The sequence below is a fragment of the Aedes albopictus genome, chromosome 3, assembly GCF_035046485.1.
Source record: "Aedes albopictus strain Foshan chromosome 3, AalbF5, whole genome shotgun sequence".
Classification (NCBI taxonomy): Eukaryota; Metazoa; Arthropoda; class Insecta; order Diptera; family Culicidae; genus Aedes; species Aedes albopictus.
The window spans coordinates 255059499-255181394 of record NC_085138.1 but is presented as its reverse complement, the minus strand read 5'-3'; the positions used below and the strand labels follow the sequence as shown (position 1 = coordinate 255181394).

At 42.7% G+C, this 121896-nt stretch overlaps 1 protein-coding gene and 1 non-coding gene across 2 annotated transcripts; one reads left to right on the top strand and one right to left on the bottom strand.

Annotated features, from left to right (window-relative positions):
- Positions 1 to 2615: 2615 nt before the first annotated feature.
- LOC134291892 (tyrosine-protein kinase receptor-like) lies at positions 2616 to 120264 on the bottom strand. Its single transcript, XM_062860277.1, has 17 exons — positions 119944 to 120264; positions 53023 to 55112; positions 31436 to 32044; positions 22589 to 22670; positions 21748 to 21912; positions 21524 to 21681; positions 21295 to 21461; positions 21048 to 21235; positions 20822 to 20987; positions 20466 to 20757; positions 19808 to 20408; positions 19646 to 19744; positions 19372 to 19579; positions 19093 to 19308; positions 18960 to 19029; positions 17970 to 18896; positions 2616 to 17913 (listed from the first exon to the last, which is right to left on the bottom strand). The coding sequence occupies exons 2-17, from the start codon at positions 53755 to 53757 to the stop codon at positions 17377 to 17379; spliced, it is 5220 nt and encodes a 1739-aa protein (XP_062716261.1). The 5' UTR covers positions 53758 to 55112; positions 119944 to 120264; the 3' UTR covers positions 2616 to 17376.
- Positions 104475 to 104547, top strand: Trnak-cuu (transfer RNA lysine (anticodon CUU)). Its single transcript has one exon. It is a non-coding gene; the product is annotated as a tRNA-Lys (tRNA).
- Positions 120265 to 121896: the final 1632 nt, after the last annotated feature.

Sequence of the window (121896 nt, the reverse complement as noted above, 5' to 3'; positions counted from 1 at the left end):
CGGTTCATTCGACGCGGAATCTGGTCCCATTGTTTCCTATTGAAAATGGTTCGGATCGGTCCAGCCGTTCCGGAGTTATGGCCATTTAGGTGTTCCGGACCAGTACCCTTGGAAGGGGCCATACATAAAAATGTAACAAACACATACATGCGACACATCAAACTGCGGCATTTTTGATTACCTGATCAACAGTTAGCAAGAAAACAGTCTCAGACCATATCTGAACCGGTAGTGTTCCGGAACCGGTTCCGGATGTACCGCTGGAAGTGGCCAAATATAAAAGTGATCCAAAACTATGCATGCGACATATTAAACTGCGGCATTTTCGATTACCTGATAAACAATGAGCAAGAAAACAATCTCAGACCATATCTGAACCGGTTGTGTTCCGGAACCGGTTTCGGATGTCCCGCTGGAAGTGACCAAATATAAAAGTGATCCAAAACTATGCATGCGACACATCAAACTGCGCCATTTTCGATAACTTGATGAACAGTTAGCAAGAAAACAGTCTCAGACCATATCTGACCCGGTTGTGTTTCGGAACCGGTTCCTGGTGTCCCGCCGAAAGTAACCAAATATAAAAAATTTAATCCATGCATGCAACATATCAAAGCGGGGCTTTTTTGATAACCTAATGAAAGCTGTCAAGAAAATAGTCTCAGACCATATCTGAAACGGTAGTGTTCCGAAACCGGTTTCCGATGTCCCGCTGGAAATGGCCAAATATAAAAGTAAACCAAATCCATGCATGCGACATATCAAAACGCGGCTTTTATGATAAAGAAAGGTTGGCATTAAAAAAGACTCAGACCATATCTGGACCAGTAGTGTTTCGGAACCGGTTGCGGATGTCCCGCCGGAAGTGGCCGTATATAAAAGTGAACAAAACTTATGCAAACGGCACATCAAATCACGACATTTCCGACAACTTGATGACCGCTAATCAAGGAAGTAGGCTAAGACCACATAAGGGACTGCCAGCAGTGATGAAACTAGTTCCGAGTTTTCCTCCAAAAGCGGCTAAATATAAAATTTAACAAAACCCTGCATGCGAAACAGCAAAGCGCGGCTTTTTTGATAGCCTAATAAACTAAGCAAACAAATAGGCTCAATCCAAACCCATGCATTAAGGTATCGTGGCTTTTTAGGTAACATGATGAACAGTTGCAAAAAAAAATAGACGCAAGCCACATCAGTGTGTTACGGAACCGATTCCGAGTGCCCCGCCAGAAATGGTCAAATGTAAGAGAACCAATTCATGCGACATATCAATAACTTATTAAGTAACATGATAAACGGTTAGCCAGCAAATAATCACAGACCATATTTGGGAGAACTGGTAGTGTTCCAGAACTGGTGATGAGACGAGTAACTCGCCGGAAGTGGTAAAATATAGAGGGAAACCAAACCAGAGCGGCGTTTTTGATAATCTGATGAACGGTCAACAGGAAAATAGTCTCAGGCCACATCTAGAACTAGTAATAGTATTTTGGAATTGGTTGCAGGTGTTCGATTGGAAGTGATCAAATAGAAGTGAACCAAAATCATGCATGCGACACATAAAATCGTGTTTTTTTAAAAATTTACCAAACGGTTAGCAAGAAAATAGTCTCAGATAACATTAATATTCGGCTTTTTAGGTAACCCGATGAACAGTTGACAAGAACATACTCTGAGACCATATTTGAGATAACCGGAATCGGACCCGCTAATGATCGGACCCGCCAATGATAATACATAAAATATAGCCTAAAGTGTGCTAAGAAAACTTTGTCGAAGATCACAAAGTGATCTGTGATTGTAAATGAAGTCAACCTTCTTCATGCATTAGCTGACGCTCACCCCGCTGCCGTAGTGAATAGAATGGGGTCACAATGATCCCGATCAAGATCCCAATGCATTTTGCAATATTTTTTAGCTCTGTTTTGCTGTTGAACATAACATCGGAATATGTACCAAAAATAAGTTTTCCAAATCAATGTTGGCTTTGTTAAAATTGTTGCTTTTCTTTATAAAGAACTCAGGAACATTTTGGCTAACGTTGACGGAAAGATCATGAGTATTTATTCGACGAGAAAGGCACTATCACCACTAGGTGGATTAATCCGGGTCTGGCCGGGAAGTTAAGCTCCTGTGTCTCGCTTAGTAAACTGATTATCCTGTACAATTCTATCAAAATTAATTAGCATTTTTGTGTACAAAGTTTGCTTTTGTGTTTTTATTTATTTTTTGTTCTCTCTATACTTACCACGGTAGAGGTTAGAGCTAGATTAAATGTGTAAGCATCTTTCTGGTTTCACGTTGGCTTGTTTTACGTTTCAGTGGATGTATGTTGCTGTGGTTACGTGTCATGGCATGCTTTGTTTTGAGAATGACTGACAATGACAAATGGGTGGCGTTGTTGACATTTTGTTTCGCTCTTTTTCGTTTATCTTACAATGCGCATGCTTTTGCGTGTGTATGAAGGGAGCGTGAATGTTTATGTAATTGTGGTACATGAATTTGTCCGGCAATGTTTTTTAATGCATTATTTCTGTTATCCGTACATCACAAAGACACATTGACTATTTTGTTTTAGGATTATTCGGTTTCTTTTTGCATCCTGCTTTATGTTTTGTCCATTCGCCATTTATTTGCCTTTTGACATTCGGTTTGATGACATTTGTTAGTTCAGTGTTTGGTTTAAGCCTAACATTCAAGTAGATTATTAGAAAGTGTTTATTTTAATACTGAATGCTTTCGTCGCACTCTTTTGCCAACCAGCGACTTAACATTCATTTAATGAGCGTGTTTTTAGTGGTTTATGTTTCTTGACAGTTAGTTCGTTGCTTACGATTTATTTGTTTTGGTTTAATAAATTATTTCCACCTTGTTTACATGTATTTTTCTTGTATTTATTAGCAGCTAGGTTTAAATTCTGTTCACTAACCTGAATATATGTGTTTTCCGCATTTCTCTTCTCCAGCTTTGCATTTGTCCTAAATGTAATACTCTTATCTCATCGTGGATTGGTTTCTTCTCGGACAACCGAGTTTTAATCGCAGTTTACGCAATTCTGCTTCAGCGCCAGGCTGAGTTTTGCTTAACATATACACAAACACTACATAACCCAGTGATTCTGGTTCAGCTACTTGAGCAACTTAGTTGCAATGTATATAACTGGAAGCAAATTTGGAAAATTCCAACAACTAAAACTGCTGTACAGCGGGAAAAATGTTCGATGCTGGTGGCTTAATATGAAGATCATCAAATTGCCATCTATTAGGAATTCGAATGATTCAAGATTTATTGGCTAACTACTTCAAAAAAAAGTCTTTTGGACTATTTGAAATTACTTTAAAAAAAAGCTTTTGGAAACCTAATACAATAACACAAAAATCTAAAACTTTGTTTTTTTTTAGAAATTTCTATAATTGCCCCCTAGTCATCATTAAGTAATGAAATCCGGAAACAAGATCAATTGAGCGCTTTTTTGAAGAATCTGCTTGTTGGATGAAACGTACAGACTGTTAGTAGACTCTGATTCAGAAAACTTTTTAAACCATATTGTCTATTTTTGCTTCAACCCTAAAAACAGATTACCGAATTGAAATCCGCTTTAAATGTTTTACTGTGATCGAGAAATCTGTCATGAAATCTATTGCGAACAATTTAAAGTCTTTTCTAAATCATTATTTGGATCTCTCTAGAAATTCATCCAGCAAACTCAACATCATCCAGCAAAGCAACTCTCCAGAAAATGTTTGAAGCAGGATTTTTTTCGAAATTTTTTTTACAATTATTTTAGAAATATACGAAAAAACAGAAAGTTTGTGGAGTTTCTCCGTTTTATGCTTTCAAAACTTCGGAGATAAGTTTATGAATTGATACTACTCAAGAGTTCCTGTTTGAATTCTACTTGTACTTCCATTAAGCCATTGTCAGAAATACATCCATTCACAATATTAATACTTAATTTATTTGAGTTTCTGCAGTTTTCCTTTTGCGAAATTTTCAGAAATTTTAGCAGGATTTTTTTTTTCAAAAATTGTTTGAGAATTCCTTGCAGTTTTTTATTTGGGAGTTTATTCAGGCAATCCGTGAGGGACTCTTGAAGAAGTTCTCGTCATAATTCTTCCTTGAAATTCTTCCGGAAATTTCTCCAGATTCAAACCCCTCGTCGAATGATGTGTGCATCAAACCTCAACAAATCTTCCTTGGTTTGCTTTGGTACTTTCTACAGAATCTGGGGATCCTATTCGGAGTTTCTGAGAGATCACCTCAACTACAGCGAATGTTTCATGTATTCGGATCAAGATTCGGATTTTTCGAGAATTCTTTAGAGATTTTCAGCAAGAAATTACTAAGGGGATTTCTTTAAGAGTCAGCGGATCCAATGGAGTTTTTAGAAATTTATATAGACATTCTTCCCGACTTTTATCGCAGATTTATTTTAGATTTTTCCCGTGAGTTCTGGAGTTTCTCTCAGATTTGTTGAATAATTTCTCTGGAGATTCCTTCGGGAATTTCTGTGGTCAATTTCTCGTAAATTTTAACATTCAATGTTTCTTATACTTGGAGTTTCTCTAGAATCCTTTCGAGATTTTGTTCTTTCAAGAATCACCAAGGAGATTTCTTCGAGCGTTCTATGGAAGACTCCTTTGGAAATTTTTAAAATTGATATAGTTATACTTCCCAACTTCTATCGCAGATGTGTTCCAAATCTTTCCCGTTTATTTTTTTTTCCAGAATTTTCCTGAAAATTTGTTTTGAAATTCTGTTCCATATTACATCAGGAGATTCTTTCGGAAATTCGTTCGAATTAGAGACATTTCGACACAGCAAAACTTCGGTACATCGTGTCAAACGACTGCCAAACCAAACCTCAGAAATTTATCCCAATTTTTTTCTTCCGAGATTTCTTTCGAAACGCTTTTCTAAGGATTCCGTCGGGCCAAGTTCCAGTGGGAACGTAGAACCATAATGAAGAAGAAGGTCGCCGGCAAATTGGGATTTTTTTTCAAAAATTCCTTTGGGGATTGATTTGTAGATTTCCTCAAGTTATTCTGCCTGGATATTTTCAAGAATTTCACCGGAAAATAATTTCCAAAATTCTTGTCGATTTCACATTAATGTCTCTGTGTATGTTTTTTAAGTTTTTTTTTTCGGTAATCGCTTCGTGACAGGCACATTCCGACATAGAAACACATCGATATTTTGTGTCGAATAGTTCCAAACGTCACGAATTCCTATAGGGAAATTTTCTCAGCAGTTATTTTTTCCGAAAAATCTTTCGGCATTTACTCTGGAGTTTCATCTAAATTTTTCTCAATGAATAGTTCGGGAATGTCCGCAGCGATTCGTCAGGTTATTCTACAAAAATCCCTTCCAGATATTCTGAAGGATAAGCTTGCTTGAACTTTCCTTAGAATTTATTCCGGCTTACTTACTGTAATTAGAAGGCACGAAATGTTGCTAATTGAGAAATTGAGTGATGAATTTGTGAAAAAAAATCCGCGTTCTGGTGGGATTTTAACCCACGACTCCGTATTCGTTAGACCGGCGCTTTAACCAACTGAGCCACAGAACAGGTAATGATTCCGCGGAATAGAAAGCCAAACTGACTCCGAAGCCACACCGTGAACACTCCTATTTCACAAATCCGTCTCTCTTTCGGCTTAGATGCCAATTCACAACACACTCGCGTTTGTGCCCACTTACCACAAGCGAGAGCGAATAATTTATGAAGCTGGAGGTATGCGGAGTGGGAGAGTAAGTCTCGCAGTCTCGCGACAGTAAGTAATTGATCATCCAGTTTGTATATGTTTATTGGTAATCTTGGAATGTCCTTGACCTCTATTCCTCTAAAAATGAACCTTCAGTTGAATTGTTTCGAGTACATCTTTGTCAAAATCTAACTAAAGATTGTTTTATATACTCATATACTGTATATACTCATCTTAGAATCTTATCCTATAGAAATATCAGTTGATGCTTTCCCGGAAGAATCCTTGGAAGAATCTTCGAAAGTATCTCATAAAAGACTTAAAACTATCACTGAAGGAAACCCTCGAAATATTCCTGTGAGAACTAGAATCTGAACGAAATGCCTGGAGAAATTCTTGAAGAATTTTGCTGCAGGTATTTTCGGGGAACTCTCAATTGATGGAATTTTTAGAAAGATCCTGGAATTGATTCAAAAAAGAAAGGTCTGAAGGAATTTAGGAGGAATTCCTAGAAAAATTCCGGGGGAAATCCTTGGAAGAATTCCGAAAGAGTTTTTCCTGGGTGAATTCCTGAGGATTCCCTGGAGAACTGTCTGAAAGTTCTGTTTGCATGTAAGTTCTTATATGTTTAAAGTGAGTCACAGTGACTTCTACGCAACCAGAGCCTGCGGTGCCCTGGGTGACTTTTTTGAAGCATGTGTGTTTCTTGGAAGAATCACTGGAGGACTTATTGTCTCGCTTATTGTAGGAATTGCTAATGGAATCCCCGAGTAAACTTCTGAAGAAACTGCTGAGGAATTACTGAAAGATTCCCTGGATAACTTCCTGGTTCCTGTATGCATCCTTTTTAAATTATCTTCCAATACTAGTCGCTGGAGAAATTCCTCCAGAAATTCTTGAAGTAATTAAAAAAATCATCAGGTAATCCTGGAAACATTCTTGGGTACATCCCTGAAATAATTGATTGAAGGATTTTTTGAAATTTCTGAAGAAACTCCTTAATGAATTTTTGAAGAGAAACTTAGAAGAATTTCTGAAGAAATCATTTCAGGTATTCCTGGAGCAATCCCTGGAAGAATTCCCGGCGGAAATTCTGAAAGTATACCAGGAGTCATTCCTGTATAAATTCTTGGATGAGACCCAGCAGGAATTACTGGAGAATTTTCTGGAGAAATCCTCGGATAAATTCTTGGAGCAATCCCTTGAAAAATTTCTGGAGAAATTTCTGAAAAAAAACTGGGAAGGAATCCCTAGACAAATTTCAGAAGAAATCTCTGGAAGAATACCTAGAAGAAATCTCAGAGAAATTTCTGAAGATATCCTTGGAGGAATTCTTAGAGACATTCCTGAAGGAATTCCTTGAAAAATCTCTAGAGAGAATTCTGAAGAAATGCCTGAAGCAACTTCTGAACAAATTTCTGGTGTAACCCCTGGAGAAATTCCTGGAACAACTCTTGAATGCAGTGAGAGGAATTTAATCGCGAACCACTGAATGGTCCACACTCAGCAAGTGATACATTCGCGAATGTAACATTTCGTGAGCCGACATGCTCGGGAACGCTCCTCGAAATGCTGTTCAGTCTCTTGTCCAGTTCGATACGAGAGCGCAATCAAGATGAATTGCTGGCAGAATTTATGAAGGAATTCCCAGATTAATTCCTGGTGAAATTCTTGTAGATATCCCTGAAGAAATTTCAGGGGTTATTTCTGGACAAATTGGATGAATCCTAGTGGAGTCCCTGAAGCAATTCCTGGAGGAATATATGAAGGAATAGCAGGAGGAATCTCTGAATGAATTCTCTGGAATTCAAAAAACTCAAAAGAATTCCTGGAGAAAGCGCTGCAAAAATCCAAGAAGGAATCCTTGGAAGAAATCCTGGATCAATTCCTGGAAGATTGCTTAGAAATACCTGGTGGAATTCTTGGGGGAATCCCTGAAGTAATTCCTGGAAAAATCCTTGAACAAATTCTGAATGAGTTCCTGGGGAATTCTTGGAGCAATTCCTGGAGGAGTCTCTGAAGCAATTCCTGGAGGAATATCTGGAGGAATACCTGCAGAAATCGCTGACAGAACTCATGCAAAAATCTCTGCAAGAATCCAGAGAAGAATCCCTGGAGGATTTCTTGGAGGGATGCCTAGAGGAATTACCACTAGAGTGAGGGAAATACCAGAGAAACTCCTATAGAAATCTGTAAAGAAATTCCTAGAGGAATTTCTAGCGGAATATCTGGAGGAATTCCTGGGGAAATTTTTAGAGAAATTCCTGCTGGAATTCCGGGAAGAATTTCTGGATAAATTCCTGGGGAAATTTCTGGAGGAATCTCCTAAGAAATTCGTAGGGGAATACCAGAAGTAATTCTCGAAAAAATCCTGAAGAATCTTATAAAAGGAAGTCCTGGAGGAATCCCAGGAAGAATTCCTGAAGAAATCACACATGAAATTCCTGGAGAAATCCTGAAGGAATCCTAAGAAGTGTTCGTTGAGGAACTCCTTGAGGAATCTCTGTTTCAGTTGCTGAAAGAATCCCTGCAGGAATTCCTGAAAAAACTCCAGAAGGAATCCTGGAAGCAATTCCAAGCGGAACTCCTGAAGGAATGCTAAAAAGAGTACCTGAAGAGTAAACTGATTTACATATTTGTCTTACATATACATCTTGGGGTAAAGATATACACACACATACTTCTTTGCACAATGTATTTTGTACTGTTTCGTGAGAAATATCTTCGTCCTCCAGTGTGTGTCTGCCATTGTTCCGCACCGTGGGTTGTGAGTCTTCCTGAGCAAATATCTGCCGATCCTAAGGGGTTTACTTTTGAGCTAGCCGCTTCAAACATGCACCATGGATATCTTCATAAATAACTCCAGGATTAGTTTACTGAATCTTTCAAAAAATCTTTTAAAAAATTTCTTAGGATTGTTTTAGAAACTCAACCAAGAATTTCTTAAAAGCTTTTCTCATGTTTTTCTTCCAAAACTTCTACGATACTTTCAGAAATACTTCTAGAGTGTTCTTGAGCAAATCTTTCTGAAGGAATCAAAAGTTTCTCCAAGGATTCCTTCATATTTTTTCCAGGAATCCTGAAGTTTTACATTTTTTTCCTATTGAGACTGCTAGCCCTAGGCTGGATTATCTCCGCATTTAAAAGTTCTTTCAACGATATTTTCAGATATTCCTTCAGTCAGCGGTCTTTATTCAGAAAGTATTCCGGAAATTCTTTCAAAAATTCATACAGATCTTCACGAACTCCTCCAGAGATTACTTTGGGAATTTCTTCAAGGATTCTATCTGCAATAATCGCAGGGCTGTCTCCAGGATTTAATGGCCAGAAAATTAAGTAGGATTTCCTCCTGAGATTCCTGTAGAAATTCATACAGAAATACAAACGGAGATTCTTTCAGGAGTTCCAACAGCCCAAGTAACACACTTGTCACCGAAGAGTCACGGCGGCGCAGGTTTTTGTTACGCAGAAGTTAGTATGACTTACTTCTAACAAATAAATACTAACTTGCTAAAAGTAAGTCGCAGTGACTTCTGCGCAACAAAAACCTGCGCCGCGGTGACTCTTCGGTGACAAGTGTGTTACTTGGGAGATTTCCTTAAAAATTTCTCCAGCATTTTCACCAAGGCACCTCTAGGAATTTTTTCCACGAATTCAGAAACTTCTCCTGAAACATTGCCTTTAAGTTTCTACATCAATTTCATTGGAAACTTCTTAAGAGATTTTTCGGAATTCTCCTGAGATCCCTTCAGGAATTTCCCTGGGATTTCTTCAAAAATGCCGCCACGGATTTTTGCACGAATAGGACTGGAGATTTATAAATTCCTTGGATGATTTTTGGATAATCCTTCATGGTCCGGACTCCTTCTGAAATTTCTCAGCGATTTCTTTTTCAAAGTTCCACGGATTTCTTCATAAAATTTCTCAATGTTTAATAAATTCCGGCGAAAATTCCTCCAAGAGACCCTCCAGAAAATCCTCGAGAAATTTCTCCAGGAATTTCTGCAGAAATTCCTACAAAGGTTGTTTTTGAAATTTCTCCTGTGATTCCGTCAGAAATGGCTCGGGAAATTCCTTCAAAAAATCCTCAAGAGATTCTTCTAGCGATTCTTCCAGAAATTGCACAAAAGGAATGGATGATTTTTTTTTTGAATTTCAAAAGAAAGCCAATAAGATTTCTAGAAGAAATTCTTGAGAATCTCTGGAGAAGTTCCTTGTGGGAATACCTGAATGAACTCCTCGAAATGTATCTGAAGGAATCCCCAAAAGAACTCCATGAGAACTTTCTGGAGAAATGCTGGAAATATTTCAATTTCTTTTGGAGAACTTCTGGAAAAATTTCTGTAGAAATTTTTGAAGGAATTTCTGGAGTAGTTTCCGAGGAAAATCCCTGAAGAGATTTTTAACGGACCCCTTCGAGGTGTTTCTGGAGTAACCTAAGCAATCCCTAAAAAAAACTCGTGGAGACAATCCTGTACACTTTCAGTACGTTTCACTTCCACTACGGCATCATGCCGCACATAATAAAAAGTCACTGCGAGAATTCGGTGCCAAACCAAGAACCCGGCGATTGTCAGGCTCCGATACATAGGGTAATTGATCCGATCATGGAGGAGTTAAGCGCTGGGTTCATGTTTAAACCACAATTGTATCGCCCCAAGCAAACTTTTTACATGGATTGAATTGAAAATAATAAAATTCATCCTTAATCTACGGGAAAATAACGAAATATTGCCACTTTGATGTTGTTAAGAGCATTTTACTCGTTTTTATCTGAAAGAACATTGTGTTCCTAATGTTGCGGTATGTGTTCCTAATGTTGCGGTATTTTGTTCCTATTGTTGCGGTATCCCATTGAAATCATATGGGACACCGCAACATTAGGAACACAGCAGCAAACACATTTAGGAAAATATTTTTTTAAAATAGGTTTTTGGGCAAATCTTAAGCAAACAAATGGTGCAATCTCATAATTTAAGCACCATACATCTATTAAGAACACCTTTTGGTAACATTTCAGTCGAAAAAGTGCTCAATTGCCATTACCGCAACAATAGGTACTATCACAACGATGGGAACAATTACCCTACACACATTCAACAGGAGCTTACCCATTTTTATTGTCATTGTCACCGCAACGCGGTTTTCAGTGTAATTTAGCACTGGTAACAGACTAAAAAAAATGTTACAAAAACACTATACTGCCAATGATGACACCAACTTTAACTTTATCGAAGTTTAGTATTTGCTACCTTGTGCCTCATGATGCAAATATTCATGTTTAAGTGGGTAAATACTGTGATTTTATGTTCAATTATGTTTACGCCTTCCTATAATGGGCGATAAATGAAGTTGTAGAATACCTTAAAATAAAATAATCTGATGAACATTTTTCCCGATGTCAGCAGCCTTCAACAAAACCAAATCCAATTCAAAAGCACTATTCTCTTGTCTATTCTCTTCTGCTTATACGTCGCATCTGAATAAATATTGAGCAAACATTATTATTTTAAATCTTTTTCCAACCGATTCCGTTAGCAATCGCTTTTTAAATTATCATCGGATTACTTTTAGAATTAACTATCCATCATTGTTGACGATTGCTCACACTTAACGTAAGGTAAAGCTATTCATTTCCTCTTATTTCTGTAACAACGTATGCATACAATGAGTAGCGACAATAATTCCAGCAGCAATAAACGTCAAAATCTTACTTTTATCCAAAAACACAAATCAGGCATTATGAGCGTTTTAGTTTTCTCTCCTACTCATCCGATTAATACTCTTGTTTGCGCCTTTCGAAACAAAAAATTGAGCACAGTTCCGAAACAATAGTGATCATAGTGATTCAAGCATGGATCCAAATTCTCTCGCGCTCTCACACGCACGCACACATTCACATCCATCCTTCCATTCTCGTTCTTGCGAGCGTTCTTGTTTTTTCGTCTTGATTCGAATCCGCATGAGAACCCATAGAAACCAACCCGTGTTTTGCGTTCATCAGTAGGTATTGTAGCACCTCAGTCATTGGATGTCATTCTGCTTCTTGGTTGTGGGCTGCTGTATTCTTTACGGTTTTGTTATGCTTCGTATCCATCTCATTTCTACCACCGTTACCACTGCAGCACATTGTAGTGCGTTAGCGTTCTTATTCTGTTCTTGTTTTGTTTTTCGACAATTTCACCTATATGTACACTAGTTTTCGTTACGAAATACCTTGTTAAATTAGTGATGCCACCAATAGTTTATAATCATGATTATTATTAACCTGTCTAGTTATGCTCTCGTTTTTTTTTCTCTCTCAACAGTCATGTTTACCCTATAGATAATTCCACATGTTCTTGACACATTTCATGCTGCTGTTTGTTTCCTATTTGGGGAAACGGTTTTGACATTTCAAAATAATGTGTTCGTGTTGCCAGAGGCAGATGTTTACATAGTTTGAATTCTTTGAAACCCATTGTTGTTTATTCGTGTCTTCTTCCTTGAGCTGGTGAGGTGTTTTCAGGAGTGGAGTTCTCAATCGCTTTTTTTTGTATTTCAGTAAAAATTAACGTCCTACGTAGTCCTAGGCAGAGTTCTTCTTCAAAATTTCAGCTATATTGAGGTGATAGTCGACTGTGACGAATGCTCGAAATGGTTCCACATCCGTTGCGTAGACATTGAGGAAGGAAAACTGCTGAAAAATTGACTGCCAAAACAAAGCATGTCTGGAGAAGGTCCAGGAGTATCAACAGAAGCAGAAGAACGCCAAGAAGCAGGCTCGCACCCGAAAAAAAACGACGACGAGTTTGACAAATCTTTCGTCAACGAAGGTGCGATCACTAGAAGAGAAGCAGAAGCAACAGTACGAAGACCTGGAGGCAGCACTGCAGCTGCGTAGGAAGAAAAACGAGGTTGCGATGTGAGTTCGAGCAGCGAAAGATGGAATTGAAGTACTGAGGAAAAACAGGAATAAATCACCGAAGGAATCCAAGAAAGAATCCCAGCAAAAATTCTAGAAGGAATCCCCAGAGGAATTTCTCGAAGGAATTCCGTGGGAATTTCCGAAGAATTTTCTGGAGCAATCCCTGAAGGAATTTCAAGAGAATATCTTGAAGGAATTCCAGAAGGAAACCTTGAATGATTTCTAGAGGGAATCTTTCCAGATAAGGGGAAGGATTTCCAAGAAGAGTTTCAACTGGAATCTCTGGAAGAATTCCTAGAGGAATTCAAGAAGTAAATCTTGCAGGAATTAGTGTAGAATCTTTATGACAGATCCTTCAAGGAATCCTGGAGATATGCTTGATTATAGTCCTAAGGAAATTTTTGAAGGAACTCCTGCAATGATCTATGAAGGAATCCCTGTAGAAATCTTGTTTGAAATCTCTTCTGGAGTCATCCGTAAATCATCCTGGAAACCGCTACGAAAGAACCCCAGGAGCCATCCCTGGAAAAACTCTCGGAAGAATCCCTAAAGGAACTTCACGAAGAATCCCTTAAAAACTCCTGAAGGAATCTAAGAGGGAATTCTTGGACTAATCGTTGAATGAACTTCTGCAGGAATTCCTGAAGAAAATGCTGGGGAATCCCTGAGTTCTCCTGGAGGAATCCTTGGATCATCCTGTAAGAATCTCTAAAGGAAATCTTGGAGAGGTTTCTGAAGCAAGTACTGGAGCAATCCAGGAATTCAGAGAAACAACTGCATGAATCCCTGAAACTCCTGGAAGAATTTCTGAAGGAACTCCTAAATAATTTCGAGAGACCTGAAGGAACTTCTGAAGGAATTTCTGATGGATCTCCAGGAGGCATTTCTGAATCCTCCTAAAAGAATCTCTGAAGGAGCTAAAGAGACCTGAGCAAACTCCTGTTGGAATAGAAGTTGTTGAGAAAACTTCCGAAGGAATTCCTGATGAAACACCTGGAGGCATCCCAGAATCCTCCTGGAACTACTAGGGAGATCCCTGAAGGGATTCCTAAAGCTCCCTGAGGTAACTTTTGGAGCAATCCCTGAAAGAGCGACTGTACTGCAGTAAACTACGAAGGTAAACTCCAGACGGTATCTCAGAAGGAATTCCTATAGGAACCGTGATGGAACTCCTGTAGTGATCTTTAAAGGATCTCCTTTATAAGGGATCCCATAAAATGCCTTGAGAAATTTCTGATTGAAATTCTAGAGAAACTCCCGAAGGGTCTCCTGGAGGAATCTCTGAAGGAACTCCTGTAGGAATTGCTGAAGGATCTTCAGAAGGAATCCCTGAAGTAGCTCCTAGACTAATCACTGAAGGACCTCCTTTGGGAATTCCTTCTTCTGGACGAATCACTGATGGATCTAGGAGGCATCCCTGAATCCTCCTGAAAGAAATTCTGATGGAACCCTGGATTTATCACTTACTACTACTGTCGGAATTCCTGAGAAATCTTCTGAAAAAACAAATCCGTAATGACATGGCAAGCGTGGATACTCCAAGAAGAAGGAGCAGATTCAGCGGCTGAAGGCGAACCAGGAGTCATGCGAGATGTAAATGGCGGCCATGGATAAATAGTTGGCGAAACTTTCGTGTCAAAGGTCAAACCAAAAATTGTCAAGGAGGTGTCGCGAACGGGTTCTTCCAGCAAAATCAATTCAAACGTGAGGAAGCTAACGCGACACTACGAGAGCACCGAAGAGTAACACGAGAACGATTAAAACTCCGACGATTCCAACCTGTCAAGCCAGATTTCAGAAATAAGAGTGAGGAAAAGTGTTCCGAGTAAGTAAGACGTCTGAAAACGTGGCAAGTATCCGCCGATACGGACCGGGGGTAACAAAAGACCCGATCAATAAAGGCGTAGCTGGCCGCAAGGAAGGGATTAACATACAAACTCCAAACATTCTCCGGCAAACCGACACAGTGACCCTTTTTCTACACGACCAACAATGCGTCCAGCCATAAAAACTTGATGGCACTTTAAGAAGCCCCAGTTACTCTTTCACAAATCCATCCCACATGCCATTGCATTACGGCAGCCCAGAGCAACTGCTTCAAAGCCTGATGGACAAGGTGAATCAGCTGGAACCTCCGAAGCAGAGTAATTTGAAGAGTTTTGTTCCATTTTGAAACACGATGAAGCAACTGTGCGGCCTTCTGGAGGCAGCGGATCTACGGCAATACCTCGTCAATCCGCTACTGATAAAGTCTCTGGTTGCCAAGCTGCCGGATCAGGAACAACGCTACGGACGTTGACAGAATTCCTGATGGACGTCGTGGCAGACGCCTGTGAAGTCAGTCCACAGTCGTCGTCGAAAGCAGTCCCCCAATCCAGAAAGATGAAGCCGAAGGAGAAAGCTGGACTGTACTGTCACAGCGAAGCTAGCGGTTCTGCTGCAAACGCAAGCGAAAAGAGGAAACCGTGCAAGACGTATCGTTTAACCCTCGAGCAATCGCGTCTTGAAGCATCTTCGACGACACCATGCTCATGCGGTGTACCACAAAGGTGCATTTTTCATGTTGCGTGTACTGAGTATACGACGTGACCGCTCTTGGGTTAGTGGACCATCGGCTGCGGCACTGTGTGGATTTTAAGAAGTTGCGATACGCTGAGCACTTGAAGCTGGTGACCCGCGAGCAGTCATGCTATGTCTGCCTTATCAGGCATGGTGGGCAGTGCAAGACATCTACTGCATCATCGGTGACTTTCGAGAGTTCCAAGTTTCGAGAGTTACTGTGACATCCGAAGAGTTCCGAGGGAAGAAACGATGTCCGTGTTGGCGTTCCTGGACAAATGTGCTTCCGTCGTGTTGGCGCAGAAAAGGTTCTCCGGCTGTCTGCTTGCGACCGCAATACTAGAGCGATTGGTCATCCGGTGGACGGGAAACCTGTCAAGAGTGGAAGCTTCCCAAACAGTAAGCCTGTGTGCGCCGCAACAGGCAGCAAGATGATGTTACACATGGTTCATAAGGCCGGCAAGTTGATGCTACCGCATCAAAAGTTGTATCGCAGCAGCTCACGGAACAATACAAACATATGCGGAGGTTACCCATCAAGTCGTACGATGGACAGCTCCAGTTGCTGGTTAAGGCGAACAACAGCAACTCGTTCGCGTCGGTAGAAGCAAAGGTGGCTAAGTCCATGGAACCGATTGTAGTTCGTACCAAAATGGGATGAACGAAGTTTGGGCCGCGTCAGACAACCTCCAGCACTTAACCAACGAGGACGTCCTGCTCAAAAGTCTCTACGCGCTGGAAGAGTTAGTGTTGGCTAATCCGCAGGAAACAGCAAAGGAGAAATACTGGACAGCTACCCAATAGCGCTTCGTTTAATGCTAGTAAGATGTTAGAGTCAATATGACCCAGACAGGCACGATGAATAAGTACTACGCCCTCGTGGTGCAAAAACCTTATATCTTAGGAGCCCTAAGGAAGCACCCAAAGCTGAAGGGGAACGTCCGCAAGCAGACCGATGAGTACCAAAAGAAGGAGTACTTACATCTTGCTGGAAGTCTCACAAGAAGCTGGCTGGGATTCCCTCTGACCAAATGTGGTGCCGTCCAAAACTCGAAGAAGCTCGATAAGGTTCGTCTTGTCTCGGCATCCGCAGTGGTAGTACAGGGAGTTTCCCTAGCCTCACAGCTGATAACATGCTGGTTCAGCTAGTCAAAGTGTTCTCTGGCTTTCGCGAATTGCGGATCGCCTTCGGTGGAGATTTGAAAGGGATGTTCCATCAGCTGCAGATTCGCGTGGACAAGCAGAAGCAACGTTTCATCTTCCGAATGGACCCGATGTACCGCCCCGAATCAACCTAATGGATTTTTCGATATTTTGGTCGACAAACGTTGATTACTACTTCGACAGCGTCGACACCGAATTGGAGGCAGTGAACTAGTGAAGCTAGCGAAGAAAGTCCGGTTTGCCAACAAAATGGACGGGTTTAAAATGTTGAACTGGGTGTCCAACTCGTCGGAAGAACAACGAAGCCGACACCGGTGCATTTCAGCTGTTACAAGCAGATGGCGAAGAAGAGTCCTGGGTGTGTTCTGGAAGCCAAACCCGAACCAGTTCACGTTCTCGACAATGAACCGCTAGGAGTTGATGCCGTACCTGTACGAGGCTAAGCGGCCGACGAGAAGGATTGTAGCTGTTGCGTCATGGGCTTCTTCGATCCTTGCTGTTGCCGTTCGTTATCCACGCCAAAATCGTCGTCCAGCATCTGTGGCATTATAGCTGCAACTCGGACTACGAAATCGACAGAAATTCCTTGGATTTGAGGAAGCGGTGAACGAGTTTGCTGCCGGAGGTCGTAATCATCCGGCTATATCGGCGACGCCAAGTCAAAAATCTTCATCGTTGCCATCGAACACGGATACGGGTGTGTAGCATACCTGCAAGTGGTCATCGACGGAAGCATCCACTGCAGCTTGTTGATGCCTCGGACTTACGTGGTACTGATTAAACGTCAATCCACCCCTCGACTAGAGTTTATGGAAGCTGTACTGAAAGCTTGTTAGGTTGAAGAAGTAGTTCGTAGATCCGCAGACTGGTAAGAGCGATGAGTCGAACTGCGGAAGCGAGCATCTACACCAAACAATCTCCCAGATTCTTGTAAAGATTACTGTAACCGATTTCCACAACTCCTAAAAATTCTTCGTCCAATGAACTCCTAGATTCCAGTAAACACCTCACTGTCCTCTATCGCATACCCCTCACACCTTAACAGCTTATCTCCGAATGGTTCTCATTGTTGATGTACCGATCGCTGAACGTCTGGATGGTGAACGCCGTCGGCCGGTTGTCGCTCTTGTCACTCCCGCTGCTATTACTGTGATGGTGGCTACCGCCTCCACCGACCCCAATGCTTCCTCCTCCACCACCGTTACCCCGCCCGCCAGCCAGCTTCTCGCCTATGTCGCCATTGTTCAGCGCATTGGAGCTCATCATCCGGATGTTGGCGTACGACGTTCCTCCTACCAACCCGCTTTGCTGCTTGTTCAACGTCGACGGGTCCAGCGTGATTGGCGGAGGTATGCTACCGAGCAGCTTGGCCGTTTCAATCTGCTCCAGCGACGGGGTCGACGGCAGCACACCGTTACCGTTCGGGTTCCCGCTCAGCCCATTGCAGTGCGGCACCATACCGTTCAGCGGACCGCCGGTTCCGATCGAGTTCGTCATCGGTGTGCTGAACGAAATGGGCGGTTGTATACTGGTTGGCGTTTGCTGCGGCGTATCCAGCGAGATCAGCTTGTCGACCTGGAATAGAAGAATCGGTTATTTGAGGGTCGAAATGCGGTGAGAAAGGTGTTTACCACTGGACAGGGAACTTCCAAGGTGCCGTTCTCGGTGACCAACATGGTCGTATCCTGGGTTGGCATGGTAGCTGCCATAGTCGCCACCGCTGGATGTTCTAGGATGAAAGAAGTCTCCCAGGAGTTTCCGTCTTGATGTTGCGACTGAGGGCCGTTCATCATCCTAGGGGACGCGGTTTTCGGAGCAGTGCAGGTGACCATAGTGTCCGGAATGGTGACACCGGTGGCTTCGCTGAGCAACCGTTCAGCTACGCTTCTCGGTCCCGGAAGCGGTATGAGATAGTCCGACGAATTGGGAACTTGCAGACAGAAGTCGTCGTTTCCAGGCGGACGCATTATGGTTGTGTCACGCTCGTTGGATGGCGGCCGGAAGAAGCTCGGCAGTGGAGCGTTCATCACCTCTGGATCCTGGGTACAGGTGGTCAGTCGTTCCAGCAGGTTCGAGAAAGTTGGCCGCTCCTCGGGTGTTGGGTTCCAGCAGTCGGCCATGATGCGGTAGATGGCGTTAGGGCAACCAGGAGGAGCATCGAGGCGACCTCCGCCGGTGACCAGTTGCATCACATCGCGGTTCGGCAGTCCGGTGTAGGGCATCAGACCCAAGCTGAATACCTCCCATAGAAGCACACCGAACGACCACACATCAGTCTTTGAGGTGAATATGCCGTCCAGGAAGGCTTCCGGAGGCATCCACTTTATTGGCAGCATCGCTTTACCACCTTTCCGGTAGTAGTCGGAACGGTAGATGTCGCGAGCCATACCGAAGTCGGCAATCTTGACGACCCGACCGGGGCCCTTACTGCTAAGCAGACAATTCCGTGCGGCAATATCGCGATGGATGAAGCGTTTGCTCTCCATGTAACGGCAACCCTTGGCCACATCCAGGGCGCAAAAGATAAGATCCTTCATCGTGAGAGGAGATGGACGTTCCTGTGGAAAAAGAAAGAATGATAGAAGGGTTGTGCGAAAGAGGAGAGTAGGTGTAAAACTTACAGGTTTATTGCGACCTTCCCGAAGGAAGTTCTTCAAATCACCACCAGCGAGTAGCTCAAGGACAATGAACCTGCAATACAAGATTGGGTTAGTTTTGAAATCACGCTTTTTCGCAGAAAAAGCTATCACAAACCTCGGGTGACGATCAAAGCAGACACCTATCAGGTGCACGATGTTTGGATGGTTAAACTTAGCCATGATGGCAGCCTCCATGAGGAAATCAGACTCTGCTTGACCAGTGGACATCTCCGGTAGAGTCTTCACCGCCACAGGCATCTCCACTGCATCTCCGTCACGATGTCGGTACAAGCCTTGGTAGACCTCACCGAAAGCTCCTTGTCCAAGGGCCCTAGAAATACATAACATGAAGGTTAGAAGAACGATTCCTTGGATCAACCTCTTGGAAACTCACTTCACAAGCCGCAAGCTCTCGCGTGCCACCTGGGGCAAACTCTTAACGTCGACGTTCCCATTCAGAATGCCATCACAACCGTAGTTAGGATTGAAGTTGGTCAGTCCAGTGTCGTCCGCGGTGGTCCGCAATCGACTCAACTGTAGATCCTGCTCGAGCAACATTTTGTGCCGGAGAGCAGCTTGACGTTTACGTTGATAGCGGTTATCTATGGGTAGGAATATAAGTAAGGATTATGCAACATGATGCACCTTGACCCTCACAGGGTACTTACATAAGATGAGTATTAGACCAGCCAGAGCTGCACATAAAAATAGCACAACGGCTACAAAGAACATGATAAGGTACTTCATATCATACTTTTCAGCTTGTACTAGAAAAGAGATAGAAAAAACTCAGTTATGATGTATATAACCAAGTCTTCAAAGTTTCTTACTTTCACAAGCAGTATAGTTATCAGGTTTGAGCGTCCAGCCATCTGGACAGATACATCCCACTGTAAAACGGTACTCATCGAGCGCCACGCAACGATAATCGCATCCACATCCCTCTATAGCCGGTATAATAAGAACCGCCCCATGGCCACTGTTTGTTCCAGAATGTTCCATTGATAACTCCGGTACGTTCCTCTTGGAGGCCAAAAAAGAGCTACCACCCTGTCCATTCGTTGAGTTGATCATCGTATCGCCACCGGAGTAACCTCCGCCACCACCACCAGTATCGCAACCCCCACCACCTCCACCGAAGCCTCCCTGACCATGGGTTCCCCGTGGTTGGTAGCAAGGAACTCCTCCACGACCTCCTTCCAAAAGAGAAGCCCCATAGTTGGGATCCAACGCCATGTCGGCCTGCGCTCGCCAGCCTCCTCCAGGTCCAGCATGTCGTGCCGCTTCTGAATGAGCTGTCCCGGAAACGTCTTTCTTCCCAGGGATAAACTTTTTTCCATGCTGAATATCTTCGTCTAGATATCGACCTACTCCAAGACCACCTCCTCCACCTGCTACTAGTAGTGGAACGGCTGTGTTGGCCGAATTGAGCTGTGAAATACAAATCAATAAGACTCAGTCCTTAATAAACAAGTCATGGCCACTTACCAAAAATACATAGGTTCCTCCACCGCCACCACCTGCCCCGTCCTCAATCACTGTATTCTTCACCTGGTGGGTCTTCGAGAAGAACAGATCGTTCGGGTATTGCTTATTCTTGGGCTCGCAAGTCTCGTCCCGCAGTCCCATCGATTTGATGCAAGCATGCTCGCCGCTCTGGCCCACCAAAATGTAGATCTCCTCATCTTTGTGGAGCTCCAGCACGCTCAACACCATCGCACCTCTGGACGACCCCACCCCACCTGATCCGAGACCTCCACCGGCACCCTTCGCAATGATCCTGCAGAACAGTAGGAGTTATAAGACTTTTGCGTAACAAACACGCATCTCTGAAAAAAACTCACGTGTAGTAGCCCTCGTTGGGGACCTTCCACGCCTGGATGCCCTTGAACGGTAGGCTGTCGATCACATGGATGGCGTTCAACGCTTCGGTGTTGTTGTACGACGCCAAACAATCGGACGGAGTCGGTCCTTGCTGCCCTTTTGCACCGCATGTATTGAGCTCGATATCTGCAAACAGTTTCCAGTAAAAATCAAAAACGATCATGGAAAGCTGAGACCAGAACTTACATGACTTCCCGACAAAATCTTTGTGGGGCTGTTTGATCCCACCGATTCGCGGGTCCCAATAATTGTACCCGTCCAGATGCTCGGCCGGTATGTTGAGCCCGAAGCATTCCGGACTCAACGAGAAATCATCGATGGCAACGTCCGAGTAGATCCGCATGCCCATGCGTGCTTCGAATTGTAGGTAGTACCTGTGGTGGAATACGGTAACAGTCAAGCTTCTGGATTGTCAAGCTAACATGAGTTATACTTAGTAGTGATGTTCGGTAGAATGATGTCAACCCGCTGCCAATCATCACCAAGGTTCTTGGAACTCCACCAAAGGGTCGTTGTGACGTTTTCCTTCTCCTTGATTTCCACACTGGACAGATTTATGCTTCCCGGGTTCATTCCGAACTGATGGACGTAGAAGCGGACCTGAGAAATTACCCACACGTTAGGACTTCATAACCTAAGTTGGACATCCCACAATATCTTACCACACAGGAGTTTCGAAAGGGCGAGGAAGCATTCGTATGCACCAGAGGAGGAGGATTGAAGATGACACTGTTCATAATCGCGTTGCTCGCCAATCCAACCAATGTCTTCTTCTCGCTGTCGTTCGCATGCTGGTTCATGTTGACGAACATGTAGTATCCTGAAAGGTTCAACAATAGTAAGGTCAATAACCTAAAAAATCATATCTTCACTGCACAGTATTTACCTGTTGTGTTGCTCTGCTGCCAGAACGTGTGATCAAAATCCGGTCCGGTCTTTTCGGTTGGCGTAGGTCCCGAATGGCGTGCCCAGGATAGAATGGCGTTACCGTAGTTTTGCCAGCCGCACCAGTTGCTCTCGAAGTCGCAACGGCCTCCGAAAGGGATTTTGTCTGCGAAGGTCAAAATTGGTTAGTTCATGACGGAAACAACACTGTTCATTGATACCCGGGTAGACGAGAATATCTAAATCATATCTCAAATAGAACACTTTTTGCTGTCATAGCTCGATGTGATTTTGATGAGTTATTCAAAAATCTAGTGAATATCTCACGAATAGCTCAAAGTGATATGATATCAGTTGTTGTTTTTGTCGAAATAGCTGAAAATTTCTACATAAGAACAAGTTTAGCTCTTCTGCACGAAATGGAACACATACACCCATAGAGATGGCTCAATGTTAATGAAATGCCATGTGCCCCTTTCTGAGCTGTGGATACGAAGAACCCCATGCTCTTATTCCCATGTCGTTTACAACAGCGAGCCACAGATGAGTGGTATGCATCGCCGCTTGTAAATCCTAAGTTCGTAGGTTCAATGCTGGATGCTGCCATTTTTTTTATTTTTTTTTCTAGAAAAAAGTGAAAAATTGTGTTTGCTATTGTTTTGATCTTGTAATATCTTAACGAGCTATTATTGAGTAGTTCGCCATATTAGATTTTGCTATTATTTCTGTTCTTTTACCTCTTATATCAATCAAACCAATATCAGTTTTTGCTCTTCAGTAATTCAATCAATCATAACTGAATACGCTATTCATCAGATTTTTTCACCTACTCGGGTACTTACCACAATTGAGCGTTTCATCTTCTTCCTCGTCGCAATCGACAGTAATATCACAAATCTTCGGAGTCTTGATGCAAACCGGCAACTGGAAAGTAAAAAAAACAACTCCATGAGTTCTGCGCAAGTTTTTTGGTTATGAAATGTTGTAAAAGAATAAAAGGTCAAGCCAAACAAATTTTGATTTTCTGGATGTTTGCCGACCAATTTCAAGGTCTTACGGACCATCAAAATTGATGAATACCAAACACCCTCTCGTTTCAATATACATATTATGTCAGCCGAAGGGCAGTCAGCACAGTGCCTCAAAAGGTAAGAGAGAAGAATATAGGAGAGGACAACGGACCTGTTGATGTCAACAGTGTACGAGAGTTTATCAACAACCGCTCAGCGGCAATAACGCAGTAGTAGTTGTTTTGGCGAGGAATGCAAATAAGTGTCAATCAAGGTGACGAATGAGAAGAATTCCGCCAGGAGTTGAATGCTATAAGCACCCGGTTCAACAAAAGACTGTACAGAATGGCAAGAGCAAAAGATAAACGAAACCCAGCAACAAAAAATGGTAGCGTGAATAGTGTGGGGAAAGCACAGGAATGTATGGATCGAAACAATATGCAGAGGTTTTCACAGCGAAGGAAGATTGCTAACAAACAAAACAATTGTTATAATGAGATGGAGCAACCAGTTCGAAGATTTATTGAATCGACAAAGGTGTAGCAAAGGACAGGGCTAAGATGGTTGAACCTGATTCGGCTTCCGGCGGCGAATGTTAAAGCGTTTATGAGTGTTGGAAAGCTTGATGTGCGTTGCCCGGGTTTCTCGTTGCTCAGTTATCAGTTGCCGAAGGCTTGTTTCAGGTGTTTCTAATCGGGAAACAGGTGTCTTCAACCGGGACACAAGTTGTAGGACTGAAAAGGCCCTGACAGGAGCAAGCTTTGTAGCGTTGCTGTCAGTTCCACTTCCTTTATCGACTCGCCGTATACCACGAAAGTAATATCATCGGCAAAGCCGACCAGCTTTATGCCCGGTTTAATTTTGAGCCTCAATACGCCATCATGCGCCGCGTTCCATAGTACTGGGCCCATGATGGACCCTCTAGGTACCTCCGCGGTGATGTAGCTCTTATCGCCTTCTTCGGTGTCGTAGATTAGCACCCTATTCTAGAATTAGCTCTCCAGAATGCGGCATAGGCTAACCGGGGCTCCTAGATGGTGTATGGCGCATCCGCCATCGCCCAGCTAACGCTGTTGAACGCATTCTTTGCGTATAGTGTGACGACCCTAATGGCGTCCACCGTCGTTCGGCCCTTCCGGAAGCCGAGCTGGTTACACCGTTCAACACTCAATATTGTTATAGGATGAGAAAAAAAGAACAGGGGTTGAGCGACCCTAGAAGTGTTATAGTGAAAGAATTTTTGAAAAATATTGGACCGGGCCTTCACAGTTTATGACCGAACTTTGTATGGAGAACTTGGGCTGTTCAATTAATATGTGCATTAAAACGCACTGTGCATATTAGTGTGGGTCATCGGAACCGTTTTCTCAGATCAAAGCTTTTTTGGTTCCGTTTCTGTGCAAAATTTGAACACGATCGGTTGCGTCTACACTTTGCGCATTGCAATTGAAATTTGTATGGGATTTTGTATGGGAAAACATACTTTTTCGCATTTTTGTCATAAGTTGAAAAAGTTTGTCTGAAACTTTTTAACCAATACTGTAAAATGATAGCCTAGGATGTTCTGAAAAACTTTGTCGAAGACCGCAAAGCGATCCGATTCTTGTGAAAATAGTTATAACCAACGAACCGCATGCATGTGTTTATGTTTTAACATGTAAAGGAATAACAATAGCAACAAAATCATGCTGTTTCGTCAAGCAATGCCAACGCTATAACTTTTTTCATGAGCATCAGATCACTTTGCGGTCTTCGACAAAGTTTTTCAGGACACCCTAGGCTATGTTTTCACTTTATTGGTTACATGGTTTTAGACAAATTCGAGCTTGTTATGAGAGAAATGCAAAAAAGTGTGTTTCCCATGTAAAACCCCATACAAACTTTAAACGCGATGCGCAAAACGTAGACACAACCGATCGTGCCCAAATTTTGCACACTTATTTGGGTTTCGAAATGGGATCAAAAAAGCTTTGATCTGATGGGATACCATTGATTTTTTCATTTTTCCATATAAACGATGACCAACTATAGTGCATATATTTAGGCGTTTGACAATGACGAAACAAACCTAAACCGAAATCGCCTAAACATATGCTCGGCACGTTCTAATGCGTATATCAATTGAACACCCCAAGTTCTCCATACAAACTTCGGTCTTAAACTGTGGAGGCCCGATCCAATACTTTTCAAAAAAAAAACTTTCACAATGACACTTCTAGGGTCCCAAACCCCTGTTCGAGACTGCAAAGGCCCCGACAGGCGCAAACTGTGCAGGCGATGCGGCGCTGAAGGTCATAAGGCCCAAAGCTGCACGAGTCCACCCATCTGCATGATCTGTACCTGAAAATCCTCGAATAACAGATATCCGATGGGTGGTCCAGGGTGCCCGGCCCTCAAGAAAGCCGCAGTGAACAACAAATCACAGTGCAGGTAACGCAGCTGAACTTGAACCACTGTGATGCGGCTCAGCAACTGCTTTGTCAGGCGGTTTCTGAGTGGGAGACGGATATCGCCATCATATCGGACCCATACCGAGTACCCGCCGGCAACGGCAACTGGGTCGCGGATGGGACCAGAAAAATGGCGGCGATATGGACGACGGGTAAATACCCCATCCAGGAGTTGGTGTCTGCTACCTATGAGGGCTTCGTGGTCGCCAAAGTAAACAGGGTCTTCTTCTGTAGCTGTTATGCGCCTCCGCGGTGGCCGATCGAGCGATTCATGCAAATGCTGGACCGCTTAACGACCGTGCTAACAGGGCGAAGGCCGGTGGTAATAGCGGGTGACTTAAATGCCTGGGCTGTGGAATGGGGAAGCCGTTTCACGAACCAGCAGGGTCAGATCCTGCTAGAAAACTGGCCATCTTAGATGTCGACTTGGCTAACGTCGGTACCAAGAGTACCTATAGTCGAAACGGAGCGGAGTTAATTATTGACGTGACCTTTTGTAGTCCTGGCCTAATAAGTAGTCCGAACTGGAGAGTAGATGATGGCTAAACTCACAGCGACCACCTGGCGGTTCGCTACAGTATCGACTACAACAACAGCAGACAGCGGATAGAAGAAGAGGCGGCTAGGCCAAGGTCAAGCCTTCGTAGGTGGAAGACATCATACTTCGACGAAGAGGTATTTAGGGAAGCGCTCCGCCGTGAGCGAAACTTAATCGGTTTAGACGGCGACGAGCTGGTAGCGGTGCTCTCACGTGCATGTGATGCGACCATTCCTAGGCGAGTCCACCCTAGAAATGGGAGGCCACCGGCTTACTGGTGGACCGACGCGATTGCGGACCTGCGCCGCGCCTGCCTACGGGCTAGGCGGCAGATGCAGCGAGCACGATCAGAGGTAGAGCGAAACGAACGACAGGTAGTGTTCGCCGCTGCAAAAGCCGCGCTCAAGACCGAGATAAGAGCAAGCAAAAAGGCCTGCTTTGAGGGTCTCTGTCAGAGTGCCAATACGAACCCGTGGGGTGACGCCTACAGGATCGTTATGGCCAAGACGAGAGGTGTGATGGCTCCTACAGAGCAATCTCCAGAGATGTTGGAGGGGATCTTTCCGCGTCATGATCCTAATCCTTGGCCTCCTTTCGTAGGACAGCCGGGGACTGGGGCTGGCGATGAGGAGAGGGTCACCGATGTGGAACTTGCGGGGATAGCTAAGTCCCTTAGCGTAGGTAAGGCCCCAAGTCCGGACGGAGTTCCGAACCTGGCCTTAAAAGTAGCCATTGCAGAGGCTCCCGAGATGTTCAGGTCTGCTATGCAGAAATGCCTGGACGAGAGAGTTTTCTCAGAAGCTTGGAAGAGGCAGAGTCTGGTACTATTGCCAAAGGCGCGGAAACCACCCGGAGACCCGTCGGCATATAGACCAATATGCTTGATTGACACGACGGGGAAGGTGCTCGAAAAGATCATCCTCATTAGAATGTTGCGGTTCACCGAGGTCGAAAATGGCCTTTCGAGTAACCAGTACGGTTTCCGGAAGGGGAGGTCCACCGTAGACGCTATCTTGTCGGTTACAAAAACCGCCGAGAAAGCACTCGAGCCTAAGAGGAGGGGAATTCGCTTTTGCGCGGTAGTGACTCTGGATGTAAGGAATGCGTTTAATAAAATCAGTTTCTCCTCAACGTTGGTCTGCTTCGGACGCAGCAGCAGTTTGCTCCCAATAGCTTGCAGTCGATTAGTAGCCTTTTGTTCGGGACGGCTTTTGTCCGTGTGGTTTACACGTTCGGTTTGGTGCAAACAACTGCTTACTATGGAAGCAATATCGAACACAGTGCAATTTAAGTTCCCCATCGGTGCTCCACAGCCATCATGGATGTACGCTTGAGCGTGGATGTACGCTTATCCATTGCGGGCAGGAACAGTACCTACGTGCGCGTATTCGACATCGCCCCGGAGGCAGGCCCGTGCACAGAAGTGGCGCCAAGGGAGGGGTTTTTCCCAATTTCGGCAAAAGGCGGAGGGGCGCCTAGTGTATGAAGCGTCGGTAATGGGGAGGGTTTAACACCCAAAACCCCCCCCTTGTGCACGGGCTTGCCCGGAGGTGCTAGATAATGATTTAATGGTGATATTCGGTGCTTATGGCAAAGTGGAAAGCGTTATTCGGGAGAAATTTCCTGTCGGACTGGGCCTTGATCACTTACACACAGGTATCCGTGGAGTGTATCTAGAAATAGAAAAAGAGATTCCCCCAACTCTGCAAATCAGTGGCTGGAAAGCACGGATTTTTTACGAGGGTCTTAAGGACAAATGTTTCTCGTGTGGCTTGGAAGGACACTATAAAGATGCTTGCCCACAACGGACGATCAAGAAAACCAAGAATAAGAAGAAAGGAGGAGCGGTTTCTTATGCTGGAGTCGTTGAATCTGGGGCGTCGGCGATGTTCGACGAAGTGGAAATTACACAGCGTAACAAAAATTAACTTTTGGTCTGTCTCAAGAGCAACCTTATGTGTCTCTGACAGATTTTGGGCCGCTGAATCCGAATCCGGGCTCAGATTTGCTCCAACACATCACGATTTTGAGCTATACCTCAATTTATAGGGCAAAATATGCGATTTTGGGCTTTTTTGACTGCAAGTTATTAAGCATGGAAATATTTTTTCCAAGCAATCAAAAGGTTAATTGGTCAATTAACATCTAAATTAACGACGCATGCAAAATATTTCGTTTTACCAAATCGAATTTGATAGTTTTAAGCGATTTATGTTCTATACGAAATTTCCCATACAAGTCACCCTCCAAAAGTTGCATGCAAGTTTTCATACTAACATAAAATGCTTAAATCTATTAAATTTGATTAGGTAAAACAAAATATTTTGCATGAGTCGTTAATTTAGATGTTAGTTGACCAATTAACCTTTTGATTGCTAAAAAAAAATATTTCCATGCTTAATGGCTTGAAGTCAAAAAAGCCCAAAATCGCATATTTTGCCCTGTAAATTGAGGTTTAGCTCAAAATTGTGATGTGTTGGAGCAAATCTGAGCCCGGATTCGGATTCAGCGGCCCAAAATCTGTCAGAGACACATAAGTTTGCTCTTGAGACAAAAAAATGTTGCGCTGTGTTATTGAAGAGGAAACGGTTGAAGATGTCATTGAGCACACCGTAGCAGTTGAAATACGAAAAATGGAAATGCAACGGAAAGAAGAGGAAGCAGAAGCAGAACGGCAAAGACAAGAAAGAGTAATGACTGGTCTAGCAAAAATTTCAAACGCGTTCCAGGCGGCCGTGGTCCGGCATGAAGCAAATGAACGTAGGAAAGAATTTGCAGCGACGGGATCAACTTCTACTGAGATGCTGCGCCCGAAGAAGACGGCGAGAAAAAGTTAGTTTAATAAGATTATTCTATTGTAAAATAAAACTTCTTTCTTACAATTACGGAATTCGGCTCCGTAAAGTGCCAAGCACGCATGAGCCTAACAAATAAACGAACTAAAAAAAAAAAAATGCGTTTAATAGCGCCAGCTGGTCTGCTATTGCCGATGCGCTCTTGCGCTCTTGCGCTCTTGCTCTTGCGTCTGGGGATACCGGAGTACCTGTACAAGATTCTCGGAAGTTACTTTCAGAATCGTGTACTAGTCTACGACACGGAGGTGGGTCGGAAGTGCTTTCACATAACCTCAGGAGTCCCGCAAGGTTCCATCCTGGGTCCGGTGTTATGGAATGTCATGAGGTGTTGAGGTTAGAGTACCCAGTGGGAGTGGTGATTGTCGGATTTGCCGACGACATTACGCTCGAAGTCTACGGTGAAACGATCGAGGAGGTAAAGTTGACTACCAACCACTCGATCGAGGTTGTGGAGGCGTGGATGCGATCCAGGAAACTGGAGCTGGCTCACCACAAGACAGAGGTGACGGTTGTTAACAACCTGAAGTCGGATCAGCAGACGGAGATCAGTGTAGGAGAGTGCACTATCCTGTCAAAGCGCTCCGTCAAACACTTGGGCATGATGATCGACGATAAGCTTACCTTCGGTAGCCACGTCGATTATGCCTGTAAAAGAGCCTCCACAGCTATTGCGGCACTGCCGCGGATGATGTTTAATAGCTCTGCGGTGTACGCCAGTAAGCGCAAGCTTCTGGCTAGCGTTGCTACGTCCATACTTGGGTATGGCGACCCGGCGTGGGGCTCCGCGCTAAGTACTGAATGCTACCGACGGAAGCTGGAAAGTACTTACAGGCTTATGTGCCTGCGGGTTGCGAGCGCGTACCGTACCGTGTCACACGACGCTCTCTGCGTCATTACTGGTATGGTGCCTATCAGCATTTTTATCAGTGAGGACATGAAGTGCTTCGAGATGCGCGGCACAAGAGGCATACGCAGGACTGTCAGGATGGCCTCTATGGTCAAATGGCAGCGCGCGTGGGACAGTTCCACCAAAGGAAGGTGGACCCATAGGTTGATAGCGAGGGTAGATAGTTGGATTGATAGGCGCCATGGGGAAGTTACATTCCACCTGATACAGGTCCTTTCAGGTCATGGTTGCTTCGGACAGTATCTACACCGTTTCGGGCATGCGGATTCTCCCGAATGCCCAGTGTGCAATGGTTTAGAGGAAACGGCGGAACACGTTTTGTTCGTGTGCCCACGTTTTCGCACAATGCGTGACCGCATGCTTGTCACATGCAGGGAGGACTCAACTCCGGACAACTTGGTCCAGAGGATGTGTAGGGATGAGTTTGGCTGGAACGCCGTTTCAACGGCTATCACCCATATCGTCTGGGAGCAACAGAGGAAGTGGCGCGTGGGCTAGGAGAAGGGCTAATCCAGATGCAGTACAAGAGGTGGTCCAGGGGTTCGGAGTCGGCTTCGTAGGTCATACCGGTGCCCTGCGATCGAGATCGACCCTTACATCGATTAAGTGGCCGCGGAGAGGAAGTCCCGGTAGCGGTGCTGTCGTGGCGTCGGTCTACTGGGTTGGATCCGAGCCCGCGGTTGGAAAGGGGTCCCCGGCAAGGGTCGGGGCAGGTGGAGACCCTGCTGTCAGCAACCTTCTGGAGCAGCTGATAGGGCCTGAAGGGTAGTGATACCCTTGCCTTCAGCAGGTCAGAACGGGTTGCACGAGGGCATCAGTTCTTGATGTCTGCAAAGCAGTTGGGCGCGGGCGGGGTTGACCCTGCCCGCCTTCAGAGGACAAAGGGAGTGGCGAAAACCACTCGGGAAACTAGTTAAGCGCCAGCATGTTACCGTGATGGACTCTCCAGAGCGAGTCATCGATGTTCGTTGCTGCTCGGCTACGCAGCTAACCTTGAGGGGGCAATGTGCACTAGCCCCTCTCTGAAGCAATACCTTTTTGGTGGTTCCGGAGAGACGTAGGGTTTGGCGACCATAGGAATGTGTTTAGTGGGTACGAGGAGAGAGTATGGTTTAGAAGGAAAAAAAAGAAGGCTTTCCAGATCATGCATGAAACGGTACTCGCTGTATGCAAAAAGTGCGCTGGTTTATACTACCTACATCAATGAGTGGCGTTTTGTACTATGAGTAGTTGACCAGAACCTAGGACCCTAGGTGGATTAGGGGCATAATGGACACCCTAAGCAAATGAGTACTACACGCTAACGCCGCTCAGCACAAAAGTGCATAATTTCCAGACTACACCAAAAATGTGTAACCCTTGCACATTCACAAAATCAGCTCCTGTGTCCGCAAAATCGTTAAATTCGCAAAAATTTTTGTACAGCAATCTAGCTAGGTTTACTAGTGACCTTGGAAAACAAAAAAAATTTCGACATTTCGCATCTAGACGAGTATACGAGCTGTTTTTGAAAATGTGTAACTGCAACACATTTTTGTGTGGTCTGGAAATTATGCACTTATGAGTAGGGCTTACACATTTTAGTGCTGAGCGGTTTTACTGTGTAGTATGGGACAAACATCGAATTCTCACTCCTGTCGACCTTTTGGATCGCGCAGTTTATCGCGTTCAGGATAAATTTATCAGTGCTTTTATTGGAATTTCATTTATATTTCCGTTATTTTGAACGGTTATATGTACATAATATCTTTAAAAAACAAAACGATGACTCGTTCCTTCACACGTCTGCATTAAATATTTAAATTTAAATTCCATGGTTTGGAAGAAAACAGGGGTGTCCATTTCGCCCCGGGTGTCCATTATGCCCCTAATCCCCTATACGAGATGTATGTTAATTTAATCAAAAGTTCCATTCATCCATAAACTCACCTTTCGTGATGTGCACTGCACTTGGGATTCACTGCAATTCTTCGTGCTCAACGCATCCGGAAAACAGTTAACCAGTTTCAAATTGTCGATACTGACATGCCCTCTCGCTCGTCCACCGAGTCGATTGGGCACCACCTCGAACAGAATCTGAAAATCCTTCGATATCCGATCGATCCGAAACGTTGTCCGCTGCCACTTGCGCAAATCATTTCCAAACACTTCCGCCGGCACCCAGGACGGATCCTGGTTCCCGCTGGTCTCGATCACTATCCGCAACGTTCCATGGCCCATAGAACTCTGGTGGGTCATCATCTCCAGATAGCAGTGTTCCCGGGTGGCACCGAACATCGGCGAGGTCAGTATGTGCTGGGTGCTATTTGACGTCAACCTCAGATGCAGGAAATGCCCATTGGCATCGCCGAGGATGTCCGAGCTTGGACCCGGCATCATGCCAGTTCGATTGGATGCCGTAAGGTTTGCTCCGGTTACCACCTGGAAGCTGTTCGGGTTTGCTTCGTCCGCCTTCCATGCGCACTCGGTTTCGAAGTTGCACATCACTCCGAGCATGTTATCGATTTCAAGGGCAGTCGGCTGTTGGTGAGGATAGTGCTGCAAAGAGCAAATGAAATAATTATTAGAAATGTCAAATAATAGTTATCTATTTACTACTATATGTTCGTTACTTTGTATCCCACAGGTAGGTATGCAGTATCACATTTTTCAATCGTTCTCTCTTGGAATACTTTCCCTAATTCGTTATCTTCCTACCGAAATAGTCAAAATCATGAAAGAACCTCCAGTTCATTTGAAATCCGTGTCCAACGTTCTACACGAGAGATGTGTGTTCTCACAGCTACATCTGAATCCTCAAAAATTTCTTCTAAGGTTTTCTTCAAGGGTTCGTTAGGTAATTTTGGATCGGTTTATTCCGATAATTGAAATTCTAAATTACCTGTTGCGAGTTCGTTTTTCAGGCCTAGATAGCCGTGCGAGTATCCTGCAAAGTAACGAGTTCGATTTCCTGTTGGTGCAGGAACAAGATTTCCTTGTATTATTATCTTCGTGCCTGCCACACGATGTACAAATGCAAAATAGTCATTGTCAGATAAAGTACTCAGTTAACTGCTGTGCTTATTAAACTGGGAAGTAGGCTTTGTCCCAGTAAGAGCGTTACGCCAAGAAGATGAAAAGCTTCGTATTCTTCGTTGGATATGGATATTAACACCTCATTTTATGCAGAATCAGTTGAAGTAAGCTTGTTATGAGGGAGAACCATTCAGTGCCAATACCATATTCGTAGAACAAGTTCTTTTAGGAAAACCGTTCTCTATTGAACAGTTGTTTAGAAAGAACTAGTTCTTGTGAACCGTTTTACTGTTCAGTTGTTTTTTAACGCTATTTTGTGAATGTAATGTATAATTAGCAGTGTCTTAATTTATCAAATTACAGTCATCTCAACCGACGCCCAGAGGCTCATGCGTCTTAGATTTGTTTTTGTTTTGATTATCGCCTCGATAACCCCTGCGCCACTCTCTGAAGTTCAAGCGATGAAAAATTCATTACCTCGCTGTCTGCTGAATTTTTACCACGGACTGATATTCAAATGTCGAATTCGTTTTTGAACCTGGGTTGGAACTGGATTGGCGGAAAATGTGTAAACAAACAAACGTCAAACAAACTCAAACAAACTTTAGTACAAGCGAAACCGAAGTCGGGTTGGGGTTGAAACTGTGATCTCATCCAGTTCCAACCCAGGTTGGAACTGAATCAAAAACGAATTCGACAAAAGTCAGCATATTCATCTTCAATTGGCTTCTTTAACGGTGTTGAGATAATTCGATATTCTGAATCTACATGTCTAACTAAGCCGAAATCCAAATTTTCATGAATTTTGGAGTCCAGAAACCTATTTAAAAATCAATTTGAAGTTTGTATGGGAGCGATTTGTCGAATCACCCCTCGTCGCACTTTGTACTGGGCGGAGCTGTCAAACAGTTGCCCAGCTGTCAAAAGGTGATTTCAAAAAATCTCTTATAAATTGATTTTAGGTACCAAAACAATGTTCTAAAAATCGGAAAAAATCATAGTGACTCAGAAAAAGGTGCTCTTTCGTATAAAATCATAAAATTAATACATTTTTCTTAATTTAAAAACCCAATTGATATTTTCTGGTTTAAGCACGATTTAAAAGCAAAAAGTGCTGCTGGTGCATACTATTCACTAAAAGCAAGCATAATTACTAGAATTAGGGCAACATATCCACATTTGCGTGCCTTAAATAGCCTAAAATCACAAAAAGTCATTTCCAAATTTAAAAAAATCATATTCATATTCATATTAACCGCGCTCGGACTGAAGATCAAAACAGAACTTCAGCTACAGTTGATTACACTACGAGGCGTCGCTCTCATTTTCTTGCTTTCTCTTTGTCATGTTCATTCTCTGTGTCATGTTGGTGGGAGACTGCATTCGTTTATTTGTGTGCGTTTTCGCACTGTTTGAACATCATTGCGCTGATTTTTTTAGGCACTGATAATTAGTACTTAGGTTATCAAAATAGTACAGTCTTACTATTCAGTAACCAATATGCATTTAAATAAGCTATATTTCAGCTGTGATACGGCAGCAGGCAGATATAATGCATTTTTAAAGCATTATATCTGCCTGCTGCCGTATCACAGCAGTCCGACTGCTAGATTGCACTTTATTAGCTATTTGAATGCCACTTAAAATCTAACACATGTTGTGCTGCCCCTATTCGCATAACAGTCCCATGTATGCTGGGTTTCCTATTCACATGGGACTGTTATGCGAATGGGGGCAGTGTGTAGCATTTAAAATGCACGATATATTTTGATTAACAAGCATCACAACTGCTGCTTTACAGCCATGAAAGATAAGTGCTGCTAAAATTACAGCACATTTTAACTTTTCAATTCATGTGTCACGACTGTAGGAGTCTATCACTCAGACGTCTATCAGTTTGTACTAATGAGTCAAATCAATGGGAGAACAGAGTTCAGTGTGTTCAAGGTGGCGATGCCAGTCAGCAGAAAAATGCCGCTTTTTTCGGTTCGGCACCGTGTCGTCGGTCTGTGGAAAGCACTCGCGTAGGTGCAAATGTTAGGATACATTACATATACAGCTAGTTTTGGCATGCGTTAGAGACGAAATTAGTTCCGTTGGGGTGGTTCAGTCGTGTGGAAGCCAAAGATCAGAGTTGTGCGGTAGCTTTGCAGCTAATGATCCAAATTAGTGCGCGCTTGTTTTTATGCTTTGCTCGACGTCGAGATACACAGACAACCAGCGATGGAGACACATAAATGGGTGAGCTCGTTTCATGCTATTATTTTATTGTGAATGTTCGTTGTAAAATAACATGACTAAGACAGTCGTAGACTCTTTGTTTTTTGTATTCTCTAAAGCACACTTTCTGACTTGGTTTGATCACCGCGATACTTTATATGCTTAGTTAGATTGGCTATTTTCGGTGAAATCATCAACAAACAGCATTATTTGCGTAACGCGTTTCGGTCTACTACTCTTCGACCATCATCAGACGCCTAAAAAACATTTATTTGTTACAAACATTATTCACATACAAACAGACCATTCAACAAATAACACTTACATTCAGCTGATTTACTTCACAATTACGTCAGACGATTAATACTATTTTTTCTTTTGGTCAATTTTCTCTATATATATCCCACTACCCCCCTAGTCTACGTTACAGTTTCTCTCTTTCGTCGTCGTCTCCTCTCATGGTCTAGGATAGGATGTGACACCTGCAACTTCTCTGTCTAATTTCATAGCTTGCTGTCTTGTTTTTCCGCGTTGCTAAGATTACTGGTCCCCAAATTGGTCTCTTTTGGGCTGACTAGTTGTCTTATCCTATCCTAGCTCATGGTTGACGTCATTTCTCATTGTTGCTTTCTCAGTTGCGCCAATAGACCGTTGTAGGTTGAATTGAAATTCCCACACTCACGCTGTAGGTTCACCGTGTGTGCTTCTCCTCGCTTCTTTATGTGGAATACCTCTGCAATACATCTGGTCGCCTGGTCCTGTATGCGATCCAGAATTCGTGTTTTGTTGAAGTCGAACACATGTCCTTCCTCCATCATGTGGACTGCTAAGCCAGACTAAGCATATAAAGCACACTTTGTATAGTCCGTCACTTCAAGTAACGACGCTGAACTTTTTTTGCAGTCTAGAATACGTTTTGAGAAGAAAATTGACCGATCATCTGACGTGGATGGTCCATTGTTTGCTTTCCGCGTGAAACAAACAATAGCGCAACAGTCTTCATGGCATGATTAAAAATAAAAAGTTATAGGGTAGAAGCTTCAGTTTTGGCCAGCCCGGAGTTTTGGCCATAGTGCGGTATTCAGCCTGCTACGATCTAAATCGATATAATTGACGAAATTGAAATCGCCCCGAAATCGTACTTTTCTGTCATCTCCGACAGCTTTTCGCTTCCTACCCAAGATTCAGGCGAAATCAGCGTGGTTTGTTGTGAAAACAATATCAACTGGTGGTTGCCGAACAATAAGGATGAAAGTAAACATCGGATGTCCAGCTGATTTTGTTGTGTAAACATGATCAGCTGGTCGACCGAGAACAATGAGAGAAAATGGTAAACATTGAGACTGCTGGTGAAATCTGCCCGTGAACTATTTTTAAAATGCATTTAAAGTTTGTATGGGGAATTTTTTTTGTTCGGGTCGAACTGTCATTCTATCGGTTAAACTGTCATTCTATCCACGAAAATAAAACCTGTTTTGTTAATTTGACCATCAAAACAAAGGTGTTGGAATCCAATAAAATCACGTTATTCTCAGAAAAATGAGCTCTTTCGATTAGGCTATAGAAATTAGCAATATTTTATTCATTAAACAACCCAATTGCTAATAAGCAGCAACAGAGAGCGACAACGAAACCGACAGCGAAATCGGAGAACGACGAAATTTATTGCACTGAAGTCTAAGTGGATAAAAAAAATGCAATATCCTGTTGTTCTTTTCCGTACATACATCGCTCCTGTAAGGGGTGAGTATCGCATAATCGATCGCGTTCGGTATTGTCTCGTACGAAAACAAAACCAATTCACGCATGAATGTTCATTTTTTATATATCTTTTGGTTTAAAATCATCCTTCATAAATTTACTCAACAAGATCTGCAAAGTTCGTCACTTCAAGTGTCAGCCAAATTTTTCATTAATTTTGTTTAATTTTAATTAAATTCTTCTGTATTTTTGTGCAGTACGCCACCTTACGGTGCTGGTCACACTGATTTGATCCGTATTTATGTGTCAGTATTTTGCCTAGGTTTGTGCGGTTCGTCACTGCTACTGTCGGCACAATGTTTTGTTTTAATATATCGATTTCAAGGCAAGTAGCATATTGGTTCACCAGTCCTCCTAATTGCGAGGAGACGCAAAATCTTGTTCATTCCATAAATTTTAATGGTCTCACCATTCTTCCAAATTGTGAGGTAACACATTTGTGTGTATACTGTACGGTTGCATGAATCACATCACTTACCAAAGTGTACCCTTGATCTATGTAACTACCAAATCCCTCCCTGCAAACAAAACTCCTTCCTGTGACAATTGTGGAGGGTTCAGTAGTACATACAACCTCTAGTAGCAACGGTTGTCGAACTAACATTCCTTTCCCTCCCCGGTAACCGTAAGGACGTGGCCAGCACTGTTATTGACCCAATAAGTTTGAGTTCTCGAAACGTGTACATTGAGGATGGTGGCAAATTTCAAGCCTCAAGCCTATTGGTTCTCTGTTTAATTTCGCTAACTCAGGTCAATCACGGAGTGCCAACTACGAAGTGTACGGTGACCAATGCTCATGCTCAAGCTCACGCTCATGAGCCAAATCAATGGGAGAACAGATGTTTTCCAAATGAAGCCCATGGCTGTTTCTTATGCTATCGTGTCTTATGTGCACTGTTGAAAATGCTTTGACATCCATGTGTACAACAGAAACATGTGCACGATGAACAAATTGGGATTTGAATTATGAAAAGGAATACACGTACTCCGGTGAGACTCGAACTCACGACTCTCATATCGCTAAACGGGCGTTTCTATTCCTGCAAGGTACGGAGTCACACGACTATCTCCGTCGCCAGTAGGCGTAGATCCAAGCGTAGAACTGAACGAGATTCCACAGTTGCACATGGTTAGCTTCTTTTCCCAATCCAAACCTCCTTCGGATGGGAATCGGTGAACACCGAACACATACACTGTTGTGCACATGTGTATGTCAAAGCGAAAGAGGAAATTATTTTTAATTGTCATGAGCTTCGGGCACCGTCTCCCAATCACTTATTGGTATGATAATTAGTGTGCCATTGGACTCTCGACGGGTCGGTCCCCGGCCGACCTATTACGGTAAGAGTGACCGTAGTTAACCATGATTTTGGGCTTGCAGTAAAAAAAGCCCAAAATCGCATATTTTACCCTATAAATTGAGGTATAGCTCAAAATTGTGACGCTCTGGAGCAAATCTGAGCCGAGATTCGGATTCCACGGCCCAAAATCCGTCGGATAGCTAATTTTTGTTCCACTGTGTGTGTTATTGGTTACCTGGGTAGTAGCCTGGTACACGGTTTATATGGGGAAATATAAAAAATGGGAAAACTCCAACTCCTGTATACTTTTTGAATTCCTTTTCGGTCCCATATCAACTGTACAAAATTTCAGATCGATCGAAGAAAAGTTATTTATGCAACAAATTGCAAAATGATGAGTTTTTCAGCACGAGCCATACGTTTATCCAACGAGGCTTGCCGAGTTGGATAATTATGACGAGTGCTGAAAAAATCGAGTTTTGCAACGAGTTACATACAATTTTTTTGCAATTATGAAAAATCCATTTGAGTTTGATCATTTCTAGCTGCACAACCATGTTTCAAGGGATACCACGTGTGAGCACCCATGTCGCACTGAAGCCCGTTTTTCAATCAGGTAGGCTGTGCCACAGTTAGCTGTCATATATTTTCGGGCAGCCATTGGTAAGTGTTGTCACAAACTTTCGTGAAATAGTTTGAATTTCCTGGGAGTCCGTAAACGAGACCAGCTCCTTTAGGAGCCTTATGGACATAGTAGTAGCAGTAGAAACCGTCCCCAGTGTAACGCTCCCTAAAAATCTAGAACTTTCTACGGAGGCTTGACAAAAGTGATACTAAAAAGTGGTACTAAAAAGTGGTACTAAAAGTGTGTGCTAACGAAAAGTGGTACTTTTCAGCACTCTTAAGGGTGATCCTGGCGAAATGATCCTGGAGCTTAAGCGCGAGAAAGATCACAAGGGCGCCGCCTACAAGAGGCTGGCAGAAGAGGTCCTTGGTGATGGAGTGGAGGTGAGGGCTCTTACGCATGAGGCGACTCTGAAGGTCAAAGACCTAGACGAGATCACCGAAGCGGGAGAGCTCGTCACGGCACTGCGGCAACAGTGCGATGTTCAGGTGGCCGCCAAAGCCGTCAGGCTGCGGAAGGGGCCAGCAGGGATACAGATAGCTCCGGTTCAGCTACCTGTGGCGGACGTTAAAAAGTCCGTTAAAGTAGGGCGGTTAAGGTGGGCTGGTGCGTATGTCTGTTGACATTCCACGAGCCACCAGAGGTTTGCTTTAGGTGTCTGGAACCAGGACACAAGTCGTGGGACTGCAAAGGCCCCGACAGGCGCAAACTGTGTCGGCGATGCGGCGCTGAAGGTCACAAGGCCCAAAGCTGCACGAGTCCACCCATCTGTATGATCTGTACCGGGAAATCCTCGAACAACAGACATCCAACGGGTGGTCCAAGGTGCCCGGCCTTCAAGAAAGCTGCAGTGAACAACAAATCACAGTGCAGGTAACGCAGTTGAACCTGAACCACTGTGATGCGGCTCAGCAACTGCTTTGTCAGGCAGTTTCTGAGTGGGAGACGGATATCGCCATCATTTCGGACCCATACCGAGTACCCGCCGGCAACTGGGTCTCGGATGGGACCAGGAAAATGGCGGCGATATGGACGACGGGTAAATACCCCGTGCAGGAGTTGGTGTCTACTACCTATGAGGGCTTCGTGGTCGCCGAAGTAAACGGGGTCTTCTTCTGTAGCTGTTATGCGCCTCCGCGGTGGCCGATCGAGCGGTTCACGCAAATGCTGGACCGCCTAACGACCGTGCTAACAGGGCGAAGGCCGGTGGTAATAGCGGGTGACTTCAATGCCTGGGCTGTGGAATGGGGAAGCCGTTTCACGAACCAGCGGGGTCAGATCCTGCTAGAAACACTGGCCATCTTAGATGTCGACTTGGCTAACGTCGGTACCAAGAGTACCTATAGTCGAAACGGAGTGGAGTCAATTACTGACGTGACCTTTTGTAGTCCTGGCCTAACAAGTAGTTCGAACTGAAGAGTAGATGATGGCTACACTTACAGCGACCACCTGGTGGTTCGCTACAGTATCGAATACAACAACAGCAGACAGCGGATAGAAGAAGAGGCGGCTAGGCCAAGGCCAAGCCCTCGTACAGGGTGCGGCAGGAAAAAATGCGAAAAGTTCAAGGCAATATTACACGCTAAATATAGGATATATATAACTATTTTTTCATGACAGTGTATCAGTCAATGTCTATATTCTAGCAATGAAAAATAAAAATGAACATATTTGATGTTTAACATGTGATGATGTAGGCCTAATAAGCGGATATCAATAAACTGCGCGCCCAATGGTTATTAAACAAAATGAATATAACAGTAACAAAATTAGCTCAAATTCGATGAACAACCAGACCACACTGATCCAGAGCCATGTAGTTTCACATACCAGATGAAATAAGTACATATATTTGATGATATTGTAGAGGAAATCAAAAATTTTGTTTTATCAGATGCGAAATTTAGCGAGCTGTGTGATTTTCTGCGGTTTGAAAATTCTGGTTGTCTTCATCTTCAGGCGCCGCCCTGTAAAGGTTAGTGATCAAAATGGGAAATTTTTTAATTAACTTTTCAGAAAACTAGCCTATTATAGATCATGGAACGTTGAAACATAGATTGGTTAATGTCAAATGGACGAATATGAGGTTTGAAGTTAAAAAACACTTTCGCATTTTTTCCTGCCGCATACTGTAGGTGGAAGACATCATACTTCGACGAAGAAGTATTTAGGGAAGCGCTCCGCCGTGAGCGAAACATAATCTGTTTAGACGGCGACGAGCTGGTAGCGGTGCTCTCACGTGCGTGTGATGCGACCATGCCTAGGCGAGTCCACCCTAGAAATGGGAGGCGACCGGCTTACTGGTGGACCGACGCGATTGCGGACCTGCGCCGCGCCTGCCTACGGGCTAGGCGGCGGATGCAGCGAGCACGATCAGAGGAAGAGCGAAACGAACGGCGGGTGGTGTTCGCCGCTGCAAAAGCCGCGCTCAAGACCGAGATAAGAGCAAGCAAAAAGGCCTGCTTCGAGGGTCTCTGTCAGAGTGCCAATACGCACTCCTTTCGTATGACAGCCGAGAACTGGGGCTGGCGATGAGGAGAGGGTCACCGATGTGGAACTTGCGGGGATAGCTAAGTCCCTTAGCGTAGGTAAGGCCCCAGGTCAGGACGGAGTTCCGAACCTGGCCTTAAAAGTAGCTATTGCAGAGGCTCCCGAGATGTTCAGGTCTGCTATGCAGAAATGCCTGGACGAGGGAGTTTTCCCAGAAGCTTGGAAGAGGCAAAGCCTGGTACTATTGCCAAAGGCGAGGAAACCACCCGGAGACCCGTCGGCATATAGACCAATATGCTTGATTGACACGGCGGGTAAGCCTAAGAGGAGGGGAATTCGCTTCTGCGGGGTAGTGACTCTGGATGTAAGGAATGCATTTAATAGCGCTAGCTGGGCTCCTATTGCCGATGCGCACTTGCGTCTGGGGATACCGGAGTACTTGTACAAGATTCTCGGAAGCTACTTTCAGAATCGCGTACTAGTTTACGACTCGGAGGTGGGTCGGAAGTGCTTTCACATAGCCTCAGGAGTCCCGCAAGGTTCCATCCTGGGTCCGGTGTTATGGAATGTCATGTACGACCAGGTGTTGAGGTTAGAGTACCCAGTGGGAGTGGTGATTGTCGGATTTGCCGACGACATTACGCTCGAAGTCTACGGTGAAACGATCGAGGAGGTAAAGTTGACTACCAACCACTCGATCAAGGTTGTGAAGGCGTGGATGCGGTCCAGGAAACTGGAGGTGGCTCACCACAAGACAGAGGTGACGGTTGTTAACAACATGCAGTCGGCGCAACAGACGGAGATCAGTGTAGGTGAGTGCACTATCATGTCAAAGCGCTCTGTCAAACACTTGGGCGTGATGATCGACGATAAGCTTACCTTCGGTAGCCACGTCGATTATGCCTGTAAAAGAGCCTCCACAGCTATTGCGGCACTGTCCCGGATGATGTCCAATAACTCTGCGGTGTACACCAGTAAGCGCAAGCTTCTGGCTAGTGTTACTACGTCCATACTTAGGTATGGCGGCCCGGCGTGGGGCACCGCGCTAAGTACTAAATGCTACCGACGGAAGCTGGAAAGTACTTACAGGCTTATGTGCCTGCGGGTTGCGAGCGCGTACCGTATCGTGTCACACGACGCTCTCTGTGTCAATACTGGTATCAGCATTCTTATCAGTGAGGACATGGAGTGCTTCGAAATGCGCGGCACAAGAGACATACGCAGGACTGCCAGGATGGCCTCTATGGTCAAATGGCAGCGCGCGTGGGACAGTTCCACCAAAGAAAGGTGGACCCATAGGTTGATAGCGAGGGTAGATAGTTGGATTAATAGGCGCCATGGGGAAGTTACATTCCACCTGCCACAGGTCCTTACAGGTCATGGTTGCATCCGACAGTATCTACACCGTTTCGGGCGAAAAGTAGTACTTTTCGGCACACTCATTTTAGTGTCGAAAAATAGGCTATTTCAGTTTCTTCCTCGCGTGTGAAAAGTGTACTATTTTGCAACGTAATTGCAAAAACTATGTTTTAGCGTCCGCCATTTTTACCAGGGGCGCATAAGGATGCACGCTGTACATCGTATATAGTACTATTTTAAGTCACTATCGCATATATGTACGGCTGAGGGACAATTCTCATCGCATATGATGTTATTTTTTGAACTTACTGCGATGTATCTGGTAATAACATATAAGAGTGCAAATTAATTTTTATAATGTATGACTACATCGTAGTAGACGATATTCCGATGTTTTCTTGCGACGAACTTTGCTTATTCGCAGAAGCGTTCGAGTGAACTCGCAAAGTGTCAATTGAATTCGCATAATTGCGTACTGCGATGATTATACGACTTCGCTTGATACTTTTCTTAACATGTCAGTTTAACTCGCATTGGTGTACAAACTAAATCGCATAAAAGTGAAAATAAACTCGTTCAAATATACATACAAACTCGCATAAGCTAGAATCGTTAAAGTTGGCATATTGCGATGTGATATGTGATAACAATGAAAGAGGTGCTGTTGGAGTGCCAAAAAGCTACAAGAAAGTGAAAGAAAGTGGTTACAAAACAAGTTACAAAGTCATCATTTTTGTTTTGTTGACCTGATGATTAACAATAGGTGGTGCTAGCAAGAGAAGAGTAGTGGTAACTGTGCGAGAATTCATGCTACATCATTTTGATCTCCAGATAGCCTGCCGACCACGTACAGCGCACGGAAACCAAGTACATTCCAACAAGCACTGAGGTGAGTTAGAATGTCATGACAATTAATCAGTAAGTTTCATAAGTAGTGTTTTGTGTTAAGTGTGAAGTACGGCTCGATAATCTAAAGGTTATTAGTTCGATACTTAGGAGACAAGATTTTTTTTATTTCGAATATTTTGAAGTCGCATAAGATGCTATATTACGTCGCAATAGTGCATACCGTGCATCGCATAAGATATCGGTTCAAGTCATATAGCGTCATTATTTTTTCGTCAATGCACGTATAGCGCCTCCACTTTTGTACGCATAAGGCACTTTTACTGCATCTTATGCGATGTAACTTTAACGCATAAACGTACGTATAACCTGAACATAAACTTCATTATACGTGCAAATTGGTTGTCTGGGTAGTTTTTCATACGATTTACAATGGGGAAAATTTACTTATTCAAAGAAAAATCGCTTGAGGTCACCCATTGATCCCTAAAAATAAGTCGTTGAATGATTTCTGTAGATAACTTTACGAGGAATCAGACCTCCGAAGACCGCAAAGCGATGCGACATTCGTAGAAAAAGTTATTAAGCCTTACCCGAACGATGAAATGACGAGATTTTATTATTTATTGTTATTCCTTACATGTTAAACAGCGTTGGCATGTCATTCGGTTTTCAGTCAATAGCTTTTTCCACATGCCTAAGATCGCTTTGCGATCTTCAGAGGGTTTGTTCCTCGTAAAATTTCCAACAGAAATCAAAAAGTGTACAGGAGTAATATGTCTTTTTGTGTCCCACGCTACTGGGTAGTCAAGCCAAGTTATTTTACATGTTATTTTCGTGATCACAGAAACCATTTTATGTTTCTTGAACTTTACTCCACAAATATATAAGAAACATAACTTAATTCTTTGGAATAGCAGAGGGACATTCAGTTTTCTCGTTTTATAGAGAACGGAAAACTACCATTCTTTTCAAACCAACGACAGTTCAGTCAGTCATCCTTTCCTTAGAACTCGTTCTTTTGAGCCGTTCGCGAACGATTCGCCCATATCTAATACGTAGTAAAGTCATATGATGGTAATATAGCAACGGAACCTGGAGTGTTTAGGGGGATATCCAAAAGAAGAGAAATCTTACGAGACATACAAATGAGGGGCCCAGATGCAAAGGGGTGTAAGTGACCATTCCAGGCTTTCAGGAACTTTTTTAAGATTGTTTTTATGATGAATATAAAAAATACAATAAATCGAAGAAAATTGGTTCGATTTTGAATCGGCTGTTCGAGTCCGTATGAAGTTGATCATCAATATTAACTTCTTTTCTCGATCAGCCTAGATAGCTGTGTAGTGTCGGTAGCGATTGTCTCAATTGGCTAAGAATAACACTACGGACCGCCTGTTCCGGTGGTAAGAATCCACCAACAGGTGACCCCTAATTCATGGTGTGATGCGGCTTTATGCTTACCGTGCCTAGGAATGAATGGCTAGGGGGGTCTAATAAAAACCTAACCGCTAACGGAGCCTGTGGAGTACCAGGGCGCCCTCCACAGTATGTAGCCCTTACTGCGCTAACCGGAGCAATGGTACAGTGGACCTTGTGTTTCTCCGAGACAATCAGCTGCCCTTCTTTAGTCTCACTTGAGGCTAAATAAGGGCGGGATTATGAAGATGTTGTTAATTAGCTTAAATTTTCACCTATATGGTTTCGCATTATGCGATTTACACAGTGTATTCTGTGTATCCTCGCCTTTGGCGTTTTCCAATCGATACCGATTTGGTTTTATTGTTGCTGTTCTTTGTTGTGCTGCTGTTGCGAAGAGTTTAATCTTACCTAGTTTGGGTAGTGGCTACGGTTAGGATAGCTCAGATCAATCTTCAGCATAAAAGAACAGCAACGATCAATCTTTGCAGACTTATGCAAAATGGTACAGCCCAAGTGGCCTTGGTACAAGAACCTTACTTTCGTAAGGGAAATTTCTATCTAGGAAACCTTGTGAACCCGGTGTTTGCCACTTTCAGTAAACATGAAATGGCAAACTCGCGTGTCATGCCTCGAGCCTGTGTGCTTGTCAACAACGCAATAGTTGCTACACTCATCTCTGAACTAACCACCAGAGATGTATGTGCTATCACAATTGATGTATCTGTTGGAAACCTCAACAGGAAATACGTCTATTGTTCTGTGTATTTACCACATGATGAACCATCCCCTACGGATGCTTTCAAACAAGTCATCGCATACTGCACTTCAAAAGGCCTTCCGCTAATTGTTGGCAGTGATGCTAATGCTCACCATGTCATCTGGGGCAGCTCAGACATTAACTTGAGAGGCTCCAGTTTGATGGAGTACTTAAGTAGTACAGATCTTGCATTACTTAACATAGGCAACCGCCCAACCTTCATGGTATCTGCTAGAGAGGAAGTGTTAGATATAACGCTTTGCTCTAGCAGAATTAGTCACGAGCTGACCAATTGGCATGTGTCAGATGAAGAATCTTTATCTGACCATCGCTATATCTTTTTTGAACATTTAAATGTTACTTCGCAAACTTTGCGTTTCAGGAATCCTCGGTCAACAAACTGGGATCTTTATACTGATTTGGTTGCAGCCAAATTTCATGGATATTCACCATCCATTGACACTCCAAGTGATTTAGATGATGCCGTTGATACTACAACGACCTTCATCATGGAAGCTTTTGAAGAAGCATGCCCTCTACGGTCTGTGAAGATCACAAGAGGAAACCCTTGGTGGAACTCTGATCTGGCGAAACTCAGGAAACAATGTAGAAAGAGTTGGAACAGACGACGTTCGGCTGGTTCGGAGGCTTTCAGGTCGGCTCGCAAGGCCTACAGGAAAGCTCTCCGGTCTGCTGAACGATCCGGCTGGAAAAACCTTTGTACAAATGTTTCCAGCTTGAGTGAAGTCAGTCGGTTAAACAAAATCCTTGCGAAATCTAAGGATTTCCGGGTGAACGAACTTCGTTTGCCAAATGGCGATCTGACTTCCTCTGATGAGGAAGTTCTGGAATGCTTATTCAGCACACACTTCCCTGGATGTGTGGATATTACATCTTCGGATGATCCTGATGTCTTTTCTTGTAGTTATGATTCTTTAGCTTCGGCTCGGATTATTGTAACTATAGAATCGATTGAGTGGGCTCTTAATAGCTTTGCTCCTTTCAAATCTCCTGGGGCAGATGGGATTTATCCTATTTTGCTTCAGAAGGGATTTGATTATTTCAAACATGTTATGAAAAAACTACTTGTTTGCAGTTTTGCTACAGGGTATATTCCCAAATCGTGGAGGGATATTACCGTAAAGTTTATTCCGAAAGTGGGTCGTGCGTCGTATGAAGAAGCAAAGAGTTTCAGACCTATCAGTTTGACCTCTTTTCTTCTGAAATGCTTAGAACGCATTGTGGATCATCATATCCGTGATGTTCATCTGGCCAACGTGCCTCTTCATGTGAACCAACATGCCTACCAATCTGGTAAGTCCACTGTGACTCTTTTACACAAGGTTGTTTACGATATCGAGAAAGCATTCGCTCAAAAGCAATCTTGTTTGGGTGTTTTCTTAGATATCGAGGGTGCCTTTGACAACGTGCCTTTCGATGCCATATTGGAAGCCGCACGGAGTCATGGTATATCTCCAATGATTTCCAATTGGATTCACCAAATGCTCAAAAACCGATATCTCTTCTCGACATTGCGTCTAGCAGGGATTAGGAAATTGAGTGTTTGTGGATGCCCCCAAGGGGGAGTCTTATCACCGCTTTTGTGGAATCTCGTAGCAGATACGCTATTGAGGCAACTCAATAATAGCGGTTTTCCTACTTATGGTTTTGCCGACGACTACCTAACATTGTTAGTTGGTATGTGCATCAGCACCCTTTTCGACCTGATGCAAAACGCCCTTCAGGTAGTTGAGGGTTGGTGTCGCCAATATGGCCTTTCGGTTAATCCGAGTAAAACATCTATTGTTCTTTTCACGGAAAGGCGAAACCGTAATGGCGTTCGACCTTTGCGTCTCTTTGATTCTGAAATCGATGTGACTGAACAGGTAAAGTACGTTGGAGTCATTCTTGATTCCAAGCTTTCCTGGACACCTCACATTGAGTTCAGAATCAAGAAAGCTTGTATGGTCTTCGGGCAATGCCGGCGTACTTTTGGTACAACTTGGGGTCTAAAACCCAAGTATATCAAATGGATTTACACAACTGTGGTTCGGCCAATATTGGCTTATGGATGTCTTGTGTGGTGGCAAAAGGGTGAAGTGAGAACGGTCCAATCAAAATTAGGCCATCTCCAAAGGATGTGCTTAATGGCGATGTCTGGAGCGTTCTCTTCAACTCCTACGGCAGCGCTAGAAGTTCTCTTTGACGTTGCCCCACTACACATTCATCTCAAACAAGAAGCCCTTTCTTGCACTTACCGGTTACGGGTACTCGGTCTACTAGAGGAAACTCCTGTGAACCGCAGTTCAACACACACCTCGTTGTTTCCACTTTTGGTGAATTGGGACAAAATTGTCCTTGCTCCAAGTGATCTTACAATTGCTTGTAATTTTCCATATAGGACATTTTCCACGAAATTCCCTTCCCGGGAAGAGTGGACATCTGGTTATCTGGAAAGAAGTATTTCAGACGGCATCGTATGTTACACTGATGGCTCCCTTTTCGAAGGTCGAGCAGGTGCTGGTGTTTATTCTCGTGAGCTAAGGCTGTATCTGTCTTATTCACTTGGTAGACACTGTACCGTTTTTCAGGCCGAAATCTTTGCTCTTATGTGCGGAGTGCAATCAGCACTTCAGCAGCACGTAATGGGCAAAGTAATATACTTCTGTTCAGATAGCCAGGCTGCTATTAAAGCACTTGCTTCGGCCAACTCCAGGTCGAAGATAGTTATCGCTTGTCGAACTCAAATCGAGGAGCTGAATTCAGCAAACGCTGTTCACCTTCTATGGGTACCTGGTCATTCTTCCATCGCTGGAAATGAATTGGCTGATGAGTTAGCTCGCTCTGGAGCATCACATGACTTCATTGGCCCTGAGCCAGCTATTCCGATATCGAAGTGTTGGATTAAGCTTCAGATTCACACCTGGGCTGTCACTCAACACAGACAATATTGGAATAGTTTGGAGTCATGTCGTCAAACCAAATTGTATAGTGCTGAGCCATCTCTACGGGTGGCGAAGTATCTAACTAATCTGTCTAAGCAGAATTGCAGCATGCTGGTCAAAGCATTGACTGGCCACTGCCGACTCAGCTATCACATGGCGAATATTCAGCAAGCTGATTCATTTGCCTGTGATAGCTGTGAATCCGATTATGGAACTTCGTATCATTTGATATGTAACTGTCCAGTTTTCGCGCAACTGCGTTTCCGAGTATTCGGTAAACACTTATTAAGTGAAACTGACTTCAGAAACCTGAATCTTCAGGATATTCTGTTGTTCTTAACCCGCTGTGGTAAAGAGCTATAGGCTCTCTTTCGCTTTATGCGTTATTACAGTGCCCTTTTCAGGGCGCTGTTTGAACCCATTGTGGTACGCTTGTGCGTTAGTACCCTCTTTCAGGGTATTTTTCCTATTTCCCTACCTGTCCCTATCCCCATCCAAATCCTTTTTCCTTCCTTTTCCCTCAGGTAGATGATGAAATAGGCTGTTATTTTGGCGATGGCACAAATGTCCCAAATGGAGGATAACGTGCCTCTAGAGCCGGCCTTCTGATACCTGATACCATATGATGGTAATATAGCAACGGAACCTGGAGTGTTTAGGGGGATATCCAAAAGAAGAGAAATCTTACGAGACATACAAATGAGGGGCCCAGATGCAAAGGGGTGTAAGTGACCATTCCAGGCTTTCAGGAACTTTTTTAAGATTGTTTTTATGATGAATATAAAAAATACAATAAATCGAAGAAAATTGGTTCGATTTTGAAGCTCCATACATTTTGTATGGAATGGAAAATTGGTGAAAAACTTTAAACCTCATTTACTCGAAAGTGGGTTTTTGTCCCTTACACCCCTTTGCTTCTAACTCCCTCAAATATGTTTTTGGTTTATCATACAAAAAATCTCACATGAGTAAATATTTCACGGTTTGTTTTGATAGGGTGGGAGGGGATACACAAAACTTTCTTTTACTTCCCTAAAACTCCTAAACCCCCTTTTAACCCTTAAAAGATGTAGACAACTTTTTTGCATAGTTTTACTTATAGCTTTTGACCCAGTGGATGGATTTTCAAAACCAACATGTTTTTATCAAGGGGATTAGTTGTGCACCATATGCATATTTGGAGATTATGTTATGCTAGAACATTTTGGAGATATAGCTACAAATGTAGTGTTTACCACTTGTTCTTCACTCGATTCCGCGTTTTATTTCTATATACATGTGATATATTTCAATGGAAATTGCACAATATTCTTCTTTTGGGTTGGGGCTGTTAGATAGGAATGTCTCATGTCCTTTTACAGCTGTAACATAGATCTCCAGGTTATTCAAAATGTCCAGAAGTTTTGAACTTTGTCTACTGAATACTTTTTATTTTTTTTTTACTTTTTAAATAACTTGAACTTAATGAATTAAATTCAAATATACGTTTTAAAACATGAAATGATGGTAGTCATGACCTGGTGATGTTCTAGGCAACTTAAAATAGCTCTGGAGTTCTGATTGTAAGGCCTTTACCTGTAATAGTATATCAAATTAATGTATGAATGTCAGAACTGATTTCATTAGACCCATGTAAATCAGAGTATGAAAGAATAACTGCACACCAATGGCGATACCTTAGGCCATCACATCATTCTGGAGTTAAGGCCTTTATATCTACACCCGTAATAACGCATCGGGTGCATTTCAAACTTGGTATAGTGCGTTTTGGTAGTCATAGAAGATCAGTTGAATCAAATGATACTTGTATACACATCATAAAGGCATCCTGGATCATCCGAACTATTCTGAAGTTGAGAAATATGGTTTGAATTTGAAATGGTATATCAACAGAAGTGCACAAACATCAGAGTTTGCCCATTTGATTCATACACATAGTGCAAGCCATAAGAGAGAAAATGCCAGAGCATCAGAGTTATCTGAGGTCATCTTTCAGTATTATGTGGTTTGGGCCTTCAGATCGACACTCGTAACAAAGCATCCTGCACGTTCAAAACTTGGTGTAGTGTGTTTTAGTAGGCATAGATGATGAGCTCGACAATATATCATATAAAGATCGGGCATTCTTCATGAAATTAAAAAGAATCTTGAAAAAGGTATAATTATCCGATAGCCAACTTTGAGCGGATTCAATGAATCGAATGCAATGAAATGCTGCCCATTTATGACTTATATAATGAGCTATGAAAAACCTTTGACCTAACTTAAAATTCTTAGCACGGAAGATAATTATAACTGTGGTAGTTTAGCATATTGTTGAATAGGCTATACGTACGGGAAGGTCATTATTAGTCAAGCTGTCAAGTACACTGGATGTACAAACTCCACAGTAACGATTAGATTATTTTTCTAATAAAACATCACATTATCCAAAACTTCAACATTGTTTCAAAATTGAAGATGCAAATTATAGTTAATTTAATTTCCCTCTAATGATTTATATATAAATGTGTTTTGAAGGAAAGTAACAACAAAGACGCCAATAAATTGAAAAAGTTATGGGATGCATATTAAAAATAAACCAATTTACTGAAAAATCGTGGAATAAATCGCTATAAATAAATAACTTATTCTCTTGTTAAAAATTTCAAGTTAAGTCAAACGTTTTTCAGAGTTCACAATATAAGTCATGAATGGTCAAAATTTCATTGCATTCGGTTTATTGAATCAAGAGATTGAACAGCTCAAAGTTGGCTATCGGATAATTACAACTTTTCCAAGAATCTTTATAACTTCGTGGAGAATAGTCCGATCTTTTCCAAATTTGAACCACTGATACAAAACTAGTTAATGAACTAACAGTGAAAATCTGAGAATATTTGATGCATTTTTCGCAAAAGTTACAGCTAGATGAACAATTTTTGAAAAATGAAAATTCTGCCTGTCCCGATCATTTTGTCTATCCCCTGTACATAAACCACCAAAAAGCTCTCAGTCAGTTTTATTTGACAATTTTACTGATGCATTGTAAAGTTAGGTATAGCTGCATTTGATTAGCTACGGAGATGTAGTGAAGTGAGGAGCTTTAAAATCGATTTCAAACCGTCGGCCTTGTACGGGAAGTCGAAAATATTTCCGCTCTACTGTATTTTGTTTACGCATTTTCGCATTCAGGTCATGATTTTATTCTAAGAATGATCTTCAGCTTAACAAGTTCAAAAATGCTGTTAACTAATATAATAAATAGGTTCAGATCCTAAATTCCGAAACTACCAAACTACTCCTGTTTTACCGTCGTTGGGGGTGGCAATGCGTCAGAGGAGCGAGTATGGGTCAAAACATTATCTGAAATATCTCATCAAATATTACGATTATTAAATCGAAATTTTTATGGTTCCATTCTCGTAGTTGCCAACAGCTTTTTTTAAAATTAGGTTTCTAGAGAAATAAGTTATTTTGTGATAAATCATCGAAAAAAGCTTGAAAATAAGGCCTTTTTGAAATGCCACTTTTATGGCTCGATGAATCATTACACTTTTAGGTGGATTGATACTTTTTAGAATCTCAAACTCATATTAGTCATATAATATAGTACTGGTTAGTAGTATTAACCTAGACCAGAACTTTATTAACATGCTTTGTTGTCAACGTGGAACAAATTCGTACCCCTTGACCCATTCTTGTAGTTTTAAGGAAAACTGAGAAACCCCAAACATATTTGCGCATTGTGCATGCATTACCAAAGTTCACATTATAATGTTCAAATGACTTGTCCATGCAAAGAAGCAAAAGTTATTGAACAATGATTGTAGAAGTATGCATTTTTAATCCATTCTCATCCCCAAAGACGGTATATTGAGTTATAAGCTTTTCTCGAAATTCAGTTTAGACTTAAGGCGATACTAGACGCATTTCTTCATTTTGGTTTTTGATTTTTTATTAAATAACGAAACAATATTTTCAAAATCGGCAAGCGAAGTATGGATCAAGATATCCCTTGATTTTTTTTTCCTGGTGGAAATTGTTTTTCGTTTTCGCAAAACCCATTTTTTCTGTACCAATTATGACACTACCTAAGGAAAACTATTTGTACAAAAATAACAAAATGACCAACGAATGTCATCAATTTGTTAAAAGATAGCTTATCATAATTGAATTTTATTGGCTTTGCTCGGTAAACTTAATACTACTCAAAGAAGGAGGGAGTAACGAAAGTTTTCTTTACAGGAAAAGAATGGAAACGGAGCCAAAACTACTTTTAGTATTCATTTCAGCGTGTGCCAATGATAGGTACCCTGTACCATGGTTACATTTATTAACTTCGGTCCCTTTTCGCACTATTTGCATGCATTCCTTATGGGATTAGCCATGATTGGTACACTATGGCGAAAAAGGGTGCAAGGAAGCCGAAATTTTAAGGAAAATGATTTATTTCTACCATAATTTAAGCAAAATGTGGAGTTTGAATGAGTGCAACCATCTTTTGTGAACGTGATCTGTTGTTCACAATTTTTTTCTGGTTGATTTACATCGTATATGGGTGAAAATTATTTATGGTGCATTAATGGTACTATAGTCATAATTGGAACACTTACCCTACCTTGATCCATACTGTGCATGTGTACGAAAACCAATTATAAAAATGTTGCTTTTTTCTTCAATAATATATCAAAAACCAAAAAATGAGGAAATGCTTCCAGTTTCGCCTTAAGGGTATATTTAAACAATTCAAATTCGTCGTCTTAACAATGGTAAAAAGCAATTCAACTACTCACCACATTAATCCGCTCGTAGATCGCCCTCAGCGGATCATCTCTCGGCGTTTTATAATGTTCGTACGGCCGTCGATATCCGGGGGATGACACCGAATTCCCATAATGCATATCCAGCAAATTCTGCCGATTCTGTCCACTGGCACTACCCCTGGAGATCGTCGCCGAGCCATTCCGCTCCGGGACTTCAGCCGGATCCTGCGACTTTTGCTGATTGTTCAGCTTCCGCAGTTCGGCGATACTGGACGCCTTGAACCGCCGAGGATTGAACGGCATCCTTCGATCTTGGTGGGGGTCGTCCACTCCACCGCCATTGACGCCACCGCCGCTGCCACGATGGGCCGTGGTCGGCGTGGGAATGTACTTGTTGTTCCGGGCATGCTGGATCAGACTGGGACTGGCCCCGCCCCGGTGTCCACTTTCCGACGAGATGTCGTTGATGCTTGGGTATGGTGTTTCTTCGTCTTCCTCGTCGGTGGCAATCTGATTGCTGGACGCTGCTCTATGCCCGGGGAGTTGGATGTGTTCTACGGGCGGTTCGTTGGTTGTGGAAGTGGTCGATGGCTGAAGGACGTTTATTACGCCCGTGGAGTTGTGCGCTGCTCCGAACGTGGCGTTTCCTAGAGGACGCTGACCCAGTACGGAGCGGTTGAGCAAGCAACAGAGTAGAATGAATGGTGCGACTTTCATCATTCGGCGCCTAGATGCAACTATTTGGTAAGTCGTAGTTTTTGGCATTTTCGATTTGTACGGAACGGTTGGTTGTTTTTATTTTTACTTAATTCCGGTAGAATATCCTATAGTAATTGTCTCACTTTTCACTGTATTCCGCGGAAAGTGTGAGTGTGTAAGTGTGCGATTGCATTTGTGTTTGAGAGTGACAGAAGCCACGCGAGAGTAGAAGGATACGCGAGAAGAATCCGGAGATCCTCTGATTTGGGAAGATCTGCCGAGAGACAGCCTGTCGGTTGATTTCGAAATTCGGAGAGGCTTACAAGAAAATCCTTGCACGCCCCAGCCCACCGCCTCTTCCTTTTTTCTGGTCGCTTTTTTCCTTCGATGACTTCGGCTGCTGCTACTCCCGTTACTCAAAATGTGACTATGGAGTACAAATTCAGCTACGATTTTCACTTGCTCCTGTGGACTCCATTTCGGCCAAAATACCTGTCCATCTGGCCATTATGGAGCAATTTTACGTAATTTATGCTAGTTTTCAACATATCTTCAACAAAACTTAAATGAAGCATAACACTTTTTCACTTTTCCATGAACTGCCTCACTGAGGTGGTCTCATCTTAAATATTGATACCATACTTCTTCTTTTTCTCGCCGCCATCACTAGTCGTCAATCGGGAGGACATATCGTCATCCATATCTTCTCTGGCTGATAATATAATGCGTAACACCATTTTTTCAAAACTTTCCTTGCGATAATTTCCTTTTGAAAGGTTATTTCACATTTTTTTACGCCCCCCGCGAAGAAACCCCTGATCCACGGTTATCCTTTTTCCAGCACTGCATCCATTTTCCTTCGATTTTCGCAGCACTCAATTACCGAATAATTACACAATTCACACCAAAATCCGCATTCTCAAAACCCCAATCAATCACTTCGATTCTTCGCTTCGGCAATTTTCAGCCCAAATCCTCGCAGGCAGGTCACAGGAGTTATTAGACTCCACCATAAGTCGACGCCCCGACCGAGTTTTTCTTCTCTACGCAAAATGGGCAGTGACTTGGGCCTCAGAACTCCTCAGATAGTAGAAAGCGACGTTCACAGATTTTCCCCGCCTGCCGGAGTTTTTCCCGTTTTTCACGACACCGAAATCCCGAGTTTCCTGATGGCGGGATGGCCAATTTCCCCGATTGCGTTGCCACAAGAAGGAAAATTTTTCGCCTTCGACGTTTTTCACCCCAAAAGGACGGCGGAGATTTTCACTTTTCACACACACGCGACGATGCTGAAACACACTGCTGGATGGCTGGCTGGTTGCTGCTGCTACTTGTACTGGATGCTGTAGCTGCTGCCGTGCCTGCTCGTTCTACGGTGAGAGATTTGTACTCTCCTACGCTCTCACCGCTAGGAGGGTGTCCTGTGGAAAAACAAGGGAAAACAGGGATGCTGTCGGTTAGGTGGATGTTGATAGTCGGGAAAAATCGTATCATGCTATGTGTATTCTCTTATTTAATCTTGTTGGGCTTTACTCTCAGTAGTACGATACAGTGCATCTGAAATTGTTTGTCCAATAGTTCTGTCATCAACAAACTTGGAATTACCTATCAATAAAACTTTCCATTAGCATATTGTCTTTCAATAGCCAAAACTTGTGGAAATTAAAGATAGGTCTTTTCACTTTAATCATATAATTGAAGATTTCGTGAAATTTCATGTAATTTTACGGAATGCGCACCCTTAATATATAGTTCAAAAATGTAAACTTTTCTAAGTAAAATTTATAAGTTTCAGCAAGTCATCGTACAGTTTACCTCGAAATTGATAAATTCCTTTTCCTAAAGAATGTGCATGTAAAAGATTTTTTTTATATCTTTATTATCGAGATTTTCAGCCTATGGCTGGTTCATCTCCTATGTAAAAGATGTTTAAATACAGTAATATGACATTCCAACTAAAAAAACTAATGTTCGTTCTTCAGAAAACGCTCTATTTTGTTAAATAATACTATCTAATGCTATCAAAAATGTTCAATAATATCGAGTGCTTTGAATAAATTCAAGTCATGTATGAAAGGCTGTTTTAATTGTTTGATGTATGCACATTTTTTCGATGCTCTGTTGCATTGCAACGTAAACCAGAGACTAAAGATCCACTGAAGATCCAATTACAACAGCCATATTACGAAATCATAGTCTACGGCTGTAATGTAAATGGTGTTTTCTTTTAATTCTCAACCCTTGGGGCATGATTTTTTCACAGCGCTATTGTACAGTTTTGTTAACGTTTTTCTATAGCGGGTGATTCCTAATTCATGGTTTTATGCGGCTTCGCTTACCGTGCCCAGGAATGTATGACTAGAGGGGTCCAATAAAATCCCAATTTCAAACGAAGCCTCTGGAGAACCAGGGCACCCTTCACAGTATTTTGCCCTTACTGTGCTAGCCAGAGCAGTAAACCTTGTGATTCTCCTAGACTTTGACCTACCCATAACAGTTAGCCAATACCCCAACCACCTATAATTATTAATATCACTTCATGCAATTCCGTTCTACGCATAATTGTCCTATGTTGTATGGTAATCCCTGTAAACATGGGACAACTATACGCAGAATGGCAGTGCACGTTTGAATTTTGAATTGGAATACCAATCAAAGTAGTCATGTGATTTGTGGTATCCCATAGCAACCTAGACTTCCTGAATGAAAAATACTGTAGAAAAACCGAACGTTGTCTTGTAACAGTACTATTTAGAACCATATTTTTACAATAGACACTACTGTAAAAAAAAGTACCAAAACAATAAGATATAATGTAGACACCATACAGTGAATTGTAAATAAGATTTTTACAATATATTATACAGGTTGTTAAGTATCGTAACAATACAAAAAATTTCTCCACATATATATATTTGCAAAACCATACATTTTATTGTAAATGAATTGTTCTAAATACTGATATGTGGGTTTAATATATCGTACATTGTATGGTGCATGTATGGTTTCAAACAATAAAATGTACGGTAAATATATTGTTTTTAATTGGGTTTTTAAATTAAGAAAAATTCAATGATTTTATTTTGGTATCTAAAATCAATTTCAAAGAGATTTTTTTTAAATCACCTTTTGACAGCTGGGCAACTGCTTGGCAGCTCCGCTCAGTACAAAATGCAACGAGGGGTGATTCGACAAATCGCTCCCATACAAATTTCAAATTGATTTTTAAATAGGTTCCCGGGCACCAAAATTGATGAAAATTTGGATTTCGGCTCTGTTTGGCATGCAGATTCAGAATATGGAATTACCTCAACACCACTAAAGAAGCCAATTGTAAAATGTCTCAGGGATTTTCTACAGGAATTCATCCGGGAACTTTTTTAGGAATTCTTCCGGGAATTTTTCCACGAATTCCTCCGGGAATTCCACCAGGAATTTCTCCAAGAATTCCTCCGGGAATTCTTCAGAAAATCCTCCGCAAATTCCTCTAGGACATCATCCAGAAATTCCTCTGGGAAATCCTCAGGAACTCCCTCGGGGATTCCTCCAGGAATTCCACCGGGAATTTCTCCAGGAATTCCTCTAGGAATTCAGAATTTCCTTTTTTCTGAATTTCCTCCGGAAATTTCACAGATAATTTCCCCAGGAATTTCTGCATGAGTTCCTCCATGAATTTCTCTGGGAATTTCTACAGGAAAACTTCCGGTTTTTTTTTTAAGAAAAAAATCTCCAGGAATTCCTCTGAGAGCTCCTCCTGTAATTCCTCCGGGAATTTCTCCACAAATTCCATCGTGGATTTCTTCAGGAATTCCTCTGGGAATGCCCCCGGGAATGTCTCCGGAGATGTTTCCAGGAATCCGGGAATGCCTACAAAAATTACTCCAGAAATTATTTCGAGAATTTCACCAGAAATCCCACTAGAAATTTGTTCAAGAAATCCTTCCAAAATTTCTCCTCGAATTACAATGGGAATTACTTTAGGACTTCCTAGAGGAATTTCTCCAGGAATTCCTTCAGGACTTCCATTTGAAAGTCCTCCAGGAATTGCTTTGGTAATTTCTCCAGGACTTCTTCTGGGATTTTTTCCAGGAATTCCTCCGGAAATATCTTCAGGAATTTCTTTTTTCTGGAAATGTTTCCAGAATTTCTCCCAGGAATTTGACAGATAATTTTCCCCGGAATTATTCCTGGAATGTCTCTGTAAATTTCTCCAGCAATTTTTCCATGAAATCCTCCGGGAACTTATTCAGGAACTCAGTCAAGATTTTCTCCAGGAATTCTTCCGGAAATTGCTCAAGGAATTCCTTCTGAAATGCCTCCAGGAAATCTTCCAGAAAATCCTCCAGGAATTCCTTCAAAAAATCCACCGGGGATTCTTCTGAAATTTCTCCGGGAATTTATTCAGAAACTCTTCCGGGAATTTCTCCGAAAATACCTCTGAGAATTTCTCTAGGATGTCCTTCAGGAAATCCTCAGGAAGTTTCTCTTGCAATTTTTCGGGAATTTCTCCAGCAATTCCTTTGGAAATTTCTTGAGGAAACTCCCCTTCCTGGAGGAATCCCCGGAGAGGATTCCAATAGGAATCCCCAGGGTTTTTTTTGGAAAAATCCCGGAAAAAGTCTTGGAGAAAATACCGAAGGAATTCCTGGTGGAATCACCAGAGGAATTCCAGATGGGAGTCCTAGAGGAATTCCCGGAGAAATTCTTGGAGGAAGTTCTAATGGAATTCCCAGTGAAATTGCAGGAAACATTTTGGAAGGATTTCCAAGTGGAATTTCTGGAGCAATACCCGTCGCAGCCGATCCAAAAATAGAATTAAGTAGATAAAGTACACCGCCACTGTTCAAATGGGTAGTTGGCAACTGATGTCGCTCCCGTGATGCCCAAGTTGACGAATAGAGCTTGTAGGGTAAGGAAGGAGATATGTAGAATAAAAAAAATCCACGAAGTAATTCCTGGAGAAATCCACGGAGGAATTCTTGGAAAAATTCCCAGAAGAATTCCTGGAGAAATTACCAAAGGATTATCCTAAAAAAAACGGAAATCTTCCTGAAGAAATTCGCGGAGGAATTTCCGCAGACATTCGCGGTAATATTCCTGGAGAAACTCCAGGAAAAATTTCTTGAAAAAAAAAACCAGAGAAATTTCTGAAGAAATTCCCGAAGGAATCCATGGAGGAATTCACGCAGGAACTCATGGAGGAATTCCTGGGAGAATTATAAGTGAAATTTCTAGAGAAAATCTTGGAAAAAATCTAGAGGAATTCCTGGAGAAACTTCTGGAGGAATTCCTGTAAATATTTCCTAAATGAATTCCTGGAGAAACTACCAAAGGAATGGAGGAATCCCCGAAGGAATTCCTGATAGGAGTCCTATAAAAATTCCTGATGGGAGTCCTATAGGAATTCCTGGAAAAAATCCCGGAGTAATTACTGGATAAATTCCCGGAGAAATTCCTGGATAAATTCCCGGTGGAATTCTCAGAGGAATCCCTGAAGGAGATCGATCCCGAAAGAATCCCAGAGGAATTCCTGGAGGATGTCCTAGAGGAATTCCCGGCGGATTTCTTGAAGAAATTCCTGGAGGAAGTCCATGAGGAATTTCCAGAGGAATTCTTGGTAAAATTCCCGAATGAATTCCTATAGAAATTCCCGGAGACATTCCCGGAAGGAAAACGAAGCAGAAGAAGCAATATTGTGGGGTGAAAAAAAAGGGTAAAATTATTGCCTCTTGCACCACCGTCCTCGACCGCCTACTATCCTTCCCAATAGTTCTTAGCTTGCTGAACAACTATGCTGAAAGCGAAATACTTCTTTTTCATTAGGGTGTTTATTAGAGTGGGTCAACGTTGTATGGAGAAACTTTTAATTTGATCGTATCAACCCGGAACAAAGCTTTTTCAATCTATATTACCGTCCAAAACAACTGTGCAAAATTTGGGAGCGAATGGTTGCGTCCCCGTATTCCGCATTGCGATTGAAATGTTTATGGAATTTAGTATGGGAAAACGTGCTTTTTTTGCATTTTTCTCATAAATCGAAATTTTTCGTCTAAAACGATCTAACTAATTACGTTAAAGTATAGCCTAGGATATGACAAAAAACTTTGCCGAAGACCGCAAAGTGATCCGACGCTTGTGAAAAAAGTTATTCACCTGGTAACTTAGGCCAAAAATTGAGATTTTATTATTGATGTTATTCCTTTACATGTTAAACGTTAAGCACCACCGGGCAGTCTGTACGTTATAACTTTTTAACAAGTGTCGGATCACTTTGCGGTCTTCGGCAAAGTTTTTCGTCATATCCTAGGCTATACTTTAACGTATTTAGTTAGATCGTTTTAGACGAAAAATTTCGATTTATGAGTAAAATGCAAAAAAGCACGTTTTCCCATACTAAATTCCATACAAATTTCAATCGCAATGCGGAATACGGGGAAGCAACCAATCGCTCCCAAATTTTGCACAGTTGCTTTGGACGCTAAAATGAATCGAAAAAGCTTTGTTCCGAAAAATCGACTTTGTTGACCCAGTCTAGTGTTTATACAAGTATTTGGAACTTATCGAATAATATCAGAGCCAAGGACACCAGATACGTCTTGCTTTCTCTTAACTTTCGGAACAATTTGCTGGAATTTTCCAGATTTTTGAGAAAACATTGTTTGAAAGTTTTGATTGCTGATGATAGCTAGCGTCACCATTGTCGGATAGATTTCAACCTTTCGAACAATTTTGCAGAAAACACCATGCTTTTAGCTCATTAGAGTTTCGAGATATACGTGTGAAACAAAGACTTAACTGTCAGACAGTTTTAGCTTGCTGAAGAACTTTGTTGAAGACGGCATCATTTTCTTATCAGGATTCTGTGATATAGAAGTTTGAACATTTTTTACCCTGGCACCACCTAGCAGACGATTCTCGAACCAAAGATGCCATTGCCAGATGGTTCTTAGCCTGCTGAACAACTTTGCTGAAAACGGCATGCTTGTAGCTCATTAGGGTATCGAGATATATGTGTTTGATTTTTTCAGACACAAGGCATCACCTAGCGGATAAATCTCAAACCAAAGACTTTACTATCAGATAGTTCTGAGCTTGATGGAGAACTTTGCCGAAGACAGCATCATTCTATCTTATCAGGTTTCTGAGATATGATGGTAGTCACCGTTACCAGTTAGTTCTTAACCTGCTGAACAAATTCGAAAACAGTATACTTCTATCTCATCGGGATCTTGTGCGGCCTTGAAGTACGCTCCTGACCTGTTCTCAGCTCAGAATTAACTGAGTGGAAGTAGGATCAGATGAATACTCCTGACTCCTGTGCCAACCCTCGAGTGGTCTCCCTGCTTGCATAGATAACCACCAGGATCATTGGCGACTCCTTCATTTGCAGTGAGGGATAGCGGCTCTAAACAGAAAGACTATTAAATCCATAAAACATGTGATTGAGAGTTGAGTGACAGATAGATCGCCATTACGAGGGGCTGGTGTACCCACCAGATAACCTGTGGGGACCTCACGCGGGCGCTGAACCACAACATGAATAGGCTACCAAAGATGTTGGTTATTGCCAAACAGCTGGACGAGCTGATAGGCTTCACGAGCAGGCGGACTAATATCAGCAAGGGCGTAAAACAGCGCCTGCTGAAGATCCGCAAATCGCTAACTTTGGCTAAAAAGGAGTACGATATCCTGGTCGAAGAGTGGAATACTGCTGACACAAGCAAGAAAGAGCGGTCTACCCAAAAAGACAGCTTCCTCTTTGCTGGCAACGCACACTGGGGCAGAACGCTGTTATGGACAGACAAAACCTCTGGTGCTCTGGATATCCATCCTAGAGGTTTGGTGTCTTCAGATAAGTGTCTTGTAAGAGTTTTTACTAAAATATGGTTACTCAATATTTGATCTAGATAAGTAGCAACTGATCTAGATCAGTTTTAGCTTTTCGTAGAAGCGTCCTAGAAGAAAACTTTCTTCTGCAAAGTTGTTCATTCTGCTATTTTTGACATTTCTTCCGAAGACACTTATACTCTATAATGTACACAAAAGGCACAGTGGGTCACTTTACTAAAAACAGTTGAAAAAATCGACTTTGATCAATATTTCCAAGTAAACAAAATTAGAAAAAAATGTTAAACGTCAGATTAGCAAAAATCTATAAGAGAAAGACGATTCCATAACAAAAACCTACATAATCACGGAAATCATAGGTTTTTCTTATTAAAGTAATAAAAAAACGGTGATTTACAATTTATTTGATAACTCATGAAGCAGCAGGTGGCGGCTGCTAATTTTTTGACCAAAACATGTCAATACCACTAGCATCGACACTGTTAGGAAAGAAAAGTGGGGTAATTCGTTGTTTTTGTTGAACACTAGTATGAAAAAATCACGCAAATAAGTGAAAATTGGCAATTGAGATCAATATTTTGAACATCAATCATTATGTAAAACAATTTTCCGATTATTTTTAAATGTAACATGCCTGAATAATTACTGTGATGAAGCATATGAATAATAAATAAAAGTTTGGTGTTGCTTTGGCCAATATATTTCATGTGAATGTATATCCAGATTTGTTTGAACGCTGTTGTGGACAGACAAAACCTTTAAAGCTCTGGATATGCCTCCTTGAGGTTTGGTGTCTTTAGAGAAGTGTCTTTAAGGAGTTTTAACTAAAATCTGGTTATGCAATATTTGATCTAGATAAGTTGAAACTGGTCTAGATCAGTTTAAGCTTTTCATAGAAGCGTTCTAGAAGAATACTTTCTTCTGCAAAGTTGTTCATTCTGCAATTTTTAACATTTCTTCCGAAGACACTTATACTCTATAATGTATGCAAAATGCACAGTGGGTCGCTTTACTAAAAAAGTTGAAAAAAGCGACTTTGATCAATATTTCCTCGTAAACAAAATAGGATTAGCGAAAAATGAAAGAGAAAGATTATTTTACAGACATGTTACATTAGAAAATACTCGGAAAATTGTTTTACATAATAATTGGTGATCAAAATATTGATCTTAATTGCCAAAATTCACTTATTTTCGTGATTTTTTCATACTAGTGTTTAACAAAAACAACGAATTACCCCACTTTTTTTTTCCTAACAGTGTCGATGCTAGTGGTATTGACATGTTTTGGTCAAAAAATTAGCAGCCGCCACCTGCTGCTTCATGAGTTATCAAATAAATTGTAAATCACCGTTTTTTTATTACTTTAATAAGAAAAACCTATGATTTCCGTGATTATGTAGGTTTTTGTTATGGAATCGTCTTTCTCTTATAGATTTTTGCTAATCTGACGTTTAACATTTTTTTCTAATTTTGTTTACTTGGAAATATTGATCAAAGTCGATTTTTTCAACTGTTTTTAGTAAAGTGACCCACTGTGCCTTTTGTGTACATTATAGAGTATAAGTGTCTTCGGAAGAAATGTCAAAAATAGCAGAATGAACAACTTTGCAGAAGAAAGTTTTCTTCTAGGACGCTTCTACGAAAAGCTAAAACTGATCTAGATCAGTTGCTACTTATCTAGATCAAATATTGAGTAACCATATTTTAGTAAAAACTCTTACAAGACACTTCTCTGAAGACACCAAACCTCTAGGATGGATATCCAGAGCACCAGAGGTTTTGTCTGTCCATAACAGCGTTCTGCCCCAGTGTGCAACGCGACGATTGCGTATGAGACCATGCCGCTCGCCGGAGAGGTCAAACCGCCGTATGGCTCGAGCTGCATGGTCAAAATCTGTCGAAGAGACGCGGCCTGCGGGGGGCATGAAGCGTCCGGCAGAGGCGGGTGGAAAGCAGAAGAGGAAGAAAGGGACGGGCAGCGTGAGTAACTAGACTCCCAAGTTGGTTGCGAAACGCGCAAGGGGCAGGACAACCAAGCCCCAGGAGGCCATTTCTAAGAGAAACGGGTGCCGACCGGACCAAGGGAAGGAGAACCCTTGGATTACGGTTGGAAAGAAGGAGTTAAGAAAAGTGAAACCAGCCCGCAAGCTCGAACAGAGCGACGCAGAGAGTGCAGAGAGTCATGTGAGCCGAAAATCGTCTCTCACCGCTATAAAAAGCATCAGGCGTACCACCAAGTGCATCGATCCGCCTGCGAAAGGGTCTAAGAGGCACGCAGATCGCCATGATCAAGCTCCCTGTAGAAGAGGTGAACACAGAGGTAGTCGGTAAAAGTAGGCTGGTCAGTGTACCCACTCAGCATCTTCGTGCCGCCAGAGGCGTGCTTCAAGTGCTTTGACCAAGGACAAATCGTGGGCAAGCAAAGGCCCCGACAGGAGTAAACGCTGCAGGAAGTGCGAAAGTAAAAGGCCACATCGCCAGGGAGTGAAATTCAGCACCAAAACGCCCAATTCATACGGTGAGCTAAGGTCGCGAAAAGGTTGAACCATCCGACGATAATGCAGGTTACACAGTTAAACCTGAACCACTATGAAGCCGCACAGTTGCTGTGGCAGTCAATCTCGGAGTGTAGTACAAACATCGCCCTACTATCCTCCCGATAACGGGAACTGGGCAGCGGCTTAGGCCAAGCTAGCGGCGATCCACACAACCAATCATATTCCGGTTTAGGAAATTATTTCCATGACGCACGAGAGCTTTGAAATAGCGAAGATCAACGGATGTACTACTGCAGTTGTTATGCTCCCCCTAGGTGTCCGATAGACCAATTCTCGTCTATGCGAGATTCACTATCAAGCGCACTAGTAGGGTAATACCGATGATCTATCCAGCGATGATCTTGTCGGAACCCTAAGCAGTGCACGTGACGCCGCATTGCAAAGACGATCCCTACTCTGAAATGGACGCAAACCGGTATACTTGTGGTGTTCAGAATTCGCAGCTCTCCGCGCATCCTGCCTAAGAGCTGGAAGGAGGATGCAAAGAGTACCTAGGGCCTGTCCATAAACTACGTAGACTCTTAGGGGGGACGGCCAAAGTCTACGCTCCATACAAATTTCGAAATTTCTGTATGAACAAAAGTCTACGATGGGGGAGGGGGGGTCTGAGATGGCCAAAAAAAAGTCTACGTAGTTTATGGACAGCGCCCTATGAGAGTAAATTGGAACAAAGTGAGGCCTACAGGGTGGCTAACCTGGCACTCAACAAAGGGATTAAGGCACGTAAGCGGCGTGCTTCAAAAATCACGGCCAGGCAACCAACACGACCCCATGGGGTGTTCCCTACAGAGTAGTCATGACCAAAACGAAGGGCGCGTCAGCAGAACGCTTCCCCCAGATGTTTCAGAAGATCGTGGAAATGCTGTTTTCGCGCCATGATACAAGACCATGGGCCACGTCCCCTATGGCCAAACCGGTCAAAGCGAGATCACCCTGGTGACGACCGACGAGCTCATCGCAATAGTGAAGTCGCTTAAGTTGAACAAGACTCCGGTTCCGGACGGTATCTCGACAGTAGCTATTAAGACGGCCATCGAAACTTGCCCTGACATTTATGGGCCTTTTTGGCGCTATATCGGTCTTCGGGTTTCTTTAATAACAACCGGTTAGGTTCAGAGTGGCTAAGCAGATGTGCCTAGATAGAGGCGAAATTCCGGAGAGGTGGAAAATGCAAATATTGGTTCAACTGCCTAAACCCGGAAAACCACCTGGCGACCCATCGGCATACATACCTATCTGGACACCGCTGGAAAACTGTTGGAATAGATCATTCTGTCGAGGCTGATGGTCTATACCGAGAAATCTAATGACTCTGGGCTCTCAGATAACCTGTTCGGCTCCCGGAAGGGTCGATCGACGGTGGACGCTCTTGGGGCTGCAATCAAAATAGCCGAGACAGCGCTCAAAAGAAGCGGGCAGGAATCCGCTATTGTGTATTCGTCACGGTGGACGTAAAGAATTCGTTCAACGGCGTCAGCTGGGCCGCCATCGAGTGCACCATACACCACCTAGGAGTCCTGGCTTAGCCTATGCTGGATACTGGAGAGCTACTTCCAGAATAGGGTACTAATCTATGACACCGAGGTCATGATCGACGATAAGTTGAAATTCGGAAGCCTCGTGGAATATGCTTGTAAAAAAGGAAGGCATGGCGATAGTCTCGAGTAAGCGTAAGCTGCTCGCGACAGTAGCTGATGCGTCTAAGGATGGCCAGTGCATACCGCTCGGTCTCAAAGGACGCGGTATGTGTGCTAGCGGGCATGATGCCCACAGCACTTGTGGTGGCAGAGGACGAAAAGTACTTAAGGCGACGCGGCATAGGAAGTGTGAGGCGGATCGCCAGAACTTCGTATATGCTGAAGTGGCAGAAGGAATGGGATTCCTCAAGCAAGGGTAGATGGACACACAGGCTCATACTGAGCGTGTCTAAATGGACGACCAGGCCCCATGACGAAGTGAACTTTCACTTGACACAATTTCTGTCAGGCCATGGGTGCTTCCAGTGGTATGTGCACCGATTTGGACACACAGGCTTCTGCGCATGCCCGGAGTGTGCAGACTGCGACGAGACCGCGGAGCATGTGCTCTTTTAATACCCACGTTTAGTGGGGCAACGGTCAAGTATGCAAGAGGTATGCTGTAGCGCTTGACAACATTGTTGAAAGGATGTGTACTTAGGCGGACAAGTGGGATTCCGCTACTTCCACGGTTTCTGGAATCAAAGAATAAAAATAGAAAGAATGCCCTCTCTTGCCTTTTTCCATGTAAACGTCAAGTGACAAGACAAGTGGCGCACTCTAAGCGTGTTAAGGTGGAAGCTCTCTGTAATTGTGTTCGTGATTTGTCATATGAGATGGTGGTGTGCGTATGTTTTGTTATCCGCATACAATCAGTAACGCACACTGCCGCATGAAGGTTGAACTTTCATCCGCAGATAGCGCTGCGGTAGTGTTTCCCCGAGCATCAGCAGAGTGGGCATTCTTGTTATTCTTATTCTTTGCTGGAATCGTCAATATATGCTTTCGATAAAGGTGATTCTAATGCCTGAAATTCTTGTAGACTAAACGGAGCAAAATGTTTCTCATTCAGTAAGGATCATGGGATTTATCGATACATTTTTTTTTCAGGAATCGTTCCTTCATTCCTCTCTAGTTTGAGATCAAGCATTCATTTCGATCATTTTGGCAACCCCCAACTTCGAAACAGCATCCCTTCCGCCGAAAACTGCCTGCATCTGTGGCAGACTGTGACGAGAGGAAAACTCATCCCAATGGAAAATGGCATCCTCTCCCATATCAGCATCCGACCGACACACCAATACCACCTCACCGTCTTATCAGTTGCGAGTGTTTGCTTTCGCGTAAGCAGCACACCGTGTAGATTACAGCAGCGCATCCCGTATCTACGTAACCGCTGCTGCTGCTGCTGCTGCTCCACGACGAGTGACGGAATTTTGTTTTGTGTAACGAAAATCCTCTCCCGCATAACTATGTAATGGAGTGGAGGCTTTCTCTTCCGTAGATTGATAAGCGCCATGAACACTTTCCCTCCCCGAAGCATTGAAGTGAGCGTGAGCGTGTTAGAGTTGACATCCTTGTAATGTCCTGCCTCCAGTGTGCGGTGTATGCATTGCACACTACTTGCTGGTGGGACGGTGGATGCTGTTGATTTCTCCGTTCAATCGGTTGTAACAACATGGTAGAATGGGGTAAAATGTAAATTATCAAAGGAATGCCGCTACATGAAGATCAAAAGTTTGAGTTCAGAACAAACTTGGTGCATTTTTCAGACACTATAGATACAGAAGATTGTTTATTACATTCTTCATTGAGAATGACGTTGGCAAAGATAAAGTAAAGTTTGCAGTTAAAGAAGAAAAAAATTCTCATTTTTGACTATTGAAGCAACACATTTTTAATGAAAATCATGTTAACAACAAAACCAGTTCGAAAATGGATGCCATGCAAGCACTTATTCAGGTAATGCATATTGCACCGATTTCCCCACAGGCATTAACCGGTAGTGGGTGGGTGAGACTTTTCCTCCGAATTCCGAGGCCAGGCGGCGCGTGTACATTTTACTCTGTTTTTGATAGGGTCCGAAGCCTCTATGTCTATAGGTTTCCGTCGAATATGCGTGTATGAGTGCGTGCGCGATTTTATGATGTGAAAGTAACTACATTGTCAAGTTCAGGGTATGTAAGACGCAGAAGGACATCGCCGTTGGCTTTTCCGCTGGTGCTGGGAGGTGGTAAGCAAGAGCAAGGTAACAACAAAACACCGGGATTGCTATGCTCTCGACGACGAGGACGACTTTGAATGCAAATCAGACATTGTTGCTGTGCTGACACTCAGTGAAGCTCAACAGTGCCGGTTCGTTAGATGCGTACCGTGAACAGGAGTGAAATGGATTATTTAATTAATTAGAATCTTGAATTAATAGTTCTGATACAGGGTATCTGAAACAGTACGTAGACGTAGCCGTGGGGATTAATACTACGGAAGCCTGGCACATGAGCCTAGCTTTCTGGGCACTGCATTTGGAGGAAATTCCAATGCAAAATTCATAGCTTCCGGAAAAGTAAGCCGAGTCCGCTGGGTTTAGCAGGTTGATGTCAGGTCCTATGACTTACCTCACCGGTCAGACTAAGGCCTGGATGCAGTGAGCACGATCAGAGGAAGAGCGAAACGAACGACGGGTGGTTTTCGCCGCTGCAAAAGCCGCGCTGAAGACCGAGATAAGAGCAAGCAAAAAGGCCTGCTTTGAGGGTCTCTGTGAGAGTGCCAATGCGAACCCGTGGAGTGACGCCTACAGGATCGTTATGGCCAACACGAGAGGTGTAATGGCTCCTACAGAGCAATCTCCAGAGATGTTGGAGGGGATCATCGAGGGGCTTTTTCCGCGTCGTGATCCTAGTTCTTGGTCTCCTTTCGTAGGACAGCCGGGGACTGGGGCTGGCGATGAGGAGAGGGTCACCGATGTGGAACTTGCGGGAAAAGCAAAGTCCCTTAGCGTAGGTAAGGCCCCAGGTCCGGACGGAGTTCCGAACCTGGCCTTAAAAGTAGCTATTGCAGAGGCTCCCTAGATGTTCAGGTCTGCTATGCAGAAATGCCTGGACGAGGGAATTTTCCCAGAAGCTTGGAAGAGGCAGAGCCTGGTACTATTGCCAAAGGCGGGGAAACCACCCGGAGACCCGTCGGCATATAGACCAATAAGCTTGATAGAGACGGCGGGCAAGGTGCTCGAAAAGCTCATCCTCAATAGAATGTTGAGGTTCACCGAGGGCGAAAATGGTCTTTCGAGCAACCAGTACGGCTTCCGGAAGGGGAAGTCCACCGTAGACGCTATCTTGTCGGTTACAAAAACCGCCGAGAAAACACTCGAGCCTAAGAGGAGGGGAATTCGTTTCTGTGCGGTAGTGACTCTGGATATTAGGAATGCATTTAATAGCGCCAGCTGGTCTGCTATTGCCGATGCGCTCTTACGTCTGGGGATACCAGGGTACCTGTACAAGATTTTCGAAAGTTACTTTCAGAATCGAGTACTTGTTTACGACACGGAGGTGGGTTGGAAGTGCTTTCACATAACCTCAGGAATCCCGCAAGGTTCCATCCTGGGTCCGGTGTTATGGAATGTCATGTACGACGAGGTGTTGAGGTTAGAGTACCCAGTGGGAGTGGAGATTGTCGGATTTGCCGACGACATTACGCTCGAAGTCTACGGTAAACGATCGAGGAGGTGAAGTTGACTTCCGACCACTCGATCAAGGTTGTGGAGGCATGGATGCGGTCCAGGAAACTGGAGCTGGCTCACCACAAGACTGAGATGACGGTTGTTTACAACCGGAAGTCAGAGCAGCAAGCGGAGATCAGTGTAGGTGAGTGCACTATCCTGTCAAAGCGCTCCGTCAGACACTTGGGCGTGATGATCGACGATAAGCTTGCCTTCGATAGCCACGTCGATTATGCCTGTAAAAGAGCCTCCACAGCTATTGCGGCACTGTCCCGGATGATATCCAATAGCTCTGCGGTGTACGCCAGTAAGCGCAAGCTTCTGGCTAGTGTTGCTACGACCATACTTGGGTATGGAGGCCCGGCGTGGGGCACTGCGCTAAATACTAAATGCTACCGACGGAAGCTGGAAAGTACTTACAGGCTAATGTGCCTGAGAGTTGCGAGCGAGTACTGTACCGTGTCACACGACGCTCTCTGCGTGCCTATCGGCATCCTTATCAGTGAGGACATGGAGTGCTTCGAAATGCGCGGCACAAGAGGCATACGCAGGACTGCCAGGATGGCCTCTATGGTCAAATGGCAGCGCGCGTGGGACAGTTCCACCAAAGGAAGGTGGACCCATAGGTTGATACCGAGGGTAGATAGTTGGATTAATAGGCGCCATGGGGAAGTTACATTCCACCTGGTACAGGTCCCTTGAGGTCATGGTTGCTTCCGACAGTATCTACACCGTTTCGGGCATGCGGATTCTCTCGAATGCCCAGTGTGCAATGGTTTAGAGGAAACGGCGGACCACGTTTTGTTCGTGTGCCTGCGTTTTCACACAATGCGTGACCGCATGCTTGCCACATGCGGGGAGGACACAACTCCGGACAATTTGGTCCAGAGGATGTATAGGGATGAGTTTGGCTGGAACGCCGTTTTAACGGCTATCACCCATATCGTCTGGGAGCTACAGAGGAGGTGGCGCGTGGACTCGGAGAATGGCTAGTCCAGATGCAGTACAATGGGTGGTCCAGGGGTTCGAAGTCGGCTTCGTAGGTCATACCGGTGCCCTGCGGTCGAGATCGACCCTTACAGCGATTAAGTGGCCGCGGAGAGGAAGTCCCGGTAGCGGTGCTGTCGTGGCGTCGGTCTACTGGGTTGGATCCGAGCCCGCGGTTAGAAAATGGTCCCCGGCAAGGGTCGGGGTAGGTGAGACCCTGCTGTCAGCAACCTTCGGGTGCATCTGATAGGGCCTGAAGGGAAGTGATACCCGTCCTTTGCGAGCAGGTCAGATCGGGTTGCACGTGAGCATCAGTTCTTGATGTTTGCAAAGCAGTTGAGCGCGGGCGGGGTTGACCCTGCCCGCCTTCCGAGGACAAAGGGAGTGGTGAGGACCACTCGGGAAACTGGCTAAGCGCCAGCATGCTACCGTGATGGACTCTCCAAAGCGAGTCATCGATGTTCGTTGCTGCAGGCTACGCAGCTAACCTTGAGGGTGCGATGTGCACTAGCCCCTCTCTGAAGCAATGCCTTCTTGGTGGTTCCGGAGAGACGAAGGGTTTGGCAACCACAGGAATGTGTTTTAGTGGGTCGAGGAGAGAGTAGTCCTGGCTTTTACTATTGTTGTAGAAGACGGCTTCAACCCCACACTACCCTAACCTTCCTGTTGAGCAGATTTTTGGTGTCTCCAGCTCCGCAGATCGTCCACCACTTGATCGACCCATCTAGCTCGCTGCGCACCTCGTCTTCTTGTACCGGTCGGGTGACTCTCGAGAACCATTTTAGTCGGGTTGCTATCCGACATCCTGATGACGTGACCCGTCCACCGTAGCCTCCAGATTTTCGCGGTGTGGACGATGGTTGGTTCTCTCGGCAGCTGATGCAGCTCGTGATTCATTCGCCTTCTCCAAGTCCGGTCTTCCATCTGCACTTCACCATAGATGGTACGCAGCACCTTCCGTTCGAAAACTCCAAGGGCGCATTGGTCCTCTGCACGTAGGGTCTGTGTCGGCGAACTTTATTGGATCGTAGAGTTCTAGGGATTTCCCTACTGGTGTCGTTGTCGGCGGTAGGAATCAACAACCATGCGTCTCCATTCAGAGAATCTCACGAGCAAGCGAGGAAAAACGGAAGTTGCCAATTTATTCTGGCAAATCAGCTTACCGTGGGTTTACCGGCTGAACTTTTAAAAGGATACCGTATGCAAACATTAGCGTGGGTCTTAGAGGTCGTTTTTTCAGATCAAAGTTTTTTTGATTCCATTTCGGGTCCTGGGCGACTGTACAAAATTTGAGCATGTTGTTGCTTCGAACATCAAAGGTCACATAAAAAACTTTGATCTGATTCAATCTGATCAATTTTAAGTTTTTCCATACAACATTGACGCACCCTAGTAAACATGTCTTGGTACTGTATAGGGCACTGCATGAAATTCTCTCCTTCTCTTTCACTCTTACAGAAATTTTGTAAACAACAAGGCCACGAAACTTCAAAATCCCATACAAAATCAAAACAGTGCAGTGCCCTATACCATCAATACCAGGTCACTAGTTCAGGACTGTTGAAAGTGCTGCGTCATTTTATCCCATCAGTGCATTCTAGATCATGGGCTGCAAAACGGTGAGTCGATAAGGAGAGCGTCCAATATAGCTCTGGTCCTCACAAGTTCCTACCTCATGCTTCCACGGGTCAAGCGATGACAAAGACCGCCAGCTAAGAGTTGTGTGCTTAGCTGGTAGTGCAGCCTGGGCACTGTTGTCCTTCTGACTTCAGCTAGATTGAGGAGGTACGATCCGAGTGTCTGTTCACCAATGAGGTGCGGCTCTAACAGCGTCTGTTCTGGCTTCCAGCGGCTGAGTAAGAAACGCTGCATCACGCCCAGCTAGATCCAAGGTGGTAGCCCCATCAGCGTGGTCGTCCCAGTGTTGGTTGGGACGTTAAACAGAACTGGCACGATGGCCCTCCGGCGATACAGGAGTGTTGGCGTAGGCCCAATAAGCCACCCGTAAAAATCCCCATTGCGAATAACATAGGAGAAAATACGACTCGATACAATCGGCAAAGACCCACGCGACGAAATAAGGACTACGATTGGAAACTTGGAACATGGAATTGCAAGTCACTAGGTTTCGCAGGATGTGACAGGATAATCTACGACGAACTACATCCCCGCAACTTCGACATCGTGGCGTTGCAGGAACTTTGTTGAACTGGACAGAAAGTGTGGAAAAGCGGGCATCGAGCGGCTACCTTCTACCAAAGCTGTGGCACCACCAATGAACTGGGAACAGGATTTATAGTTTTGGGCAAGATGCGACAACGTGTGATCGGGTGGCAGTATGATGTGGGTGTGGGTGTGGGTGTGATGTGCATGTTAAGAGTTAAGGGCCGTTTCTTCAACTACAGCATCATCAACGTCCATTGCCCACACGAAGGGAGACCTGATGACGAGAAAGAAGCGTTCTACGCGCAGTTAGAGCAAACATACGATGGTTGCTCGCCGCGTGACGTGAAAATCGTTGTCGGCGACATGAACCCGCAGGTAGGAAGGGAAGAAATGTACCGACCGGTGATCGGGCGAAACAGCCTGCACGCCGTATCGAATGATAACGGCCAGCGATGCGTAAACTTTGCAGCCTCCCGTGGTATGGTAGTCCGAAGCACCTTCTTCCCCCGCAAAGACATCCACAAAGCCACCTGGAGATCACCCGACCATCAAACAGAAAACCAAATCGACCACGTTCTAATCGACGGTAAATTCTTCTCAGATATAACCAACGTCCGCACATACCGCAGTGCGAATATAGATTCGGATCACTACTTAGTCACTGTATGCATGCGCTCAAAACTTTCGACAGTTATCACCACGCGTCGAAGTCGAACGCCGCGGCTCAACATCGAGCAGCTGCGTAACGTAGAAGTAGCTCAAGACTACGCGCACCAGTTAGCAGTGGCCCTACCAACGGAAGAGCAGCTTGGCGCAGCTACACTTGAAGATGGCTGGAGGGACATCCGATCCGCCATAGGTAATACCTCGGTTACCGCACTAGGCTTCGCGACTCCGAATCACAGAAACGACTGGTACGACGGCGAATGTGAACAGTTGAAAAACGAGAAGAATGCAGCATGGGCGAGAATGCTGCAACACCGTCAGAGATGGCATGCTCCTCAGAGCGCTAAGTGAGAAGATAAAAAAATACACATTACACACAGCCTGCATGATGAGAAAAAGTGCGTGTAAAGAATTATCTTCTGTGTGGTCCGACTGCACGCGCTCGGCATCGTAGTCACATCGCGCAGGACGGTGAGCGCAGGAAAGCAAGAGAAAGTACAGTCCAACACACAGCTCACACCGCAGCGCTGCGCTACTCTGTACTGCCGAGAGCCTACAACTTGCAGCTCAGACAGCGCAGATGTGTAGCACATTCCTAGAAATGAGCGAAGCTCACGCAGAAGAAGTTTGAGTTCTGCGACGGCTCGTGCAGCTCGTGTGGCAACTTACACATTCGCACACTCACGCAAAGTTTTACGGCTGAGCGATGTGTGTTTGTTGCCGGTCCACATTCGTAGCAAAACAGAGCGGCGCACATTTTATTGAAGATGTGTACGCAGAGCTGTTTATCAGTGTATCTATGCCATCTCTGAACACCGTACGAGAGCGAATGAGGCACGTTACAAACAGGCGCGGAACAGGCAGAACTCAGTCTTCCGGATGAAGAAGCACCAGCAGGAAGAACGAGATCGCGAAGCGATGGAAGAGCTGTACCGCGCTAAGGACACACGAAAGTTCTACGAGAAGCTGAACCGCTCGCGCAGAGGCTTTGTGCCACAAGCCGACATGTGCCGAGATAATCACGGGAATATTCTCACGAGCGAGCGTGAGGTGGTCGAGAGGTGGCGGCAGCATTACGATGAGCACCTCAATGGCGACGTTGCAAGTACTGAAGGTGGCGTGGTAACAGATCTAGGAGCAGGGTTCCTGATTTCCACTTTTCATCTTCTTCCACACTCGAATACAGTCAGCAGCGAACGGTTGTCGCTTTAGTTTGTGTGTTTGCTTGTCAGCGACGACAGCAAACACCGGCGAACGGTGGGAAGCCATACATGGAATTTAAACATTCGTCCACATTCGCATCGCAAGCGATGGAGAGGTGATGCGATTCGTGAGTGAATTGCGCGTACGAATATTTGAAGTTTTCAAAAAATGTTTATTATTTTCTTTGCTAATCTAGCATTCCAACAACAATACACTAAAAACGTATGCATTACATGCAGAAATTCTCTTCTAGTTATGATAATAGCCGCTTCGATCGCTCACCAGCATTCGTCACCATTCGCCATTCATTCATTCGCTTGCGATCCAAACTGCGACGATCGGCCACGAATATCCATGTCAACCAGCTTGCGCATCGCTTCCCACTGCTGATGGGGTTTCGTGTTTGATCACGACTATCCGTTTGCTGCATCTTTCTCGATTCGCTTCAGCAAAGAGGAGTGAATATGAATGGATTGAGGCGAATTTACCGATCCTTGTCTAGGAGTATGTGCACTAGCGTGGTTCAAAAAATCGTTTTTGCTCCACACCGCTTATTCGATTCATAACCATATTCTAAGCCTTCTCCCAAAAAATGAGCTGATTTGGTTGAAAATTGAGAGTGCACAAGCCCTTCAAAGTTTGTATGGGAATTACTATGGGAAAAGTGCGTTGTTCATTCAATTGACCGTAGCATTTCCCCAAGTGCCCTAGAGTATTAGTTGACCCTTGGTACTCCTAGGCTATTCTATCAGCTAGAACTTTGCCGAAGACCACATTCAAATCTGATGCCTCATTAATTAGTAATCGATTTTTATCCTGCTGCAGAAACTTTAACAGTGATCGTTCAGCTTCCCAGCAGGCAACATTGCTGCACATGGCGCCAAAGATAGCACACATAAATCATGGCTACACGGTAAAAAATCTGAACTGTGATATGAACGGATTGGCACTTGAATTCGCACTACTGTTTAATCAGTTTGTTATCAATTAAACATCATTCGAAAAGGAACATCCAATGCCTCTTCTATTTTAATTGAACTTCACTTCAATTCGTTGTTGACAATGTTTTGAATTCGAATATAGAATTTAAAAAAAAGTGCTGCTAACCGCACCCAGATTCGATACCAGGACCTTGAGATTTACGATCATCTGTTTTATCACTACACCACTTCACACCTGTTAGAGAGGTTCGATTCGAAGCGAAACACTTTCTACCACCTGTCATCTATATTTACTTTCATACCCAAAACAGTCATTATCAAATCAACAGCTTTTCACTTTGGATCATACTGCTTTGTACACTAGTGCAAATTGAAGTGATTTTTAGTTGATTTCTCCGGTGGGTTTGTTTTGGTTATCAAATCACGCCTGTTCCGGTGGTAAGAATCCACCAACAGGTGACCCCTAATTCATGGTGTGATGCGGCTTTATGCTTACCGTGCCTAGGAATGAATGGCTAGGGGGGTCTAATAAAAACCTAACCGCTAACGGAGCCTGTGGAGTACCAGGGCGCCCTCCACAGTATGTAGCCCTTACTGCGCTAACCGGAGCAATGGTGCAGTGGACCTTGTGTTTCTCCGAGACAATCAGCTGCCCTTCTTTAGTCTCACTTGAGGCTAAATAAGGGCGGGATTATGAAGATGTTGTTAATTAGTTTAAATTTTCACCTATATGGTTTCGCATTATGCGATTTACACAGTGTATTCTGTGTATCCTCGCCTTTGGCGTTTTCCAATCGATACCGATTTGGTTTTATTGTTGCTGTTCTTTGTTGTGCTGCTGTTGCGAAGAGTTTAATCTTACCTAGTTTGGGTAGTGGCTACGGTTAGGATAGCTCAGATCAATCTTCAGCATAAAAGAACAGCAACGATCAATCTTTGCAGACTTATGCAAAATGGTACAGCCCAAGTGGCCTTGGTACAAGAACCTTACTTTCGTAAGGGAAATTTCTATCTAGGAAACCTTGTGAACCCGGTGTTTGCCACTTTCAGTAAACATGAAATGGCAAACTCGCGTGTCATGCCTCGAGCCTGTGTGCTTGTCAACAACGCAATAGTTGCTACACTCATCTCTGAACTAACCACCAGAGATGTATGTGCTATCACAATTGATGTATCTGTTGGAAACCTCAACAGGAAATACGTCTATTGTTCTGTGTATTTACCACATGATGAACCATCCCCTACGGATGCTTTCAAACAAGTCATCGCATACTGCACTTCAAAAGGCCTTCCGCTAATTGTTGGCAGTGATGCTAATGCTCACCATATCATCTGGGGCAGCTCAGACATTAACTTGAGAGGCTCCAGTTTGATGGAGTACTTAAATAGTACAGATCTTGCATTACTTAACATAGGCAACCGCACAACCTTCATGGTATCTGCTAGAGAGGAAGTGTTAGATATAACGCTTTGCTCTAGCAGAATTAGTCACGAGCTGACCAATTGGCATGTGTCAGATGAAGAATCTTTATCTGACCATCGCTATATCTTTTTTGAACATTTAAATGTTACTTCGCAAACATTGCGTTTCAGGAATCCTCGGTCAACAAACTGGAATCTTTATACTGATTTGGTTGCAGCCAAATTTCATGGATATTCACCATCCATTGACACTCCAAGTGATTTAGATGATGCCGTTGATACTACAACGACCTTCATCATGGAAGCTTTTGAAGAAGCATGCCCTCTACGGTCTGTGAAGATCACAAGAGGAACCCCTTGGTGGAACTCTGATCTGGCGAAACTCAGGAAACAATGTAGAAAGAGTTGGAACAGACGACGTTCGGCTGGTTCGGAGGCTTTCAGGTCGGCTCGCAAGGCCTACAGGAAAGCTCTCCGGTCTGCTGAACGATCCGGCTGGAAAAACCTTTGTACAAATGTTTCCAGCTTGAGTGAAGTCAGTCGGTTAAACAAAATCCTTGCGAAATCTAAGGATTTCCGGGTGAACGAACTTCGTTTGCCAAATGGCGATCTGACTTCCTCTGATGAGGAAGTTCTGGAATGCTTATTCAGCACACACTTCCCTGGATGTGTGGATATTACATCTTCGGATGATCCTGATGTCTTTTCTTGTAGTTATGATTCTTTAGCTTCGGCTCGGAGTATTGTAACTATAGAATCGATTGAGTGGGCTCTTAATAGCTTTGCTCCTTTCAAATCTCCTGGGGCAGATGGGATTTATCCTATTTTGCTTCAGAAGGGATTTGATTATTTCAAACATGTTTTGAAAAAACTACTTGTTTGCAGTTTTGCTACAGGGTATATTCCCAAATCCTGGAGGGATATTACTGTAAAGTTTATTCCGAAAGTGGGTCGTGCGTCGTATGAAGAAGCAAAGAGTTTCAGACCTATCAGTTTGACCTCTTTTCTTCTGAAATGCTTAGAACGCATTGTGGATCATCATATCCGTGATGTTCATCTGGCCAACGTGCCTCTTCATGTGAACCAACATGCCTACCAATCTGGTAAGTCCACTGTGACTCTTTTACACAAGGTTGTTTACGATATCGAGAAAGCATTCGCTCAAAAGCAATCTTGTTTGGGTGTTTTCTTAGATATCGAGGGTGCCTTTGACAACGTGCCTTTCGATGCCATATTGGAAGCCGCACGGAGTCATGGTATATCTCCAATGATTTCCAATTGGATTCACCAAATGCTCAAAAACCGATATCTCTTCTCGACATTGCGTCTAGCAGGGATTAGGAAATTGAGTGTTTGTGGATGCCCCCAAGGGGGAGTCTTATCACCGCTTTTGTGGAATCTCGTAGCAGATACGCTATTGAGGCAACTCAATAATAGCGGTTTTCCTACTTATGGTTTTGCCGACGACTACCTAACATTGTTAGTTGGTATGTGCATCAGCACCCTTTTCGACCTGATGCAAAACGGCCTTCAGGTAGTTGAGGGTTGGTGTCGCCAATATGGCCTTTCGGTTAATCCGAGTAAAACATCTATTGTTCTTTTCACGGAAAGGCGAAACCGTAATGGCGTTCGACCTTTGCGTCTCTTTGATTCTGAAATCGATGTGACTGAACAGGTAAAGTACGTTGGAGTCATTCTTGATTCCAAGCTTTCCTGGACACCTCACATTGAGTTCAGAATCAAGAAAGCTTGTATGGCCTTCGGGCAATGCCGGCGTACTTTTGGTACAACTTGGGGTCTAAAACCCAAGTATATCAAATGGATTTACACAACTGTGGTTCGGCCAATATTGGCTTATGGATGTCTTGTGTGGTGGCAAAAGGGTGAAGTGAGAACGGTCCAATCAAAATTAGGCCATCTCCAAAGGATGTGCTTAATGGCGATGTCTGGAGCGTTCTCTTCAACTCCTACGGCAGCGCTAGAAGTTCTCTTTGACGTTGCCCCACTACACATTCATCTCAAACAAGAAGCCCTTTCTTGCACTTACCGGTTACGGGTACTCGGTCTACTAGAGGAAACTCCTGTGAACCGCAGTTCAACACACACCTCGTTGTTTCCACTTTTGGTGAATTGGGACAAAATTGTCCTTGCTCCAAGTGATCTTACAATTGCTTGTAATTTTCCATATAGGACATTTTCCACGAAATTCCCTTCCCGGGAAGAGTGGACATCTGGTTATCTGGAAAGAAGTATTTCAGACGGCATCGTATGTTACACTGATGGCTCCCTTCTCGAAGGTCGAGCAGGTGCTGGTGTTTATTCTCGTGAGCTAAGGCTGTATCAGTCTTATTCACTTGGTAGACACTGTACCGTTTTTCAGGCCGAAATCTTTGCTCTTATGTGCGGAGTGCAATCAGCACTTCAGCAGCACGTAATGGGCAAAGTAATATACTTCTGTTCAGATAGCCAGGCTGCTATTAAAGCACTTGCTTCGGCCAACTCCAGGTCGAAGATAGTTATCGCTTGTCGAACTCAAATCGAGGAGCTGAATTCAGCAAACGCTGTTCACCTTCTATGGGTACCTGGTCATTCTTCCATCGCTGGAAATGAATTGGCTGATGAGTTAGCTCGCTCTGGAGCATCACATGACTTCATTGGCCCTGAGCCAGCTATTCCGATATCGAAGTGTTGGATTAAGCTTCAGATTCACACCTGGGCTGTCACTCAACACAGACAATATTGGAATAGTTTGGAGTCATGTCGTCAAACCAAATTGTATAGTGCTGAGCCATCTCTACGGGTGGCGAAGTATCTAACTAATCTGTCTAAGCAGAATTGCAGCATGCTGGTCAAAGCATTGACTGGCCACTGCCGACTCAGCTATCACATGGCGAATATTCAGCAAGCTGATTCATTTGCCTGTGATAGCTGTGAATCCGATTATGGAACTTCGTATCATTTGATATGTAACTGTCCAGTTTTCGCGCAACTGCGTTTCCGAGTATTCGGTAAACACTTATTAAGTGAAACTGACTTCAGAAACCTGAATCTTCAGGATATTCTGTTGTTCTTAACCCGCTGTGGTAAAGAGCTATAGGCTCTCTTTCGCTTTATGCGTTATTACAGTGCCCTTTTCAGGGCGCTGTTTGAACTCATTGTGGTACGCTTGTGCGTTAGTACCCTCTTCCAGGGTATTTTTTCCTATTTCCCTACCTGTCCCTATTCCCATCCAAATCCTTTTTCCTTCCTTTTCCCTCAGGTAGATGATGAAATAGGCTGTTATTTTGGCGATGGCACAAATGTCCCAAATGGAGGATAACGTGCCTCTGGAGCCGGCCTTCTGATACCTGTCATCTATATTTACTTTCATACCCAAAACAGTCATTATCAAATCAACAGCTTTTCACTTTGGATCATACTGCTTTGTACACTAGTGCAAATTGAAGTGATTTTTAGTTGATTTCTCCGGTGGGTTTGTTTTGGTTATCAAATCAACACTGACAGCATTGCGATTTCAAAGGAAAAGCCTTTCCGATCATGCTGATTGGGATGTTGAATAGTTAAGGGATTTTTCCCTTACATTGAGCGTGCAGAATTTTTACCGTGTACTATGTTTCAAGGCAAATTGCAGTGATGCCCATCGAATAGTGTAATTATCATGATCAAAGATTTTCATTCTGGATAAAAATCGATAACTAATTAATGTGGCGTCCGATTTGAATGTGGCCTTCGACAAAGTTGTAGCTGATAGACTAGCCTAGGAGTACCAAAGGTCAACTAACACTCCAGGACACTTGGGGAAATGCTACGGTCAATTGAATGAAAAACGCCCTTTTCCCATAGTAATTCCCATACAAACTTTGAAGGGCTTGTGCACTCTCTATTTTCAACCAAATCAGCTCATTTTTTGGGAGAGGGCTTAGAATCTGGTTGAGAATCGAATGAGCAGGGTGGAGCAAAAACGATTTTTTGAACCACGCTAATGTGCACAGGACGAAAGACTTCCGGCCCCGGACCTTCAAGAGATTGAGCAGGAGGTTGGCCGGTTGAAAAACAACAAAGCCGCTGGAGCAGATCAACTACCAAGCGAGCTTCTAAAATACGGTGGAGAAGCACTGGTGAGAGCACTACACTGGGTCATTACCAAGATTTGGGAGGAGGAAGTATTACCGGAGGAATGGATGGAAGGTATCGTGTGTCCCATCTACAAAAAGGGCAACAAGTTGGATTGCGGGAACTACCGCGCGATCACACTACTGAGCGCTGCCTACAAGATACTCTCTCAAATTTTATGCCGCCGTCTATAACCGATTGCAAGAGAGTTCGTGGGGCAATATCAGGCTGGATTTATGGGTGAACGCGCTACAACGGACCAGATGTTCGTCATCCGCCAGGTGTTGCAGAAATGCCGCGAACACAACGTGCCCACACATCACTTGTTCATCGATTTCAAATCGGCGTATGATACAATCGATCGAGAACAGCTATGGCAGATTATGCACGAATACGGATTCCCGGATAAACTGATACGGTTGATCAAGGCGACGATGGATCGAGTGATGTGCGTAGTTCGAGTATCAGGGACACTCTCGAGTCCCTTCGAATCTCGCAGAGGGTTACGGCAAGGTGATGGTCTTTCGTGCTTGCTGTTCAACATTGCTTTGGAGAGTGTAATAAGAAGAGCGGGGATAAACACGAGTGGGACGATTTTCACGAAGTCCGTTCAGCTGCTTGGTTTCGCCGATGATATTGATATTATTGCTCGTAAATTTGAGACGATGGCGGAAAAGTACATCCGACTAAAGAGTGAAGCCAGGCGAATCGGATTAGTCATTAATGTGTCGAAGACAAAGTACATGATGGCAAAGGGCTCCAGGGAGGAATCACCGCGCCCGCCACCCCGAATTCATATCGACGGTGATGAAATCGAGGCGGTTGAAGAATTCGTGTACTTGGGCTCACTGGTGACCGACGACAACGACACCAGCAGAGAAATTCAGAGGCGCATTGTGGCAGGAAATCGTTCTTACTTTGAACTCCGTAGAACTCTACGATCGAATAAAGTTCGCCGTAACACGAAGTTAACCATCTACAAAACGTTGATTAGACCGGTCGTCCTCTATGGGCACGAAACATGGACCCTACATGCAGAGGACCAACGCGCCCTTGGAGTTTTCGAACGGAAGGTGTTGCGTACCATCTACGGCGGAGTGCAGATGGAAGACGGAACTTGGAGAAGGCGAATGAACCACGAGCTGCATCAGCTGCCGAGAGAACCAACCATCGTCCATACCGCGAAAATCGGGAGGCTACGGTGGGCGTGTCACGTCATCAGGATGTCGGATAGCAACCCGACTAAAATGGTTCTCGAGAGTCATCCGACCGGTACAAGAAGACGTGAAGCGCAGCGAGCTAGGTGGGTCGACCAAGTGGAGGACGATCTGCGGACCCTACGCAGAGTGCGGAACTGGAGACAAACAGCCATGAACGTATTTCGGACATATGACCTGTTACTGAAATAATCTACATTTTGTATGAACCAAACTCTGCGAGGCGTAGGCGAAAATCTTAGATGGTCAGAAATTAACGTAGGTACGTTAGTTACAGACACAGCGTCAATTCAATCTATCGACCTTACAACTTATCATGCGTCTCCATCAATTAGCGCAGGCGAACCTCTCTATAAAGTCGACCGCTAATGCATCAGTGACTGGCGAGCTGGCTATCTACCTACTTTAATCCATCCAGACCCCCCAATAATGACACACTACACTACACTCTCATAAATCACTCCGCAAAACCGACAGCTGCCGGCGGCAGTGGCAATGGCTAATTGAATTAGAGTAGATATGTGGCCAGGCCACTGATGCTCGAACCTTTCTTCGTTTCTCTATCTGGCCGCTTAGTAAATTTTAGGTCCAATGATTGAGTCAAACCGCCCGCCGCGCCGCCACAGCAGTCAGCCGAGCGCGTATTTTCTTTCTCGGGAGAATATTTTACGACTTAACTCTTTTTTGTATTGATGTTCTATAGTGATGGGGGATTTGGTATAAAATGCATCTGTAGGTTATTCCGATTCCAGTTATGCAAAGATGCAAAGCACATTTTATCACAAATTGGAACTCACACTTTTTAAAGTAAACCTTATAAGTATTATAAAAGAGCACGTTTGCTTTTTTTACCACTTAACCTCATTTACAGCTCTTTTGTCCACTAGGGCACTACTTGAGCGATTCCAATTGGCAGCTGTGCTTACACTTTTGCACATCACCTAAATGTATTCTATTCTAATTCTACTACATCGAACAGGTTGCCTATGTGCTGCTGTCGCTTTCCTAATCTGTCCATGGTAGAATGATGAGCACGATGAAGTGGATGTGTGGCTGTTGTTTCTTTTTTCAGTCCATTATGAGGATCCATTATGAGTTTTCATTCGTCGACATCTAAGTTTCGGGGCCCATTAGTGCATAGGCTCTGAAGAGGGTCAGGTATCAGCCGCTTCCGGGGGGAAGAGCGACTGACGAAAAATTGCAAGTTCCGGGGCTGGGATCGAACCCATGACCATTAGGGTGGCCCACACTTATATGAAAAGCAAAAATTTCAAAAAATGCCAGGTCTTACCTTCTTAATCAGTTGTTTTGGACTCCCAGAAGCTACGTTCAAAATTTGAGCAAAATCGGTTGAGCCTAAGGGGGCGCTCAAAACGCTTGAAGCTTGTATGGGAAAACTTGGCCAAATGTATGCAGAAATTTTATGTTTTCGAATTTTGCTGCTAGGTGGCGCTGTAAGCGTTCAATTATCAAACCCTTTGGTATTGTTGTAGGCGACTATATGCCAAAGAACTTTGTCGAAGACCGCGAAGTGATCTGACGGCTGTGAAAAAAGTTATACCTTAGGCAAAGTGAGGCAAATTATTGAGATTTCATTATTGATATTATTCCTTTACATGTATTAAAAAAACAACAATAAAGTTGATCTTCATTTTACCTAGGGTATAACTTTTTTCACAGACGTTGGATAACTTTGCGGTCTTCGACAAAGATGTTTGGCATATGGTCACCTACAATAATACCAAAGGGTTTGATTATTGAACGCTCACAGCGCCACCTTGCGGCGAAATTCGAAAACTTAAAATTTCTGCATATATTTGGCCAAGTTTTCTCATACAAACTTCAATCGTTTTGAGCGCCCCCTTAGGCTCAATCGATTTTGCTCAAATTTTGAACGTAGCTTCTGGGAGTCCGAAACAACTGATTTAGGAGGTAAGACTTGGCATTTTTCGAAATTTTTGTTTTTCATATAAGTGTGGGCCACCTTAATGACCATCCACTTATGAAGTGAACGTGTGACCACTATGCCGCGGGCCCCGGCTATTTGCTTTTATTATCTTGACATTTTATATCCACTTTTTCCCTTAAATAATTCATCGAAGACGCCGAAGAAGGCTTCTGTCACCGTTACATAATAGTTTTAATGGCAGACAGATGAAGAAGGGAAAAGTTATGATCGCGCCTTTTCTTAGGAGACGCATTTAATCACAATCTCCCTGGGACAAGCTGCGAATCTATGACAAAAGGTCGAAAGACATAAGGTCGAGGGACAAAAGGTCGAAGGACAAAAGGTCGAAGGACAAAAGGTCGAATGGACAAAAGGTCGAATGGACAAAAGGTCGAATGGACAAAAGGTCGAATGGACAAAAGGTCGAATGGACAAAAGGTCGAATGGGACAGAAGGTCGAATGGACATAAGGTCGAATGGACAAAAGGTCGAATGGACAAAAGGTCGAATAGAACAAAAGGTATAATTGACAGTAGACAATTTGGAAGACATGATAAAGTGGTCAGTTAAACGACAATTAGCTTATATGCAGCTATTTACTACCGCATTGCAATTCGAAATAGATGCCTAGAAAGATAGAAAGTAGAAGCCAATGAGCCATTTTACGAGACGTTTCGGATCAGCTGATCGCTTATTTCATGAATGAAAATTTGACAGGAGGTTGCGCCTAAGCCCGTGAGTGTTAATATCAATATCAACACTGTTGTCGTTTCGTAAAATAGACTATAGAAGGATATAAAGTAATGTTATTCATGAAAGTGAAATCCGCCGAAAATGCTTTGAAGCTCTTTGGAATGCCTCCAAAATCCCCCTTAAAACCCCAGAAACCCCATGTAACGCACCTCAGACCTTCCGAAATCCCTGAAAACGCTATGTAACGCTTCCGTAATGTTTGTGAAATCCACCGAAAATTCTCTGAAGCTCTTTGGAATGCCTCCAAAATCCACCTAATACCCCCAGAAACCCCATGTAACGCACCTCAGGCCCTCCGAAACCCCCAAAAACGCCATATAACGCCTCCGTAACGTTTGTGAAATCCGCCGAAAAATGCTCTGAAGCTCTTTGGAATGCCTCCAAAATCCTATAATGAAAAAAGTGTACTATACTGTTCAAGGGTTGGGAGGTATGGCTTTCAATCTTTGGATGAATAACTTATGAAAGCTTAAGAATCCGTTTTTGAGTTATTCTTGCAAAGACTGAACGCCATTCCTCCCAACATAATCATCAGCAGTATAAATTCGAAGAAATTATTTATACTTATACAGTGTAATTCGTCGGAACTACCTATAAATCCAAGAGGGGATGAATCATCCCGGATGATCACTAATCACAAGTAGTAATTTTTTCTGCAGTAAAGATAGAAAGAACAGCTATTGAATTAAAGAAGGCAAAATTTCTGATTAAATTATAAGTACCTAAATAGTCGATAAATTATTCAGTAACAAAAATTAAAAGAACAGTCTATAAATTTAAGAAGGAAAAATTACTGAACAAAACATCAAACTAAATTGCCATTAAATACTACACCAGCACAGCTTGAAAGAATAGCCTATAAACAAAAGAAGGAAAAATTTCCTATAGAAATGTCAGTGGCTGAAATACATATGATTACTATGAAAGTACCATAATGTTTCTCTCAATGAGCAAGAACATGAACCATTCGACCTTTTGTCCCATTCGACCTTTTGTCCCATTCGACCTTTTGTCCCATTCGACCTTTTGTCCCATTCGACCTTTTGTCCCATTCGACCTTTTGTCCATTCGACCTTTTGTCCATTCGACCTTTTGTCCATTCGACCTTTTGTCCATTCGACCTTTTGTCCATTCGACCTTTTGTCCATTCGACCTTTTGTCCATTCGACCTTTTGTCCATTCGACCTTTTGTCCATTCGACCTTTTGTCCTTCGACCTTTTGTCCTTCGACCATTTGTCCTTCGACCTTCTGTCCTAAAGCCGTACGGCTGTACTACCCTTTCATATATTGGCCCGGGTGACTTTTGAACTTCGTTTTTGCCTTTCTCGAACACCAAGGTGTACCGAAAGGCTATATGTTGACTCCAAAAACGAAAATTAGATAGAGCCTCCGGAGGGGTCAAGTGTTACATACCAATCGACTCAGCTCGATGAGTTGAGATGATGTCTGTGTGTGTGTGTGTGTGTGTGTGTGTGTGTGTGTGTGTATGTGTGTGTGTACAAAAAAGATCACCTAACTTTTGGATAGTAAATATCAACCGATTTTAACGACCGACGGTTCATTCGACGCGGAATCTGGTCCCATTGTTTTCTATTGAAAATGGTCCGGATCGGTCCAGCCGTTCCGGAGTTATGGCTATTTAGGTGTTCCGGATCGGTACCTCAGGAAGGGGCCAGATATGAAAATGCAACAAACCCATGCGTGCGACCCATAAAACCACGGTATTTTCGATTATCTGATGAACGGTAAGCAGGAAAATAATTTCAGACCATATCTGAACCGCTTATATATAAAACTGACGAAGTTGAAGGGGTGAATCTAACTGAATGCGTCTGACGATGACCGAAGAATAGTAGGTCGAAACGCGTAACGCTTAACAAGCAGTTTCCGATACTTGTCACCGATAATTACCAATCAATCCACAAATAACATATCTGAACCGGTTTGTGTTTCGAAACCGGTTCCAGGTGTCCCGCCGGAAGTGGCCAGTTAAAAAAGTGAACCAAACCCATGCATATGAAACAGCAAATCATCAAAAATGATAGATAACCAGATAAACGGGCAGCAAGAAAATAATCTCTGACCACACCTAAGATTACCAGCAGTGTTTCAGAATCAGGATTGGATGCATCGCTGAAATTACGAATGTGAACAAAATCAATGCAAGCGATAAATATGCGTATATGCGTATCTCAGACCCCCCCTCCTCCCTAGTAGACTTTTGTCCATATAAAAATTTTGAAATTTGTATGGAGCGTAGACTGACAATGTACCCTACCCTACTAACAAAAAAATCCTTCTTGAGACAAACGTGGAAATGCAGCGATTCGCGGTATTTTTAACAACGTTTGTCTTACTAACATTCCCTCCCTTACTCACTGACCTTAAGGACATGACCAGCACCGTTATTGACCTTAATAAAGTTGAGAGCTCTCGAATTGTGTGCATTTAGAATAGTAAGCTAGTCCCAAGCCCTATTCATTGGTTCCTTGTGCAATTTCGATTGCTCTGGTCAATTACGGAGTAGCAACTACGAATTGTGCGGTTATCTATGCTCCTGCTCATGCTCTCATGTTCAGACCAGATACTACGCATACGATTTAGGAATATGGAACACTGTGGAGGACTTTTTTCAAAAAAAAAATTCCTCACATTTGAACATGAAATTTTTTTTTATTTCAGAACACTTTAAAAATTGAAGTTTAAGGCTTAAATATGATTATTTAGAATAAATTTTTCACTTTGAGCCCGAAATTAATCATGGAAACTATTAAAATTTTGCCAAAATTCATTTTTTTTGTAAAATACGTGTTTTTGAACAGTTTTTGATATTTTTCCATCTTGGAATCATTTTTTAAAGATACAGTTTATTCACAGCATTCATGGGCAACAAAAATATCTACAAAAGCACGCCAAAAGATTTGAAATTGGTCAAGCGGTTAAAAAGTTATTGGGTCCCAAAGACATTTTTTTTGTAAAAAGAAGAAAAAATGAATTGAATCTTTTAAAACTCATATATTACGTGACTATTGAAAAATCTGATGTTCTACAAGTTTATTTGAAATTTAATTTGTGAGAAATTCATAAAAAAGATTGGAAATCGGTTGAAAATTGAAAAAGTTATGACACTTGAAGTAAAAACACCTTTTTATTACTCAAAAATTCAACTTTGAGGCTACTGCGCCACCTCTAAATCTCAATATTTTTAGCTCAAACTCAGAGGTTTTCTCTTTTTACGTCATTTGAATCCAAAAGAGTTTACGAATTTTAGGTTTCAACAACTTTTGAAAAATAAGCCGCAGCTTATTGCGCAATTATGGGTCACTCCAGGAACAATCATTTCATAATATGAATCGTTTTTCACACAAAAATAACACTTTCATTACTTTTACTTTATATTCGGAGTTTATTTTTATTGTTTTATATAAAAATCTGCTTGTAAAATTCACTGAAGGTGGTGAAAATTACTAAAATGTTAATGAATAATGAAAACCACAATAATGGGTCAAAATTGGCTGTGTAACAATTATGGGCCAATTTGTTACCTATTATGGGTCACTCGAGAGGAACCGGTTCAACAATAATGTTTTGTCTATTTTGTCAATGAATGATCACATATTCTCGGTAGATCAACAATAGTAGAAACTAAACCTGGTCTCAAACCTCTTAACGAAGCGTGTTTTCGCGATTAGGAATATTTTATTTTTTAAATTGGGACAAAATTCAACAAAACCACCGAATAAACGCCTAAAAGTATGCAATGCCCATGTACGCAGAACTCTCAATTGCTGCACAAAAAGTGACCCATAATTGTGTGATTTTCGGTGTTCCTTGGCACAATGATGAGTCACTTAAATTTTGCCTGAAATAAGCTTTAATTAGCTGCAGTCACATTTTTTTTTTCTTTTTTTTTTTTTTTATCTGTATTAACGAGATTTTTAGCCCTAGGCTAGTTCATCTCGGGACCCACGCTTTACTTCCCTTCCGAAGGAAGAACTCACATTTTGTGAGTTTGTTGGGAGTGGGATTCGATCCCAGGTCCTCGGCGTGATAGTCAAGTGTTCTAACCATCACACCAGGTCCGCTCCACGACAGTCACATGTATTTCTACATTAAGAACGTAAATTATACCTTTGTTCTGGTGACGATACCATTTCGCACTTGAAAATCACTAAAGCTCGCTTACGAAAGCAGCACACGCACTTTCCGATATTCACAATCGAAGCGTTACTTTGACAGATGGTTTTGCGCCGAACAAAAAATTGTTGAAAATACGTATGTTTTGACGTATAAGCCCGTGTGCGATACGTATAGTGGTACAAAACAAATAAACTCATGAACGAAAAATGATAATGGCTTACAAAAGCTTGCAATTAATTAGTATTTATTTATTAAAGTGGAAAGTGACTAATAATTGTGTGTGACTCATGATTGTGCAATGAGTGTAATTAACTTTGATGTTATGTAAACTCGTCTAAGGTGGAGTATTTTATCTGTGGTATCGATCTCCGTGGGAAAATTACTTAACTAATCGATGTTATTAAAGAATTAGCATAAAATATGCAGTACCTTCTCTGCCAGCTCTAAAAAAACATACGATTTACAATTCATTATTTCTTCACAATTAAGACATTCTATCTGCTGTAAATGATTGAAATACGTAGGAAACAAACTAAAGTTGTAAGCCAACTGATAGTATGTTAAGGTTTTCTCTGTTATACAGGCCTAACGTACTCATTTGCTTAGGGTGTCCATTATGCCCCTAATCCCCCTTAACTATTTTTTTTTTAATTTTAAAGTGAAATTAGAGTCCTCCAGAAAATTTATAACCAAATCCGATGAGTTAAGCGGATTTGCTCATTGTTTGGGTATTTTTTTTAATCAAATACATTAATTATTTATCAATTCTACTCCCCCATTGATAAGTCAACGAGCACTGTGGCAAAAGAAGAAAATGAGATTTGTTCCGTTCTAGAGTATTCTTAGAATTCAGGAACACTTCGGCTTATGGCTCTTGAGTACATATTCGACGAGAAAGGCACTATCACCACTAGGTGGATTAATCTGGGTTTTTTCTCTTAATTATTAGTATGTATACATGATGCCATGTGCTCAGAAACAATCAGTAACAAACCTGATTACCAATAGCTACGACGTTGTCGAGGCTGCATGCAAAATTTAAAAAGTAAAAGGTTTATAAATTCAAATAAAAAGCAGTCAAATCTAGAAGCCAACCAATCGGGGCACACGGTAATTAATTGGATTCTTAGTCTATAATTCCAGACACGAATCAAACACTTCCTAAGGGTGTAAGTACCATAATTTATTTCTCTTCATGAATTATAACTTCTTCATAGTAAAGTAAGAAGATGCAAATTTGGTCGATTCTTTCACACTAGCGGAAAATTTGTACCTTAGACAGCGTTCATTTATTACGTAACGCTAAAATCGAAAATCCTATTTTTTTTGTATGGGCTGTAACGCTTGGTCGTACTCCCCCTCCCTCTGCAGCGTTGCGTAATTTATGGACGGCGCCCATGTTTATTTGAGGTAATGAAAAGAAATTGATCATGTTACTTTAGTGTGCCTGTTTCTTTCAGTCAATAAATACAGATGTTGATATGTTTTTATGATTACAGATATGGGCCTAGGAACGTACATGTATTATGCATACGCTGACTTCACTCGGATCACGGAAGCTACCACGGATATAATTTACGCTCTTCACGACTTGATGTGCATGTACTACGTACACTAGACCTGTGCGCCGCCGCGCCACGCCGCCGCCACCGACACTTTTTGTCTCACGCCGACGCCGACCGAGGTATCGGCGGCGTGCCATACACCGCTGTTTGTCACGCCGCCGATTTTCATTTTTCACGCCGGTGATCAGCGCACGAACAAAATTAAGTTTACATAAAGTTGAGATAAAAAAAAAATCTCACGATCACTATCATAAAAGTTTGATTACAATAACTGATTTCTCAACTCTTAGAACACACATTCACATCTCTCCAGAAGTTTTTTTCTTCCAGAAGGATTGAGTGATGCCTCCAGGAGATCCTCCTAGGATTCCTCCAGAAAATTCTACAGGGATGCCTCCAAGATGATTTTTTTTAGAAGATCTCAGGAAGACCTCGACAGAAATAACTTCAGAAATTTATTTAGAGAATTCAAAGATGCCTCCTAGAGATACATCAGAGATTCATCCAGAAGAAGATTCTTCAGGAATTCTCATAGGAGGTCCTTCAGAGATTAGTCTGAGAGTTCCTTCATGGATTCCTTCAGAAGTTCCTTCGGGAGTTCCTACAGGAGTTTCTTTGGGAACTAGTCCAGTCTCGGAGATACCTCCAGGCGATCCTTCAGAAATTCCTGGAATTTGTTCAAGAATCTCTCCTGAAATTTCTTCGGAGATTCCTCTTGGAAATACTTCGGGATGCCTTGATGCCTAGAGATTCTTTCAGGAGTTCTTTTAAGGATTGCTTTACAAGTTCCTTCCATGATCTCTCAGGGATCACCCTAATAGCTCCAGGAGGATTCAGGGATGCCTCCAGGTGTTTATTAGGAATTATTTCAGAAGTTCCCTAAGCTATTTCAACGGGAGTACGTTCATGTATCCTTCCAGAAGTCCCTTTAAAGATTCTTTTAGGAGGATTCATAAATGCCACCTGGAGGTCCATCAAGATTCCCGTGAGAAGTTTTTTCATTAGTTCCTGCAGGAGGTCTTTAGAAATTAGTCCCCCATTCCATCAGAGATTTCTCCAGGAGTTGAAGGGATGTTTCTTCAGAGACCCCTTCTGAATTTCTTCAGGGATTCCTACAGAAGTTCCTTCGGGGAATCTTATACGACGATCCAACCCAGTCAACACACGATCGTATATGATGTTGGATAGGATGCAAAAGTGGAGGCGATATACGCACACTTTACACGCGGTTAAATGGAAGCAGGTACGCATATGGCCTCCACTTTAGCATCCTATTCAACATCATATAGGACTTTGTGTTAGCTGGGAAGGATACCTCCTGGGGAATTCAGGGATTACCCCAGAAGTTAATTCAGGGATTCCTATATAAGAGTTCCTTCCAAGATTCCTTCAGGATTCCTTAGGGGATTTCACGAGAAATTCCTTTAAGAATTCTTCCAGGGATCGCTCCTGGGGTTCCTTCAGATTGTAGGTTGAGATTGAGATTTTTCCACAAAGACTCACGAATGCCTCTAGCAGTTACATCAGAGATTTCTCCAGAAGCTCAATCAGAAATTCCTAGTGGAATTGCCTTAGGGAATCTTGTAGAAGTTTCTTCATTAATTCCCTTAGGATTATAACTAGGCATATCTCCAGGATATTCTTGAGGGATCTTTCATGGAGTCTCACTAGAATTCCTCAAGGATTTCCTTCTGGAAATCTTTAGAGGAATTCTTTAGAGAATACCTCCTGTAAATCCTTCCCCCTACTCGGAAAGATCCGCTGAAAATCCTTCGAGGACTCCGCCTGCAAATCCTTTGGATATTCCTACCAGAATACTTTCGAGCATTCTCCTGGGATCCCTGCAAGGATTTCTCCTACATTTTTTTCGGGGATTCCTCCTAGACTTCCTTTAGTGGTTCCCCTAGACTTCCTTCCAGGATTCCACCTGGCCTTTTTCCTGGAATTCTTTCGGGGATTCCTCTTGGAATTCCTCCGGAGATTCTTCCTAGATTTTCTTTCGGGGTTTCCTCCTAGACTTCCTTCGTGGATTCCTCCTGCAATTCCTTTTAATATTCTCTAATATTCCGTCAAATTTCTTTGGTGATTCCTATTAGAATTTTTTCGGAGATTCCACCTGGATTCTTTATGGAGTTCCTCCAGAGATTTGTCCTGCATTTCATTTAGGGATTCCTCTTGGACTTCTTTCGGGGATTCCTCCTAGAATTCATTCTGGAATGTCTCCTGGAATTCCTTCGGGTATTCCTCCTGGATATCCTTCATGGATCCATCCTGAAATTTCTTTAGGGTTTCCTCCTGGAATTTCTTTGGTGGTTTCTCTTAGAATTCCTTCGGAGATTCCTTCTGGATTGGGTCAGGTATTCCTCATGGAATTCCGTCAGGAGCCTTTCTGAAATTCCTTTGGGGTTTTCTTCTGGAATTGCTTCATTGATTTCTCCTAGAATTCCTTCGGGGATTCCTCCTGGACTTCCTATGGGGATTCCTCTTGAAAATCCTTCGAGTATTCCGCTTGGAAATGCTTCGGAAATTCCTCCCAGATTTGCTGCAGGCGCTCCGTCTGGGATTTCTGCAGGGATTTCTCCTGTAATTTCTTCGGGTATTCCTGCTGGACTTCCTCCAGGGATTTCTCCTGGGCTTCCCTCGGGGACTTCTCCTGAAACTCCGTCAGGCATTGCTCCTGGATTTCATTCGAAGATTCCTCCTTAAAACCCTTCGGGGATTCCTCCTAGAGTTCGTTCAAGGATTTTCCTGGAATTCTTACGGGAATTCCTCCGGAACTTTCTTCGAGGATTCCTTCTGAAATTTCTTCGGGGATTCCTCCTGAAATTTCTACGAGAATTACTCTTTGAATTTTTTCGGGGATTCTTCCTGGAATTCTTTCGGGTTCTCCTCTTGGAATTCCTGCGGGAACTCCTCCTAGAATTATATCAGGGGTTTCTCATGGAATTCCTATGAGGGTTCCTACGAGTATTCCACCTGGATATATTTCGATGATTCCTCCTAAAAATACTTTGAGGATTTCTTCTCCCCCTGGACTTCCTTCATCAAATCCTTCTGGGATTTTTCGGGAATTCCTCTTGATATTCCGTCGTGGACACCTCCCTGAATTCCTCCGGGATTTCCTTCTGGAATTCCTTTGGTGATTCCTCTTTGATTTCCTTCGGAGATTCTTCCTGAAATTCCTTCAAAAATTCCTCATGGAATTACTCCAGGATTCCTCCTGGAATTCTTTCGGTATTTCCTTCTTTAATTTCTTCGGTGGTTTCTCCTAGAATTCCTTCGGAAATTTTTCCTAGTATTCGAAGATTCTTCCTTCTTGAATGTCTTTGGAGATTCCTCCTGGACTTCCTATGGGGATTCTACTTAGAATTCCTCCGGGGTTCCACTTTGAAGAATCCGCTTCTCCGAAGATTCCTCCCGGAATTCCTTCGGAGGTGCTCTCTCGGATTCCTGCAATGATTTCTCCTGTAATTTCTTCGGGGATTCTTTCTAGACTTCCATCGAGGGTTCCTCCTAAAATTCATTGCAAGGTTTCCTCCTGGAATTCCTCCTGGAATTCCTCCGGTGATTCTTCCTAGAATTCTTTCGAGAAGTTCTACTGAAATTCTATCGGGGATTTCTCTTGGAATTTCTTTGGAGATTCCTCCTAAAGTAATTTCGGGGATTCCTCTTAAAATTCTTTCAAGGGTTTCTCTTGAGGGGTTCTTCCTACGAGGATTCTTCTTAAAATTGCTTAAGAATTCCCTCTTGGGATTCCTTTGCTGATTCCTCTTTGAATTTCTTCGGAGATTCCTCCTAGATTTTTTTCGGGGATCCTTCACGGATTTCCTCCGGGGATTGTCCCTAAAATTCCTTCGGAATTTCCTGCTGGAATACCTTATTGGCTTCCTTCTGGAATTCCTTTGAGGTTTCCCCATGGAATTCATTCGGAAATTCCTCTTAGTATTCTCTCAGAAATTTCTCCTGGAATTCCTTCTCGCTATTTTTCGTTGATTCCTCCTAGGAATCCGTTGGGGATTCCTCTCGAATTTCTTTTTAAATTCTCGCTGGGATTCCGTAGGCGATTACTCTTGGAATTTCTTTGGAAATTCCTGCTGTAATTCCCTTGGGATTCCAGCTTGAATTAATTTGGGGAATCTTCCTGGATTTTCTTCTGAAGTCCCTGGAATACTTCAATCAGGGATTTGTTCAGAATTTTCTGCAGGAATCTCTAAAAGAGATTCTTGAACCGCCAGAGATTCCTGCAGAAGTTTCTTCAGGGCTTCAAACAGCAGTTTCTGCAGAGATTAGTTCAGAATTTTATACATGGATTGCTTCAGGAGTTTCTTTCAGACTCCTCCGAGGATTCCATGTGAGATTTCTCCCTGAAATCATTAGGAGATTCCTTAGTGTAAATAGTGTGACCTTATTATCAAGTTTGATTGCTTCTGAAGGTTCTGAGACAACCAAACAAAAAACTGTAGCAAAAAATATATTTTATTGCTCTTCATTTGCATTGGAGTAATGCAATATGCACTACATTCAGGATACCGGTAATGTATCAATATTCCTTTCTAATTATAAATATTTGTTATCCCTAACCTCGAAACAGCCGCGAGTACTTCGGCTCCCCAAACTATTAGTATTCTGGCTGTTGACAATTTGAAAAATGTAAACAACGTAACAAAAAACTGTATAAATCATTTCGGCTCTGTTATGTCCATGTGGCGCCCGAGCCATCCAAATAAACGAATAAGTAAAAAAAAGTGTCTCTGTAGGTCTAATGGCAGTGATGGACCCGTACAGAAATAAAAAAAAGGTATTCATTCTAACGTAACAGTTAATGTCATCAATAAAGGTCATGTTCTTTGCTTTGCCTAATATGGTCAAATTTTGGTCACGCCGAATCACGCCGCCGCCGCCGCCGAAAGCTGCCACCGGCGTGACGCCGATGACGCCGCCGCCGTCGGCCAAAAATGGCCCTCACAGGTCTAACGTACACAACTACAAATACTTAAAAACTACATCTAAGTTTTTGGAATTAGTGCAGCAGTATTTCCTGAAAATCATTCCGGCGACGTTGAAGCCCGCATACAAGGTCGGAAATTATAGTTATATTGTAAATTTATAACATTCATTCTTGCTTACAGATAGTTTCTGTAGTTTAGGGAAAATTTTACCCATTATACTAACCATGGAAAATAAACTCGTCGCATGTCACCCTAAAATTGACAAAACTCATGTCAAAATAAATTTCATATGTCGAAAACATCACAATAGCATAAATCAATAGGCAAGACGTGTGAAAATTTGGAGAAATTTTGAGTTTTCAGAATTGATTGCTAAGTGGATCTTTTTTTCTGTCATATCCATTTTCTATGCAACTTTCCCAATCTTATCAGAAATAACTTTATTCCTCAAAAACATAATACACTGAAGTTTTTTTTACGACGATAATGTTCCCGCGTAAAAAAAACGCGTTATTTAAAAAAAAACGTTGTTGCGGCCTTTTCAATTGTTGGTCTTGATATGTCATATTTTAGTTTCTTTTAATTTTATGCCTATTAGTTGGAATGTTAAGCATTGATGTCGCATGTGATCAAAACTTGTTCAAAAATCAATGTTCAACAAAAAAAAAACAGTTCTATGAAAAAAAAATATTTAACCTGTAATGATAATTGATGTCACGATCCAGTCACAGTCCATGGCTCAATTTAGCGAATTTAGCTGTGCCGCGTGCAAATCTTCTTCTTTTTCAGCTTTGACTTGGCAGCGTGACAGTGCGACGACCGGCTTTACATAAAAAAAAAAAAACAAAATATAAAACGGCTGTCTATTTTTGGCTCTTGCGAGACGCGGAAAATTGGTCCTCATGTTTTATTTTCGTGGTTTTCTTTTCGGCTTTTCACAGTTTGTTGTCAATTCGGTAGCCTCACACCCAGCCCAAGGTATTTCACCGAGAAGCAAATCTCACATTCGCACATTGGTGTTTTCGATGGATGGTTATTATTACGGCTGACTTCTGCAACTGTCGCGTCACAGAGAACATGCGTAGGTTCAAGCAAGTGACTCTAGAGTTCGAGCTCTCCGCTGTTTTATCTCGCAGCTCGTTCTGTCTCTTTAGTGTCGTATGCAGTTCTAATTTTGAACCAGATTTTATTGCACTAAAGTGTTTTTTATTTGAAAAATGTGCAAGCAAATTGCAAATGCTATGTTCCAGAATGAAAAGCCGAGAAACCGTCACGAGGAATAATGGGATGACGATTGGAAGTTGGACTGTGTTGCGCACGTGCTTAAGTGTATGCAATCTCGTTAATATACCTATTAGATATGGTTGGCATATGGATGTAAATTTCTAAAAGAACAAGAAGAATTTGATTCAGTTTCAAGTTTCAACTTAGCTCTATCTTTGCTTTCGCTTTGCTTGCGCTTTGCTTTCGCTTTGCTTTCGCTTTGCTTTCGCTTTGCTTTCGCTTTGCTTTCGCTTTGCTTTCGCTTTGCTTTCGCTTTGCTTTCGCTTTGCTTTCGCTTTGCTTTCGCTTTGCTTTCGCTTTGCTTTCGCTTTGCTTTCGCTTTGCTTTCGCTTTGCTTTCGCTTTGCTTTCGCTTTGCTTTCGCTTTGCTTTCGCTTTGCTTTCGCTTTGCTTTCGCTTTGCTTTCGCTTTGCTTTCGCTTTGCTTTCGCTTTGCTTTCGCTTTGCTTTCGCTTTGCTTTCGCTTTGCTTTCGCTTTGCTTTCGCTTTGCTTTCGCTTTGCTTTCGCTTTGCTTTCGCTTTGCTTTCGCTTTGCTTTCGCTTTGCTTTCGCTTTGCTTTCGCTTTGCTTTCGCTTTGCTTTCGCTTTGCTTTCGCTTTGCTTTCGCTTTGCTTTCGCTTTGCTTTCGCTTTGCTTTCGCTTTGCTTTCGCTTTGCTTTCGCTTTGCTTTCGCTTTGCTTTCGCTTTGCTTTCGCTTTGCTTTCGCTTTGCTTTCGCTTTGCTTTCGCTTTGCTTTCGCTTTGCTTTCACTTTGCTTTCGCTTTGCTTAGCAAAGCGAGTCCCCAAGGCTTGAAATAAACATTTTACGAGCGTCCAAATACTAACGTCAATGCTTTTATCTTTGCAGTTCTTCACCGAGCAATTAAAAAGAGCATCTGATTTCCAAGAAATTCAATTAGTAAATAAAATCTCCTGTGATGTTTACTCCTCACCACGAGCCAGCTGCACTGTGAAGCCCCGTAGTAAACAGCAAAACCATACGCCAATCCAAACAGAACATCGCTCGATCTTCAAAACAGTGTGATCACCTAATTTTAATGATTATTCTTCTTCACTCCCATTCACTCCCCTTCATCATCGCATACAGCTAGCTCGTCATGGTGCGTTCTGTTCTTCTGGGATGACTTCTGGACCGCGTCGCTGTTGTCTGGCTTAGCCGCGCGGTTAATATCAGAATAAAATCAGTGCACTCCGTTATTCAAAAATCTTGACTAACCCGAGTCGAGGAGCGCAAGTCACAGTTGGGTGGTAGGGGGCGGCTGAAGGCGCGACACAAGTTGCGACGAAGGTTATAAATCATTGGCTGATTTCGCTTCTGATGCGGGATCAGGGATTCCTCAGAAAACCCGGCGGTTAACGACGTTCGCTGTCTCCTTTGCGCGTTGGACTGTTTCAGTGCAGCTGGGGAAGATCTACAGAATAGGAATAATGGTCAGTGCCTCAGCGCAAATGATTTAAATTTTCTCTGATTTGAATTTGCATGGATAAAGTGTTTCGTTGTTGCTCAATTCGTTTGATCGTCAATGAATAGAATTGAATATTGAGCCTTTTGTAGTCCAGTGAGAGTGGAAGTAAAGAATAACCAGAATGCCAAACAACATCTGAAGCTTTTAATGAATAAAGTTTATGCCGATGTTTTGAACTTTAGAGGTAATCATACCATCTACCAGAGTTGCGGCAATACACGTGAGCTGGGAACAGCTTTTATAGTGATGGGCGACATGCAGAGGCGCGTGATCGGTTGGTGGCCGATCGACGAAAGAATGTGCAGGTTGAGGATCAAGGGCCGATTCTTCAACTTCAGCATAATAAACGTGCACAGCCCACACTCCGGAAGTACTGATGATGACAAGGACGCATTTTACGCGCAGCTCGAACGCGAGTACAACCGCTGCCCAAACCACGACGTCAAGATCATCATAGAAGATCTAAACGCTCAGGTAGGCCAGGAGGAGGAATTCATACCGACGATTGGAAAGTTCAGCGCCCACCAGCTGACGAACGAAAATGGCCTACGCCTCATCGACTTCGCCGCCTCCAAGAACATTGCCATTCGTAGCACCTTCTTCCAGCACAGCCTCCCGTATCGTTACACATGGAGATCACCACAACAAACGGAATTGCAAATCGACCACGTTATGATTGATGGGCGACACTTCTCCGACATTATCGACGTCAGGACCTATCGTGGCGCTAACATCGTCTCTGATCACTACCTGATGATAGTTGAACTGCACCCAAAACTCTCCGTTATTAACAATGTACAGTACCGGCATCCGCCTGGTACGATCTAGAGCGACTGAAGCAACCGGATGTCGCCACCGCATACGCACAGAATCTTGAGGCAGCGTTGCCGGACGAGGGTGTGCTCGATGTGGCACCGGCACCTTTTAGAGGACTGCTGGAGTACAGTCAAAGCAGCCATCACCAACGCAGCAGAGAGCACCATCGGGTACGTGGAATGGAGTCGACGAAACGATTGGTTCGACGAGAAGTGTAGAGCGGTTCTGGATGAGAAGGACGCAGCGCGGGCGGTAATGCTGCAGCATGGAACCCGATAGAATGCGGAGCGATACAGACAGAAACTGAAACAGCAGACCCGTCTCTTCCGGGAAAAAAGCGCCGCATGGAAGAAGCAGAGTGTGAAGAAATGGAATTGCTGTGCCGTTCACAAGAAACACGTAAGTTCTACCAGAATCTCAACGCATCCCGCAAAGGCTACGTGCCGCAAGCCGAAATCTGCAGGAATAAAGACGGGAGCTTCCTGGCGGACAAACGTGAGGTGATCGAAAAGGGGAAGCAGTACTTCGACGAGCACCTGAATGGCGAAAAGAATGTAGGCACGGAGGACCAAGGCAGCGGAGGAAATGGCTATGTTGGTGCAGCAGAGGACGGGAACGAGCCAAGTCCCACGCTGAGGGAAGTTAAGGATGCCATCCACCAGCTCAAAAACAACAAAGCGACTGGTAATGACGGTACCGCAACAGAACTCATCAAGATGGGCCCGGAAAAGTTGGCCACCTGTCTGCACCAGTTAGTAGTCAGGATCTGGAAAACCGAACAGCTACCGGAGGAGTGGAAGGAAGGGATAATCTGTTTCATCCATAAGAAAGGCGGCAAGGTAATGTGTGAGAACTTTCGAGCGATCACCATTTTAAATGCCGCCTACAAAATGCTGTACCAGATCATCTTCCGTCGTCTTCCACCTAAAGTGAATGAGTTCGTGGGAAGTTACCAAGCCGGTTTCATTGACGGACGGTCGACAACGGACCAGATCTTCACCGTACGGCAATTCCTCCAAAAATGCCGTGAATGCCAGGTCCCAACGCACCACCTGTTCATTGACTTCAAGGCAGCATACGACAGTATCGATCGTAAAGAGCTATGGAAAATCATGGACGAGAACAGCTTTCCTGGGAAGCTTAGCAGACTGATAAGAGCAACGATGGACGGTGTGCAGAACAGCGTAAGGATTTCTGGTGAACTATCCAGTTCATTAGAATCTCGACAGGGACTACGACAAGGTGATGGACTTTCCTGCCTACTATTCAACATCGCCCTGGGTGGTGTTATGCACTGGCTTAACAGCCGGGGTACGATATTCATGAAATCCGGCCAATTTGTCTGTTTTGCGTACGACATGAATATTATTGCTAGAACATTTGGATCGGTGGCAGAACTGTACACCCGCCTGACACGTGAAGCAGCAAAGGTCGGACTGGTGGTGAATGCGGCTAAGACAAAGTACATGCTGGTAGGTGGGACTGAGCGCGATAGGACAAGCCTTGCCAGCAATGCTACGATAGACGGGGATGTTTTCGAGGTGGTAGAAGAATTCGTCTACCTCGGTTCTTTGCTAACGGCTGACAATAACGTGAGCCATGAAATACGAAGGAGCATCATCAGAGGAAGTCGTGCCTACTACGGGCTCCAGAAGAACCTTCGGTCAAAAAAGATTCACTCCCGCACAAAATGTACCATGTACAAGACGCTAATAAGAACGGTGGTTCTTTACGGACACGAGACATGGACGGTACTCGAAGAGGACCTGCGAGCACTCGGAGTTTTCGAGCGATGCGTGCTAAAAACGATCTTCGGCGGTGTTCAGGAGAACGGTGTTTGGCGAAGAAGGATGAACCACGAGCTCGCTGCACTCTACGACGAACCAAACATCCTAAAGGGGCTAAAGCTGGACGAATATGGTGGACAGGGCATGTTACAAGAATGCCGGACAACAACTCTGCAAAGTTAGTGTTTGCTAACCATCCGATGGTACAAGAAGGCGTGGAGCGCAGAGAGCACGATGGGCGGACCAGGTGGAGCGTAATCTGGCGAGCGTTGGGCGTGACCGACGTTAGAGAGCTGCAGCTGCAAATCAGTATGATTTCGTGATGTATTCGTTCAATACATGGCCTACTTGCCTAATTTTCACCTTCTATAAAAAAATTTCACACTTGTTCGCTACCTAGCGAATTCTATCATATCTATCATTTCATTATCCACTTTGATCTCTACTCCCTTATACTTATGAGTAGAAAGAGACCGAGTTTTATGACGAAACCGCTAAATTTGATGCGAATTTGCATTCCAAATGCGTTTTTGTATTGTTCATTTAAAATGGGCTCAATCGAGTTTTTGACCTTACGGAGCCGAAATTCATTATTTTGCGGTTTTGGTTACCAACTGATTTGGACATACTAATATTAGTTTAGGCGGTCCACGGTAGTCAAAACTGCTCAAGAATAGTGAAACACACATAATGTAATGGTTAAAAGGATGGAAGTTGGAAAAAGCGCTCCGTAGAATGCAATGCGGGAGGTATTTGTTAGTTTTTGAATAAATTGAAAGTACGATACTTAAGTGACTACCACCAATCTGGTCGCAAACGGTCGCAGCTAAACTCGCCAGTAAATCATTGTTTAAGATTATAGGGAAGTTTTATAGAAGAACGTCCGAAGGGGTCGGAAGGGGAAACATTTTTTTCGGCTGGTTGAAAATTTTCAGTTTTTCATACTTTGTTGAAAAAGCATCTAATTCAGTCACACTTATTCAAATAAAATGATAAAGAATGGCATCCTAATTTGTGATAAACATCGATTTCAACTATGTAAGAATCGAACACAACCAAATACATGTCGAATGGATGAGGCTTTTTATTAGAGTGATAAATGCATAGGACTGAAACTAGAAAAAAATCAAATGAAATATCTACTCAAGAACATCTACTTTCATGAGTTCTGCGGAAAAGTTTCGGCATACATTTGATAAAAGTAATGATTGTCCCTAGTTATTAAAGCATTAAACTTGATGTTTCCGCAATGATATCACAGTTTCATTGAGATCAAATTTTTGGATTAATGGACCTATGGCGGAACCACTGTGCCCCCCTCAAAATCTACTGTAACACCCCTGAGACCCTTCGAAACCTCCGAAAACGCCTGTGTAAGGCCTCTGAATCCAGTCAAAAATCCTCTGAAGTTTCCTAAAACGCCTCGAATCCCCCCTAAAACCCCCTCGCACACCATGTAACGCACCTGAGACCCTTAGAAACCACCGCAAATGTCTTCGTAGCGCCTCTGAAACACGCCAAAAATCATCTGAAGTTGTCTGAAATGTCTTCGAAATCCCCCTAAAACCCCGTCGGAACTCATTTAACACACATGAGACCCTCAGAAACCCCCAAAAACGCCTGAATGAGTAACGCCTCTGAAACTCGCCAAAAATCCTCTGAAGCTTTCTGAAATGTACTCAAAATCCCCTTAAAACCCCATCGGATCCATGAGGCCATTCGAAACTCTCCGACAATACCAGTTGCAATCTAACATAAGAAAAAATGATAAGCTATCACTGGTCGAACTTTACTGAAAATCACATATGTATATTGTAACATGGCGCCCAACTAAAAAACCCCGTGTATGCAAATGAAAGCTAGTTGGATGGATTATAACTACAGTTTTAAAGCCATTATATTTTTGTGGATAGAGCTCGTTCATAAAAGTAAAGTTTAGTTGAGATAAGATTTATTCGTTACAAAATCTGGAGAGCAGTTTGGCTTTCGGGTAACATAAATCTGGTTTTGAGTTAAGGTGTGTTTTGGGGACTTGTTAGTCCTGTTCACCGCTACGTTTCGGGAAAGCATTGTGGCTTTCGGGTGCACAACTCGTTTTGGTTTTGTTTTGAGTTTAGGTTAAGTTATTTATCTTTATCGTAATGTTAAGTATATGGCCTTAACACTATTGTTATGAAGGTTACGAAGCATATGGGAGCTGAATTTTTCGTGAATCGGTGAACGATTTACGAAAAATTCTTGCTCAAACGTTGGATTGTGTTACCGGCAGGGATAGGGTGCGACTCAAAACTCTTTGCGTGCCGCACACTATGCTACGAGACAGCACAACAAACTAGAAGGAGACGAGTACGCGCAATCGGTTGTGTGTTGCTCGCTTACTTTGCCGTGCGCTGGAGCTCTCCTGTCTCTCACGCTCTGTCGTATGCACTCTCTCGGTGCTTGTCTCCGTGCTTTGCACTTGGCTTGATACTACGCATGATTGGAAAAAAAAATCGAATCAAACGATCCAGCACTTGTCAGCCCTTGACAAGCTTAACAACTTTGCCGAAAACATAAACTCTTCAATTAATTTATTATTGATTTTTTTTCTGTTTGGAGACAAGCACAGTCCCAAGCACCGTGCATTACTCGCTGCGCCGTAGAGCTAGTGCTGCGATTGTCTCTCGCACAATTACGAAAGCTCTCACTCATACGTCTCTTGTCTCTCGGCAAAACGGGAGACGAGCACTTGCGATTGTGTGAAACACAAGCTTTTTTCGCACCGCACGGTGCATGCCGCCAATCCCTGGTTACGGGTATAAATCTAGATTGAGTTTAAATAAGGGCGAAAGTAACATGAGAGAGTTCTCTTCATCGACTCTCTCTTCTTCAAATTAAAGTGACAAGATGCAAGTATTGTTGAACTTTTTGGTCATAAATCGCTAGGTTGCGATGCAATCTAGCGTCTAAGTGTAAAAAAGTTCGATTATATTTGCATCTTGTCACTTTAATTTGCAGAAGAGAGAGTCGATGAAGAGAACTCTCTCATGTTACTTTCGCCCTTATTTAAACTCAATCTAGAAATATTTGTTACTATTATTAGACAGAATAATTGTTTAATGTGTTAAAAGCTTATTGTTTGTGCATTATTTGTGACGTATGTTTTATTTTACCTTGTACTGTACATATTCCCATAATTTTAATGCACATTTTTAGGGTTCTAAAAAAAAGGCCCATGAGATGCAATCGTACTTTGATTGCCAACTTTCAGGCCATTTCTGGCAGCGGTCAAGTACTAGAGATGTAAACCTTTCCCTGTCACGGACTTCAAGTTGTTGATCTCTAGTATCAAACCCCAAAACGGGATGCCCGATTAGGATTAGTTTTCCTAGACAAAACCAAGCTATGAACACAGTAATAACTACTGTGAACTAAAGGGCATACTGCCAAATAAAATACAATTCCAGGATGACTGATGGACCCAAACCAATAAATGGAACCTCGTCATCCTGTGATCGGAAGAAGTTATCCATCTGGATAACAGGGCACATTCATGTTATGTGTTGTCTTGTGTCAATTTGTGATGTCTGTATATTGAGCATTCATAAGGTTCTGTGTTCCGTGAAGTGTTAATACTTTGGAATAATTAATTTATTTTATTTTTGTAACATGGCCCACGTTGGGCCATTGCATTTGTAGGGTTCCATCTAGGGTTCCATGTTGTGTTTTGTAACATGGCTGAGCCCGGCTAGCTCAGTCGGTAGAGCATGAGACTCTTAATCTCAGGGTCGTGGGTTCGGGCCCCACGTTGGGCGCCATGTTACAAAAATAAAAGAAATTAATTATTAGGGTAACGGTTGAATTTTGGACCCCTAGAAGACATTGGTTTGAATTTAATTCAAAATTTAACAGATTCAGAGGGTATTTACTCATAATGATGATGTTAGTCTGTTCGTAAAAGCCTCTACTGTCCGTTAAAAATATCCACAAGGTCATTTCTGACAGAAAATTTGATGAAAATAACCTATTTTTGAAGCATCAGTTTTCACTGTTTTGGACACCCCAATATATTTTGGACCCTCTTCAGTATATATTTTGGACACCCGGTGTTTAAACTCGTTTGAAACTATTTTGAAAGAATTTGTCACTTGAATATGCTGGATCACATCCTAATCACTTGATTGACAAAGGCTGATTAGACGAACTTTGCAAATTTAATGCGCTAGAATGATAAACGTTTTTGTTTACATCTGCAAGTTTCCTCAGCACCCGCAATCTCTTTTTGTAAACATGATGCGAAACCCGCATGGATGACGAGATTGGCAAAAAATAATTTCAAGGCAAATAAGGATGTTTCCAGTGAGGAAATGATTGCTGCCCGTGCAGAGCGATCTTATTTAGCGAATGATTCTAAAAATTTCCGTCATCTCATCATTAAACCTGTGTAAGTTGTGACAATAGAACACAGGGGCTCCAAAATATATGGGGGTCCAAATTATATTGGTTACCCTATACAGTATTAACATATCACGATACACATAGAACCTTACAAACGCACAAATTAGGAACATCACAAATTGACGCAGCACAACACATAACATAAATGTGCCCTGTTATCCAGATGGATAACTCCTTCCGATCACAGGATGACGATGTTTCATTTATTGGTTTGGGTCCATCAGTCATCCTGGAATTGTATTTTGTATGGCATTTGGCGTTTTAGTTTGCAGCACCTATTGCTGCTTTCATAGTTAAGTTTTGTCTAGGAAAACTAATCCTAATCGGGCATCCCGTTTCGGGATTCGATACTTGAGATCAACAACCTGAAGTCCGTGGCAGGGAAAGGTTTACATCTCTAGTACTTGACCGCTGCCAGAAATGACCTGAAAGTTGGCAATCAAAGTAGGATTGCATCTCGTGGGCCTTTTTTCCAGAACCCTATAAATGTGCATTTAAATTATGGGAATATGTACAAAGTTAAATAAAACATACATCACAAAGAACGCACAAATAATAAACTTTTAACACATTAAACAATTATTCTGTTGATGATTAACCTGGGCTTGTTAGAGGAATATCTGTAAATAAAAAGAAAATCGCGTTAAGTAGGGTAACCAATATAATTTGGACCCCCATATATTTTGGACCCCCTGGGTCGTATTATCACAACTTACACAGGTTTAATGATACGATGACGGAAATTTTTAGAATCATTCGCTAAATATAATTGCCCTGCACGGGCAGCAATCATTTCCTTATTGGAAATATCCTTATTTGCCTTGAAATTAATTTTTGCCAATCTCGTCATCCGTGCGAGTGTCGTTCATGTTTACAACAAGAGATTGCAGTGTTGAGGAAACTTGCAGATGTAAACAAAAATGTTTATCATTCTAGCGCATTAAATTCGCAATGTTCGTCTAATCAGCCTTTGTCAATCAAGTTATTAGGATGTGATCCAGCATATTCAAGCGGCAAAATGCTCCAAAATAGTTTCAAACGAGTTTGAACACCGGGTGTCCAAAATATATACTGAGGAGGGTCCAAAATATATTGGGGTGTCCAAAACAGTGAAAACTGATGCTTCAAAAATCAGTTATTTTCATCAAATTTTCAGCCAGAAATGAATTTGTGGGTATTTTTAACGGACAGTGGAGGCTTTTGCGAATATACTAACATCATTATTATGTGTAAATACCCTCTGAATCTGTTTGATTTTGACTTATATTCAAACTAATGTCCTCTAGGGGTCCAAAATTCAACCGTTACCCTACTGTTCCTTTTAATTCCACTAAGAATTTTTTTTTTTTTTACCCGCCACTATCCCCCACACCAAAGGACTCGTCAATGAATCCCCTGGTAGTGGACGCTACTATCTCAGCTCTTTTCTGGCAACACAAAAACTGAACTAAAGTATAACAAACAAACGAGCTGAGATTAAACAAAGAAAACTAAGAGAAATTAAGAAGAAATTATTATAATTACAAAAAGTGAAGGGCGTGACATCCCAGTGGAACATATTGTTCCTTTTAAGGGAGCCACTGTGTACTTAAACTAAAAACAAATAATAACAAAATTTTGCTTCTGGTAGGAGTTGCAAATAAATCAACCAAGAATGTCGGTGAGACGCAATTTATAGAAGTGCTTTAACTTGCTTTTGAAGATATGACGATTTGTTACTTGCTTAATTTCATCAGGTAATTGGTTGTACTTAATTGGCCCAATGATCGAAATTCGTTTTTTACCAAACGTGGTTGAAACTCTGCATTGATGTAAATTATTAGGACATCTTAAAACGTATCTATGTGGTACAGATGGCATTTGAACATTATGATGGAAAACATGTCTATGAAGTGTATCGTGTACAAAAATTGCAGTTTGCAGTTCACAAAGGCCATTTATAGGTAAAATGTTATGTGAGTTGTCGGAGTAAAGCTGTAAAGTGGGAAACAAAAAAGGTTTTCTGAAGATAATTTTTAGACATCTATTCTGAAGTGTTTGTATTCTCCTAAGGTGTGACTTGGAGGCACGACCCCATGCTATTATTAAATAGGTAAGTACTGAATGGATGTGAGCAAAGTAAAATTTAAGAAGTACGCTAAGAGGCAGGAAACTACTAACTCTTCGCAAAATTCCACAAAGCGACGCGACTTTTTTCTCTACATGTTTGATGTGTTCTGACCAACTCAAAGTAGCATCCAGAAATAAACCTAGATACTTAAAAGACTGCACTTGTTCGATGGAGCATGAATTGAGAGAAACTACGAGATTATTATCAACGCTTTTTCTAGGAGAACGGAAGACCATATATTTTGTTTTCAATATATTCAACGAAAGTAAATTTGATGCCAAATATTTTGCTAACACCTTCAAATCATCATTCATGTCGTTTGCTACTGCTTGTATTTCGAGACGCGGATAAAAAAGTGCTGTGTCATCAGCGAATAGGCGAGGCACACCTTTTAGTGAAAGCTTGCTAAGGTCGTTGATGTACAGTAAAAATAATAATGGACCAATATTGCTTCCTTGAGGCACTCCTACAGTAATTGGCCTTAAAGAACTAACAGCCTCACCTATTGATACGAACTGCCTTCTATCCAACAGATAGCTGGGAATTATATCGTTAGCAATACCACGAATTCCGTAAGCCTCAAGTTTCTTTAAAAGTATAGAGTGATTTAAGGTATCAAATGCCTTCCGAAGATCTAAAAAGAGAGCTCCTACAAACTGTTTATTATCAATTCCCTTGATTACATCATCAAGCAGTTCAGAAATGGCCGTTTCAGTGCTACTACCCTGCCTAAATCCATACTGGAATTTTTTTTTTTTTATTCTTAATCACTTAACCTAATTTACAGCTCTTTTGTCCACTTGGGCACTACGTGAGCGATTCCAATTGGACGCTGCACTTACACTTTTGTACAGCGCCTACATGTATTCTATTCTAATTAAACTGTATCGAACTGGTGCCTTGTGCTGCTTCAACTTTTCTACCGTGTCCACGGTAGAATGATGAGCACGATGATGCTGCTGGTTGGCTGCTGTTCCTTTTCCAGTCCAATTGGGGGTCGTCCATTATGAGTTGCGGTTCGCCGATATCCAAATTCCGGGTCCGTTAGAGCTATATGCTCCGAAGAGGGTCAGGTGCCAGCTGCTCTCGGGGGGAAGAGCAACTGACGAAAAATTGCAAGAGCCGGGGCTGGGTTCGAACCCATGACCATCCGCTTATGAAGCGAACGTGTGGACCACTGCGCCACGGGCCCCGACAACATATACTGGAATTTATATAGCACTTTATGTTGATTCAAAAACGGAACGAGTCTATTAATAAGTAGTTTTTCTATTATTTTGTTAAATGTGGAAAGCGTTGAAATAGGTCTGTAGTTGCTCACATCATGTGCATCGCCAGATTTAAAAATTGGTACCACTCTAGCCACTTTAAGGCAATCGGGAAAGGTGCCTGTATCTATAATCTTATTGAAAATCTGTGCCAAGATTCGGGAAAAATTTACACAGTTTTGTTTAACAACTTCCGCTGTGATAAAATCAGGACCACCACTTTTCTTAGGAGCCAAATCGTTAATTAGTAATGTCACTTCGCTGGGGGATGCGGGAGTTAGAAAAATAGAACCGGAAACTCGCTGCAAACAGGATAATGGATCAGAAGAAACATCAACTACGATGCGGCTGGCAAGCTCTTGACCTATGCTGGAAAAATATTTATTGAAAATCTCACAAACTTGTTGATTATTATTAATTTTCGTACCGTTATCCTTGAGAGTGATTTCGCTTGATTTAGAACTTTTCCCAAATATTCGATTAATGTATGTCCACAGCTTGGAATGTGGAGTATTATTTAGTAGGTTTTTATAATACAAGGTTTTACAACTTTTTTTCGCTGCAATTACTTTGTTTGAAACATGTTTGAGCAAATCTTGAAGATGGCGATCATTGGGGTTTCTTTTGAGACGTTTGATGTAATTATTCTTAATTTTAATTAAATACCATAGATTAAAATTCATCCATGGACAAAAATTTCCTTTTGTATTAATATTTTTAGTTATAGTTTTTGAGTATTTATCATGCAAGGTTTTATAGGTGGATATGATGTTAGCTAAGCATAGATTGGCATCCTGAACTTCCTCACAGGAATCCAAATAATTTTTAAAGTCATTGGAAATTTTCTGGTGATCGACTATTTTTTTTACGAGGGTTTGCTTTTGTCTCTCCTCAAACAATTTAAAGGACGTGAGTATCATGCAGTGATCGCTGCGATCCGAAAAGATTGTATCATTCCTAGTACGTGACAGATCATCTATTTTACAGACTGCGTGATCTAGTAAGTTAGCACTTATCGGTCTTGTAGGGAAAGTGTTGGAACATGCGAACCCATACGATTCTAAAAGTGACCTGTATTTTACAACCACGTTATTGCCAACGACATTCATAGGTATATTGACATCACCAACAAGAAAGCAAGATCTATTTGGGCTACAATTATTCAATACATTTTCCAAAATATCTAAAAAATTATTCACATCGAATGAGGGGGGACGGTAAAAACAATGAATATCATAAATACGATTCTTTTGACAAACATTAACGTAAATGTGATGAAAACCATCAATATGTACATTACGCTGAACAGTAAAATGAAGGTTACTCCTAACGTATACAGCTAATCCACCACTAGAACTTTCTCTACACGAAAAGACAACATTAAACCCGGGTATATTATACAAAGCAACATTTTCACTTTTAAGCCAAGTCTCGCCTATGACAATAACATCGATTGGTAGATTACAGTGTTCCAGTGTTTCGAGAATACAATCAAATTTGCTAAGATCGTTCATTCCCCGAATGTTCCATTGCAGGATGCGCAATTGATTGATGTTATCTTTGTTTACAGGGCAAGATTCATTGAAGTCATCAAGGTGCACATGCGAAAAATTATTATCATTAGCCATTGAAAAACGGAAATAAACAAAAGATGGAAAACAAAAACATATAATTTAAAAAAAATTGGACACACAAATAGAAAAAAAAGTTACTCAATCATGCTGACCTTCGCAGGCGACTGGGATAATGATTGCACCAGCTTTTTTATATCATTTCTATTTTCAACTATTATCAGTTTTGACGTTTCCTCCTTTTTAACCAAAATTACTCCATCTCTGCCCGCCCAAACATATTTAAGGTTCAGGTTCTTCTGAACACTGCGCATTTCATGAAGAAGCTCCAATGAAAATGGAGTGAGTTCATCTCTTATGACGATATTTGTAGGCTTCCCATTAACAACCATTGACTGGTCAATTGCAGAGGATGAAAGCTTTCCATACTTCTGCTTTTTGGTCAAAAATGATTCTTTCACAGCTTTACTCCTAAATACAACTCGTATTGGTGCATACCGACCAACGATAGAACTAGCAGGTGACACTCGAGAGACAGATATGAGGGCTTCAGTAGGAAGTTCTGCACCTATACAGTCAGCCACTTTAGCTACAATGTTTGTGACTTCCTCATTAGACTGGATCGGCACTCCGTGTATCATAGCATTATTCAAGAGAGACTGTTTATTAGAATTATCAACACAATACTCCAAATTATGAGAAAAAGATTTCAAAGCAGACAACTCTTTTTTTAGAGCATCCACTTCTGATCTAAGATGTCCGTTTTCCGCTTTCAAGATTTGAAAATCGTATACTATGTCATCAAACTTGGACGAAAGGAATTGCTGTGAGTCTTCAATGGTCTTTGTGATCGAACTGACTTCATTTTTAACTTCATTTGATTAGAAACTATAGTATAAATTGATTTTTTAAGTTCCGAGCCTAGACTATCGATCATTAATGTTTGATTATTTTGCATAGAGATAATTTTTTTGTACATGTCTGAGCATTTGGCGGAACAGAAATACATGCTTTGCTTTAGTTTACGTATAGCAGAGCCAGAAATATTACGGCATTTGAAATGAACACTGGAAAAACAGTAAAGGCCAGTAATTAGTTTATTTAAGTCATTTTCCTCTTTCATACACTCTGAGCAAGTAAGAACATCATTCATATCGTTTTCCGTCATTCTTGATATATGCAGATTACTTTGAAATAAGTGTGTAAATTAATTAAATTATTATGATTGCTGATAACACTGCTACAATTTGAACACAGAAGCAAGACAAGCATAAACACGTGTAAAGGGAGTGTGGTGTATAAAGGTATCACAAAAGACAACACATTGAACAAATTAAAATCAAAACCAATCGTCAAAGTATTGCTCAACACAACTATCGGACTGTGGGATATTATCGCTACAAAACTATCAACCAGACGACATGTGACGTATGTAACTCAATCTCTCATCATGCGTGGCAAGGTACTCAGAACTACTGATTACTCGAGCAATCGCCTTAACGCTGGCTCTTTCTATCCACTTTCGCCGAATACTGCAGTGTATCGCAACTGCAACCACTTACATACGTACAAACTACTTTGTGGCAGCTGTACGCAGCGTCGCGGCCCTTGCCAGAGACCAGAGTAACCACTATTGTGTGCTACTAATGGATATACTAGAAGTGTTTTCTGGATTCTTTCTACTCAATTTCGCTAAATTCTGCAGTAATGTACTGCAACCACTTGCATACATACAAGCTACTTGGTGGCAGTTGTACGTAGCGACGATGGCCCTTGCCAGAGACCAGAGAAACCACTGATGTGTGCTACTATTGAGTATACACTGGAACCTCTTTTTATGTACATGGCTGGGACTGCATAAATTAAAAATGTGCATAAATTCAAAAAGGCATAAAAAGAGGGAAAATTATGCATAAATTAAGTTTGGGATTTAATTCGAAAATCTTGTTTGCGAGAACAGATCTTGCTCCTGGGCAGATGAGGTGGGGCTAAGGGGGGTTCCAGAATGTTCCCAGAGAGCCCAAAAAGGGGGTTCCAAGGGGCTTCAGGGGCGTTTCAAGGGGTTGTTTCGAGGGGTTTGATGAGCCTTACAAGGGTGTTATGTCATGATTTTTTGGTGTTTTCATGGGATTACGGAGAATTCTGGGGTATTTCAATAGTATTAAGTGGGTTTCAGGGGCGTTCCAAGGGGCGTTAGGGGCAATTAAAGGGATCTCAGGAGACTTGAAAGGGCATTGCATGAGGTTTGAGGGGCGATTTAAGGTGTTTCAGAGTCTGCTCTGAAACTTCCTGAAATGCTTCAAAAATCCCCCTTGAACCCCCCGGGGACCCCATGTAACGCACCTGAGAGGCTTCAAAACCCCTGAGAACAGTTTCCCCGTAACGCTACCGTAACGCCTCTGAATCCCTCGAAAATGCTCTGAAACGTCTTGAAATGCCTCCAAAATCCCCCTTAAACCCCCTCGGACCCCATGTAACGCACCTGAGAGGCTCCGAACACCCCGAAAACTTCTCCGTAACGCTTCCGTAACGCCTCCGAATCACGGCGAAAATGCTCTGAAACATTTTGAAATGCTTCCAAAATCCTCCTTAAACCCCCTCGGACCCCATGTAACGCACCTGAGAAGCTCCGAACACCCCGAAAACTCCTCCGTAACGCATAAGTAACGCCTCTGCATTCCGCCGAAAATGCTCTGAAACGTCTTGAAATGCCTCAAAAATCCCCCTTAAACCCCCTCGGACCTAATGTAACGCACCTGAGAGGCTCCGAACCCCACTTAAACTCCTCGTAACGCTTCCGTAACGCCTCTGTATCCCCCGAAAATGCTCTGAAACGTCTTGAAATGCCTCCAAAATCCCCCTTAAACCCCCTCGGACCCCATGTAACGCACCTGAGAGGCTCCGAACACCCCGAAAACTTCTCCGTAACGCTTCCGTAACGCCTCCGAATCACGGCGAAAATGCTCTGAAACATTTTGAAATGCTTCCAAAATCCTCCTTAAACCCCCTCGGACCCCATGTAACGCACCTGAGAAGCTCCGAACACCCCGAAAACTCCTCCGTAACGCATAAGTAACGCCTCTGCATCCCGCCGAAAATGCTCTGAAATGTCTTGAAATGCCTCCAAAATCCCACTAAACCCCCTCGGACCCCATGTAACGCACCTGAGAGGCTCCGAACACCCCGAAAACTCCTCCGTAACGCTTCCGTAACGCCTCCGAATCACGGCGAAAATGCTCTGAAACATTTTGAAATGCTTCCAAAATCCCCCTTAAACCCCCACGGACCCCATGTAACGCACCTGAGAAGCTCCGAACACCCCGAAAACTCCTCCGTAACGCATAAGTAACGCCTCTGCATCCCGCCGAAAATGCTCTGAAATGTCTTGAAATGCCTCCAAAATCCCACTAAACCCCCTCGGACCCCATGTAACGCACCTGAGAGGCTCCGAACACCCCGAAAACTTCTCCGTAACGCTTCCGTAACGCCTCCGAATCACGGCGAAAATGCTCTGAAACATTTTGAAATGCTTCCAAAATCCTCCTTAAACCCCCTCGGACCCCATGTAACGCACCTGAAAAGCTCCGAACACCCCGAAAACTCCTCCGTAACGCATAAGTAACGCCTCTGCATCCCGCCGAAAATGCTCTGAAATGTCTTGAAATGCCTCCAAAATCCCACTAAACCCCCTCGGACCCCATGTAACGCACCTGAGAGGCTCCGAACACCCCGAAAACTCCTTCGTAACGCTTCCGTAACGCCTCTGAATCACGCCAAAAATGGTCTGAAACATTTTCAAATGCCTCCAAAATCCCCCTTAAACCCTCTCGGACCCCATGTAGCGCACCTGAGAAGCTCCGAACACCCCTAAAACTTCTCCGTAACGCATAAGTAACGCCTCTGCATCCCGCCGAAAATGCTCTGAAACGTCTTGAAATGCCTCCAAAATCCCCCTTAAACCCCCTCGGACCCCATGTAACGCACCTGAGAGGCTCCGAACACCCCAAAACTCCTCCGTAACGCTTCCGTAACGCCTGTGAATCACGCCGAAAATGATCTGAAACATCTTGAAATGTCTAAAAAATCCTCCTAAACCAAAACCCCTAAAAACGCCTCCGTAACGGCTTTGAAACCAGCCTAAAATGCTCTGAGACTCCTGAAATGGCTCCGGAATCCCCTTAAGACCCACTTGGAGCCCATGTAACGCACATGAGACCTTCGGAAACACCCAAAAACGAACCTGTAACCTTCCTTTGCTCTCATCTGTAAACACCCCCCGGTCGCCGTTGCAATAGTTCCTCTCATTATTAAATATTCTTATGCACAATATTGGTTCTGAGTAGCTTTCCCTCTTTTTATGCAGGGCATAAAAAAAGGTGCATAAATTAAAAGTGCATTAAAAAACATGCATAAAAAGAGGTTTTAGTGTAATCGAATCACAGAAAACAACCAACGATATAACCACAATTGCCGTTCTATAGAACCTCGCAACACTTTTATGACGGCTTTTGAGATCAAGCTTGATCGGCACAATACAAACACAGATACGATATACACACTATGGGACAAACATCAAATTCTCGCTCCAGTCGACTTTTTTGATTCCATTTAGATCCCATATGAACTGTGCAAAATTTCAGCGCAATCGGCGAAACTATAATTTAGCGCAAGCGGTTCAAAATTTTCATAGGATTTACTATGGGAAAAGTTGCACTTTCAATCAAAAAATCCCAGAGGTCGCCCTTTGTCTCCTTAATTCAAATCGATCGACGTTCCTTGTAGAAAAATCATTTGTGAAACTTTCCTTCGAAGACCGCAAAACGATTGGATGCTTGTGGAAAAAGTTATTGATTTATTACCGATTAGTGATCCAACGAACGGCTTTTTGTTTTGTTTTATTAGCAGCACTGTAGCTGCTGCCTTGGCTGCTGCTGTTTCTGGGGGTGGTGATGCCTCCCACCACCCCATGCAACAACGGCAGCAGCAGTGCTGCTGATAAAACAAAACAAAAAGCCGTTCGTTGGATCACTAATCGGTAATAAATCAATAACTTTTTCCACAAGCATCCAATCGTTTTGCGGTCTTCGAAGGAAAGTTTCACAATTGATTTTTCTACAATAAAAGTTGATCGATTTGAATTAAGGAGGCAAAGGGCGACCTCTGGGATTTTTTGATTGAAAGTGTAACTTTTCCCATAGTAAATCCTATGAAAACTTTGAACCGCTTGCGCTAAATTATAGTTTCACCGATAGCGCTGAAATTTTGTACAGTTCATATGGGACCTAAATGGGATCTAAAAAGTCGACTGGAGCGAGGATTTATTTTTTCCATACAAGCGTGTCCCACACTAATACACAGATAATTGATTGCTGAAGTGAGACAAGTACCTTTGATGATCAATAAATTAACAGAAATTAAATGAACATGTTCCACCTTTATTCACGCACAAACTTCAAATACACGACTTTATGTTATAACTTTTAACTTTCACAAACACTTTAAGATCACAATAATTAATAAATTAAATAAATATCACTCTATATTTAAAAATAATATGCACAAGAAATAATTGCACAAACTACCAGAAGCAGTGCTGCCAGAAATTTTCAATTTGCATCCTTTGACAGATACGTATTTCGACCTTAACTGTAAGGTCGTCTTCAGTGTCTTGTACTTGACTCGACTGTCTTTGTAGCATTGTAGCAAATATTTATACCCGTAACAAAGACTATCAAAGGTTTAGAGCAATGATTGAAATGGAGTGTATCATCTTCTCAATAGAGACGGGAGAGACTGAGACCCCAGGAACACCAACTGGGATCTCTACAAGCACATTTTTGCGACCACGCAATTCCTGCTGGACGAGCAAAAATAAGAACAACAAATTAATTATAGAAAGCTTCTAATGCGGTCACTAACAATATTATTCAAACATACGAAAGTTTTCTGCAAAGCAACAAAAAAGTACTATGGTGGAACAATGCTTTGCAAAAAGATAGAAGTGAGGATGAGGAAACTCTTTAATAGAGCAATAGCAACTTTGGATTGGGCCAACATAAAAAGATACCGTCGATGGGGGTGACAATGGGTCTGGGGGGTGAGATTGGGTCAAAATGGAGAAACATAAAAATTGAAATAGCTCATCAACTATCGCTAATTTATGTTAAAAACTTTATAACATTTCAAAGAAGAGATGTTTTTACACGCTATGGTGCAGAATAAGATGTTTAGCAATAATCGTTTTTTGTTAAATTTGTGGGTAAACTTCTATGATGAAACTACTAGTGAATCACTCTGAAAAAATTTCTCCTTCGCAATGTTTCACACAAGCACCTAACCATAAATTTTCTTATAAGTGGTTAGCTGCAGGTATTACCTGGTAGATGCAACGAAAAAAGTGGGCTGTCAAGTCACTTTTTATTTAAAAATTCGATATTTTAGACGCTATGCTTAAATATTAAGAATGGGGGTGAGATTGGGTCAAGCAAGTTATCGAGTGCACATAACCTTATTTAAAAATTCAACTTTTTATCCAGTCCCCATTTGACGTTAAAGTGGTGCCATGTTTACCGTGTCTTCATAAAAGAACGCTTTCTTTCGAAAATATGTCGAAGAAGTATCAAGCGAGTGTGTTCATACGTTTAGTGCCTTAAATTATTTGTAACAATAAACCTATGCGTTTGGACAACTCCTCTAATCATCAGCTTATCTTTAGTGTACTGCAATATCGTAAGCTCACAAAATATACTTAATAGCGTTCTTCTTCTCCACTCATTTTTGAAATTTTAAGGAAATATCGGGAAACTACCAGAGGGCAGTGGGATCCAGGAAATACCGGGGCCGAGGCTATAATACCGGTAACATAGTACAATGTCGGAAAGCGAACGAACGTCGAATTGCGGCATACTAGATTGATGATTGAGTATTTCACTTGAACTTTATAAATTAAGAGTGCCGTATAAGGATTATTCATAAAAAAAACATAAAAATACTGTGCTAGGACTCATACAAAATTTATTAAAATCCGTTTAAATGTTATTGCGGGAGAGGGTCTAATAATGTGAAATGTTGCGTAATGTAATATTTGAACGACCCTCTATCTTGAGATGGAGTGATTTGCTTTGGAAATATCGAGGCCAATGAACATGTTAATAAGAGTTTATAACGGAGAGTTTGTCTATTTATTTATTTACCACTTTACCATTATTGTGACATTCGTGTCAGGAGGGTTTCAAAACATTTCTTACAGTATACTAAAAATATCATTTTTTTTTTTAATGAATCTTTCAATGCGCCCCTCTCTCATTGTAACCCCCTCTTCCTATCATGAAGGTCGAAACTTTAAATGAGGATGATTGTGGTGGCTAAAATGGCGATACAACATACAAACGTTATTTTATCAAATTTCAACCATTTTGTCGGTTGTATTAGCCCTTTTAGGTGGATTAATCAACTTTTAAAATTACCTTAGTTTTTATTCGTCATTGTTACATTGTATTTTAAGTAGGTTGACTAAATATGATCAATAAAATTAATTTATTTTCTTAGATAGGTGATTTCGAATACTTTGACCCATTCTCACCCCCTCTAAGGGGTGAGATTCAGGGATAGGGTGCGACTCAAAACTCTTTGCGTGCCGCACACTCTGCTACGAGACAGCACAACAAACTAGAAGGAGACGAGTACGCGCAATCGGTTGTGTGTTGCTCGCTTACTTTGCCGCGCGCTGGAGCTCTCCTGTCGCTCACGCTCTGTCGTATGCACTCTCTCGGTGCTTGTCTCCGTGCTTTGCACTTGGCTTGATACTACGCATGATTGGAAAAACTTCGAATCAAACGACCCATCACTTGTCAGCCCTTGACAAGCTTAACAACTTTGCCGAAAACACAAACTCTTCAATTAATTTATTAATTGATTTTTTCTGTTTGGAGACAAGCACCAGTCCCAAGCACCGCGCATTACTCCCTGCGCCGTAGAGCTAGTGCTGCGATTGTCTCTCGCACAATTACGAAAGCTCTCACTCATACGTCTCTTGTCTCTCGGTAAAACGGGAGACGAGCACTTGCGATTGTGTAAACACACGCTTTTTTCGCACCGCACGGTGCATGCCGCCAATCCCTGGTGAAATTGGGTCAATTTTCAATCATTTGTAGTTTAGTAAGCAATTCATACAATGTGATTCTTTCTTACTAAACTATCATTACCACATAGAAGAGTATACATACCAAATAAAAAGTTATTCCGACTTCAATTGGGTTGTTAAATGAATAAAATATTGCTATTTTCTATATCCTAATCGAAAGAGCTCATTTTTCTGAGTATAAAGCGATTTTATTGCGATCCGATTCCTTTGTTTTGATGGTTAAATAAACAAAACAAATTTCATTTCTGTGGCTAGAATGACAGTTCATTCGTTAAAATGACAGTTCATCCCGAACAAAAAATTTTCTCCATACAAACTTTAAATGCATTTTAAAAATAGTTCCCGACTACCAAAAAATATGAAATTTTGGATTTCGACTAATTTTTGGACGGAGAATCCGATTATGGAATAATCTAAATACCCCTAAAGAACCCAATTGCATTTGTTATTGAACAAACAATCTTTGAGTATCCTTTTTTGACCCATTCTCACCCCCAACGACGGTATTGGAAAAAAATGTTGCTGATTGACAAATTGAGAGATGCAATTTATGAAAAAAAAAAATCGCGGTCTGGTGGGATTTGAACATATGACTTCGTATTCGCTAGACCACCACTTTAACCATCTAAACCACAGAACAGGTAATGATTCTGCGGAGTAGAAAGCCAAACTGACTCCGAAGCCACACCGTGAACACTCCTTTTTCACAAATCCATCTCTTTTTCGGCTTAGATGCCAATCCACAACACACTCTCGTTTGCTGAATACCCGCGAGCTTACTGCTTCGGCTATTTGAGTCCTGGTCTGGATTTCTGGAACCCTCACCGGCTTACCTGGATTTCAATAAAACTGATTTTCATGTTTTTTTTTTTTTTTTTGAGAATGCAATTCTGGAGAACGGGCTTCGTAGAAATGGCACGCTCATACTCTTATTACTAATTGCACCATTTTCTAAAGCTTGCTTTCAAGATCTCGATAGTATTTATAAGTAAATATTTCTTACAATCATAATCCATAATTATTTCGATTCTCCAGAAAGCGTGGGAGACACTTTCATTCATCTAATGGCCCATCCCACAATTCTTGACGCAGCAGACAGAACAGTCGTAGCACTCTAATGACGGCAGTCTACTAGCGTACCTACGTCGAGGCAACGCTTGCCAAGATTGTCCGCCAGAGCAGTCTACAGAAATCGTGAAACGCCTGCTATGATTGAGATTTATGATGAAATCTTGATTGTTTGTACCGCGTCGTCGTAGAAGCCAAGTAGAGTAGTCTTCAGACTCGTTCTCGTGTCAATTTCTTCTCGGTTTTTGTTTTTCAACCGTTCACCGGATGTCGCGTGTGTGACAAAAACAAGCGCGCAGATGTCATTTGCGGCCGTTTATGTCGTGACGCCATCACGACCGACGACACCGGAGAAAAAGAAATCTTCCTCCTTCTCCTTGTCACACTTCATAAAACCCGCATCGCACGTGATCGCACAAAGAATACGTAAATCCAACCGCGATCTACGCTTCTGTGGTTCGAGATGTTCTGGTTTGACTCAATTAACTGTCACGCAGGATGTAAACTCGTTCATAATCATGTCTGCTGAGAGCAAGCCGTGATAAAACGAATACCCCCAAATGAAAACACTTGTCGGTTGTTCATCTTCGTACCTCTTTCACTTCCGCCAGCGCTGGGTTTGTTTATCTTTACTAGCATGTAACCGATCCGCACTAATTACCGTCAAGGTCTCAACATACCGGTCGTCGAAATACGTTTGAAAAAGAAAATTTTCACCCGCGCATTTTCCAATGTCACCACTCAACGCAGAAGGCGGCGACCTTCGATATTTTTGAACTCTCTCACGTTAACGTGGAAGGAGAAGGGGGATTATCACGAGAGAACGACTTTCACCGGCACGATCGCGATCACGACTGGCCACGGCTGAGAATACCCGGCCTCTTGAGGTACGATCTGCTATTTTCGGCGAGCGTCCCTATACAACAGATAGGGGAACAAAGCCCAAAATGCCAAGATGGGGTAAAATGGCCCAACTCAAAATCATTCCTGAATGGGACTTGATCATTACTATTGGTGAATGGTGTCAAGATATGTTTGCATCGAACATTTTTCTAGAAGCTAGGCCACGAAACCCACGAAAAATCTTTTGATTTCCCAATGAAAATTGGCAACTTCCGGTTTTTCGTGCTTGCAATTAAGGTTTTCTGGTGATTTTATTACCAGCCAAGTGTTTCCAACGAGATTAAGGCACGCATGGAGACGCATGGTTGTTGATGTCTACGCTTTCCATGTTAGGGGTCATTCAAATATTACAATCATCGTTTTGCGAGGAGGGGGGTAACACTCCATTTATTGAGTATACGAAAAAAGCGGGACAGAGGGGAGAAAAGGAGTCGGAAATGCCTGAAAACTGATGGACGTAATTTTTGAATGTTTTCATGAAGTGGCATCTTACCCCATGGCAGATGGTCTTTTTGCACCACTTCCGTTTTACGAATCAGTTTTTGAAATCGTTAAAAATCGATGAAAATGCAATAATTTAGTGAATATTTTTTTTGAAGTATCGAGTAAATATTGTCTAGTTGCTGTTACCACTTTGAAAGCCTAACAAATTAGGCTAATTATCATTGAAAACGATGAAAGTTTGAAAAATAGCATTTTGCCCCACTTGACCCTACATTTGAGGAAGCCGCAGGAAAAGGATGACAGCTGCGCTGCGCCTGGCGGCAGAGCGACTAAAATATTTAACACGACTGCGCACAGTGACGATGGAGACGCCGAATGTCTAATGGTCCATATGTTTATCCCTGATCGGCGAGCGGAGACTTGCTTTGCGACCATTCGTCGCCTCCACCGAAACGAGTGTAAGTACTAAGGTAGATAGATGTACACAAATAGGAGCAGAAAAGATTGAACGTTAACCAAAACAAACCACACTCGTCGGATCACCCATGCATAATAAATAGTAAATCTCAATAAATCGAAATCCTCCCCGATTACAGCGGGATAAAATTCTCCTATCGAGAAAAGGGCGATATCTGCTTTGAAGCATATCAGTACCACAGAACGCTCTTTCTCTAACAATTTTGAAGTGGAAGAATGCTATACGGTCGATTAAGCTGCAGCATGGAACTCGGCAGACCGTTAAACCACAGACAAAGTTAAACGATAGGAGGTGCGGCTCAAATAGCGTCTATATCTTAGGGATTTGGTTTCCTGTGAGCGCTCACGACCACACTGCCGCCCAATAACTGGCGCTATTGTACGCGTTCTTTACATCTTTACGCTATTTACATCCTCTTATGCTGCCACGCTGCTATCTCGGTGGTCTTTGTAACCAACAAGATTGCGAATACGGTCGACCTCTCCTTCTGGAAGCCGAACTGGTTGCTCGATGATAGTTCAGTTACACCATCGGAGTGCCTCAACAGTCTGTTTAGGATGATCTTTTCAAGCACCTTTTCCGCCGTGTCGATCAAGCATATTGGTCTATATGCCGACGGGTCTCCGGGTGGTATCCCCTCCTCTGGCAATAGAATCAGGCTGTGTCGCTTCCAAACTTCTGGAAAAACTCCCTAGTCCAGGCATTTCTGCATAACAGACCT

Excerpts from the sequence above, each read along its gene's own strand:
- LOC134291892 (XM_062860277.1), bottom strand. The coding sequence starts at position 53,757 with ATGCCAAAAACTACGACTTACCAAATAGTTGCATCTAGGCGCCGAATG. Across the intron at positions 22,671-31,435 it reads TGCAGTGCACATCACGAAAG|TTGCCGGTTTGCATCAAGAC; the intron begins GTGAGTTTATGG and ends TTTACTTTCCAG. Across the intron at positions 21,236-21,294 it reads CTACCGAACATCACTACTAA|GTACTACCTACAATTCGAAG; the intron begins GTATAACTCATG and ends ATTCCACCACAG.